The sequence below is a fragment of the Microplitis demolitor genome, chromosome 6, assembly GCF_026212275.2.
Source record: "Microplitis demolitor isolate Queensland-Clemson2020A chromosome 6, iyMicDemo2.1a, whole genome shotgun sequence".
Classification (NCBI taxonomy): domain Eukaryota; kingdom Metazoa; phylum Arthropoda; class Insecta; order Hymenoptera; family Braconidae; genus Microplitis; species Microplitis demolitor.
In genome coordinates this window covers 10,574,139-10,696,034 of record NC_068550.1, presented here as the reverse complement: position 1 = coordinate 10,696,034, position 121,896 = coordinate 10,574,139, and the positions used below count along the sequence as shown (strand labels likewise).

Here is a 121,896-nt window from a genome sequence, read left to right as displayed (position 1 = left end):
ATAGACAAATAATTAATTAATGAATCGCCTCGTTCTACGTGAAGCGGACGTAGACTTATATATTTACCTTGTACGGTTAATTGCGTCCTGTCGCTATCGCCGTCTGGACAACTCTGTTTGATTTCACGTTTCACAGTCCCTTATATTATGTCACTTTCGGTTCACTTCCCCGGAAACCTTATAACGTTCTCCTCTATTTTACGCGTCCCACGGCGGAGTGTGGTTGGCGCTCAATAGCCGTTATGGCTCTCCTTTGGTGAAAATAACTGAAAAAAAAATAAAACAATAGCAACCAAAAGTCCCACCTGGAGATATCCCGAATCTCCCTGGACTTACAGCTCTGCTCAGGCTGGGTTAGATATCCTAGTTGGGAGCCAGTTCGTGTGCCCCACGAACAAAATTCAAACAAAATAAACGCAACGGAGAAAAATGACAAATGAAAATAAAATAAAAATACAGGATAGCAGTTTCAGATGTTAGGAAAAGGAAGCAAGAAAGAGATAGCAGTAATTTAAATAAATAAAATCTAAATAACTACCGGGTTGATGACCATTTGTTTCAAATATATTTTAAATAATAAATCAATTAATTAATGGTATCGCTTTACCAAATAAACAATATCAAAAACACAGAATATAATAAATCACTTACAAAAATCATACGTTATGCGTATACAAATAAAGAAAATAATAATAATGAATAAACAATAAATATCTTGAACGCAAAGAAAAAAATAGTTTACTGCATGTAATTACTAATATTATTCGCACGTGATATTAGAACAATATAAATATGATTAAATAATAATAGTCGCAAATAATAATTTAATAATTGTATATTATTGTATCACTCGCCTGTGATAATTCAAGCATAAAGTAAAAATAATCTCAAACTAATCTTTAAATATTTCCAGTAAATACTTTCATAAATTTCCACTGGCGAATATCACGCAGTATTCACAACAATCTCGAAATAAATTAATAATTGTATCAACAATTATTCAGAGAATCCATAATAATTATGAAATAATACTTATACATTTTTGGTATCACTCACACGTGATAATAAAACCCATAATAATAACGCAGGAAAATAATACGTATAACAGTAATAATTTACATTAATAATAAATGATAATACGGATCAAAATAAATGATAATTAATAATTATTATCGCATATAAAAAAAATCAGGAAATAATTCACGTATAAAGGAATATTACGAACCCAGTTGCATGTGATTTGTCATACCAAACTAATATACACTACGTGACATAATACTAAATAATACTCAAATAATTTTCAAAAGCGCTATTGGATCTTAATAAACAATAATAAATATATTTGCTTAATAATTTAATATTCACTGAGTTCAATAATCATTCATTTCCTCATATCCTTGTGAAGTTTATTAATAGAGAATCGCTATCTCTGTTATGCTCACGCGATTGCAAATGGCCACCAACGCGGGAAAGCAAAATTACACGCCAATGAATCAGTCAAAGGTACTTACAGTCGTCGTCGACGTATAGAACCTTTACGGGCTCCATTGGTGCAACTTCCTCAGTAAGAAAAATAAATACGTATTACCCAATACGCTACCAATTCAAATGGCACAATAATATGTATATATTTCTACAATTAGAACCAAATGGCGTCACAAAAGAATGCTTTTAATCATTAATTATTTGCGTCAGCAACTAGCACACACACTGCTCTAACAGCTGATTATCCACGTCTGACGATTAGTCTTGGGTAGTTCGCGAACGACCTAGGTCGGAAGAGCGCTCCTTTAGGTGAACTATGCGAACAAGTTCATCGATGATCTCGCTCTTAGTTCTTTTTATATTTTTTTTAGCGTCGGTTTTACTAGACACTGGCACTATGTGACCAACCGAGTTATTTACTTTTTCTGTGCGCGCCTTGATATTTCGAGAGACTATTTATATATTAGATCATTACTCAACGAAACTAGCTGTTGACTAATGATTAATATAAATTATTTAATTTTTTCATTTTTACTTAAGTAAAAGATTTGATGTGCTATAAAAAAATGTCATCTTTAATTGTAATAATTAGCATTTTTTAAGTATTGTAATATAATTACGCATTATACTAGAAACGAGACTAGCTGTTGACTAATTATTAATATAAATTCTTTTATTTTCTCACTCTTATTTAAATAAAAAATGTTATGTTCCATAAATAAACAGAACCTGCAATAATCATAAATATATTTTTTTCTCTATTTATTTACTGCAAGTTAACATTAATCAATTGTGAATTCAGACCGTCGAGTTACGTCACCTTGCTACTTAGTTATTTTTTGAGGAGAAGAGACATAAAATATATGAGCTCATCTAGATGGTAGTATATTTAGTGACACGGAGTGACCGTCATTTTGAATTTCGGTCAGATAACGGTCCGCTGATGGTCTTGTGACTGACGATTCTAGATGATGAGCTTGTTCAAATGCGAAATGACCGTCACAAATTTTTCGGTTAGAGTCCGTCATTTCGGACTGTTAAAAAATTTTTTGTCACGAACTGGACAGCAACATCTATACGGAAAAAAAAACAATAACCATTTCAGCGTCGAACACTAATGCGGTCAGTATAGTATACAAAATAACAAAATTTCTTTCAAAACCGTAAGCATTACTCTAACGGCAGCAATGGTTGCTATCTCCGACTGCAGTCAGTAGTATTGAGCACATTACGGGGACAGCAGTAATAGTTACTCTACAAACATCAATTGTTAACCTCTTGGAAAATAACTATCACTCTTTATACTCGTCTCTTTGCGGTACAACAGAGTTATGAGTAGTTGATACTTCATTTTTGTGACTTATGCCGGGCGCAGTAACTAGTCATGTCACAAACCACAATCATAATCGCACTGCGCAGGCTGCACAATCGCACGGCGCATGCTTTACCAGAAAATAATAAGAAATTAAATTACAAAGTTATTGACAGAGTGAGCCCCTGTTGAAGAAATCTAATATCGAATGATTTGAGATTACGTAACTCTTAATTATTTTGAATCATTCCCAATTGTCTAAATTATTTTGCATCGAGTATAAATTTTGGAATGAATCATTTTAAATCATAATGAATTAAAAAATAACGAAATATTATTTTATGATTTTAAATTATTTGAAATAATTTAAACGCTCCAATCATTTCAAATTAAATTGAATCATTTATGATATTAAACAATATGAAATAATTTAGATTTTTCAAATCATTTCAAATTAGACTTCTTAATCAAGGAGGTTATGTTGCAAAAATAAGAAATATATCACTAACTTATAAGTATGTTTCTTATTTTTATAATTAAACAATTAAAATAAATAAGTGTCAAAAAACAAGTGCAACATAACCTCACACTGTCAATAACTTTTTTAACCCTTCGTCCATCGCGCAGTCCCGCCACCCTTCGCTCATCGCTCCGCGGCGTTCCGCCGCAATGTATTTCATATTGCGGTGTTGCCAAGTATCATAATCATGATTTTTCAAAATTCGAACTACACAAGCTTACACGTCTAGACAAATATAATTGTTTTTAGAATTTTTTTATTAAAATAAAAATTTTGTATTAAATAAAAATATTAGAGAAAGAGATGAATTAAATGAGTTGGAAATGAGTCACTAGTGATAACTGGCAGCACTGCACAGAAAATCCGAACAAATTCAACGCTCGAATTTACTCGCGTCAGCGGCAAATCGCCGCGTTTCTAAAGTTTTCCTGCAAAAAAAATTATTTTTTTAATATTTAAAAAATCGGAAAAATAATTGTCATTGATTCATTCGATACTAAAAAATATAATAGAAGAATTCTCAAAATTTCAAAAGACTAAGAAATTTATTTTTTTAAAAATAATCTTGTAATAAAAATTGTGGTGCTGTGCTCATAGCGCGACGAACGAAGGGTTAAATATTTGGTCACAAATTAACATTAAGTCAAAGATTTTGTCAGTCACAACTAGCTAGATGATTGGACGCAACCTTTTTTTAACTTTCCGCTAAGAAAATTGAAAATTTTCAAAAATTCGGAGTTATTGGTTTCGGTCCGATTTCCAAAAATTGAATTTCTCTCAGATCTTGACGATTTGAGGTACTAGGCAGCTATTCTGATTAATTTCAAGATGATGTCCGAATGTATGTACGTATGTAGATATCTGTAACTTTTGAACGGACGAACCGATTTTGATCGTCAAGGTGACATTCGACGCGGCTTGTCAATATCTAAAACTGTAAAATATTGGAATCGATCGGTGAGTGCGTTCGGAAATATTTCAAAATAAATTTTTTTCAAAATGTTTTTTTTTGTATAACTTGTAATGTGCTTAATGGATTGACTTCAAAATCTAATCAGCTCTAAAACTTTATAAGCCACGTCGAATGCCACCTCAACCACCAAAATCGGTTTATTCGTTCAAGAGAAACCTTTGTAGGAAGAATTAAGAATTTTTTTTTTTAGTTTTCTTGCAATATCTTAAAAACGACTGGATAAATTGATTCCGAAATTTGATCAACTTTAGGACTCAATATAACGCATCGATTGCCATTTTAACCGTCTTAATCGTTCAACTCGTTTGAGAGATATCGTTGGAGAAAAAATGGTAAAATAAGTTTTTTTTTCGAAAACAACGGCAGACAAAAGTATTTTCGAGCTTGGAGAGCTCGAAAATGTATTCACACCAATATTTTCGAGCTCACGGTGCTCGAAAATAGCGGGAAGTTTTGGGGCTGGCCCACAGAGTCAACCGATAGGGCCACGACGATTCTCTCACAGGGAACCTGAGATGCTGCGTCAACATTTTGTCAACTCTGTTGGCATTATTATATTTTTATAATGACTAAATAGTCAGTCCGAGAGAGCTCATGGAGGTCAGACCTGTGCTCTCCATTGTCACGATCGGAGAGAGTGAAGGCGACGGGCGAAGGATTATTATTAATGAATTATTCAGTAAAACTACCCACAATATTTATTCTATTACTCAACCAAGGAGCCTAATAGGACCGTCACGTAGCTAGTGTGAGAATGTTTAATATTTGGCGAGTTTTGATCACTAAATAAGTCTATTTCGTACCGAGCGGAAGTACGATAGACAATCCCGATCGTTGACCTGCGTGGCTTTAGGGTAGGTCAGGGATTTTAAAGCGAGAGGGAAGCAGGTAGGTGAATATGGGCCCTCGAGAAGTCCCTGTTCTTTTACGTCTGTCTCTTTCTGTACCCGTTGACTTAGGAATGTTAGAGTAAGAGGTATAAATAAGAGAAAGATGATTTAAAAAAAAAAAGAAAAGAATCTGTATATTCTTATAAAATTATAATGTTGTTTTACTAGTGTGTACTAAAATTAACAATTATAATTAACTTACCACTTAGCTTGAGGTGGTTTACTATCTCGCTGAACACACTCTCTCACAATTCACCACTTTGAATTTATGATCGCGGAATTGTTTTTGTTTGATTCGCTGGGACCCTGCCCGTGGCTTAGGGATTTTACTCAGCGGAATTTGATGCACTTTTCGGACTCGGAGCTACTGGGGTGCCAAGCGGATACACTCCCCTATCTGTCAAGTACGAGTATGAGTATTTAATCTTATTTAGGATTTCGATCTAGGAGTCTGGTTTCCTAGGCTATAGAACGTCACGAGACCGATGATCCTGGTGAGTCGAATCGACCGCGATTTTTGCAAGATTAAAATCTAGGTATTTGGCCAAGGAGCCCGATTGCCTAGGCGGTGGACCGTCACGTGGACAACGATTAAGATTTTATCTCTGATTCGCGGTACTAGTCGGACTTGGGCCGATAGAACTAATCGGAGATTTTAACTTATAGAACTTTGGAGCGAGTGGCTCGAGATCCGACAGAGGTTAGTTCAGATTAGCGATTGACTGCTTTCGTTAGGTTTTCGGCAGTCTATATACTCTAGTTTTGATGGGAAAGTCATCTGTTTTCTGATGCAATCGTTGGGTCCAGCTTATCGTTTTCGACAAACTAATGACTAAGTACGCAGTTCCGGGTATAGCTTTCTAAAAATTTAGAAAAGTCCATACATGGAAGTTGGATGATATCGTTTTTGTAAACAACAAAGAATGTGTAAGTGCTTTAATACAAAACGAATGATCATGTACATAGGTCCGAGTTTAGTCATATCATTAGAACATACGCGGCGATTTCGAAATATGGAAATTGGATGGTCGTAAAATTTTTATGACCGTTGAGTTAATTAGAGGTCCGGTACACACGTGCAGGTGTCCCGCTGAGTTGCAGCTATACATATTTTTCGATACTACGCCCATACACGCATACACATTCTCTTGTGAATGTATTGTAAATAGATGTACGCAGGTAATGTGGATGCAAGATGAGTATACAGCTAGATGACGTAGTTGGTTTGAGAAAGGGGTTCTGCCCTTTTTGATGGAGAGAGAGTGAGACAGGTATATTGTCTTATCTATCAATCCTTGTCTAATCTTACTCATCGTGCATGCACTTACATAGGTACCTGCAAAAGGTGAGAGGATCTTAATACGAAGATTTTTGGTGCGGCTAGTATACCTTTTCATAAAAGAAAATTAAAAAAAGGAATAATGTTATTTCAGAAGTTAAATCGCAATTCGTATGTATCAATCGTTACACCATAATCAATAAACTACTTAGTTTATTCTAAATTAATTTAACCTTATTTTGGGATGCCGATTGGCAGCCCTAATATTTTTATCCTCACCATGGCCGGTCCATAACAATATTACCACCCACAGGCGAGCGCTTATCAGCTGTTTCCTGCCGATTTTCCTGCCATTCACCTGCTATTATAAATATAAAAATATGGAGTTGAAACCGGCATCGAAAATACTTAAAATTGCGAAAAACAATTAAAATTAATAATTAATAAAATAATCGATGACCAGGGCCCACCAGGGGTCTATCGATACTCCAAAGAGGCCAAACCTGGATAAAATTTAATAGTTAAAAATTATTATTATTTTTAATTAATTTGGGAATTTCCCAAAACGTAACAACCAATTTCTTTTAATGTTGAAAAATTTATTTTTCCCTCCGTATTTTTATTTCGTGATATTTAAAAAAAATGGCGCTTAAAAATTTTAATTTATATAAAAGTTATAAAGGCGTTTGTCAGATGTCACCACAATTGTGACGGTCCGTCGTTTTATAAACGATCCGCTGACAGTTTTGTGAACATGACGTGGTGGTCGAAAATGATCTGACCGGTCAGACTCGCATCACTAAGTACAGTCGAATCTCGTTATGAGTCCGCTCGTTATGAGTCCGTGAACCAGGATTTCCACGGAAGACCTTCCCCCTCCACAACGTGAAAAAAAAATTAATTTCAGAGTCTCGATATGAAACCGTATATTCATGAAAAGAAATTAAGAGTTTATTTATCATATTAGTCCTATTATTTGTTTATAAGCAAGACACTGTATAGCTGTATTACTATAAGAAACATAACACTCAAGTCAAACGGACTCATAACGAGATACTGGAAACAATCACGTACACACTCACACGCTTAAAAAGTAGGGGAAGTTCAACTCACGACTGTCGCCTGCGCTGACAGAGTGGGGGTACACAAATTCTTAGAATTATATTCCCCTACACCCCTTTATGCGGGTTCATAACGAGACTCGACTGTATATTATTGACTTACCATCTGTTGGTTGCTTATTAACCGACGGTTTCTAACCGCTCTCAGAAATTGGTGCAGATTTACATGTTTTTTAGGATATACATTTTTTTCCAAGGAATTATTAACAGAATAATGAATATTAAGATCAAAACATTTATTGAATAAGTTCAAAATAATTATCAATTACAATAAACAGTTCATTATCTAATGAATAAATTTTTAAAAATAGTACAAAACTATGAATAAATTTATGAAGGAGGTGGATAGTATGCACGTGGAGGATTTCCGGGTGGGGGTACTGGATTACCTGGAGGAAAGTAAGTGGTGTTCGTAGGGTAACCGTAGGATTGGAATGGGGGAGCGGGTGCTGGTGGGGGTTGAGCTGAACGAATTGGCGGTGCCAGTCGCATCGATGGTACCATGTGATTCATTGGGTTCACTGAGGGTGGGGGTACGGATATATTTGCCGGTGGAAAGACAGTTGAGTAAGGGGCAGGCGCTGGTGCAAAGTTCGGTGGATACGTAGCGTAATGCGGTGGTGGTATTTCTATTGGCTTAACAACACTTTCGGTCTGCAGTACTGGCTGTTCCAACGCGGAACAACCATTTGATGGTATTGGCGTTGTCTCAATTTTTTGAATTTTTATTGGAGTTCCCGCTATTCGTAAATAAATAATGATAAATATTATTCATTTGATTTTAATATCTCAAAGTCCAATGGCTAACCATTATTCAAGTCAACGTTTAATTAAAAGCTGATCTTAATTATTAATTACCCTAGTAGCATTCTTAAGGAAGTTAATGTAATTCTGTATCTCAAATCAAAAGTAAGTCTATATGATGAGTTATGGGAAAGTTTAAGGTAAGTTACTTTCGTAGGATGTCTTTAGTAACTCTGTTGCAACACGTGGCTAAAATGCTTGCATAAGACCCATTAGGTCATACTTGCTGCAGAGTTGTTTAAAATAACTGTAGATGGCTATTTTTATTTTGTGAACCGTGTATTCGACATTAGTACAGTAAATTTGGTGGTGGAATCTTAAATAAGACTTGATGAAATCTGCAGAAAGTTTACTTATAAACTCCATTTTAATCAATCCTTGTTTTAATCCTTCGTCAGAAACTTGCTAAAGGACTTTTGTGAAGTAACTTGCTTAAGACAATGCTACTTGGTAAATTATTTATTTTTTATAAACTTACTATTAGGTGTATTAGAAGCTGATTCAATTGATGCAGTTGTTGACATTATTTCTGTTGCTGCATGATTAGATGGCGTCATTGGTGGTGAGTCTGGTGGTTTAGCATTATTAGCTTGTGAATATAAATCTAATACTTGGTGACAAATATCTTAAAATAAAATATATTATTTATTTATTAATAATGAATAGGCTAAATGTAGGTACAGCTTGAAGAAAAAAACAGTAAACCTTCTAGTAAATCCATAGTGACATCTTCAACAAACATATCCCACCACCTTAAATGTTTGGGTTGTCTACCATTCCAGTCGACGACTTCAAATTTGCTCAATTTACCTGCCAAATACATCAATGCGACTGCTATTATTTCTGGCTCCCATTGTAATGATAATGTTGTGCATAAACTAAAAAAAACATGAATTTTTAATTCATAGTATACATGGGGTAGAGGTACCGTTTTTGGCCACTTTAGAGCCAGTTTTGGACACTTGGAAAACTTTAATAAAATAATTTGCAAAGTACGCAATAACATAATTAATTATTGAAATTTCATCAGAGATACTTTAATCCCATTATTGAAATAAAAATTTCAATTAATTTCAGTTAATTAAAATAAAGTCTTAAATGTCAAAAAATGGAGCATTGGCCACTAATGGTACCTTTACCCTACTGCTGATTAAGAAGTATGATTTGGAATGATTTGAAATGACGAAATGTTTCATCATTTTGAATCACTTCAAAATGTCTGAATTATTTTTCTTTCGAGCATAAACTTTGTAACGATTCATTTTAAATCACATTGAATTATAATTAAAGGTAATATTATTTTATGATTTGAAAAAAAGTCCAGAATTCAATTCACCGAGATATGACTCAAAACCTATCAAAAAACTGAAAAGTGATCTAAATCAAAAGACTCTCTCAGATCTTTTCACTCCAATTATAAATGAGACTAATATAAATCCAATGAAATATAGTTGTAACTCTAATCAGCTTAAGAACTTTTTGGCTAATTGTACAAGTCAAAAATACATTGAAGATATCATCGAGGAATTTAAAATTAACCCAATTGTCGCCAAGTAGCTGACAACTTTATACTCACTCTTTACTTCAAGGATATGGAAATTAAATTTTCCAAACTTAGAAAGAAAATAAAAGAAGATTTTGGTATTGAGAATTTCAATTTTATTGATAAAACATGGCCATCCGATGAACTTACCACTGACTCGGAGGTTACAGACACTAAAGGGGACTCAGCTGAACAGAAAAATTAGTAAACGAAGTTAACTTTCCTTCTAATTCTTCCTTATACATATTTATTGTGACGAGACGATTTTCTCGAGTCTTTTATTTATCACCCGCGTCTAATTAATAGCTAGCTAACCGACGTCGCGACAGCCAAGAGGTCAAAACTTACGCACGATCCAGGTCGTACGTGCATACCGCTCAGTCTCCTTCACCACGGGGTGGGTAGCCTGTTCTATTCCCTGGAGGCGCAATGCTTCAACTCAGAGGCCCTAAGTCGACCCACTGGAACAGACTTTGATCCAGTGCCCTGCAGTCCACTTTGCAGGGACATACGCGGCTGGCTCATATTCAAATCATATTTTTTTTTTTTTTTTTATTGAAAATATATGAGAAGGCTTGAACTGCAGCTCACTCTGCCTGACATTGAATTACAAGTGAGTTAACTTATCTACCAAGGCTCCCTCGACGGATAACAGAACACTACTAAATTAATCTTAATATGACAGCTCCACCGGTATAAGTTATAAATAAGGCACTGACATTCAAATTATTCCTAGAGTATCAAAAACGAAATCGGTCTGTCAGTTGACCCTACGGGCCAGCCCCAAAACTTCCCGCTGTTTTCAAGCTCCTTGAGCTCGAAGTTGTTAATACATTTTCGAGCTCTTCGAGCTTGAAAATACTTTTGTATGCCTTTGTTTTCGAAAAATAACGTTTTTTACCATTTTTTCTCCAACGATATCTCTCGAATGAATTAACCGATTGAGACGGTAAACGTAGCAATCGACGCGTTTTATTGAGTTCTACAGCTGATTAGATTTTAAAACTGATTTATGTAGTCGTTTTTCAGCAATATTGAAAATACTAAAATAAAAACTTTTTTAATTCTTTCGACAACGGTTTCTCTTAAATGAATGAACCGATTTTGATGGTTGATGTGCCATTCGACGCGTCCTTATGAAGTTTAAGAGCTCAGTTGATTTTGGAATCAATCCATCGAGCACATTACAAGTTATTGAAAAACAAATATTTTTGAAAAAAGTTTATTTTGGAATATCTCTGAACGAGCCCTACTAATCAACGTTAATTTTTTCCAGCTTTTAGATAGTGACAAGTCCCGTCGAATGACACCTTGGCGATCAAAATCGGTTCATCCGTTCAAAAGTTATAGATATTTACATACATGCATACATATATACACTCGGACATAATCTTGAAATGAGTCAGAATAGCTTCCTAGAACCTCAAAACGTTAAGATCACTTAGAAATTTGATTTTCGAAAATCGAACCGAAAATTTGCTATTTTCTTAGCGGGAAGTTAAAAAGAGTAAGATTAATTAAGCTATTTAAGTTAGATATTAATATCAATAGAATTAATAAATTTGGATATAGGTATCATAGACGCAGAATTCATTTCACTAATAATGGCTTCGATATTGTAAGGAGGAAAAATCTTGACTTTTATGAGATCATTTAGCAAGGCAGCTCTAGCGTTATCAAATAATTTACACTGAAAAAAGACGTGATTAGATCCTTGACTAGATTCTTCACAAGGACACTGACTTGAATCTACAATTTTAAAACGATGAAGGCTCTCAGCTAAGGATGTCTGTCCGCTTCTTAATCTATTGATTGTCACAATCGTTTTTCGTCTAAATTTAAACTTTTGAAACCACGGTTGTGCGTCAACTGAATAGAACCTGGAATAATAATTTTTTTCCTTTTGGCTGCCAGTATTACAATACCATAGATCGAATTTGCACTTAATTTTTTCCCTCCAAATGCTTTTAAAATCTGAGTCTGAGATTTGAAGCTGGGTATCAATACCTCTCATTATACTGTCTTTGGCTATTTGATCAACTGTTTCATTATAAGCTATACCCACATGAGCAGATATCCAGAAAAATTTAACTTTTTTTGTTCAAAAGGGATAGTCTATATAATTGGTCTTAAATAGCAAGAATAATTGGTTTTCATTGCTCAGAATTACAGTGATTTTTAAGAACACATAAGACACTTCTGGAGTCACTGAAGATGTAAAATTAAGACTCTGTACTCTCGAAAAAAGTTTGAAGAGTAGTCGTAATGGTCATGGCTTCGGCAGTGAAAATAAATGCGTACTTAGTGGTGCGGAACATACCACCATCCCTAGTGGCTGCATTTAGGTTCGTGAAACCAACAAACTCTCGGTTGCTTATTTTGAAGCCTTCTGTGAACCAGCATATACCATTGTTTAGTTCATGTTTGAATATAGATAAAAATTGGGTGTTGAGATCGGCTGTTCTCGGAGAATTGAACCTTTTTCTAGGTCAATATCTAGTTTATACTACAACGACTCCTATGCATAACTTTAACATCATGGTCTATCAGATGAGACTATATAGTGTTGTATAGGTATTATATCCTCATAACCTATTAGCAGCAAGGTTTAGAATCACGTCGAGCCGTAGGATAGTTTCTTCTTGTGATCAGTTTGGCTAGAACAGGTGATAATGGGTGTTCAGAATTAGATTCAACCCTAGTTGCATAAAGAATTGAGCTAAGGACTCCTCCTTGGGCAAGTCCCTTAAATACTGTTCTTTTTTCATCAGTCTTCGTATCTAAATGCCAAGTGTTTGAGCCCGGCCAGGTTATGCACCATCCGGAGATATAACTTTGGAACACCTAGATCCTTTAATCTTTCGAATAAGATTTCTGGTAAAACGTTATCATATGCGCCTTTGATATCAATGGATAGGCCAACTTAGACTTCGTCTTCGTCAAATACGTTCAATATTTCAGTGGTAAGTAAGGTTAAATTGTCCGTGCAAGTTCTATTTCGCCTAAAACCAAATCGTTTGACTGGCAGCTTTTTATAGTACTCCAACCACCAGCATAATCTTGAACTTAGCATTCTTTCCATGATTTTTAAAATGCAGGATGCCAAGGAAGTCGGTCGAACTTTTTTTGAGTCGCTTTTAGGAATGAAAAAGACCACATATTCCCTCCATTCTTTGGGGAATGATCCTATGAAAAGTATCTCGTTTAAAAATTTAAGGGCTGGGTTAGGGTTTTCACTTTCGAAAAATCGAATTTTTTTTTGTCTTATTGTCGACAATGCCACAGGAAGTCTGCTGTATGGAGCTGGAATGGATGATTCTGTGTAAGTTGAAAAAAAAAATTTTTTCTTCACTTTTTTAGTTCATAAACTTTAGACGCGTTTTTCTCAAAACTACTTTTTCAAAGTCCGTGTTCATTGTCATTTAAAAACTACTTGACCGATTCATTTCAAACTTTGTACACATTTTTTACATATAAAATACCTTCCCCCAACATTTAGTTAAACTTTTTTTTTTACATTAAGGGTGTTTTCCACCCACAAAATGGCGAAATTTTTCGTAGAAAATAACAGTTCACACTATAAATGGCCGCCAAAAATTTTTCAAGGAAAAAAAAAATCATCAGAGAACGTTGGGGGGAAGATTTGATTATAATTTGACTAAATTTTCATGGTTTTTCATTTTCTGATAGTTTCCGGCTGAGTTAAAGCGAACACCGCAAATTGTTTTTTTCCCAAGACTTCTGGGGGAAGCTCTGTTACCGGCTTATATTTCAATATTTCTGCATGATAAAATTACACAAAATTGTCAAAAGTATGCTCACTAATGTACAAAAGGTTCGAATAAAATTGCTCAATCCATATTTGAGAAAGAAAATCGTAAAAGAAGTGTTTTTTTTGTTACTCTGAAATCCTAACCCCTCTCTTAAGTAGTAGCTCTCACAATCTCATTGGAAACTTTTTCAGGATTTGGTAGTCAATTCCATCCATCCCTGGACTGCTTTTGGGGTTACACTTGTCTAGTGCAATGTCTAACTCGGCCATTAAGAAGGGTTGCTCTGGAGCTTTATCTCCCTCTTCGTTGAAGAAATCTGGTTCTTGCTGGGGCACCCAGGATAGACATAACTGTTCAATAGCTTGTTTGACATTTTCAATTCTTTCCTCAGAGTATTCGTTGGCTGTATTTGAAGAGTTCTATCTTTTCTTAAAGCTTTTTAATTTTTGCTTAATATAAGATGGATTAGTGTATTTAGTAAGTGTCACAGAAATTTTTAAAATTTTCTTTTTTTATTTTATTTAAAGCAGTCTTCGCATTATATTCCGTTTTGAGTAGTTTTACAGTTTTTTCTACTGAAGTTATGTTTAAAATAAAGCAAGGCTGCTTTTCGTACTCTTATTAATTTTTTACACTCACTTTTCCACCAGGGAGCAGCGTTAGGAGTTTTGGTATTGATCCTTTTTTTCTTTTTTATTTTTGTTGTTTGTGTTGTTTGTGATTGGGTTTACATAATGAATACAATCAGTAATTATGGCTAAAAACGTTGTGTATTTAGTCCGGATGTCAATATTTGTATTGCTGATAATTTCACTGCATTGGTCAATCCAGTTTTCGAGGTTTTTTCCAATTAATTCGCAATCGGTTTTACTGTTAGTTAGTCTGATTGATCTAAATGAAGTTTTTAGTTCTGATCTTGCGTTGAGGGTAATATAAATGGGGAAGTGATCAGTACCCCAAGAGTCTGGCTCTACTGACCAATTATATAAGACTAAAGACGGAATGTCAACAAAAGCTATATCTATAGCAGATTCGAAGCCATATTGCCGTGAATAATATGTACGCTGAACTTGATTTAAAATCCCTACCTCCGTTTTTTCCAATACATTGAATAGTTTTTTCCCTTATCACAGCTTATACGATCATCCCAAAATAGATGAGGAGTATTGAAATCACCAACTACAAGAAACCTTTCAGCAAATTGCGACAGAAATCGCACCCACAAGGATTTATCTATATTTTGATCGGGAGGCCTATAACAAGATATCAATATAAGTTCAGAATCAGCTTCATAGATTTGTATTGCACATAATTCTATTTTACTTCTAGAATTATATAAATTATTAAGTGTTTTATATTTAATATTATTGCTCACCAGAATGGCTACCCCGCCACCCACACTATTAGTACGACCCTTCTTTACCACACCAAAGCTCTTGATAGAGAAATTAATGTCCTTATTTAGCCATGTTTTTGACCGTAACATCACGTCAAAATTCCAAGCTCTGCGTCGAAGTTTTGAAAGTTTACGGCGATTGCTACGACAGTTCCAAGAAAGCGAATCTGATTAGAGTCTTTCTCCATAATTGAAAAGAGTAAAGACTAACTCGAAGCTGTTGTGCGGCTTTGCCACTGTGTAATTCCATATTTTTCCAAATTCTTGCCCAAACTTTTCTAGATTCGGTATTAAGTTGATTAGTTCAGTAAATTGCTAGATGACATTTGTGGTGGCCTCATCGCTAGTATTCGACTTAGAGAGTTTAAGACTTTTTAGAGTGCTCTTGATGGATTCAGGATTAGGATAAATGCTTGAATAAAGGACAAATTGTCGTATGCCATTACAAGTCTAATTTCCTTGTCTTTAATGATACCAGGACATGATTTATCTGTCGAACGATGAGCTTGTTTACAGTTAATACAGTTCGGAGTTGATGTGCATCAATTCTTTCATGATGTCTTGGTTGTGAACATGTCAAACATCTTTCAATTTCCTTACAGAGTTTGCTAATGTGTCCCACCTTACCGCATTTATAGCATTGTCTTACGGCTGGGATGTAAGGTATTACTATAAAGTTTGTTCTAAAAATAACAATAGATTTTGGCAGAACTGTACCTCTAATTGTGAAACATATGGATTCTGTATCAACTCATGTTGGCCCGTTATCAGTGATTATTCTTTTCTGAAATTTATAGCAATCGGTAACAAGGAGATCAGGATTGTGAGTAGAGTTAGCAGAGTTAATAAATTCTTCTTTCGTTACATCTGTTGGAATGCCTCTCACTACGCATTTTCTGAATAATTTTTCTCTTGGTATAAATGCTGCATAACCGTGACGGCTGATAAATGCATTGTTTACAATTTTGTTGGCCTCGTCACTTTTGTCAAATGTTAGTATTCAAATACCTTTAGAGAGCGTTTCGATGAGCTTGAAGTTAACCTTACATTTTAGCAACTCCCTGCTTACTGTAACATTATTCTTGGGCCCCTTTTCTAGATTCAATTGTTTTAAATAAATAAGAAAAGGACCTATGTCCGTTCTTAAGTATTTAATAGGTGCTTGAAAGTTCTGATTCTACATGGAACTATTATCTGTGACGTGTGAGTTGGGATGTAAGTTGGTACCGTTGGTCCTTTTATTTAATGGGTGCACTCCTGAGGTTCGTAAGTTGTATCTATTTTTGGAAACTTGGTCCCCGATTTAAAGTCCGTATTTTTGATTATTCATGTTTCTCATATTGAAATCCTTTTCGTTCTTCCTTCTTCTGTTCAGAGATTGATCTCTGCTTGGGCTGCTTGTTCTACTTCTTCCGTTTTTGCCGTTGTAGGTGCGTTGAGTGTTTGCGCGTCCTTGTGATTCTTGCATTAAACTTGTAAATAGTTCCGAATTTTGTGAGTCATTGTTAGTTTTGAATCCTGTTTTCAGATTAAAATCGGCTTCGTCATCCTTGAGCATAGGCTCACTAGGTTCGTTCCCGCCTCCCGCCATGCGGCGAAATTGAGGTTAGTTTTTAATGACCCTGCGATTATTAAATATCTACTTATTTACTTGAATAGATTGATTCGGTAAGCTCCAATAAAGGAGATTTTAGTTGGCGAAAGAAACTAAATTAATTTATTTAAATTCTTTAGATTTTATTTTATTTATATAAAAATATAAGTCCACTAAATGTCTGATGTTTTTTTTTTTTTTTTTTTTTTTTTTTCATATTCAAATGAGGCCAGGTTAGCTTATATGGCGCCATCTCTGAGGGGTAAAACTAAACACGATCTTCTTATTCTATTCACCGTGCGACAGAGTGTGGGCTTGCTTTAATGTTACAGACAGAACGATGTCCACGTACCTTAGTAATTCCCTAGGCGCTGTGCAGTTGGTCCACTACAAGTTAAGTCACCAAAGGACAAATCGGAGGGAAACTCACCACTCTTGGTTATTGCGTGACGAGTAGCTGACGTGCTTTTTGAAACTTCTGCTAATAATACTACGTTATAGTACTGACAATCAGAGAAATATTTTCGTATAAATTACTACGCTGTTTTGTATTGAGTCAAAATTAATGAGCAATAAATTCATTGATAATCTGTAAATAGCAGTGACAAGTTGATACATTTTCCCACGTGGATAAAAAGCACCTCGTGAGACGGGTGTAGTTGTTTCATCATTCATTCTCTATCATTAATTACGAACTCATGTATATTTAGGAAAGGGAAAAAAGTATCGATGTATCAAAATATTGATATTTTTTTAGAAAACAATCGAAAATATATATTTCACTTATTATTGTAATATCGGATATAATTACACGCAGAGTTTCCCTTTGTAGATGGTGAACGCAACCAAACAAAAAAAATCTCTATAGATGGCTCTTTGGTGTCTGTGATAGTGTCAGAAACAGCTGTAAGTGTATGTGTAACTTGTTGTGCATAGTTTAATGGCGGGAAGTGGCATTTGGCGGTGTGGTTCGTCATATGGTTGTGCTTAATATTATTTATTTAAAAATGTCAGCAGTGTGGAATTTTTTTTCAAAAAAAGGAAATAATCTACCTGCTTCTTGCAACTTGTGCGGCAAAACGTACAAGACGTGCGGAAACACTAACAATTTGGCTGCACACTTGAAAACAAAGCATCATAATGCTTATATGCATTTTGTAAAAATGCAGAGTTCATCGAGAACAACAAAATCTGACAATGGAATTACAAATACTGCAACAAGAGACGATGATGATCCTGGTATTGAGGGATGTCTTATAGATTCCATGTTAAAATTGAAATAATCAGACGTGTGATTCAAAATAAATAGGTTACAATTTTTTGTTTCATTTGTTGATTTTTTTTTTTTATCTATTTTCTTCTTCTCAGAATACTTTGTCAAGCAATAACGATTCTCAGCAAGGACAAGAAGTTACAGAAGACAGTTCAATTTGTGCTGAGACCCAGTTGTGCAATCAAGAACCAAAAAGAAGGAAGCAATCCACCCTTATCAGTTGCTTAGAGAGAAGTTTAAGTTTTGAAGGTTAATTAGTGCCATAATTTTATCAAATATTACTTTTTGAATGTATCACTATGATTCCCTTTTCTATTCTACTATTTTCATTATCACTAACATTTAGTGATATTTCCTAATGAATTGGAGAAAATGTTGATTATTTAGATGTGTCTCTACATTTATGCCATTGCTTTACCTCCTTTTTAATAAGTAAATATCGGTTGTTTCACTTATATATTTTGGAAGTTGGACAAAAACACATTGAAATTACACAGGCACTAGTTTACATGATTTGTAAAGATAATATGCCACTATCATGTGTGGAAAAAAATGGCCTTCGAAAATTTGTTCGCATAGTTAGTCCTCTCTACAAACTCCCATCTGGAAAAAAGGTATTTCAGCACACTTTATTAAATGTTTTAATTGAAATTATACTTGGATAACTGTTATTTTCTCAATTTTAGGTGACTCGCTTGATCGAAAACAGATATAATACTACGAAAGAGATTCTGATAAAAGCTTTAGATGAGGCAAATTTTTTAAGTTTCACAAGTGACATACAATTACTATTCCAACCTATAATAGGAAAGAGTTCACCTACCATTCAGAATTTAAATTTATGTGCAGAGAAATTATCACAGGTATACTTGGTGGATTTCTTAAATTAGAAGATCGAAATAACTTATCACTTCTTTATTACTTCGACTGGTAATTATATTTAATACAGAGTATAATTATACATCTTTTTTAGTCATAAAGCCGAGTACATCAAAGAAACCTGGAGTAAAATATGTGAAGAGTTTGTCATAGACAAAAGTAAAATTGTCTCTATCACCACTGACGGTGACGCAAACATGGTCGCAACAGTGCGATTATTTGTTGAAAATGATCGTAGGGTTCCCTGTAAGACTCACTGCTTAAATCTAATCGTTGATGGGGTACTGAAAGAAACTCATGAGTTTTCAGCACTCTGTGACCATGTTGAAAGCATAGTGAAGTTTTTCAAACAATCAGTAAGTGCCTCGGACCAACTGAGAGCTGAACAACAAGCATCGGAAAAAAAAAGAAGGCGAAGTATTGAAACTAATTCAAGCAGTTAGCACTAGATGGAATTCGTGCTTAGATATGTTGGAATGATTTGTTAAACTGTCTGCTCTTGGAGTGAAAATTTCGGCCACAAAAATTCAAATTAATAAAAAAACACCCGATATGGTTGCAACTTCGCAGCTTAATGTATCACAAGACCTTATTGTCCTTCTTGGTCCGTTTAAAAAAGCAACTGAATAGATAAGTGGGACAAATTTCGTGACGTCAAGCTTGGCAATTCCTGTATCAAATTCGCTTCTCCAAGTAATGGATCGAACAAATCCATCGACCACTTTAGAAGAAACTGTTAAAGATGCTTTACTAAAAAAAATTAACGAAAAACTCATTCCCTTCCATAACAATATTTTTCTCTCAGCAGCTACAGTATTGGGCCCACGGTTCAAACGTCTCCAATTACCGTGCCACGTGCTATAACAAAATTATGCAATGATATTCGCTCTGAGCACAGGCGTAGAGGACAGCGTTCTCCAGGTTTAAGGCCAATTCAAGCAGCACCAGAACCTAGTGAATCATCAATTTGGTGTAGACATGAAAAACTCATACCCCTTAGCATAAATAGAGCAGAAGTTTCAAGTTCTGGCTGTGTTCCTAATTAACTTAAACAGCATCTGAACCAACCACTAATAGAAAGAAAATCAGACCCCATAGAATTTTGGATGAATTGTCGACATTTTACGCCGGTCCTCTCGGACGTTGCGTTGAAGTATTTAATATGTCAATCTTCCTCAGTATCGTCTGAAAGACTTTCTTCGGCTATAAACTTAGTTATACCAAATAATAGAAGCAGACTAACTGGAGGGCATTTCAAAGAAAGATTGCTTCTGATATCTATATCTGATGAGTATTGGTTTGACTAAGAAACAACTGTTTAAATTTTTAGCTTGACGGATAATTTTATGTTTATTAAAATAGTAATACTTAAATATGTATTTTATTAATAAGTAAAACTAATAAAAGTACCAAATGTCCGCTAAGTTTTTCACATATGAATATTCTGTGTTTGTCCAATTTTTTCAGTGATCGCGCTCTTGAGAGTAAAAGTATCAATATATCGAAATATTGATATTTTTTAATCTGGATATATCGATATTGTCTAAAAATATCGATAAGATATATCGATATATTTTTCCTATTTGTCCATCCCTAAGTGTATATATTTTCTCTTCGAACTATTCCTATAAAATAATTTACGTAATAATTAAGTGCGTCGTTCGTCAAGTAGACGGCTGTCATTCAACGTTGCCGAGACGTGAGGTTTGTGCTGTTAAACTTGTCTGTTCACAGCGAAATGTAAGTCCTATACATTTTGTTGCTCAGCAACTCCCTCAAGTGTCCTGGTTGAGCCAGCTTGGCCTCGTTCGGTCAGACAAATGATAAGCAAAGATAAAGCAAGTCGAAGGATTTCCACACGTAGATAAACGATAATGCTATTAAATAGCGTGTTCGGAAATCGAGAAAAATTAAACTGGTGTCTGTCTTCATGATTATCCACCACGAAGAGAAGGCACCACGTTTTATTATATACCACCTAATCTTATCATACAATAGCTATGCACATCATTCAATGGAATCTTGATGGTTCAAATTGTAGATCAGAATTTCTAAACATTCTAATGGAAAAAAACAACCCGGACATAATATGCCTGCAAGAAACTCATTTAAGAAAACAAAACTCGAGTTAATATGGAAGGATTTAATTGTTTTAATTTTTTAATCACATATCCTAGCTCAACAGGTATACAATAATTCTAATCTGGAAATTATTGTAGTTACGGTTAAAATACCCCATGAAGTTACGATATGTAGTGTCTACATTCCCAACAGTCATAATCTTACGTCTATTGACTTTAGCAACGTATCAGCTCAACTGAACCATCGATTTATCATCCTAGGAGATTTTAGTACAAATAACACCTTGTGAGGATCAAAATTTACCGACAGTATTCGAGCTAAGATCATTGAGGAATGGATTCATGATAAAAACCCTAGCAAATCCCCATATAGCTCTAAACCTTATTTGGTACGTAAATGAACATTTTTATGAAGGCGATCACTATCCGATGTAGGGATGGGCTTTATACATCAATGTTTGAACTATCGATGTTTTTTTTCGAAAACATCGATGTTCTTTTCCGATGTTTCTGGAATTAGATACATCGATGTTCGATGTAAAATTTCCAACTATCGACATCGGAACGTAAAAAAGTCATGGCGCGAAAATTTAAAAACATAAAATATACGATTAAGCTTCGCATTGAAACAATACTTGATAACGGTTATCTGTTAATTTTGTCCAAACTTTTCTCTGAAATTAAAGCCCAAAACGCAAAATAAAGACACAGGCCCGATGCTTTAATCTATAAACTAGCGAAGTGCTCTTCAAGTTTTTGATAACTTCCATTTATTGACGAGAAAAACTTGGACAATGTTCCCATTTACTGCACAAGTGCAACAACGATAGTACCGTTCATCTACTTGAGTGCGAAAAGAGAAACAAATGAAAACCCGTCTTTTAAGTCAACCAATGGAATTGAAATATTGGAAATTATCAAAAATAAGTTATCTTTATTTGTACAACGTTGCGGTGGAATATTTATGTGTTGTCGGGTCCTCTGTGCCATGCGAACGTCTTTTTCCACAGCTGGAAATATTAAAACTGAGGAAGGAAATCGACTGACAGCAAATCATCTTGATAACAAGTTATTATTTTTAGGTAGTTCAAGTGCTAATAAATAAGACATAGTTTTTGTTTTATTTTTAATATATATATATAAATTTCTAATTTAAAACGATTAATTATCTAAAAATTCCATTTGTTGATATTGTTAAAAACTTAACAAATATTTCATATGCTTTTAAAATGTCTACACTTTTCATTAGATCAATTTCATTTCGCTAGATTCATTTTTAATTTTCCCGCGTATTATTCTCCGACAATATTTGTGTTTTTGAATTTTCCCGCCTATTTTTACACCCGATGTTTTAACTTCGGTGTATCGATGTTTTTTATAGAACATCAGGTTCAATGTTAAAAGATTTAAACAATCGATGTAACGATGTCGGTGTATTTTTTCAACATCGCCCATCCCTAATCCAATCCATATAATCTACAAGGAAACTATTTTACAGAGTGAGTCGCCTAAACCCTTACGATGGATTATGCATAAAGCATACTGGATTAAATTTTCAGTAATAGCTGAACAAAAATTTAACATACTGGAATCTCTCTTACAAAAGACAATAGTACAAATCATCAATGAATTGAACAACGCGCTTATTTCGGCAGCTGATCTAAGTATCTTTAAAGCAACTTAGGATAAAAAATCATATGAATGGTGCTCGGAAGAAACTAAAAAAGCACTAACTCAAATAAAGTACGTATTTAACAAATTAAAAGAAGACAAAATAATCCACAACTTAAAATTGCGTTCAAAAGACAACGGGCAATAGCTAGAAAATGCTCAAAATCTTCTAGACGGTCCTTATGACAAAACATAGTATCTTCTATAAATAACGAAACTCCTACAGACCAAATCTGGAAGAAAATAAAAGAAATTAATGATAATTCATCAACTAGAATGTCCTCGATATTAGTAGATAACCGATACCAAACTCATACATCATCTCAAGCAAAAGCAGAATTGCTGGTTATCATCTTTGCGCATGATTCAAGCGATGGCAATTGTACGGAACCCTTTAAACTAATTAAACAGCAATTAGAACCAGGGGTACAACAAACAAGGAATCTATCTAAACAACTGATCGACGAGAATTTAATAGAGAAAACTAACTCACCTTTCTCACTTGAGAAACTAAAAGAAGTCATCAAATATAGCAAAAGTTCCAGCACTGGCCCTGATGGTATACCAGTAATATTTATAAAAAATCTCCGGATAGCTGCATAAAATATTGACTTGATATATACAACAGAGAATCAAATTTTCAATAAGAAACACACTCACATTTCTGTAACTCATCGTTATAAAGTATGGAGATCGCAAAAAAAGTAAAATTTTGATATAAAATCGTCATTATCTCCGAAAATGTCAATTTGATATGATTTTTTCGAAGGACCTTTTTTGTATAGAATCAAATTTCCTATCAAAATAAGTACTAGAATGAATTTTTTTCCGACTTTGAACTTCCACTTTATTTGGCGAGCCTAAGATATCTGCCTAAAATTTTTGCCTTTCGCACACATTTTTTTAAGCCTTATAAACGATATTTTCACTATTAATAATTTGAATTTAAAAAATGCGGATTTTCGGCCCACCCTAATAGACACTGACAGACGGAGACACAAACGCACGTTATGAATTGACTTACTTCTAGGAATTGATACAATATGTTTTTATTATAATTGCATTGAATCATAAAAAAAATTTTTTTTTAATAAAATAATTTTTTTTTAATGAAATAAGTGATTAAAAAATAAACGCAGAAGTACGGCAACAGCGCGATAGTGTTTAGTAATTTGTTTTTATACACCATATTAGGCGTACTTTCCTTGTTACCCATTTGTTTAAAGATGGTGACGTCTAGCTTGTTGAAAGGAGGACTCTATGGATGATTGGGAATAAGTTTAGGCCTTATTTATAGTGGTATCACTAAATTCTGATTTTCTAATAGAGTTATCTATAAATTTAAATAATGGAGTTGGTAGAAAAAAGTAACTTAGATCAGATTCATTAATAGTTTTTCCCTGTAGATTAGGTGCAATTCGATTCTTCTTAAGTGGTAGCTCCTGCGCTTACGCGAATATACTTAACCTTGGACTAATTCTAAATGCATCAATAGCTATTCTGAGTGCTGTGGTTTGGATACAATCGTTGAATATTAGATGCCATATTATACATTATCGATCCATCGATCCATGTATAGATTATTTTCTTATTCAATTGAATTTTGAATTATCCAAATTATTTCAAATAATTGTAAATCCTACAATAATATTTTCCTATTTTATGACTCAGTTTGATTAAAAATGATTTATTTTGAAATTCCGCTAGAAACCCGGAAAAAAGAAAACAGGAATAATTGATTTTTTATTGAGTATTTATTACATTTTTAAATAGCAACGCAGCGCTTCGCAAACGAAACTGTAAAAATTATAGTTTTGTGCTGCTCACTAAGCTTTACATTTAAAATTTAACATATTGCAGTCTCACAATGTATTCAAGTTACTATCTCATACTGTAATGTTTCGTACATTTCCTTGAAGTATTACTTAATACACATTAAAATGTACCGTTTCATGTAGTGATATTTATTTTTTTTTCTTCAAATAATCTCTCTTGAATAGCAACCAATATTATTGTGGCATGTGAATCTTACAACTCTAACCAGGGATATTTATTTTTCTAATGTATTAGACATATGTTTTTCAGAACTTTTGTTTCGTCGAAATAACAAATATTTAAAATAATTTTATCACAGGAAAATGAACATCCATTAAATAAAATTTTATAAAATCATAATTTATCAAAAAACAAATTAAGCTATACAAATTTTACATTTTAAATTGTAAAACTTCGTGATTGCCAAAGCATTAAATGGACTTAATGTACATGCATTTAAAATTACAGTGTGAAATGTAATAATTCCTTCTTATCCATTATAATCTATGATTGATAGTTCACACTTGAAATTTTACTCTTTAAGTTAGTAAATAATATAATTCGACATTTTAATTGTTACATTTTTGGCAAATGGCGAATACAGAATTTTCGAAGCAAGAAAATTTCATTTATCAAAGAACAATAATATAGTTACATCTTATTGCGTTTGATTTACATTTAAAAAATGTAAAATATACTGCTTTAATTGCAAAAAATTTTTTACTGTGTAAAATGTAAAAATTCGAGATTGCAATTTAATTTTTATAGTTTTGAGATCGAAGAGCTTGTTTTTACATTTCCTACTGTAATTATTCCTGTTTTCTTTTTTCCATGAAGCAGTATGATTTAACGATTTGCACCGATTTTAAATTATTAAGATTTGAATCATTTCAAATCATAATTTTACGATTTAAAAATATTCGAAGCTGAGAATTTCAAATCATTTTAAATAATTTCAAATTATAATTTTATGATATGATACAATATGAAAGAATTTATATTTTTCAAATCATTTCAAATTATTTTCCTTAACCAGGGATGTTATATATAAATGAATACGTTACCTATCATTGACAAATGTCCATGCCATTTGTACCATTTTTTGTAATTTACTTTTATCACCTTGAAAAAAAATTAATTTCATTATTTTAATTAATTAATTTATTTACTTAAGAGATCGATTGAAGTCGAGCAAAATGCTATTTTTTTTTGAGCTGGACATTAAAGTGGTAATAACTTTAACTTATGTGAATTAAAAAAAAAAAAATTCAAGTTTTATTTGTTGAGATTAAACCATCTATAAAAAGATACCATAGCATTTTGTGATAAGTTTGGTAATTTCGCTGAAAAAGTAAAAAAATCTCGAAATTTACTATAAATTGGACTTTAAGCTTCCATAACTTTTGAGCAGATGGATTTATCAAAAAATCATAGGAGACCTTTTTTGTAGAGCATGAAATTCCCTACAAAAAAATATCCTGGACTTATTTTGATAATACGCCATTAACGAGATATAAAATTTAAAACTTAAAATTTTGATTGACTGAGCATATTGACCACTTAATTTAGAATAGACAAAAAATGATATCATGCATACGTAACTCTTGAAAAGAGAAAAAGATAGCATATTTAGTTTTATCTTTAAAATAATTTTTCTCACTCATATGCTTAGTTAAAAAATTTTAAAAAATTTGTTTTTATCATCTTTTTAAAAGATGACAGCAATTTTCGAAAATAAAAAAATTGCACCTCTAGATAATAAAAAAAAAGGCCATTCGGCAGCCAAAATGGAAGTAGATTTCTTATTATTTAATTATTTCAACCTTTCAAATAAACATTCATAACAAAATAAATTTTTTTTTTGATACCCTTAGAAATTCTCAAAGTTATAGAGCAAAAAAAAAATTGGCACAAAATTTAAAGTTAAATGCGAAAAATTTAAGAATTGAAAATAGAAAATTAAAAAAATCATCAGAATGGTAAGTTAAGTAAGATTAACAGTTAATACGAAATTAAACAAAATAATATAAGTTAAAATTTCAATTATAATAGATCTAAAGGTCATACTTGAAATCAGTCATAAAATCTGTCAACAAAACACAATTGAATTTACACACTTGAATTGAAATATTTAGATTTTATGAGCGTTACATAGCAATAATGTAAATTCAATCAGTTTCATAAATTTACTAATAAATACAATAGTTAGGATTTTGAGGAATCTATTGAAAGTAGGAGAACCAATGCAATAGCAACATTTCATTTGATGAGTGGTAAGATAAGAAATTCTATTGGTCTAGGCACAAATATAGAAATGAAAATTAAAGCTTATTTGGAGAGCTTTTAGATGAATTCTATACAAAGTCGATAAGTTATAACATTCAAAAAATATCGAAGAAAGAATAAGTAAAAATATGAATTTTTCGACATTCTGAAAATTTTGGGATGCTATAACTTCTAAACTAATTGACCGATTGAGCTCATTTTTCAACTCGATCAAGGTAGTCACTTACAGCATACGGATACCAAGTTTCAAAGCGATTGGTTTAAGACTGGTATTAATCAAAGTGACAACCTTCATAAAATTATTTTTTATAATATCGTATGAATTTCTAAAACCATTTTTCTATCAGAAAAAGTGGTCAAATCAATGAGCTGCATAGTGAAAATCGAATGCAATCGAGCAAGCTTTCAGTTAAAACAAACAAAAATAAGCTATCTCTTTCCGTTTAAAAGTTACATCCGATTGAATCGGTAAACAATTTTTTTTTTTTTGAAAATTTTACAAAATTTCAATTAACCATATCTACTAAACTTATTGGCCGGTTTGGCTCATCTTCGAACTCATCCAAGGTAATCGTCCATAGAATAAATGAACTAAGTTTCATTAACATCGGTGTAGAATTGTCGACGCTATCGTTGGAGAACGGCGCGCTATATCGTATATATATATATAATATACATATAATATACATACAATATATATAAATACATATATAAACTTTTGAACCAAATGTATTTTCTGACTCAGCTCGTCAAGCTGAGTTTAGATGTAGCAAAAGTTTTCGAAAATTCCATTATGACGACAAACACAATAGTTAGATTTCTATGAAATCTACTAAAAACGAAGAGATATTTATTTTTTTTGTTTCAACAATTTGTTCACAAATTATGACGCGCTATGTGTGTGAATGGTCTATAACTTTTTTACTAATGAATTGATTTGAATGTTTAAGGCAGCAATCGTAAGAACTTGTTAGCCATCAACTTTCCTGTAAATTTTAGATCATTTAATCAAGTAGACTCGAAAATATTTGCGAATTACGAAAAAAAAAAAATTTTTTTTTTTTTTTGTCTTTTAGTGATTTCTCAGAAACGACTCGAACGATCGACTTCAAAATCTAATCAGCTCTAGAATTTGATGAAACGTGTCGATTGCCGCCTCAGTCATCGCAATTGGTTAATTTTTTCGAGAGATATCGCAGGAGAAAGAATTGGTGAAAAACAGTTATTTGCGAATATCTTTGAGAAAACTCGATCAAACAATTTCAAAATATAACCAGCTTTAGAACTTAGAGAAACGCGTCGATTGCCGACTCAAGCATCTCAATCGGTTAATGCGTTCGAGAGATATCGTTGGAAAAAGAAATGGTGAAAAACGTTTTTTTCCAAATATCTTGGAAATGGCTAAACCGATCAATTTCAAATTTTAATCAGCTCTAGATTTCAATGAAATGCACCGATTGCTAGCGCAAACGTCAAAATCGGTTAATTAGTTCAAAAGATATCGGCGTTGAAAAATTATAAAAATAATATTTTATGTGTTTTTTTCCGGATAAATCATAATACAATGTACTAAAATATGTCTATGTGTAAAATCATACCAACTTTTCCTCTTTATGGTTTTTTTCGATATCATATAATGTCATCTAACTTGTTTTTTAGTTTAAATCATATTATCAAGAAAAAAATTTAAAAAACGCAATTTTTAATATTTTTCTCAGATATTTCATATTTCACTGTTTCTGACATAAGTCAAAACTTATTTAAATCTTGATTTTGATCCCTGACATTGATTTCTGCCTCAATACACTGATTTTATTGAACATAATCGGAAATTTAATTTTAAAAACCGCTTCTTTATTAATGATTCTCGATTCTTAAGTTTTTAAACTTCAGCACACGGAAAGAAAATCTTTGTACAAATTACGATGTAGTTTATATTCTTTGCTATTTAACAGCGTAATTTTAACAAAGACTATAGTAAATTTTAAAATAAGATATTTAAAAATTGACGCCAATGAAAGTCTAGTCCACGATTACGATGTTAACATCGTAAATTTTAGTAGAATTTTCTTTCTCTGCATAAAACGTAACTTGTTAGAGCTTGAAAAGATCATAAAAAAACAACCGCATGTAATAGCATTTTCGAGATCGAAAATACATTCGAACTAATGTTTTCGAGCTCCGTGAGCTCAAAAACAGCGGGAGGTTTTGAGGCTGTCCGGCAGGGACCCGACGCCCAGATTTTTTTTTCAAAAGTCCATTCTATTAGCGATTTAACACGGCGTCAAAAAGGTAACTTCGACTGATTTTTGGACAAAAGGCCTACGAATTTAAAATTTTAAATCTATATTAGTTGCAACTCGAGAAACTCAAAGCTTTATATTTTTTTTTTTAACGAATTGAATTTAATGTGGGTTTTTAATAGAGTAAAAATTTGAAATTTTTGTATTTCGATCACAAAACATAGAATAATGAAATTTGAAATAAACATTAGCTATGATGAAAGAAAATGAATATTGACAATTTTTTATCTAAAATTTGCTCTCAGGATAGTTTGATAGGGTATTTAGAATTGAAATTCCTTCGTTAAGAACTGAGAGACATATATATACACGAAATTTAAAACAAACATTTACTCCGAGAAGAAAAAATCAATGGCGTAACTTTTTTTCAGATGGTCGACTTTTATAGAAGTTCGTGGGGGCGTAAAAAAAGTAAATTTTCACATCTTCGATCTTAAAGACCTACAGGTTTAAAACTAAATAACTATTTTCGATGCATAGGATTAGAACGAGGGTTTGCGGTATACTCGTATTGGCGACACAAGTTTTGGGTTATGACGTATTCTCAACGAGATCGAGTACATATATCTTTCTTGCACGAGCGCAGCGGGAAACATTTTAATATTAGATTTTAATTGCGATGTATTCTTCATTGTAACATGAGTGGTTAAGGTAAGCACTTTTCAATTCAAAAAATCATAAAATTAAAATGAAAAAAAAAAAAAAGTTTGTAGAATGACATGATATTTAATAAAAATATATACATAATTTCACGAATTCCTATGTAATTTTGAAAAACCATATTCATTTTATTAAATCTACTCTCACAAAAAATCATGAATTTTCTTTTGTTTATAAATTATTCGATTCTTATCTCAAAAAAAAAATTAATTTTTGAATTAAAAATGCTTGATTTCAATTCATTACAAATTTATAATAAAATAATTTTCAGCACACGAATGTCTATTTTTCAAATTAATAACTTTTTTTTATGAGTGTGAATGTAGCAGACATGCGACAATCAAAATCTTCAACAATCAATATCTATGGGAAAAAACGATTTAAGAAATTTTTAGAACCGGGAATATATTCGTATTTTCATTATCTTTACACACATTTTATTATTTTTTTCTTACTTTTTTTTGGAGCTACACTGTAAAAAAAGATTCTTAACGTCAAACCAAGGTCACTAGAATCGGGAGGTTGGGTCAACCATTATCCCAATGCTAAATTTTGTCGCTGGTCCCTTTCTAGGGATAAATGCTGGTCTACCAATTAGCTTTCCCGAAGCATTTGGATGAATTTTCAATACTCTATAGAGATTGGATCTGTACTCTATATGTAATTGAAAGTAAAAACCAAGCGTGATAGATAAGAAGCAGCAAATGGTAATATTTTTATATATTAAATTTGAAAGCTAAATGCCGCTGATTTATATAAAGAATGCAGGGAAAATATTTCGATAGAAAATAATTATTTTTAAATTTAATTTTTCCGAACTTTGCAATTTACTAAACTAAATTTGTAAAGGAATATGAAGCTAGTATATGATCGTTAAAAATTTTTCAGCAAAATAAGTTTTTTTTAATGTGGTTTTTTTAACTCAAAATAAGTTACTAACTGAAAATTTTCACCAAAAAAAATTGTATGAAACTTCTTAGACAACGATTATTTCATAACAAAATTTTTCGAGCCACAGTTTTTGCGGAATCATAAGAAATAGCTCGAGACAAAATTTTTCTAAATTTTTTGGTTTTGTTTTTTAAGTTTGTGGAGCTGAGAAAATTTTTTTCAGAAAAATCAATTCATGGCTTGTTTAGAATATTTATTCAGCTACAATATGCTTTTTTTTGTTTTTTTTGTACGACAATTTGCTTCTGAGATATCAGCCTTCAAATAAAAAAGGATCTTTTTGTCTTTGCCCGGGAAAAAATCAACATGCAAGACCGTGCTTGATCGAGCATGAATCAGGCATGATCATATATGAATATGAATCATGTATGATCATGGATGAATCAGGCATGGGCATGCATGAATCATGCAAGGTCGTGCAAAGTCCTACTCAACCATATATTTCAATCATGAATGGTGATATACCATTATGCATAAACTTGCATGATTCATGCACAGACATACTTGACAGTGCACAGCTATGTACAATAGAAATTAAAAGATCGTGCACGGGCCTGAATAATAAAGCTTGTTCTTGCATGACCATTTATTATTTTTGTTTGATCAAGCCTGATTATGCACGATTCATGTTTGGTCAAGCCTGGTCATGCATAATAATACTTAACCCAGTCAAGACCATCACGCACGACTGCGCATGGCTTTTAATGGTCGTTCTTGATCATACATGACCATCCATGTCTATTTTCGAGCGCCCAGAATGATCGAGCTCGAGCCTACCTGACCGTGTATAGCTTTGTATGAACATGTATGATCAGACGTAATCAAGCTTGATCATCCATAATTATTTTTTTCGTCCTTTGTAGGATCATATATGAGCTTGCATAATTACGTATGACTTTGTATGGTCGTACACAATTCATGCTTGGTCAAAACTGGTCATGCTCAACCATTTTTGACGTCATTGGATTGATCATGCTTGTACTTACAAGAGTGCTTATGAGTTTGTATGTTTGGGTATATTTATACGGATTTATACTCATACAAAATTATAATCATGCAAGAGCATGAATGAAAATATGAATTTAATGATAATAACGTCGTTAGATTTATTATTAAAACAGTAAAATCATTTTATTTCGTTAATGATCTCCAATTTATTAACTTACTAATTACAAAAAAATAAAATTTCTTTACGAATAAATTATTAAATACCTAAAAGTTATTTTTTAATAACTTAAAATTATCACATACAAAGTTTCCTATACGCAATACATGACATCATCTTCACTTGATTTAGGTTGAATTGAAAGTAATCATCTTCACTTAATTTAAGTTAAATTAAAAGTAAAAAAAATTAATTTTTTACTTTCAATTATAAATCTTATATGGTCTATTTTAACTTGGTGTTCTAAATTACAAAATAACTTCTTTTTTTCAATAACAAATTTCTCTAAAACGAAACACAATTTTATTCATTTCTACAATAAAATTTTATTGATCCATAATGTTCAGTATTGTCAATTAAAGCTAATTTTACTGTTAAGCTATTTATTTTTATAGTTTTATAAATCTCAGAAGTAAATAGTTTTCGTTGAATATCTGCTCTGCTATAAATTTGTTATCTTTTGAGTCTATACGGAGTGATTCATATAGATGTAACTCATTATCGTCTAATATTTAGTAGTTAGATTTATTGTTTTGTTTTTATTAATAATTAAAATAAATTTAATTTAGAATTATTGATTCAGTTAATAATTAAAATTAATTTTTTTTTTTCCAAAAAATAATTAAAATAGTCCTAATTAAATTTTTTTTTTAATTAATCGAAGAATTAGATCACTAAATTTTTGCGAAATTGATAATCAATACAATTGCATTCATTTTTTTTTCAATTAATAATTAAGATTAATTTAAGTGTTCAATCTGCTTATAATTTATAACCAGAATTCTTTTCATGTATTATTAAGAAAAATCTAACGACCAAATCTAAATTGAATTCCAATAATAATTTATTTTTTACAACCCTGAGTTTTTAAAAGGTGTTGAAAATCTTCGTAAACTGAACGAGACAGGTCATCCTAGTGGACAGCGGACGTGCTTCATCACACGACGGTCGTGGGTACGAGGCCCGTCATGGGTAAAATTTCAATATTACTTTTCAGCCAATAAACATAAACTATACGACAATACTAGCAAAATAAGTTAGCTTCAAGTTGAATTAACGTTATTTTTTATTTTTTTTTTAATAATGCTAGGGATTGTGTTTGAGCAGGCCTGATCATGCTTGATCAAACATGATTATGCTTGCTCAAGCATGATTATGCCCATATATTCGCCAGCCATGAACATGCGTGATAATGCATGAGAAAATATAATCATGCCCGACCGAGTATGGTCACGCATGCTGATAGCTGGCGAATATTCATGCATGAGATTAACACATGATCATGCATGATCAGGTCTGATGATTTTTCCCGGGTGATTATTGATATCTCAGCAATTAATGGTTTTACAGTAATTTTGAGGGCAGTTTTAGAAACTTGGATAAATCCCCCACACGCCTTATTTTCGATTTAGAAAAAAAAAAAAAATTTTCATCCTTAATATCGATTTGAAAAACCTACAAAAAAATGGACTTTTTATGGTTTTTTAATTAATCAACCGCTGCTTTAGGAATATTGATGGGCAGGGTAGTGTTGCCAAGTGATTTTACAGCTTAATGTACCCCTAAAAGCTCTGGAAATTTTCAAATCGATCCAACGAATCGTTTGTCCGGGTCGATTGCTCAAAGTTTTACAAAACAATTAAAGGAACAAGTTTTGTTCCTTAATTTGTGTAATCATTACCAGAATGAAAAAATTAATTTTGTTCGGATTTTTTTTTATTTTAGGTAGTTATTGCGTAAATGTAAGGTAAAGAGAAAAAAATAAAATTTGCGAAAAACGGAAAAAAAATCTGGACGTCGGTTGGACCTGCGGGCCAGTCCCAAAACTTCCCGCTGTTTTCGAGCTCGACAATTTTCTTATTCCTTTGATTTTTTGCATGAGTGTATTTTTAAACATGATACCTTTTATTTCCTGTATTATGAATAATTGCGTAGTTTAAAAATTTTTTTTTTAGAATATGAAAGTTTTGACTATTAAAGTAACGGCAGCTTACAGATGTAACAAAATTGGAGAACTCTTTTCTACGATCGGTATCGAAAATCACGGAACGATTAACCATCGCTCTGAAATGATACAGACACACACAAGATTATGGTAGTGTTTTTATAGAAAAAAATTGTATGCAATAAAAAAAGGGACCAGCGACACATACTTGTCTCAACGTCCCTATTCTAGTAACCTTACGTCAAACCAGATTCGCTTGGCTCCAGTACTCCGTGCTTTTGGATACAGCAAAGCGCATCAGGCAGTTGAGTAACGCCCTCTCCAATTGACGGTATATTTGGCTTTAATTGAGAGTTTCTGGAGGGAAGGCACCAAGTCGTTTAAACCTACTCTATCGTATTTGATATAACTTAACACCTTTTTTCATTAAAAAAAAAAAAATAGAAATTAGTTCGTCATTAATGTAGTTAATACAACAATGATTTTTGTTTTTTATAAAATAATTGAAAGTTTCACTCAAAGTAAATTGTAAGGTGATTGAAGGTATGAATTTTCAGTTAAATCAAAATTTTATTAAAGCAAATGAATTTTAGTGTTGAAAGTAATATTTTTATAGGTCCAAAGAAACTGTCCTTGCAATTGATTCAATAAACAAAACGAATTATTTCAAATTGCTGTATTGCATTGATCAAAAAAAAAGTAATCTGAATCAAGTGGATATTGCCTTTAATTATTGCATTAATAATTAATTAAAAAAAAATTTTTCTTATGAATTTATTTATTATTATTATTATTATTATTATTATTATTATTATTATTATTATTATTATTATTATTATTATTATTATTATTAATTTTTTTTTCAATTTTAATTTTTTATTAAGTATTGGGACAATTATATTATACTTATTACATCGATTATACTTAACAAATAATCGAATCCTCTTCTAAAAAGTTGATGACCGGATGTCGTATCGTTTTACGTCACTTCTGTGACTATTTTATTCGGTTGTCGATTGGTCGATTGAGATAATGGCGGGATTTTTGAAGGAATGAAGGCGAGCGAAGCGAGTCTCAGGCTATCAGCTCTTAATCACAAGACTCAGGTCTAAGTAATCATAATCTGAGTTACCTTTGGTATGTAAACAGATTTAATTACTAGTCTCTCTAGCATCTTGTAAATACTCTGATACTCTAAATGGGTCGCGCTATAATGACTGACCTGTAACTGTTCTCACAAGTCCTTCCTGGCATGATCCCTGGTTCTCTGCGACCGGGATACCGCTTTGTGATTCGTCAGTGGTTATAGTGGACCATATCTACTCTGGGGAATCCTTTCGGGTATTCTCTCCGTACCGATCGCATCACAATGGCTGACCTACCCCCAGTTTTTACCAAGACCTTACACAGAACGGTCCCTGGTTCTCTGCGACCAGGACATCGCCTGGTGATCCGTCAGCGGTTATGGTGGATCGGCTAGATGAGAAGTTTCGAGAGATGCTTACTGGATTCTCGTCAGACTCCAGACCTCTCTCAGTCCGTCGCAAGGTTTTCCTGAGTCTGGTCCCGGTTCACCTGCGACCGGGGCACTGCCTTATCATTCTTCAGGTACCCTAGCAGACAAAAGCGTTTCCAACTTCTGATCGATCACGCTGTGGTGACTGACCTCACAAGACCTTGCTGGTTCTCAACGACCGGGGTACCGCGTCGTGACCCGTCGGTTGTTGCAGATCATCGACCTCACATTGCTCTCGTCACTCTGGTGATCTCTCCTCTTGATCATGCTTCAAGAGATTGCATCTACTCTACTGTCTGGCTATTTCGTAGTTGACCTGCTTCCAGTTCGTCACAAGGCCTCTCTGAGATAATCCCACGCATCATACAACCAGGATACTGCCTTGTGACTCGTCAACTACCATAGAGAATCATTTTTACCTCTCACTGCAAGTAATCAAAACCCTGAAACTAACTTATCTCGACAGTTCCAATCAATCGACCGAGGTCGGCATCCGAACGAGCACTGTGAATCTTTAGCCTAACACTCAAGATCTTGAGCCATTTTCAAGACCGCCTGATCACGCCAGCAGATGCTTGACCCTGTCAAGCTGGAACCAACAAAGTACGTCAGCTACCTACCGCGTCTCGCTCGGCATAGCGAGATTCTCAACTACGAGAATATTTCACCTGGCATAGCGAAAACCACCAACCAGACGTACCAGTCGGCGGGCCGGCTATCAGGCTCGATTCCAGTTCCTCATCACCTAACACTGACCAAGTAAGACCACCAGCACTCATCAAACACAGTCCACTACTTTAATATCCATCTGAGTTCATTCTGAATGTACAATAATTAAACTACAATATAATTTGTTTTTAAAAATCAATAAATTTGTCAATTAAGCTAGTTCTTTCCCAAGATCCTAACATACTCAGTTTTTAGTGAAAAATTAAATAATCATAATATTGGTATCCGGAGGATTCGAACCCAGTATCCTACGCGTGAGAGTCAGACGCTTCCCGCTACGCTACGAAGCCAGTAAGAAGTATCAGTTTACTTGTACTTTTAGTACTTTGTTCTTATATCGAATGGATATATACCATCAATTACTCGTGCATTGATCTAAACGAGATAAATATGTAACTCTTTTTATAAATAAATTTTTCTATCGAATCGATAATATAAAGACTTTCATTCAAATATACTTCGATATTTTGTAACGAATACATTTATATTCTTGACGAATATTTTTCAGTTTTAATGTGAGTGCGTGAAATTATTCCTACAACTTAATCAGTTGACACGACACGTTCGGTATTAGAGAAAACTACTTTTGTTTCATTGAAACATGTGAAGTTGTCAAACCAAACGTTTCAAGAGTTTCAGTTGAATTTCTAAAAATTAAAAAGTTTGCTTCAACAAGTTTTATTTTTAAATCAAGTAGATCCAAACTTTAATTAAAATATATTTTACTCCTCAATCAAATGGTAGTTTAATTATATGGTCATACTTAAACACTTTAACATAAACGCTTAAGCAATTTCTCATAACCAAGTAGAGATTTTAATTCAATATAAATGATTTTCTTAAGACAAACTAGTTTTCGTTGGTTTCCTAGCGAACTCGGTTACAGCGAAAAAATATCTTAAACACATCTGGTATTTGAGTATGATTTCGGCGTGTTTTCAGTAGAATTCTAAAAGTATACTCAAATTATACTCATCCATAACAATAATTTAGGTATGTTTTTGAAAAATTTATACCGAAGTTATACTGAGATAAAAAAATAATTTCTTAGATATCGGTATATTCAATGTATTTAAGTATATTAGTTGAATAATTTATTTATATGTTTTTTTAATAAAAAAATTAAAAAAAAAATAAGCGATTATTGACTGAGGTTTCGAACTCGTGACATCACTTGAGAGTCTCGTAAAGTTTTCATGGCACTGATCGCAGATTTTGATGATACAAGCAAGTTTATTTTTATTTATGGTTTGTTTTTTTATACATTATATTTGTGTTAACTATCTATACTATTGTTGCAATAGAATCAAATCAATAATAAATTATTGATAATTGTAAGCCTATTGAATACAAACAGAAATATTTTCTTTAATACTGAAATTTTTTTTTATTTTGGTTAAAAAAAAAAAACATAGAAGAAATAAATAATTATATCAATTATTAAATTATTATAAAAACAATTTTTAAACTATTTACTACTAAAAAGCATTATAATACTAAACACTTAATTGAAATAATATTTTTATAATTTTCTATGTATTCAATAAATATTTATTTACTTCAAACTTCAAAGAAACATTTTCCCTTTTTCCAGGTAAATACTTATATAGAAAGATATTGTCCTTAACCTCTCTGATTTCGGTAATAATAATGAGTTTTATTTGCATCACCTTTAGGTTTTTTACAAAGTTTTTATAATGGTTATATGTTAATATAGATATTTCTTTATTTTTTACTCTTAGTCCTCACAATTTTCACTATTTGCTTACTTATACCCAACACTTAATAATTATTTCTATTCGCTTCTTTCTTTGGTATCATTTTCGTGTACGTCGGTGTTTTGGCTGCCCTTTTGCATTAAATCCCGTGACCCTGCCTCCTTTCTTAAGGTCTCTTCAAATTTTGTGAAAATCGCACACATTTTTCGGTCTATTTCCCCTCTTAGCACCTCTATCAGTCTACTTTCCAATCTCTCTTCGTCTTCTATTTCTTGCCACCCCTTCATGTATACTTTTTCTTCGCTGTTTACTACTTTAGCTAACCCTCTGCATTCCACTAGATGCAGCAGTGTTTCGTCGTCTTCGTCACATAATCTGCACTTCCACTCTGCATATCCCTTTTTATATGCACTCTTTATGTTCCCACATCTGATTCTCGCCCACATCTTCTTCACTTCCGTCCTTACTCCATCTCTTCCAAATCTATTTTTTCAAATAATGCATTATACGTTAATTTTTCCCTCATCTCTTCGTCATCCCTTCTCGCCTTTTCTCTTAATGTTGCTATACCGTCATTTATCTTCTTTTCTACTGCCTCTGTCTCCGCATTCTTGTATATCATCTCTGTTACTATCTCACACTCCATTTCATTCAGCGTCTTCTGCACCTCTTTCCCCCACTTCGTCGGATTTCTGTTCAGAATGCCCATCATTTCTTCTCTCATTGCTTTTTTTGGCCACCTGTCATCATCCATCATCATACATTCTTTCACATATCTTGCCGCTCTTTCCTTTGCAATGACTCTCATGTTTTCAATCCCCATTTCTCGTCTCCATATATATCCGGGCGTATTCCTGCTTACTCCAAGTGTCATCTTGCATATCCTATTGTACACTCTCTCTATCTCTTCCACCTTCCCCCATCCCCATACTTCTACCCCGTACATCGCCACTGATCTAGCCACCGTGTTCATCAAGTATAACCTGTCTTTCAGATTGTTGATCCTCGTCTTCTTTAACACTCCCCATACTGCGTTTGCTGCTTTTTGCGCTTTACTCGCTACTTCCCTCCTTTATTTAGTGGCGCTATTCCTCGTGGTGAAACAATACTCCAGGTATTTGAATTCCTTTGTTTCTACAACCTCCCTTCCTTTATGTCTGAACTTTCTTTTCTTTTTCTTTCTTCCGCCATTCCTGCATACTAATATTTTTGTTTTTCCCACATTTATTTCAATCTTGTTCTCTTTCACATACTTTTCTAATTCTCCTCAGCTCTTCATCAGTGTCCACGACCATCGCTACGTCGTCCGCGTATTTCATCACATAGATCCTTTGCTGGCCTATAGTTGTTCCTCCGATTTTTTGTTGTTCCATCCTATCCTTTAGCTCATCTATATCTATCCCGTATGCCACTCTACTCATTGCACACCCCTGTCTTACTCCTGCCTTCGCTTCGAACTTTCTTGTGATCTTATTTTTTCCTATTCTCACTACGCAGTACGTCTTCTTATATGTCCTTCTGAACATCCGATGCATTCTCCCTCTTACTCTTTTCTTCCATGCTTTTTTTTCAGCAATCCCCTTCTCACTGTGTCAAATGCAGCCCTGAAATCAATCAATCCAATATATAGTTTCCCGCCTTTCCTCTTTAATTTGTTATTTATCAGTGCATTTAATATAAATATGTGTTCTCTTGTACCTCTCCCTCTTCTGAACTCTGCCTGATTTTCTTTTATTATTTTGTCCCGTTCTATCCACCTACTTAGCCTCTCTGTCATAAGAGTTGTCAACAGTTTGTATCCCGAATCCAGGAGCGAAATGCCTCGATAATTTTCCATCTTCTCTTCATCTCCCGCTTAGTGTAATGGTATCACCATCGCCATGTCCCATCCGTCTTGTATCTCGCCATCTACCCACATTTTATTTATTATTTCCCTTACCCACATACCAACATCCTGCGATACATTTTTCAGGAATTCTGCAGCTATCACGTCCTCCCCTGCAGCCTTATTGTTCCCTAGCTTTCTCAGTGCCATCCTCACTTCCTTAATCGTGCAAATCTCGTCCAGTCTTAGGTCTATTGACTCCAGGACTTCACCCTCTCCGCACCACGACTCTGTCTCATCTTCCTCATCATCTATTGCCCCGTCATCTCTGTTCAGCAACATCTCGAAGTGTTTCACCCATTGTTTTACAGATATTTCGTTCTTCTTTTGACCTCCTTTTCTTCCTCTGAATCTGTTTATTGCCTCCCACCATTTGGACATATCTTTTGCTTCGCTTATCTCCTCACACCTCTCTTATGTCCACTTTTCTTTGCTTTCTTTTATTGTCCTTCTGTAGCTTGCTCTACTCTCTATTAGTTTTTTCTTTGCATCTTTGCACTTCCGATTCTTTATGAATTCTCTTAGTCTTTTCCAGACGTCCTTCCTCTTTTTTTGCACTCGTCGCTGAACCATCTCTTCTTCTGCGTTCCACCTCCGTCTTTTTTAACTTTCACCGTCATCCCGGTTTTCTCTGCTACTCCGTTTAATATCTCCTTTATATCGTACCATACGATCTCATTTTTTCTACGCAACATCTCCATCAGGGCTTCCTGTGTCGCTTCCATACATTCGGCTTTCTTCTCCTTCATCCAGACTAGCTTCGTAACTCTTAATTCTCTTGCATCTGCGTCCCCTCGACCAGTCTGCGTCTCCGCTATTTTTTCTCTTCCTGTTTCTGTGTCGTATCTCACCCTAAGCGGCAGGTGATCCGATTCAATTCTTTCAATTACCTTTAATTCTACTTCATCTTCCTCTCCTCTGTCCACCGTTATCACTAAATCCAACACCGATCCTTGGCATTCTTCATCCCCTCCCACGAACGTTACTTCACCCTCTTCATCTCCTTTCACCCTTCCATTCCACACACCATAGACCCAGTTCCTCACAAATCTTTAACAACTTGTTTCCCTCGCTGTTTAGCGTCTTGTCTTTTGACCTTCTGTTTCTCCGTTTGCAACCCTCCATCTCTTCTATCTTGTTTTCTTCCTCTATTCTCGCATTTAAGTCCCCTATTATCGTTACCCTTTCATATCTGTTCGTCTCTTTTTCGATTATCCTCCTTAGCGCCGTTTCCAGTTTTTTTTACTCCAACATTATTGTATACCGTTATCACGCACTCCCCACTTGCTTCCTCGTTCTCCAGGATTAACCCATACTCCCATTCTTTGACACTCCAATCTTTTTTTATTTCTTTTTTTATCCCCACCAGCTGACCTCCCTTCGCTTTGCCTCTTTGTTTTTCTTTTATTGCATCTTTTGTCCACCAGTCGAATTTTTCACTTAAGCTCCAAAATTTACCTTATTTACCTTTTCCTTTGTCGCACATGTTTTTACTAGTATTGCAATGTCATTGTCCTCCATTAACTCCTTCGCGCTCTCCAACTCATTCATTCCAGCAACGTTCCAGAATAATATTTTTCTTACTTTTCTGTTTTCTTTCTCTGCCTGTTCCACTTCCACTTCTTGACCTTCCTCCTTCTCTCTTCTTTTCTCCACTACTTCTGCCCACTCTCAGCTTCTCATTTCACCAGTCAGGTCATCCCATACCCACCACAACTTTTTTAGCTCATGGTCCAATGAGACCATGGACCAATACTTTTAAATGTTCAAGACATGTTCTAATGGGAAATTTGACGCTCTACAAAAAAGGCCTCTTATAATTTTTCGATATTTTTATTTCTTCAAAAGTTATTCAAAGTTAAAATTAGATTGATGATAAATTTTTACATTTTTTAAATTATTTGACGCAACTATCAAATTTATGGGAAAATTTTATTGGACATTTTTTGTAGAGCATTTTGTTTCCTATAATTTATCTTAAAGAAAATTTTCGATATTTCTCACAAGTCGTAAGTTATTTGCAATTAACTAAAAATTTTCTTAAATAATCAAAATTTTGTTGCTCAAAATCAATGATATTATTCGAACTATTAGTATTTAAGCCAAAAATTTATTTTTCGCCTCCGGGCGGAAAGCGTCAACTTTCGTCCCGTTGTGACGAAAAATATAGTGTGCAACTCAGAATAAAACACAATTTCAAACTAGGGTGAGGTTGGCCGCCTGAGCCGCAGGCGAGGGCTGACATCACCCGTAGTCTGAAATCGTCTTTTTTCATCCCTTGTCACACAATATACTATTTATTACAGTTGGGAAATTTTTTTCTATATTCACTTATAACTAGCAATGAAGTTGAGAATAATTCCTTACAAGTATACGCCACTCACAGTAACTAAATGCTTAACAATGCGAAAATATTACACGCCGAGAATTTTACGGTATTTTTTATATCAAAAATTTATAGAAAAATTATTATATCATAGTAACATGAGGACACTATGGAATTATTGAACAAATTACGATAACGTAGAAATTTTTTAAATACATCGAACAGAATTTACAAGGTGCATTGTAATTTTGACAAAGCAACAGATTAAGAAATTTAAATTTCTTGGATAAAATTTAATCTGTTGCTTTGTCAAAATTACAATACACCTTGTAAATCTGTTTGATGTGTTTTAAAAATTCCTACGTTATCGGTAATTTGTTCAATAATTCCATACTGTCTTCATGTTACTATGATATAGTAATATTTCTATAAATTTTTTATGTAAAAAATACTACAAAATTCTCTGCGTGTACTCAAATCGAAAAAGCTCGGCATCTAATTCTTGGATAAGCGCAGCGTTGAAGCACATAAAATCTAGATTGAGGGGGCATGCTTCATAGCATTTTAATTTGATATGGATAGTAGTGTCATATTAAGTATATAATATATACAAAATGTTTATGATCATTTTTGTGAATCGGTTGTCTTGACCTTGAAATGATTTCCAAGAATCAGATAATAAAAATCGGCACGCTTTGTTTGAAAAAAAGGAATAGTTTTTCTGTAATTAATTAAATGATTATAAAAACATAAATTTTTGACTGAAATACTAATAATTCGAATAATATCATTGATTTTAAGCAACAAAATTTTGATTATTTAAGAAAATTTTTAGTTAATTGCAAATAACTTACGACTTGTGAGAAATATCGAAAATTTTCTTTAAGATAAGTTATAGGAAATAAAATGCTCTACAAAAAATGTCCAATAAAATTTTCCCATAAATTTGATAGTTGCGTCAAATAATTTAAAAAATGTAAAAATTTATCATCAATCTAACTTTAACTTTGAATAACTTTTGAAGAAATAAAAATATCGAAAAATTAAAGAGACCTTTATTGTAGAGCGTCAAATTTCCCATTAGAACATGTCTTGAATATTTAAAAGTATTGGTCCAACCATGAGCTACAAAATTCGAAAGCTTAAGAAATACATTTTCCCATGTTATTTAAACGGGAAATGAAAAATTGCGATGCGGCAGTTGTTAATATTAATATTAAGAGCTCAAACTTTCACAGTACTTTTTTTTCGTCATTTCCAACAATATTTTCGATATAATCAAGAAAAAAAAAAATCGGTCTGTCGGTTAACCCTGCGGGCCAGCCCCAAAACTTCCCGCTGTTTTCGACCTCAAAGAGCTCGAAAACATTAGTGTAGATATATTTTCGAGCTCGAAAATGCTATCACATGCAATTGTTTTTTTATGATCTTTTTAAGCTCTAACAAGTTACCTGTTATGCTGAAGTTTGAAAATTTAAGAATCGAAAATCATCAATGAAGCGGTTTTTAAAATTTAGTTCCTGATTTTGTTCAGTAAAATAAGTGTATTGAGGCAGAAATCAATGTCGGGGATCACAATCAAGATTTAAATAAATTTTGACTCATGTAAGAAACAATAAAATATGAAATATCCGATAAAAATATTAAAAACTACGTTTTATCGATTTTTTTGTTGATAATATGATTTAAACTAAAAACCAAGTTCGATGACATTATATGATCGAAAAAAACCATAAAAAAGATGAGTTGGTATGATATCAGGCACATTTTAGTACGTTATATTCTGATTTATCCGGAAAAAATAACATAAAATGTTATTTTTTTAACTTTTCAACGCCGATATCTTTTGAACTAATCAATCGATTTTGATGTTTGAGGTGGCAATCGACGCGTTTTATTGAGTACTAGAGCTGATTAGATTTTGAAGTCGATCGTATAAGTCGTTTTTGAGAAATCAATAAAAAACTAAAAAAAAAATTTTTTTTTTTTTTGTAATTCGCCAATATTTTCGAGTCTATTCGATCAAATAATTTGAAATTTTCAGGAAAGTTGAAGGCCAACAAGCTCTTTCGATTGCCACCTCAACCATCTAAATCGATTCATTAGTTCAAAAGTTACAAAGAGTTTACATACATATACACACACACACACACACACACACACACACACACACACACACACACACACACACACACACACACACACACACACACACACACACACACACACACACACACACACACACACACACACACACACACACACACACACACACACACACACACATACACACACTCGGACATCATTCTGAAAATAGTCAGAATAGCTTCCTAGGACCTCAAAACGTCGACATCTGATGAAAACTTGATTTTCGAAAATCGGGGTGAAAACAATAACTTCCCGAAATTTTTGAAAATCGTCAATGTTCTTAGCGGGAAGTTAAAAATATTTGTTTTTTTTTGGAACAGTCTAATACATATATATTAGGGTGAGTCAAAAAAATCAACAATTTTTTTTTTACAAATGCGATCAAAAAATGGGTTGCTAGACACCTTAAAAAAATTCTCACCGAATATGAACTCTTAATTTTAATAGGAAGATCCTCCGCATCGCAGTTTTCTATTTTTTTCTCAGTCCAATAGAAAAAAATTCATACCTCATCATTAATTGATTGTACAAAAAAATGTCGAGAAGAATTTTGTAGGAAATTGAATGCTCTACAAAAAAGGTATCTTATATTTTTTCCGTAAACCTCGCCATTCCAGTGATATTGACGATTAAAGGTTAATCATTTTAAGACAAATTTCATTATTGTTTATGAATTTTATAACTCGATAATAACTGGCTGTTATAGAATGCGCAATACAAATTTTTGTAAGAAATTAACTGCTCTATTAAAATGGTGTCTTATGTTTTGACGATTAAATTAAGCGTTCAAAAGATATTCATCATCAAACGTTCATGTGTACTGATTTTAAGAGTTTTTGATAAGATAATCAAAAAAATTTCTATGTAATTCATAAGTTTTGAGAACCTTTATACGAATTTTAGTTTTTATCAGCTGAGAAACTTCAAAATAATTATCAAGTTTTCTTTTATGTCTAAGTATCTTAGTCTACATTTAAAATAATAAATTGTGCATTATTTATCGCTTAGTTAATTATTTGTTGATAAAAAAAGCAACGTTTTCGTTATAAATATATTATGATCTATTTCAAATTGGGAGAAAAGAAATGTCCAATTAATTATAAAAAAGTTTTTTATTTCAATTTTAAACTGAGTTATTAACTTTTACCAATTTTTTATTATAAGTAGTGTAATTTTTTCGATGCTCTTCAACAACTTGCAATAAGATATGAAATACAAATCAAAAATTCTCTATAGAAGAAATTTTTCCTAGGATAATATCTAGCTATAGTGAAAAAATTTTTAAAGCCGCTTTGAAGACAATATCGAAAAAAAACAACATAATCGTGATTTCTAATAATTAAAAATGAAATGTTTAGAATTATTGAAGAAAAATTTTTAAAAATTTTGAAAATAAAAGTTTAGTAATACTTATATTAATGACAATAAATGAAATTTGTATGAAATACATGAATTGAATTAAAATATTCCTGTATCTCATCAAAAACTCTTAAAATCAGTACACATGAACGTTTGATGATGAATATCTTTTGAACGCTTAATTTAATCGTCAAAACATAAGACACCATTTTAATAGAGCAGTTAATTTCCTACAAAAGTTCGTATTGCGCATTTTATAATAGTCAATTATTATCGAGTTATAAAATTCATAAACAATAATGAAATTTGTTATAAAATGATTAAACTTTAATCGTCAATATCATTGGAATGGTGAGGTTTACGGAAAAAATATAAGATGCCTTTTTTGTAGAGCATTCAATTTCCTACAAAATTTTTCTCGAACATTTTTTTGTACAATCAGTTGATGATGAGGTATGTATTTTTTTCTATTGGACCGCGAAAAAAATTGAAAACTGCGATTTCGAGGATCTTCCTATTAAAATTAAGAGCTCATATTTGGTGAGAATTTTTTTAAGGTGTCTAACAACTCATTTTTCGAACGCATTTGTAAAAAAAAAATTGTTGATTTTTTTGACTCACCCTAATATATATGTATATATATGGGGCATTCCACGCCAAACCGGACGATTTTAAGAATTTTAATTTTTAATTTCCGTCATTTTTTGATATTTTTTAGTACTCATAAAAAAAAACCATCCTCCTAAATTTTGAAATTTTTTTTACCATTGGTTCAAAAAATATGAAATTTTCAAAAAAACCGCTCTTTTCATGATTTTTTGCTTATAACTATTTAAAAAATGGTTTAAATAAAAAAACTCAAAGAATAAAAAAGTTTCGTTATTCCATGTACTTTTAGAAAAAAAACACGAATAATTATTTAGAAAAATTTTTACACGTTATTTTTGAGTTTTAATACTTTAAAGTCTTTTTCTGTGAATCATGCATATTTTGAATTTCTTGGAAATTTGTGACAACAAACAACTATCTATTCCACAACTTTTCAGGTGGTTCCAGTCATAGGACCTCTGTGGCTACTATTTTTTTTCGATTGTTGAAAATTGAAAAAATTTTTTTTCCGCTATAAATTATTGTCCTTACCGATTTTTGACACTGTACACTTGTTTTTCTTACTTATTAAAAATTGATTTCGATATTTTTTTATTCTGATTAGGGATTTAAAAACAGTAAGCAAAAGTTAATGCTATTTATGAGCAGTTATAATAAATGTTTCGATTTATTGAGAAGCTACTATTTTGAAGCAAAAGAAACATTAGATTTGCTATACAATTCAGCCAAGACCATTACAAGAGCTCTAAAATATCATATAATTATTCGATAAAGCGATGGAGCTATATTCACTAAGAAGTACTCTAGTTCATAAAACAATCATTAATGTAAAATTTTTAAAAGAACGCGGAAATAATTGAAAACGTTTGTAATACAGTTTCGTCGCTTTTTCGAATAATTATATGATATTTTTAAGCTCGAGTAATGATCTTAGCTGAATTGCATAGCAAATCTAATGTTTCTTTTGCTTCGGAACAGTAGCTTCTCAATAAATCGAAACATTTATTATAACTGCTCATAAATAGCATTAACTTTTGCTTACTGTTTTTAAATCCCTAATCAGAATAAAAAAATATCGAAATCAATTTTTAATAAGTAAGAAAAACAAGTGTACAGTGTCAAAAATCGGTAAGGACAATAATTTATAGCGGAAAAAAAATTTTTTCAATTTTCAATAATCGAAAAAAAATAGTAGCCACAGAGGTCCTACGACTGGAACCACCTGAAAAGTTGTGGAATAGATAGTTGTTTGTTGTCGCAAATTTCCAAGTGTAAAATGAGCGAATAAAACTAATGGATCTGGTTTAGGCGAGTTTTGTTAAACAATTAAAAATTACACAGATTTTATTATAAATTAAATTATAGATTTATTTACACTGATTTACACCTTAAAATTATGAGAAATATATACAATAGCGAATGCAACTAGATAAATTTATACGCGATAGCGAATGCAACTCAGATATTTTATTCACGTATAAAAATTGACACGTGGTCAGTAGCGGTTACTTCAATAATAATTAATTAACAATTAACTTATTATCACAAGAATAATTTATTTATTCTCAATAAATAGCAGCCTTGATTTACTGACTAAGAATTGAGGATAATTTAGCGTAGCGATTTGATTTAGTTTCACACAAGTTAAAAAGCGAAGCGGTTCAAGCACGAGGTTGCACGTAGCAAAGACACGTTGTAGAAACTCTGAGCGAAGCGGTTAGACAGATAGTTGTAGAATGAAAATTGGTAGCGTCGTTGAGTCGTCGAGACGCTTGGTGTCGACGTGGCAGCCTTGCTGCCTATAACGAATTTTCCCATTGGCTTAAAAGCGCGCCAACAGGAAGCGAATTTTGTGATTGGTCAGCTTGTAGCGGGTTCTCAGGGCGTCTTGACACGATCCTGAGTTAGAAATAGTATGTGCCGGGCCCAAATAGCGAGTGACCTGGCACTATTCTGACCTTCAGTTAGTAGCGAGCTCGGCTTCTCCCGAACCGAGCGGAAATGCACGAAGCTTGATTTAAATTAATCAAGCTCGTGACTGAACATTCTCCCCAGCGCTGGCGACTGTGTCGACTGGATTGTCTTCTGGAGAGTGCACTGGTAGTACACACAGCTTAGCGATTGGTCGTACAAGTTCCGTGGTAGCGGTCTTCAGCGTGACTACTCGAGTCAGGCCATCTCTGCCTGGATGTAATGCGAGTACTCGAGCAAGCGGCCATTTTGATGGTGGGAATCTTTCATCAGTCAACAAGACTAATGAACCCACTTTGATGTTGTTTTGCGGATTATGCCACTTCGAAATAGATTGATGACGTTGCAGGTACTCTGATGACCATCTACTCCAAAATCTCTGGAACATTTGTTGTAATTGTTGCCAGCGTGACAACGTAGCTGAATTATTTTCCAGTAGCGAGGGCCCAGGTACGGCGATTAGTGGTTCACCGATGAGAAAATGTCCAGGAGTTAGAGCGGTTAAATCTGCAGGATCTTCAGATAGCGGAGCGATCGGTCTTGAATTTAACACAGCCTCAATTTGTGTTAAGACTGTAGCGAGTTGGTCGTAAGTCAATAGCGATTCACCAATAGTTCGTATGAGATGGAACTTGATTGACTTTACGGCTGCTTCCCACTTGCCACCAAAGTGGGGAGCACTTGGTGGGTTGAACTTCCAGTCTGTGCCATCTGTAGCGAGTAAATACTGAAGTTCTTTTAGCTGTCTCGATCCTGCTGCGAATTCTTTCTTTAGCGTGGCGTCTGCTCCTACAAAATTTGTACCACAGTCCGAGTATAGGATACTGCAGGCGCCTCTTCGACTAGTGAATCTTCTAAATGCTGCGACGAAAGCGTCAGTAGAGTAATCGGTGACAATTTCAATATGTATAGCGGACGTAGCGAGACATACAAACACAGCGATCCATCCTTTATAGGTTTTGGCACCTCGACCTTGGAAAGTCTTCAGTGTTACTGGCCCAGCGTAGTCTATTCCAGTGTGTAAGAATGCTTTAGATGGTCTTACACGAGCGGATGGCAATTGTCCCATTAATTGTTGTGCGCGAACACCTCTATGTCTCGTGCACACGACGCAGCGAAGAATGTGTGATCTGACTGGAACTCGACCACCTTCTATCCAGACAGATCTCCGTAGATCAGCGAGAGTCAATTGAGTTCCCCCATGGTATGTTCTTCGATGCGAATGATCTATCAATAGCGTACTTAAGCGTGATGACCTTGGTAAAATAGCTGGATTTTTCTGTTCATCATCCAGCAGCGAATTCTTCAAGCGACCGCCAACTCTGAGTACTCCGTTGTAGTCGACGTAGGGAATCAATTTAGCGAGATGATGACTTCGGTGTAGAGAATCACCATCCTTCAATAGTTTCAGCTCTTGCGAATAGTACTGACTTTGAGTATACTTGATCAGCAAAGTCTTAGCGAGTTCCAGGTCAACTGTAGAGAGTGGTGTGTCCAGTGTGGACTGTGGCACTTTTTTAAATTTAGCGATGGCACGAAGACAGATTCCAAGCGTGCGAAGTAAAGGTGACAACTTAGAGAATTTTTCTAGTAGCGTGTATAGCGGGTGTGAATCTGCCTTGAAGATGGTAAAAACCAGACCTGGACGTTCTTCAAGATGTGATACCGTCTGCGTAGGGATATCAAAAGATGGCCAGTTATCTTTTGATTGACTGAGCCACTTTGGTCCCGTCCACCATAGCGAATGCTGTTCTAGTTTGGCTGCTGTTAAACCTCTTGAAGCGCAGTCAGCTGGGTTAAGTTTTCCAGGAACAAAATCCCAGTTGACACTTGGTAGCGATTCTTGAATCTTGGTAACTCTGTTGCGAATGTAGACTTTCCATCTAGCTGGGTTGTTTCGTATCCACGTTAAGGATACAGCGGAGTCTGTCCACATGAAAACTGGAACGTTTTCAAGTTTCAAAACCTTCTTGACGTAGAGTATCAGTTGAGCGAGTAAGACAGCGGCATTGAGCTCCATTCTTGGTATAGTTATAGGCTTCAGTGGTGCAACTTGTGTTTTGGCACACACTAGCGAGATATTGGAGCTTCCAGTAGCGTCAGTAACTTTTAGATAAACTACAGCAGCCATAGCGAGTTGTGAAGCGTCAGAGAATCCATGTAATTCAATTGATACACCATTTTTAACATGATTCCAGCGAGGTATCTGAATCTTCGAGATCTGATGTAGTTCATCTCGAAACAAATTCCATTCTTGAAGAAGCGACGGTGATAGCGTAGCATCCCAGTCAAAGTTCTGCAGCCAGAGCTTCTGCATGAACATCTTGGCTCTCACGATAATCGGTGCCAAGAAACCCAGTGGGTCAAACAAGCGAGCAATTTCAGATAAAATTGTGCGTTTAGTTGTTGGTGATGCTTCTGGAAGCGAATATCCGAACTGGAATTTATCCTGTGTTGAATTCCAGGTTAGCCCGAGCACTTTTACTGTAGTATCCCCAAGCTCTCTTGGTGTATCTTCTTGGGTTTCACTTGGAGCGACTTGAGAAAGTAATTCAGTTGAATTACTTGCCCACTTGGCAAGCGGAAAACATCCTGTGGCGCACATATTTTTTGTGTCGAGAGCAACTTGGATTGCCTCAGCGAGTTCATCTGCACCTCCATAGATGTCGTCAACGTAGCGTGTATTAGTTAGCGGTTCGACAGCCTTCGGAAATTTTTTCCCTTCGTCTTCAGCGAGTTGTAAGAGTGCTCTTCCAGCGAGATATGGAGCCGATGTTGTTCCATAAGTAACAGTAGCGAGTGCAAATACTATTGGGATGTCATCTTCGTCAAACCAGAGTATGCACTGTAGATGATGATCTTCCTTGTCAACTGCAATCTGACGAAACATTTTTGTAACGTCAGTAGCGAATAAATAGCGATGGCACCGAATGCGAATAAGTACATCACTGATGTCAACTTGGATCTTTGGGCCCACATGAAGTATCTCGTTGACAGATACGCCAGATGTAGTTTTCCAGGACCCATTGAATACCACTCTGAGCTTGGTGGTAGTGCTCTGCTCTTTCAGAACCCCATGATGAGGCAACAGGTAGCTGTTCGGTGGTAATTCCTTTAATTTCAGACGTTTCATGTGCCCCAAGTCTTCATACTCCTTCAGGAAGTCGAAGTACAACTTCTTGTAGACTGGATCAGCTTCCAGTCGTTTGCGAAGACGTAGTAAAGCGTATTGTGCAGCTCTGAGCGAATCACCCAGTTGACTTGGCGAAGATTTAAGCGGCAAGCGAACGACATATCGACCATCAGACTGTCTGTAGTGTGTATTGACAAAGTGTTGTTCACACTCTTCTTCTTCTTCAGTATAGCGTGTAGCGAATTCTGTCTGTGGCTCTTCTTGGTACCAAAACTTGGTTAACAAGTCTTGTAGTTGATCATCAACAGCGACATGATGACCATGAGCGGTCAATTTTGATGTAGCGGTGTCCACAGATCCATATATGATCCAACCAAGTGATGTTGACTGAGCGATTGGGTCATTTTCACTTCCTTTTCGTATTTTAGCGTTGATTATATGTGCAGCTGGTGCTGCACCCAGAATGATGTCAATAGGTCTTGATGTCAAGAAGTCTGGATCAGCGAGTTGTAGCCCAGTTATATGCGGCCATTTCTTCTTCTTAGTTAGCGTAAATGACGGTAAGTTTACCGTCAATAGAGCAAGCACATGAGCTTGGATGGTAATAGAAGCGTTGTTGTGTAGCGAATGCAGCGTCATCTTGCATGACCCAAGCGAATGCCCAGCTGACACATTACCAATTCCACGTAATGGTACAGCTGCTTTACTGAGTTGAATATCCAGCTTCTTGATTAGCGAATGCGTCACAAAGGATAACTCCGATCCTTGATCAATAAGTACACGGGCTGTACATGTACTTCCTGTTAGCGAATTCAACTTAACAATAGCGGTAGCGAGTAAAACATTGAGCGAATGAGCTGAAAGCAGACTAAGTTAGCGAATTCAAAACAAAAGTTACCAAAATTGGAACTATTTGTTACCTGGGTCAGCTACAGGAGCGTCCTGTGCTGGTTTAGCGGCAGCACCATCGTCAAGATGAGTCGACGTGTGATGTGGCTGATCACAATGGCGGCACTTCTGCTTAGTCCTGCAGTCAGCGTAGCGATGGCGTCCCAAACAGTTAAAGCATAAGCGGTAATGCTGAACAATCGTCCTTCGGTTCAGTGGCGACGCCTTCTGGTAGCTGGGGCAAAATAGAACGAAGTGCTTCTCCCTGCAGATTGGGCACATGCCCGGTTCACTCGTACGCTCCTTGGGAGTGAAAGCGACGTAGCTAGCGGAACCGGTGGATGTAGATGGCGTTGATCTAGCAGGAGTAGCGGATTTACTGCTCCCAAACTTAACTTGTTTGGTTGTAGCGGCTGACTTAGCGTAAGACTTTGGTGATAGTGGTCTCTCACTGGTACTCTTAACTTGCGTTGAGGTTATTTTAGCGCCAATCTCTGAGTTTTCCCACGCACGAACCTTGGCCTTGAGCATATCGTGCAGCTGTTGGTAAGTGGGAAACTCATTGGATAACCCAAGCGAAGCCATCCATTCCACCCTCAGATCTGAAGGCAAGCAGCGAACAGTCAAACGAATTAAAAAGGGGTCCAACTCACCAATTGGAATTCCCAATGCAGCGATAGCGTCCAGCGATTTTTTGTTAGCGAGTAACAGTGCGTCCAAATCAGCAGCAGAGTGTGAAGTTAGCGGTTGGCGATCCAGCAAATCATCGATATGCATATCGAGCAATCGACGTGGATTTGTGTAGCGAGTATTCAGCAACTCCCAAGCGGGTTGGAAAGCGTCATCTGTGATCTGGAGATTAGCGAGTAATGCAGCGGCCTCACCTTTTACCTGCGTCTTCAGGTAATGCATCTTCTGAGACCCAGTTAGCGAATCTTCATTAATGACGAGAGACGTGAACAAGTCCTTGAACGAGTCCCACTCGTCATACGACCCTTGGAAAGTTGGCAGCTTGATTTGTGGCAGGTTAGATTTATGCACTCCACCAAAGTAAGCGGTCTGATCGTGATTAGCGGGCTGAACTTCATGAGCAGGTTCTGGAGCGGGTCTAGCAGCGCTGAGTCTCACTCTGAGCTCTGTGTATATGAGATTAGCTGTACCGTATGCATTACCTGTGTGGTATTCATTTTCAACGATCTCAGGTACATCGTCGAATAATCTCTCATGAGTTGTGTTGAAGCGATTCCACAAATCATTGAGGATAGCGAGTTCAGCATCAATAGCGGCGGCACCTTGGTTAGCTAGTACAGCGTCAGTTAAGCGAGCAGACATATTGCGCATCGTGTCGATGCGGTTCATTTGAAGAGCGACTTGAGCTTCGGCGGCCATCTTGATTTGACGTGGCACACAAAATGGACGCGATGACGTGAACCCGACGCTAAGTTTTCGATCTTTTTTTTGATTAAGTGTCCTTTTTACACCGGTGTGTAAAATAGATCACCCCGGGCAGCACTCTAGCAGTGCTCAGCAATGCCCACGGCACTTAGCGATTTTCACGATGCAAACTGGCACTGCACTTTTTCTCACAATTTTTTTTTTTTTTAAATAATTTTTGATTGTTTAATTTTCGCCAGATCCGGCTCGAAGGACCAAAATGTAAAATGAGCGAATAAAACTAATGGATCTGGTTTAGGCGAGTTTTGTTAAACAATTAAAAATTACACAGATTTTATTATAAATTAAATTATAGATTTATTTACACTGATTTACACCTTAAAATTATGAGAAATATATACAATAGCGAATGCAACTAGATAAATTTATACGCGATAGCGAATGCAACTCAGATATTTTATTCACGTATAAAAATTGACACGTGGTCAGTAGCGGTTACTTCAATAATAATTAATTAACAATTAACTTATTATCACAAGAATAATTTATTTATTCTCAATAAATAGCAGCCTTGATTTACTGACTAAGAATTGAGGATAATTTAGCGTAGCGATTTGATTTAGTTTCACACAAGTTAATAAGCGAAGCGGTTCAAGCACGAGGTTGCACGTAGCAAAGACAGGTTGTAGAAACTCTGAGCGAAGCGGTTAGACAGATAGTTGTAGAATGAAAATTGGTAGCGTCGTTGAGTCGTCGAGACGCTTGGTGTCGACGTGGCAGCCTTGCTGCCTATAACGAATTTTCCCATTGGCTTAAAAGCGCGCCAACAGGAAGCGAATTTTGTGATTGGTCAGCTTGTAGCGGGTTCTCAGGGCGTCTTGACACGATCCTGAGTTAGAAATAGTATGTGCCGGGCCCAAATAGCGAGTGACCTGGCACTATTCTGACCTTCAGTTAGTAGCGAGCTCGGCTTCTCCCGAACCGAGCGGAAATGCACGAAGCTTGATTTAAATTAATCAAGCTCGTGACTGAACACCAAGAAATTCAAAATATGCATGATTCACAGAAAAGGACTTTAAAGTATTAAAACTCAAAAATAACGTGTAAAAATTTTTCTAAATAATTATTCGTGTTTTTTTTTCTAAAAGTACATGGAATAACGAAACTTTTTTATTCTTTGAGTTTTTTTATTTAAACCATTTTCCAAATAGTTATAAGCAAAAAATCATGAAAAGAGCGGTTTTTTTGAAAATTTCATATTTTTTGAACCAATGATCAAAAAAATTTCAAAATTTAGGAGGATGGTTTTTTTTATGAGTACTAAAAAATATCAAAAAATGACGGAAATTAAAAATTAAAATTCTTAAAATCGTCCGGTTTGGCGTGGAATGCCCCATATATATACACAAATTTTTTTCTAGTCAAGATACGTATTTTAAGAGGAAATTTCATGTCCTACAAAAAAGGTCTCTTAACATCTTGTGCTAAATTCACTCCTTCAAAAGTTATTCAAGGTTCAAGTTAAGTCAAGACGACTTAAGTAACCTGAATAACTTTCGAAGGAGTGAATTTAGCGAAAAATGTTAAGAGACCTTTTTTGTAGAGCATTAAATTTCCTGTCAAAATACGTATCTTGACTAGAAAAAACTTTAATATTCCTAATAGTTACGAAAATCCAAAATCGAAACAAAGAATTTAAATAACTAATCAATATTTAAGGCACGGTTACAAGGAAACGGCTCGTTTTACGTCAATTTACTAAGAGAGATTTTTTGTAGGGAATTCAATTTCCTTTAAGAATCTACATTGCTCAAATTTTTCAGATAGATCATTTACGAGTTTTGGGTACAATATGAAATTTCTGTCAAAAAACGAAAAGTCGTCACGATACACGTCTCAATATCAATATTAAGGGCTCAAAGTTGCACAATAATTTTTTTTTGGTCATCAGGAATAATATTTTTACAGTATCGAAAGAAAAAAAAAATAGTCGATTTTTTTGGCCCAGTCTAACATATATATATATATATATATATATATATATATATATATATATATATAAATTTTAAAAACTATATTTTTTATTAATGAAATTCTTCAAAAGCCATTTAGTAATGACAAATAGCAAGTTTAATTGTGTGTTAGAAAACAACATTATTTTTTTTTATAGGCATCACCAGAAAATTGATAGGATATATCAAAACAAAAATTCTGTCAGAAGTTCGGCTCTTAAATTCGAGTTTTAGCGGTAGCTCATCGCATCTTTCAATTTCTCATTTAAATAACAGGAAAAATTTTTTTTTAAAGTTTGGAATTTTATTTCTTACTAGGGAATCAGTGTAATGGAAAAATCAATTTAAATTTTGGTTGAAAACTGAACACGTAAAAAAATGCTGAAGTTGACTTTACCACACCAAACTAGTAAAAATTGAACTACACTTTGTAGTCGCCGCATTGACAATTGTAGTAACTATAGGAGTTCTGCTTACTACTGTAATATGGTAAAACTTTGTAGGCTCCACAACTACTAAATGTAGTATAAAATACTTATTTCATGGTTTTTGGAACCACACAATTTTATATAAATTGGTATCTGTAACTATTTTTGGAGTATATAATATCCGATTACTTGTACAATCTACTCTAATGTATGGTAAAATGATCGAAAGAAGAAAATAAGAGCTCCACCTACATCTTTTTTACTCCATTCCGTGGGTAAACCTCGAGTCGTGTCAGTACATTTAATATTATAAATAATATTATAAATAATAACATATAAAATTAAAAATCGAGGCGTGCAATAATAATTGAAAATAATGATATGTATAATTGAGAATGAGTAATAAATAAACGCTATTTTTAAAATCATTGCTTATTGAGTATTTGCTATTTATGGGAATTATAACTTTTAAAACGATGTTTTTTATATTTTCTATTAATAAAAATTAATAATTAACTATTCTAAGTTTATGCTTAAACGAGAATTCATATATTATAAATATATTTTTAAAATTATCCTTATCAGGTATTGATAAAAAGTTGGCTTTTAAAATTTAAGTCCTTGTTATTTCAAGTTATTCAGTAATAAATTCATTTTTATATCATTTTAATTTGATAAACTGTAAGTCCGAAGAATGTAAGATACATTTTTATATTTTTATAACTTTTTCTACATCATAAAAACTAATGATCGTTAACTAACAGATATTTGATAAATACATTAGGAATAAAATATATTCAACTATGTTGTAGAGTTAAAATAACCACAGTGGTTATTTACTGCAAGTTCTTATTACTACTCACTGTAGTAAATGGTACTACAGGTCGTGTACCACAGTATACAAGTAACTGTTACTAAACTTGTAGTTATCCTCTATATTCCCGATGAAAAAAAATTGTATATAACTGTATATAGTTATATATGAATTGTATACAATTGGATAGAGGTGATGCATAATTATATACAAATTTTACATAATTATATACGATCGTATATAATTCTATATAAAATGCAAAAAAAATAATAAAATTATATACAAATGTATATATTTGTATACAATTATATAGAATTGTATATAATTATATATAATCAATACGAATAATGTATGTACCCGATAAAAAACGTTCGGATCCAACCAGACATGTCTGAATCTGTTTATATCCAAATACATCCAAATATTTGATCTTGTTAGATACAAGCATATACAATTATATCTGCTCAGATCGAATCATATATAAGCAGATATAGAGATGAATTGAGATTGATATCCAAGTAGATATACGTATATCCAAACATAGATAAGTGTATCTGCTGAGATCCAACTATATATAAGCAGATATAAAACGATGTCCATGCAGATATGCTTATATCCAAGCATATACAAGTATATGGGGCGTTCCACGCCAAATCGGACACCATTTAGCTTTTGCATCTTGGATTTTTTTGAAACTTTTTTATCTTTTAGTATAGGTTGAAAGAGGCCCTCATGATTTTTTTCAAATTTTTTCCTCCAACCGTTTTCGAGATATCGAATTTTGAAAAGTATAGAGATTTTTTTTTCAAATGCCTACAACTTCGCGAAAAGTGGTTTAAAAAAAATTTTCATAGAGACAAAATATATTTGTTTTTAGACATCTTTTCAGTAAAAAATAAAAAAAAATTTTTTTGAATTACTCTACTATTGAAATTTTAAATTTTAAGTATAAATTGTCGATTTACAAAAAACACGTACTGATCGATTTTCCTCATAATTTTTCACAGCAAACTGTCACCTTTTCTACAACTTTTTCAGCGATGCTCATAATGGGATAACGATGGGATCTATTTTTTTTTTCGATTTTTTGAATTTCACATTCCAGTTTTTTTTAAAGAAAAATGTGTAAAAAAAAGTATCATGCTCATGATTTACTATTAATAATTATCTGACACACAATTGTCATCAAAATTTTCAAATTTTATTTCCACAGAAAAATTATTATTAATTCACATCTATTTACTTACACGTTTGATAATTTTTCTGTGGAAATAAAATTGGAAAACTTTGATGACAATTGTGTGTCAGATAATTATTAATAGTAAATCATGAGCATGATACTTTTTTTTACACATTTTTCTTTAAAAAAAACTGGAATGTGAAATTCAAAAAATCGAAAAAAAAAATAGATCCCATCGTTATCCCATTATGAGCATCGCTGAAAAAGTTGTAGAAAAGGTGACAGTTTGCTGTGAAAAATTATGAGGAAAATCGATCAGTACGTGTTTTTTGTAAATCGACAATTTATACTTAAAATTTAAAATTTCAATAGTAGAGTAATTCAAAAAAATTTTTTTTTATTTTTTACTGAAAAGATGTCTAAAAACAAATATATTTTGTCTCTATGAAAATTTTTTTTAAACCACTTTTCGCGAAGTTGTAGGCATTTGAAAAAAAAATCTCTATACTTTTCAAAATTCGATATCTCGAAAACGGTTGGAGGAAAAAATTTGAAAAAAATCATGAGGGCCTCTTTCAACCTATACTAAAAGATAAAAAAGTTTCAAAAAAATCCAAGATGCAAAAGCTGAATGGTGTCCGATTTGGAGTGGAACGCCCCATATATAGTTATATCTGCTCAGATCTAACTATATATAAGCAAACGTAAAGATTTATATACAAGCTGATATAAGTACATAGAGTTATATCTGCTTAGACCCAACTGTATGTATGTGGATATATAGATGCAAAAATAATTCATATCCAAGCAGATATACATATATCCAAGAATTTATGACTATATCCAAAATTGTGTGTCTATATGTAGTTATATTTGGTCAGATCCAATAATATTTAAATACAGGTAAGGCTCCTTAAAATACAGAGTTTTTTTTTTGTCTAATTATACACGAATATCTGAATTATATACGAAAATTCAAAATTTTTATTTTCCTTACTGATTTCGATATATATGTTATTTAAATCATATACTTGATATTGTAATGAATAAACAAAATAAATCAGTTTGATCAATGTTTCTGAAGTATTCATCTATTTTTTTTGACTTAAATATCAATTGACTTTTGATATATGTTATAGATAGGTTCATCAAAAGCATTAAGAAGTAATAGCAATAAGATCCAAGATGTGAGTAGATATTGTTTTTAGAATGATCTAAAGTATAATATATTTATACAAGCATTCATTAGAATGTAGTGAAACTTCTTTAGATATATGTGCTTAAATTTATGTAGATTTCTTTAAAGATCGACATTTACGAAGATCTGCTTGGATACACTTATATATTCGTGGATATAGTGAGATCTGTTTGAATCTCTTTGGATATTTTAAGATCTGTTTGGATATTGTCAGATCCGTTTGGACCCGCTTGGATCGCGTCAAAATTTGGATCCAAGCATATCTGACTATTTGGATCTAATCATATATACTCGGATCTAAACATTTTTTATCGAGCAGTTATATACAAATGTATATATTTGTATACAATTATATAGAATTGTTTATAATTGTATACAAATATATACAAATGTATATATATACAAATGTATATATTTGTATAAAATTATATAGAATTATATACAAATTATATACGAATTATATATAAATTATATACAAATTATATACAGTTATATACGATTGAATATGATTGTATACAACTAGATATAATTATGTACGATTGTATACAATTGGATCGGGCCATTTTTTCTATCCAATTTTATACAATTGTATAAAATCTTTTTTCATCGGGTTACTAGTCTGTGTAGTAGATGGATCTCCATTTGTAGTAAATTGAACTACACATTTTTTTACGTTAACGCTCTACAAAAAAGGTCTCTTATTATTTTTTGGTAAATTCAATTTTTCAATAGTTATTCGAGGTCGAAGTTGAATAGTTATAGTAAATTTTAGTGTTATTTGACTTTTTCGCCGAAACTATCAGACTTATCGTAAAATGTTGTAAGACCTTTTTTGTAAATCATTTCATTTCTTACAAATTATCTTTATACAAGTTTCCGAAATTTTTGAAAGCTCTTTAGTTATTTGTATTTAAATGTTAATTTGTTCTGAGAAATCGTATTCTAGTCGATTTTATTTGCTTACTGTTAAACGAAAATAACTATAGGATTGCAAAAATTGCGGAAACTTGATAAGAGATAATTTGTTAAAAAAATTAAAGTTACTTAAAAATGATAAGAAATCTTTTTTATACTGCGTTCAATTTTCAAAAAAAATTTACATTGATTTTCCCGATACACTGATTCCTTGGTAAGTAATAAAATTCCAAACTTTAAAAAAAAAATTTTCCAATGTTATTTAAATGAGAAATTGAAACTGCAATGAGCTACCTGTAAAATTTGAATTTGAGAGCCGATCTTCTGACAGCAGTTTTGTTTTGTCATATCCTATCAATTTTCTGGTAATGCCGAAAAAAATAATAATAATAATAATAATAATCTTGTTTTTTAACACACCTCAGTATATATGTATATAATTTTTACTTTCTTTCATGAATAAGAATATTATATTATATTCTCATAAAAAAACTTTTTAATATGGTCCAAAAAATTGTTTTTGACTTAAAATAAAATTATAAATAATTTAACTTGTTATTTATCATTACTAAATGGCTTTTAAAGAATTTCATTAATAAAAAATAGTGTTTATTTAATTTATAAAAATATACGTATATATAGAATATGAAAATTCATGTGTAGTTTTTTTAAAATTAAATATAATTCCTTTATTTTTTATCGATGAAACAACATTTTCGCGATTATATGTCACTATAAAAATTTTTCGGATGAGAACAAAATCATTAACTCATGAAATAAAAATTTAAAAAACAATTTTAAAATATCCATACGTAGATTTTGATGAAATGAAGAGATGAATTTTTTATTATTTTTTTTTTTTTTATTCTAGTCATTCTTTTAATAGTTATAGCTCAATATAAATTGGGGAAATTTTATTGAAAAAAAAAAAAAAAAAAAAAAAAAAAAAAAAAAATCATCTGTAGTTCTTTTAAAAAGAATATAAATGGGTTAATTTGATATATTTTTATTCATATATATTTCTGAAAATGTTCATTAAAGTTTTATTTTGAAAATTATAACTCCAAAAAAAATGTAAGAAAGAAAGCATAAAATGCAAGTAAAAATGATCAAAATATGAATATATTCCCGGTTTTAAAAATTTCTTAAATCGTTTTTTCGCAGAGTTATTGATTGTTGAAGTTTTCGATTGTCGTATGTCTGCTACATTCACACTAATTTTTTTGTTTTCAGTGTACATACATAATCTTTCAAGCAAATTATATTTTTTGAACCTACTTGACTAATTGTAATATATTATGATAAGATCATACGGAAAATCCAGTATAAGGTCAAACAAAGTAGCCAGATTAATTTCTAAAATTTATCTCAAAGTCTTGGTTTCTTATATTTCTGACGACTATCGAATATTTGTTATCAAAAACTATAATAACTAAAATTAAAAATGATTTACCTTTTAAGCACTTTGCGTATTTTAATAAATAACTGTAAGGATGCTCAACTTGTAAATCAAATTTTATTGTTTGTAATAAAATTCTTTCAAGTGTCATAACTTCTTCCTAAAATAACAATAAAATTATAAATACATATATATTAGGGTGGGCCAAAAAAAAGAGTTAATTTTTTTTTCTTTAGTTACCGTGAAAATATTGTTAAAGATGATGAAAAAAAAATTCTGGCAAAGTTTGAGCTCTTAATATTAATAGTAAGAGGTGACGATTCGTGATTTTTGATTTCCCATTTAAAGAACATGGAAAAAAAAATTTTTCAAGTTTGAAATTTTATATCTCGACAATGGCTCATTATACAGATAAGTTCGAGATATATGTTTGTAGGAAATTAAATGCGATACAAAAAAAGTCTCTTATCATTTTTTGATAAATCCATCTGTCCAAAAGTTATTGGAACTTAAAGTCAAATTTATAGTGAATTTCTAGATTTTTTTTACTTTTCCGGCAAAACTATCAGACTTATCACAAAATGTCACAAATCTTTTTTGTAGACAATTTTATTCCTTACAAATTATCTATCATAAAGTTTTTTGAAATTCCGCGTGGTTTCTAGTTATTTCCATTTTAATGTCAACCTTCTGAAATCGATCAGAACACTCCTTTTTTTAAGAGCTTGGTATTAAAATAGTAATAACTAGAAAACAATACGGAATTTCAAAAAACTTTATGACAGGTAATTTGTAAGGAATAAAATTGTCTACGAAAAAGATTCGTGACATATTGTGATAAGTCTAATAGTTTCGCCGGAAAAATAAAAAGAACTCAAAATTTACTATAAATTTGACTTCAAGCTCCAATAACTTTTGAACAGATGGATTTATCAAAAAATGATAAGGAACTTCTTTTGTAGAGCATTTCATTCCCTACAAACATATGTCTCGACTTATCTGTACAATAAGCTATCACCTAGATATATAATTCCGAACTTAGGAAGTTTTTCTTTTCCATGTTATTTAAATGAGAAATCAAAAATCACGGAGCGCCGCCTCTCAAAATTAATATTAGGAGCTCGAACTTAACCAGAATTTTTTTTTCATCATCTTTAACAATATTTTCATGGTAACTAAAGATAGAAAAATTAGTTCTTTTTTTTTGCCCCCCCCCCCAACATATATATATATATATATATATATATATATATATATATATATATATATATATATATATATTAGGGTAATTCGTTTTGATCGAACATTTTTTTTTTCGCTCCCACAGCAAAATATCATTGTACACATAAAAAAAAAAATTCCCTGAAAGTTTCAGCCCTTAATCTTACGTCTAAGTACTTTTATTTTGATTTTGAAGTTTTCCCATTTAAAATACATAGGAATATTAGGTTTTTTTTTTAATTCCCTATAACTTGGCGGCATTTCATGGCACTATAATGCCCATAGGGGTGATTTGTAAATAATTAGCTGCACTTTAAATGTGCTCACGACAATTTTATTATAACTCGTATATTTCAGTTTTTATGCGAGATAGAAGTCATATTTTTAAAAAAATACTATATTTTTTGCACGTAAAGGCTAAACGGTTAGAGTTACGAAAAAAAAGTAAATGAAAATTTTGTAGGAAATTAAATTCTCTACAAAAAAAGTCCCATTCATGAAATCCATAAAATCCATAGGTTAAAAGATATAAAACATCTAAGAATTTTTTATATTAAATGTTGAGAGAATAATAAATATTATGTGGTTTAAACTAAAAAATTATACATTTTTTTATTATTTTCTCATTTGTTTACCGTATATTTCTGACTGTAGAATAAAATATGCTTATACATAAATTAGTTAAGAGCTCTGTGACATATAATTTTTTTTTTTTACATGATGGATATTTTTTGCGGTGGTCTTGGACTACTTGTAAAATTAGTTGCCTTTGTTTTTCGTCTTGTGTGAGACATTGATTGTATTTTTCGATCAATGCCACCCCTCGTTCCGCTGTATCATTCACAACTTTTAGCTGCTTAAATGTTTCTAGGCATTTTTTATAATCGTCATTAGATTCCCATAAGTCAGGATCGATTTCAAGAAAACCAGTGGACAACTCAAACTGTTTAAAAATGAAAAGAGATTTCTGACTAACAAAATCACTTATCTCTTTCGTAGCCAATGAATCAAATTTATTTTTGTTTAGAATGAGACGTTTTTCCTTAATAGCATGTGTTTCTTTATTTTTAATCGAATTTACCATTTTTACTTTTTGTTCATGTGATACGGCTGGATCAAATAGTGCTAAACAAGCAAGTTGTTCGTTCAGGTACCAAAGATGACGGGATAATTTTGCTAGAGCAGCTTCAGCAATTTTCGAATGCGTGTTCTTGTAAATCACTAAATTCTGAAATAATTTCAAATAACCATTCGGAGCTTTTGTCGCATCCATAGCAGTAAACCAGCTTTCGAGGTAAAATTAAACCAAAAAAACACATATTTCTCGGAGAGCGTCAACATCTGATTTTGTTATTGAAAATTGTTTTCTAAACAAATAAATGTTCAAACAATACAATGCTTTGAATAACCACCTCGCGAGGTGCATGGCGCCAGGAGCTCTAAATTTTACGCTATTTTTGGGAACATCTCCCAAAAAAATATAAATAAGCACCAAAAACTCACGATAATCATCTCTTGGTAAATGATCCTAATGAAAAAAATTGTAAATAATATGAAATACCAATTGATATTAATTCTTTTATAGTATTCATCATTTAATTACCATAAACTGTTGAAATTAATTATTAATAACTGTAAACTGACTATTATTAAAATATTTAAAATGGTAACAGGCCACAATACCCGAGACAAGAAAATACTAGATAATAAAATCTTAGCACATTCATCCATACAAAAATATCCTAAATAAAAAACCCTGATCAACCAGGATAAATCCTGAAAATATCTATATTTGTCTCAGATTTTTTCGTTCGGGATATTTTTGTCCTGGATTTTTATGTTGAGGATAATAATCATAGGACATGATGATCGGAAATCATTTAAAATAAATCAAATAATTTTTATTTAAACTAGTATTCTATATGTTGCATTATCTAACTAATATTTTAATTTTTATAACTAATACCTTAAGTTGAGTTTCTATAAAACGAAGTTTATCTTCTTTTGTTTCACTAAGAATGTCTTTTATTGCTAAGTCATCAATTCCAATATCATATTGAGATGGATCAATATTTTCCCAAAAATCTTGGAATCTCTTAAAAATAGGCACATTTGGGCCTGTTGTAATTGGCCAAGCAACTTCTACTACATTGCGTAAAATTATTTCAAAAATGTGGTGACGACATGCGAGATACAATAAATCTCTTTGTAATTTTTGGGCTAATAAAGTGCATGTTCCGTTCTGAAGACCTACATTAAGATTAATATAAAAATTAAAAAAAATGTTTTGAAGTGGCATCATATTTTTACGAAACAACATTAATTTACAAACAAGTAATTCTATACCGAAAAAAAAAAGAATATAAACAATTTATAGAAAAAAGCAAAAAATGATATTTTTCGTCAATAATTAATAAATCTCGAAGATTAATACGAAATAGTTAGAAGCGAAATTTATCATCACTAATTAGTATTTTCATATATTCTATGCCAATTAGTTTATTCATTTTTGTGAATTTGAAATTACTACTATGAATCATCTTAAAAAGTAAATAAAAATCTTTGATTTTAGATATCAATTAATAATTAAAGTGTGAAATCTAATTAATTTATGACATACATCAATCAAATAAGTAATATTTATTAAATTAACTGTAGCAAATCATGAAGTTTGTTTTCTTATATGTTTCAAATTTTGATAAAAAGAAAATTCTATCTTTTATTAAATTATGGCCTTGTTTCAAAATTATTAGTATATAAATATGAATTCAAAGTAAAAAATATGTTGCCAACTGATAAATTTTCGAGCCTTCTTTTTTCCTGTTCATATAATTAAATAATTTACCAGTGTTAACGCAGGGAATGTCGAAACACATTGCTTTTACTCTATCAACAATATTCCACTCGTTCAACACCTCAAAAATAACTTCAGATTGATTAAATCCTGTTGCATTGTCAAGTTTTGGAACGCCAAGTAGTTGTTCAGTACCAACTCCGGAGACTACAATCGGAAGTCGTTCCACTTTTTTTTTTTGCTTAAAACAGTGGGAAGTGATTTTCCATCCTAATGGACGACAAAACACTTAGCGATATTATGATCATTTTTTAATGCCTCCACAATATCTATTCTGAATTTATTACGAGCATTAAAAATGGTTGAATAGCTTAGATTAAAATCATCGATATCTAATCCAAGACTGCCGAGTACCGAAGCGATTATGTACATTGCTTGCCTATTGCTGGTTTGTGTACGATCTAATCTGGAAACAAGGTCCGGTGTCATGATGTTTATTTTTTTAGTCTTAGCTGGAGGACTCTCGTCCTCATAATCAGCATGAGCACGCTTAAAATCACTACATTTTGACGATTGACTCCTGGCAATATCTAATATTGAAGTCTGTGATAATTTTTGACTCAACTCTATGGATGAATCTTCCGGTAACTTATTTTCAATTGGTGCAGATTTATTACTCCTATTGTTTTCACGACATTCTGTTAGATATTTACGCAAATGATCTGGCAACATTTCAGTTTCATTGCGTTTAGCAATATCAAATAATTGATCCAATTTTTCATTGAAACTTTTGATTATTTTTTGTTGAGTCGGTGATTTTTTTTTTGTTGCGATTAACTTTTATATCTTTATATAAGTTATAAAATTTTTTTATGTGATGTTGAATACGACCGATCGGAATACAAAATTTGTTCCATATACCATGCACATCATTAATTACTTCAGTTGAGCTTTGACAAATTGTAAAATTCAAATAACGATGCTTGTACATAAAAACATTTATAATATCACGAAGGAGTTGACTTGCCAATCTCTGCACTAGCTATTATATAGTACAGATTTTTCATTGCCAAAAATAAAGGAGGAAAGTGCACAGCAAAACAATCACGCAAATTATTATCTTGCTGTATATAAACATGAGAAAATAATAAAAAATGCATAATTTTTTAGTTTAAACCACATAAAATTTATTATTCTCTCAACATTTAATAAAAAAAATTCTTAAATGTTTTATATCTTTTAACCTATGGATTTTATGGATTTCATGAATGGGACCTTTTTTGTAGAGAATTCAATTTCCAACAAAATTTTCATTTACTTTTTTTTCGTAACTCTAACCGTTTAGCCTTTACGTGCAAAAAATATAGTATTTTTTTAAAAATATGACTTCTATCTCGCATAAAAACTGAAATATACGAATTATAATAAAATTGTCGTGAGCACATTTAAAGTGCAGCTCATTATCTTCAAATCACCCCTATGGGCATTATAGTGCCATGAAATGCCGCCAAGTTATAGGGAATTAAAAAAAAAACCTAATATTCCTATGTATTTTAAATGGGAAAACTTTAAAATCAAAATAAAAGTACTTAGACGTAAGATTAAGGGCTGAAACTTTCAGGGAATTTTTTTTTTATGTGTACAATAATATTTTGCTGTGGGAGCGAAAAAAAAAATGTTCGTTCAAAACGAATCACCCTAAGATATATATATATATATATATATATATATATATATTTGGGCGGCCCAAAAAAACAGACTATTTTTCTTTTTCGAGTCTCTTATGAAAATTTGTTGGTTTACGATGCTTTAAGAAGCCTCTCCAAAAATCAGTTCGATAAAAAATTTTTAAGAGGTCGCTCATGAATTTTGAAAATATCAAACATGATCGAAATTTGAATTTTCTATTTCAAATTTTTTTCTTTGTCGTGGCAGCAATAGTTAATATTTATGAAATATTGATTCTGCTGAAAATTTAAGCCCAAAATTTAAATATTTAAACCTCGCTCAAGAATTTTGAATGTTTTTGAGTGCTCTTTTGAAAGTTTTTGAGCGACCCTTGAATATTAATAATTAAGCTCCTCGATTTTTTCACCATCAATTTGCATCACAATGAATGAAAATATAACCCGAGAAATAGAAATAATAAGTTATTTTGATACTTTTTTATTTTTTAATTTAATTTTTAGGTTTTCGCACTTATTCAAAACTTACCAAATTTTATTGTTTAAGACTGTCCTGTATATTTTTGGTTATGCAAGTTATATTTTAGTGAAATGACAATAATAGAGTCATAAAAAAAATACAAAAATTAATTCAAAGTATTAGTTACATATTATCAGTTAATATTCAAAATTCTTGAGCTCCATTTAAATATTTAAATTTTAGGCTGAAATTTTCAGCATAGACATGATTTTATAAATATAAACTATCGCTGCAGTGACAAAGAAAAAATTCAGAAGTGAAAAATCGGAATTTCAATTATTTTTGATATTTTCAAAATTCGTGAGCGACCTCTTAAAAATTTTTTATCAAGCTGATTTTTGGAGAGGCTTCTTAAAACATCGTAAGCCAACAAATTTCCATAAGAGACTCGAAAAAAAAATAGTCGGTTTCTGTGGGCCATATATATATTAGGGTGTTTCAAAGAAAACAACAAATTTTTTTTTTCTGGTATCCAAAAATTAAAAGTATTACTAAAAATAAAAATTTTAGTACCAACCCGAGTCGAAAAGTTTCAGCATTAATTCAAACTGACTACGCTGAACTGGACCTTAAATGAAGCTGAATGCGCTGAATTGAACTTTAATTGTAACTGACTGCTCTTAATTGAGCCTTAAATTAAACTGTTCAGCCTGGCATTAAATTGAAGCTGGATTCAACCTGAACAAGCTTAATCTTCAAACTGACGTAAAATTTTCAGGCTGTTTTAAAACTGAACAGCCTACCAGAGTATTAAAAAGACACTGAATTCAAGATTAATAATCTGTAGGTTATTCAGTTCAAAACTAGCTTAAACTTTGAACTTATTTTCAAGCTAAATAAACTGCTTCTTAACAAAAATTTGACTTGAATTGAAACTGCATAGCCTGTTAAAGTATAAGAAAAACATTGAATTCAAGCTGAACAAGCTGTTAGGCTGTTAGGCAAACTAGCTTGCACTTTGAACTTATTCTTAACCTGAACAACCTGCTACTTAATAATTTTTCAAGCATGAATTCAAGCTGAACAGCTTGATATGACTGTAAAAGTGAATGTATTCTTTCGATCTTATGTAGGGTACAATTAATATCAGTAGTCACTTTCAGCAGCGTAGCCTAGTCGTTAAAGCGTTGGTCTTTCGTACGTAGGGTCCCGGGTTCGAATCCCACTAATGCCTGTGTGGGGTCGTTGATAAATGTAGCGTTTTTTCTCTGAATTAAAAATTTATAATGCGATTAGAAATTCAATTATTTGCATATCTAATAATCTCTGCATCACTAAAATGATTGAAGACAAAATTAAAAAAAGAATAAAACAATCTGTTATGTTTAATATAATTAAATATGATCATATTCAGTCATACGCGGCCATATATTGCCGATTTCCATATGTGACTGTATATAATTCATTTTTCCCTGGCAATTAAAAAAATATTAAATAATTACAATAATTTTTATTTTATATAATCAAATATAATAATAATAATAATAATAATAATAATAATAATAATAATAATAATAATAATAGTATAAATCCTCGTCTTTAACTTAATGTCGGCCAAATTTCGGCAGGGAAACAAATTTATTATTTTTTTACCCGGGGAACCTAACATCAACCTGAAAAGCCTTAATTTCAAACTATTTTCAAGCTGAAGAGCCTGACTAAATGATTTTATTTTCAAGCTTAATTTCAGTCTGATGGTCCTGAAAAGCGAAATATGACGACCATCCAGTCTGGGTTCAAGCTCATTTTATAATGTATTTTAAATAGCCACTTTTTATTTTTTTCAACTGTTGTCTAGCAGTTTATTCAGTTTAAAGTAAAGCTGAAATTTTTCGACTCGGGGATTCGGGCTTTTAATAGGGATATTAAGGTTGGCCTCAATCCATTTTTCTCTTTTCCATTAAAATAACACGGGAAAAAAAATTTTTTTTTTTTTTTAGAATTTTCTAGCTTACAAACCAATCGACGGATTTTTATGTCCAGTACATGTTATTGTAGAAATTGAACGCTCTACAAAAAAAGTCTCTTATCATTTTTTGATAAATTTCACGGTTCCAAATCATTTAAGCTTCAAGTCAAATTTATAGTAAATTTTGAGATTTTTTTACTTTTCCGGCGAATGTATTAGTCTTATCAAAAAATGTCATGGGGACATTTTTGTAGATAATTCTATTCTTTACAAATTGTCACGAACAAAGTTTTTCGAAATTCCGCATTGTTAACAAGTTATTTGTATTTCAATGTCAAGCTCTTAAAATTAACTAGAAATCTATTTTTTTAAGAGATTGACATTGAAATACAAATTTTATTCCCTACGAATTATTTTGAATAAATTTTTTTTTAAATTCCGCATAACTTTCTAGTTATTTCTATTTTAATGTCAAGCTTTTAAAATCGATTAGAACACTATTTTTTCTAAAAGCTTGATTAACTAGAACGTTATGCGGAATTTGAAAAAAGTTTATTCGAAATAATGTGTAGGGAATTAAATTCTCTACAAAACAGATCTTATGATATTTTGCGATAAGTCTGATAGTTTCGCCGAAAAAGTAAAAAGATCTAGATATTTATTATAAATTCGACTTTAAGCTCCAATAACTTCTCAACAAACGGATTTATCAAAAAATGATAAGAGACTTTTTTTGTAGAGCTCATCTTGAGCTCATCTGTACAATGAGCCATTGCCGAGGAATACAATTCCAAGCTTAATTTTTTTGTTCTTATGTTATTTAAATGGAAAATTAAAAATTATGATTCGCGACCTCTAAATATCAATATTAAGAGCTCATATTTTCACAGGAACTTTATTTTGACGTGCTCTGACAGAATTCCACGGCCATTCGAAAAAAAAACATTTGTCAATTCTTTTGACACACCCTAATATATATATATATATACATATATATATATATATATATATATATATATATATATATATATGTATATATATATATTGGAATTAAAAAAAATTGTTATAAAATAGTACCTTTGGATCTTCACCAAATGTAGCGAACTTTTGATCAGTTAGTAAAGTTTTTGCTGTTTTAATAATATCTTTACATTTTTTTGGTGTTTCCTCAACTTTACCCGCTAGAAATAAACAGCAACATGCTGTTACCTGTTAAAAACAATAATAAACACTAGATAATGATAATGATTAATCATAGGTCATCTGAAATTGGTAGTTATGAATAAATGATGAATTAAAATTATCAAGTTTTATGTGTAGGCCAATTAATGAAAGGGTTGGTTAGTTAATTAACGCACTTACATAGCGAGGAAATTGTTTGAATGAATGAAACATGTAAAAGCGATGAAAATAAACAACACCAGTTGCCATTGTATTATAACCTAAATCCATTTTTGACCCAGTGTCAATAATAAATCTGGCACCTTCTTTTCTGTATCTACATTCTGTTTCATAGTCTATCGAATCTTGGATTGATGGTGTGTGTCTTAATTCCTTTTTGTCGTAATACCAACACGGCATTATAGTTTTATTGAACTAAATAAATAATATAAGTCTTAATTTAACAATAATTTTAAACTACAAAAATTTTTTGACACTTATCAAGTCTCGAATTCTTGATTTTAACCTCGTTCCTGTCTCGAAACATACACACACACACTCACACACACACACGCGCGCGCGCGCACACACATGATTTAGAAGTTAGCTGACATCTTATAATTTTTGGATCTTTGAAAAACGATAAATTAATAAAAGAAAAAATATTCCAAAAATTGCACCTGCAGTTTTTATAATTTTCTATATGTGCATATTTTTAGTTTTTTTCTTAAATTAAGTTGTTGAAAAAAAAAACCAAAAAATTGTAAGCTGTCTGCTAACTTCAGGGTCATATATATATATATATATATATATATATATATATATATATATACAATCACGTGCATTAATTCGGGCAGGTTTTCATATTCAGAGTTTTTTTGCCACTTGTAAATTTGGCCGTTTCTAAACTGTAAATTTAAAAAATTGTAAATTGTAATGCTTGTAAAATTATCTAAATTTAAAAAATGCCGACCTTAAATTAGACGAAACTGAAATACTGTAAAACGTAAATTCAGCTAATAGTAAAATATGACAAAGAAAAAAAAATTCAACGATAAAAAGCGAAATACTAAAATAAAGTCATCTGGAAAATGAGCAATTTGAAAAGTTGACATCAACAAAATAACACTAATCGTAAAATAGCTTAATTAAAAAAAGAGAATTCTGAAAATGTATTCAAATGAAAATATAAACAGTTGAAAAAAGTAGGATTAGAATAAATGAATTTTAAAGCTTGGAAAATCATAAATGTAGCCAATCTTAAACCTAGCCACGTGAATTCAGCTAATTCTAAACTTGTAAATTTATAAAATTAGCCGTTTGTAAACCTTGTAAATTATAAACATTGCCGCCTGTAAACTTGAAAATTTATTAAATTTCCCCGTTTCTAAACCCAGCGATTCAAAAAATTCGTCGATAATTTTTTTTTTACAGTAAAAATACAATACATTACAATTTTGAAAGCAATTTAAAATTTAATAAATAATAATTTTGATTGTTTTAATTTGAAAATTACTTTTTTTTTATAAACAAGTAATTATAACCTGTAGTTTATTATTTTACATTAATTTTGAAAATTTTAATAATATTGCATGAAAAATATTAAAAATATGTTTCATTTTTCATCAGGTGGGTCACTCCACCTACTTTGTCCTTTGGCATCATCGTGAATTTTGGATCTAAGTATTGTTGAGAGACTGAAAATAAAAACTTAAGTAATAGTAAAAAAAAAAAAAAAAAAAATTAATGAAACATATTTTTCATATTATTCATGCAATATGATTAAAATTTTATTATATTAATGTAAAATAATAAACTACTGGTCATAATTGCTTGTTTATAAAAAAAAAAGTGATTTTCAAATTAAAACAATCAAAATTATTATTTATTAAGTTTTAAATTGCTTTCAAAAGTATACTGTATTGTATTTTTACCGTAAAAAAAAATTATCGACGAATTTCTTGAATCGCTGGGTTTAAAAACGGGGAAATTTAATAAATTTTCAGGTTTACAGGCGGCAATTTTTATAATTCACAAGGCTTACAAACGGTTAATTTTATAAATTTCCAAGTTTAGAATGAACTGATTTCACGTGGCTAGGTTTCAAATTGGCTATATTTATGATTTTCCAAGCTTTAAAATTCATTTATTCTAATCCTACTTTTTTCAACTGTTTATATTTTCATTTGAATACATTTTCAGAATTCTCTTTTTTTAACTAAGCTATTTTACGATTAGTGTTATTTTGTTGATGTCAACTTTTGAAATTGCTCATTTTCCAGATGACTTTATTTTAGAATTTCTCTTTTTATCGTTGAATTTTTTTTACTTTGTCATATTTTACTATTAGCTGAATTCACGTATTACATTATTTCAATTTCATCTAATTTAGGGGCGGCATTTTTTAAATTTAGAAAATTTTACAAGCATTACAATTTACAATTTTTTAAATCTAGAGTTTAGAAACAGCCAAATTTACAAGTGGCAGAAAAACTCTGAACATGGAAACCTGCCTGAATTAATGCACGCGATTGTATATGTACATCTACATATATATATATATATATATATATATCTTCTTAACTTATATAACTTCACTTCTCCCGAGAACTATTGACGAGCACAACCGTTATTACTGATCAAATCTTATCTACAATTTATAATAAAACTTAGTCTTCAGATAAAAGTTATTTTATGAATTGCATCTATCTTTATCTATAATTTCATTATTTCATTAAATAGTAATCATAACAATCATCATCATAGTCAACAATAAATTTATCCATTGTTTTCAAATTCAAAATTTGTCCCGCGTGACAACTAACTGCTCAGTGTCCAGGAGGTGGCGTCAGCTCCGAACCTAGTAACCTTCCAAGTGACCAGGCTCGCTTTTTGTTAGCTTTAAGGGCACATTTACATCTCTACCGTAAAAGTCTCTACCTCAAATGTAACTCTAACAAGAACAAGTCCACCTTAACTTTTTTACCATTTGCTGATCATACTGCATTAAAATCCTACCAATATATTATTACTATATCAAATAGTAATTATGCCAAATTTTTTTCTTTATCATGAAATATCCCTGCAATTTAATAACTTTCCCATTTGAAAACACTGCCACAACCAGTTCTGCCATGAAAATCTGGTACATTTTCATCTCTACCATAAAAATCTCTACTCCAACTATAATTCTATCAAGATCAGTTCTACCCTAACTTTTCTACCATTAGACAATTATACCATATGAAAATCCTACCAAAATATTACTGTATCAATTATTTTTTATACAACATTTTTTCATTACCACGAAACATCCCTTCAATTTTGTAACTTTACCATTTGAAAACTCCACCACAACCATTTCAGCCATGAAAATCTGATCCAAATCTATGTATACCTGAAATATCTATGCCATTTAACAGTTGAACCAAATAAAGTCTACCATAAATATTTCTACCCCTTATTAAATTTACCACAACACAAATTTACAAAAAAAATGCTTAACCAATTAACAAATTTGCCTAATAATATTTCTATCTCATGATAACTCTAACACTTTTTTAACTCAACCAGTTTAAAACATTACCCCTGATAGCCAAGTTGGCGAGAAACTGACGAGAAACTTGCAGCCGCAACTGGAACCAAGTTGATCGCCAACAGTTGGTACCTCCAATAGTTGATGGACATTTTCTGAGAAAGTTGGTGGCAAAAGTTGTAAATCTAAAAAGTTGACTATCACTTTCTGAGAAAGTTGGTGGCAAAAGTTGCTTGCAAAAGTTGGTGATCATAAGTTGACGGTAAGTTTACTTTCAATTTCCTCAGAAACTTGCATTCCAGTTGCGGCTCCATACTGCCGCCAACTTTCTGAGAAAGTTGGCGGTAACTTGTAGCCAAAAGTTGCAAAAGCTGAAGTTGTCGATAACTTGTCGTCAAGTTGGTCGGAAACTAATGAATGACCAACTTTTTCACGATCAACTCGTGTTATCAGGGACCATAATAATCCCTACCATGAAAATTAAACTTCTTTACCTCATAAATGTGTTATCATATGATAAAAAGTACAGAAAATATCAATTAACTTTCGTCGGTAGGATAGACATTGTGGTTACATAGCTATTATCTAGATTAAAATTTAAATATTATCTTTTGATAAAGCTATGTAAGAGCATTATACTTTTGGAATTGGTTGTAATAAATTTGATACAATTATTAATTTGGTGCAAAATATTAATAGTCTTTATAATTGCAAAATATTAAATTTTTTTTTTTAATTTATTACTGCACAGTTAAAAATTCCATAATTATAGATTAATATATTTTTTATTGATATATTTATGGATAATTAAAGTTACTTTTATTATTTACAATGGATGAAATATTCGTTTTATCAATTAATCATTAAGAAAAAAATGACTCGTTGAAATAATCTTAAGTTATAAATTTTTATTTAATTTTCAATGACATTAAGAGTACATTAAAATAAAAAGGAATTTGTTACACGAACGGCGCTTTGAAGTCTAAGCTTATTGAGGGGGCACATGCACCCAATCATTTTTATATGATTGGGATACTCTGTCCAATAATTTAAACTTTTCAAAAGCATAGAAATGTCCTCTAGGAAGTCCGACAAATCCTCCACACAAGTGTATACACTCTGATAATTCTACTCTATAAATTATTGATTATAAAGACCAATTGTACATAAACCTAAAATTATAAATATTTTATGATTAATAAATAATGTAGATAAACATTTTTAGAAATAAATTTGTATTGTATTAGTAATGTCGTACATTTACGGTGTAAAATTATTATGTAATAAAGTAATTATTATAATTATGTCAGTGTCGAAGCTGAGACAATATATTTCCCTTTATGGCCAAGAAACTTGACACGCGTGTCGTGACCAACAGTTGACAAAAGTTCCGACACTTGTTCTGTGCCTCAAATTTTCAGTGTACCATTTTCCAGTCCAATAACGATAACATTGTCGCTGATAAATTCAACACAAACGATTTTAGAGTCCAGTGTAATTTCAGCACAAAGACCAGCATTTTCCACCGTGTAAGCGTCCAGCTGATTGTTTGCCACCATCAAATATTTCAAACCGTCTGGACTCCACCGTAAGACGGTTATATTTTTAGCATTAAGTTCCAACATCGGTACTAAATTCGTCGCGTAAGCTTGTTGTCCTTTTACCAGGATCCATGTCTGAATTACTCCGTCAGTATTAACTGATAATGCTCATTTACCAGTGAGATGAACTGCTAATGTATTTAATTTTGAATTTTCGTGAGCTAACGTCCAATGTTTTTTCAACTGCCAATTTCCACATCTTACTAATCCTATGCTGCCATCGCTGCTACAACTAGTCTTGGGTAGTTCGCGAACGACCTAGGTCGGAAGAGCACTTCTTTAGGTGAACTATGCGAACTAGTTCGTCGATGATCTCGCTCTTAGTTCTTTTTATATTTTTTTTAGCGTCGGTTTTACTAGACACTGGCGCTATGTGACCAACCGAGTTATTTACTTTTTCTGTGCGCGCCTTGATATTTCGAGAGACTATTTATATATTAGATCATTACTCAACGAGACTAGCTGTTGACTAATGATTAATATAAATTATTGAATTTTTTCATTTTTACTTAAGTAAAAGATTTGATGTGCTATAAAAAATGTCAACTTTAATCGTAATAATTAGCATTTTTTAAGCATTGTAATATAATTACGCATTATACTAGAAACGAGACTAGCTGTTGACTAATTATTAATATAAATTCTGTTATTTTTTCATTCTTATTTAAATAAAAAATTTTATGTTCCATAAATAAACGGAACCAACATTAATCATAAATATATTTTGTTCTCTATTTATTGTTTTTATTAAATTATTTAAAAAAAAGAACTAATGAACTAAAAGAGCGAACTAGTTCGCCATTGGATTATGAACTAAATTGAGCGCTCTCAGTGGTGACCGATTAGGCCCAAGACTAGCTACAACTAAGGAGATGAGTTGCGTCTGGTATAAATGTTACAGAATTTACTGTACCTACAAATGGAGTTTAAATAAATATTAATTGGTCAATATATGATTAATAAGTTATGAGCAACCTACAGTCACTACGTACTGCAAAATTTTGTAATATGATTTGAATTTAACTATTTATTAAAAACTCTACTCTAAAATTTATTCAGAATCTCTTGCTTATTTTTATTTCCATTGAAATTTAATAAGAAAAATCTGATCATTAATTCGCAAACTTATTAATTTCGGCGATTGTAATATCAGGAGATTCTATAAGTGGGGGGGGGGGGAGCACTGAGAATGTCCTGAATTTCAGAAAAAAAAAAAAAACTAAAAAAATGCATATGTAGAAAACTTAAAAAACTAATGGTGCAATTTTTTCAAATAGATATTTTTTAATTTATCATTTTTCAAAAATCAAAGAATTATTAGATGTCAGCTAATTTCATTATGTCTGAATTTGAATGCAGCAGACATGAGACAATTTATAAATTTTAAATAATTAAATTCAAAATAATGCGCGTACTGATTTTTCATTAATTTAAATATTCATTTTTTAATTTTTATTCTACTAACATTTTATTTATTTATTCAAAAATTTAAAAAATTGCCACTTGTCAGACATTCGCACTCATAGTAATATAGATAATCAAATATATAGATAAATAAATATGAATGTGAATATAGCAGACATCAGAATTTATAATTATTAATAAATAGAGTAAATAATTAATAAAATAAAATTTTTATAAAATACGCATTTCAAAAATTTTGAAATTAATAAGGGCATGTTTTATGAATATTATTTTTTAAATTATTTACTCTATTTATTTTTTATGTATAATTTTAAATTCTGATGTCTGCTACATTTAAACTCAATAAATTGATTAATTACGATTGTGATGGATCAATTTTCAAGATTCCGTACGACGTTTTATATCATAAAGATTTATACAATCATCAGCAGCTCCTGATATGCCAAATAATTTTTCCTAGATAATACTGTTCTGATACTGGCAGATGATCTTTTGTAGCTAAACTTTGTTCTAGATTATATTTCTGCCAATAAAAACAATTTTTTAAATTTTATTCACTTAATATCACTGACATAAATAATTAATAAACTTAACCTATTAAGTACTATATAATTACTATTATAAAATAAAACATACCTTTTCCTTCTTGTGACTCAAATACAATAATTCTTTTTTTTTTAATGATAATCAAAGTAAATAAAAAAAATTTTGAGTTGCCGTTGAAAAAAAAAAAAAAATTCTTAATTTTAAATGAGTTTAATAGAATTAAATTTTTTAAGAAGAAATTTAAATATAGTATCCCTCAATTTTCCACAACATCTAATAATCATAAACCGTCATAATCGTATTAAAATTTTCTTAATTTATTTATTTTTCTTGTAACCTATTTCTTTATTATCTTAAAAGTTAATTAATTAAAATTAATTAATTCAAAATCTAAAAGTAGGTCCGAAAGAAAAATTAATAAATAAAAAAAATTTCTATTACGTTTATGACAATTGAAAATCATTAGACTTGTTTAAAAAGTGGAGATACATAGCTTTATAAATCCCTTAGTTATTTAAAGTACTGAAGTACATATTATTTCTCACAATTTTTTAAAAGTATTACGCATATGCTATAAATAAAAAAAGAAAAATTGTTTACAAATAATTAAACATACGGATTATTAATAAGTCAATTTATTTAAATTTTCATGCTATTTGCAGACTACAAGTATTAAATAAAATAAACTTTTTTTTTATTCTTAATACTAATTAGTTATTTTAAAATTCAAAAATTATAAATATATTAGAATATCAAGAATTGGCTTTAAACAATAACATTAATTGAGTTTTTGTTTTTTTTTTTTTTTTCGTTTACACTCCTCTCTGATCATTTTTTAAACTGTCTACAGTTTATTTTGAAACATTTATTCAGGTCATTCTCAAACAATACTCCTCACTTTTTAAAAATTTGCAATGATTTTCAACTGTCAAAGCGTATCTAAATTTAATTAATGAATTTAAAAGAATAAATTGAAACTTTAAGTGAAAAAAGGACAACGTAATCGTAATTTCGCCGAGATATAAATTTTAAAACAAATTGCTTACAGTTGATATCAATTGAGAGTTGAACGAAATTTGTAAAATACATTTTAGCTTACAAAATTTGGAAATTCGATTTAAAAAAAATTGATATGAAGATCTTACTGAAATTTATTTAACAAATTTCGTTCAATTCCCAATTAATATCAACTGTAAATAATTTTTTTCAAATCCTATATCTCGGCAAAATTATTCGTACGTTGTCCTTTTTCCGTATAGAGTTGTAATTTTTTTTTTTTAATGAATTAATTAAATTTTATTACGGTTGTGAGAATTGAAAGTCATTGTATATTTGTAAAAAGTGGGGGGTACTGTCAGAGAAAACCCTTAAAAACTAATGCTGCTATAAAACGATGTTAAAAACCAAATGTATTTTGATTTCGGTTTCCAGTCTGAACACCCTCTGCCAATGACGAGGGACAGAAGAGAGAGGATTGTTTTTAGTGGGTAAAAATCCCACACTACCAACTCCATCAAATCTTCAAATTCTCCTATCGTTGGTGTCTTTTGAAGATTTTTTAACCTCTCTCAGAAAAAAAAAAAAAAAAAAAAAAAAAATATATAAAACCTGCGTAAATGAAAAACTTTATTACCCTCCTGATGGATATCATTGACGATGGGAATAATATGCTCTGGGACTGATGCATTTTGAATGCGTGGACAATGTTATCGTTATTGGACTGGAAAATGGTACACTGAAAATTTGAGACACAGAACAAGTGTCGGAACTTTTGTCAACTGTTGGTCACGACACGCGTGTCAAGTTTCTTGGCCATAAAGGGAAATATATTGTCTCAGCTTCGACACTGACATAATTATAATAATTACTTTATTACATAATAATTTTACACCGTAAATGTACGACATTACTAATACAATACAAATTTATTTCTAAAAATGTTTATCTACATTATTTATTAATCATAAAATATTTATAATTTTAGGTTTATGTACAATTGGTCTTTATAATCAATAATTTATAGAGTAGAATTATCAGAGTGTATACACTTGTGTGGAGGATTTGTCGGACTTCCTAGAGGACATTTCTATGCTTTTGAAAAGTTTAAATTATTGGACAGAGTATCCCAATCATATAAAAATGATTGGGTGCATGTGCCCCCTCAATAAGCTTAGACTTCAAAGCGCCGTTCGTGTAACAAATTCCTTTTTATTTTAATGTACTCTTAATGTCATTGAAAATTAAATAAAAATTTATAACTTAAGATTATTTCAACGAGTCATTTTTTTCTTAATGATTAATTGATAAAACGAATATTTCATCCATTGTAAATAATAAAAGTAACTTTAATTATCCATAAATATATCAATAAAAAATATATTAATCTATAATTATGGAATTTTTAACTGTGCAGTAATAAATTAAAAAAAAAAAATTTAATATTTTGCAATTATAAAGACTATTAATATTTTGCACCAAATTAATAATTGTATCAAATTTATTACAACCAATTCCAAAAGTATAATGCTCTTACATAGCTTTATCAAAAGATAATATTTAAATTTTAATCTAGATAATAGCTATGTAACCACAATGTCTATCTTACCGACGAAAGTTAATTGATATTTTCTGTACTTTTTATCATATGATAACACATTTATGAGGTAAAGAAGTTTAATTTTCATGGTAGGGATTATTATGGTAATGTTTTAAACTGGTTGAGTTAAAAAAGTGTTAGAGTTATCATGAGATAGAAATATTATTAGGCAAATTTGTTAATTGGTTAAGCATTTTTTTTGTAAATTTGTGTTGTGGTAAATTTAATAAGGGGTAGAAATATTTATGGTAGACTTTATTTGGTTCAACTGTTAAATGGCATAGATATTTCAGGTATACATAGATTTGGATCAGATTTTCATGGCTGAAATGGTTGTGGTGGAGTTTTCAAATGGTAAAGTTACAAAATTGAAGGGATGTTTCGTGGTAATGAAAAAATGTTGTATAAAAAATAATTGATACAGTAATATTTTGGTAGGATTTTCATATGGTATAATTGTCTAATGGTAGAAAAGTTAGGGTAGAACTGATCTTGATAGAATTATAGTTGGAGTAGAGATTTTTATGGTAGAGATGAAAATGTACCAGATTTTCATGGCAGAACTGGTTGTGGCAGTGTTTTCAAATGGGAAAGTTATTAAATTGCAGGGATATTTCATGATAAAGAAAAAAATTTGGCATAATTACTATTTGATATAGTAATAATATATTGGTAGGATTTTAATGCAGTATGATCAGCAAATGGTAAAAAAGTTAAGGTGGACTTGTTCTTGGTAGAGTTACATTTGAGGTAGAGACTTTTACGGTAGAGATGTAAATGTGCCATTACGAGTGAGAAGTAATGTGACCCGGCATTAATGCTCCAAGCTGTACATATGTGCGTTTGTGAGGAGGTTATCCATTGTTTATCGATAAATTAATTAAAACTGAAGAGTTATTTTTATTAAACAGGTAAGTATTAATTTTTATTTATGATAATGAATAATTCGCGAAAACGTAAACCATTCCATAAACTTGGAAAACGACAACAAAAACGACGCGTTGATGAAAATATACAATTAAAATTTTCACAATCAGCTTCTACTAATGATAATAATATATTAATTAACGACCCGGAGGCTTCGGAGCTTGATAATAATAGTATTAAAAGTATGAAAATTCACAATAATGACAATTTACTACCATTAAATGACGCATTAATTCTTGGTGACCATCTACGAATCGCTCCGCTAGAACAATATTCTACGAACAATTTAAACATAAATAAACAGACTAATAATGTTGACAATGACTCGGAACTTTTTGATTTTATAAAAAATTTGCATATCAAGTATAGAATTACTTGTGAAGCGACTGACGAACTTTTATATCAACTTCAATTGTCTGGTCATAAAAAAATTCCTGCTACAGTGAGAACTATTATACAAGCACCTCGACAAAAATTTAAGACGAAGACAATCCCTCGCGGTTTTGATTCACCCTGGAAACACCCCGGAAACACGATGGAATCACGGTGGATCCACGGCGGTTACACGGTGGGTTTTTTTGTCATTTTATCACCGTGATTCCACGGTGATTACACGGTGTACCCACTGTGATTCCATGGTGGTTACACGGTGTACCCACCGTGATTCCACGTACGCCGCGTAATCACCGTGGATACACTGTGGAATCTCGGTGAATACACCGTGGAATCAGGGTGGGTACACCGTGTTACCATCGTGGAAACACCATGTAACCACCGTGTATACACGGTGATAAAATGGCACAAACCCACCCTGTAACCACCCTGGATCCACCGTGATTCCACCGTGTTTCCACTCCCAGGGTGTTTCCAGGCTGATTTAAAACCGTCGGGGATTGGGACTGGTACATTTATATACTACGGCATTCAACGGGCATTAATTGATCAATTTTCTCATCTAGATTCAATAACACTAGCTTCATTGCCATTAAATTTATGTTTGTATGTTAATGTCGATAGTTTACCGATTTCGAAGAGCTCAAAAAGTGAATTTTGGCCAATCTTAGGCAAAATGTGTAATACTTGATTTACTAATCCATTTCTCATTGCTCTTTTCCATGGAAGCGGAAAACCGTCTTGTCTATCCAGTTATCTCTCACAGTTTATAAGCGAATTTTCTATCTGACACACCAATCGTTTTTCCTTTAAAAATTTTCATTTCCATATTAATATTGAAAGGTTTTTAGCAGACACTCCTGCAAGAAATTTTTTACGTTGTTTTCCAGCTCACAATAGTCTATGTGCAGATTGTATCCAAACAGTTCAACACAGTCGTATTTTTTTAGAAACAAATTCTGAACTTCGAAACAATATCAATTTTAGAGTTAACGTCTCAAACAAGTTTAAAAATTCAAAATCTCTATTAGATGGTGTTGTGGGAATTAGTATTTCACAAGACTTTCCATTAGATTACATGCACTTGATGTGCTTAAGAGTTATGAAAAAAACTCTTCTTTTTTGGGTACAATTTTTCAAAAGAACTCGTAATCCTCTAAACGACTTTACAGCATTTAATGATTTTTTTTGTTAATATGTCAGCATCAATCCCATCTGACTTTGTACGCAAGACGCGGTCATTATTTGAAGTAGCAAGATGGAAAGCTACAAAATTCCGTTTATTTTTGTTATATTTAGGTCCTGTCGTGCTTCGTTCAATATTGCCTCAACCCTTAATTATTCACTTCAATGCATTAAATTGTGCCGTGAGAATTTTATGTGATCCTAATGATTGTCAGAAAAATAACGAATTTGCTAATGAGTTACTTCTTTATTTCGTGGAAAATATGCGTATTTTATACGGCGAATTAACTTTAACTTACAATGCTCATAATCTTATACATATATCGAGATATGTTCTCACACATGGTCCTCTTGATAATTTTAGCGTGTTTTGTTTTGAGAACTTTCTCCAAGCAATAAACAAAATGTTGAAAACTGGAAAATCACTATTAGAGCAAGTTATGAGAAGAATAATTGAAAAATCTCGAAATATTGTCTTAGACAATGAATCAGAATCATCTTCTCAGTTCAAACTATTACATAAGAAAAAATTATCTGATGTATACAAGCATCTGGGAGATTTTGAGAATGCCTATCATTCAATCCAATTCAGTTCTTTTAGCTTAATAGATAAGTGTCCTAATAATTGCTGTTACTTGAAAGATAATAGCGTCATATTTATTACTGATATCTGTGAGTCCCAGCAAAATACTGTTATTATTGGTCGAAGCGTAATTGATCCTGCAGGCCTTGATGATTATCCTTGTGATTCCCGCCTGTTAGGAATCTATAAAGTCGAATTACTCTCCGAAATTCAAGTCTGGTCTGTGAACGATATTTTCCGTAAAGGTTTTACAATTCAAAATTATGATTCTTCCTATGTATTTCCTATTATTCACAATGATGTGTAATATTCTCATACGAAAAAAGATATATATCCAGATATATCCAGGGCATCCAGGTGAAACTGCATGTATGCGACATATATACGAAAATATGGCTCATATGTACAAATTAGCACGGATATATCCGGATCTATATTTTTTTTTGTGTGGATGGCTGATGTTTTTATTGTCAAAAGTTATTATCTTGCAACAAAATTATCATTTATTGTTTTAAAAATACTTTCTCATTATAAATCATTAATAAATTTTAGTCTTTTGTTACTTGTAATTTAAATAAAGATTTTTTTTAAGTTCATTACTATTTTTATGACCAAAGGAATTTTATTCATGAAAGCTAAATCCGTATTGATATTGTATTCATAATCAACTATTTATTTTTACATACTCTATAACGAGATAGAATTCAAATTTCTTATAAATTAAATATATAATTACTTTAAAATAGATAATAGTCGGAAACGGAAATTTATATTTCACTGATTAATATTGTTTAGATTCTTTCAATCGAGTACATTTTTATTGCTTAAAAAAATTTACCCCAATATTTTGCTAAAATATTTCGTAATCAACGAACTAATTATAATGATTAGTAACTTGAATATTTTTCTCCTCATTTCACCTAAATTGCTACTTATTTTTCGTTTTATTATAAATTTGCGTATACTGGTCTAATTTGTCTATGATTGTAGATATCTGAGACCGCATAAATGAGTACTAGAGATAAGCGTGCGAACAACATGAATCGTCAAAGTAAGTGTTAGTTGCAATAAATATAAAAAAAAATTGTCATTATAATTGAGTGATATCTTTTCTTATGGAAATTTTGATTCATTTCCAGATCCATCTGCAACGACGTATATGAAGCTTCCACCTAACAATTACCAACTCATAAAACTAGGCCAACGTTAGATATTTTTTATTTTTTTTTTTTTGTGGAAATTTCATAGTACCTGATAATAATATCTGAACTGTTTATTTTTTTTTTACAGAAATAAAACAGGAATTAGTACGCATTCCCGTTTTAAATACAAATCTACTTCAAAAACTACACGATGCAAGCCACATCTCTGAAGGTAAGAAATTTCCTAAACAATTTTATAATTAATTTTTTTATTCTCAGTTATTCTCAGTGAGTCTCACTTATTAATGTATTTCTTAATTAATTGTAGAGCAATATCGAGATGGTCAAAGTTCAGTTGATACTGAAGATTTCGTTTCATCATTGAAAGGGATGGAAGGGATGGAACATCATTTATCACCTGAGTTATTGAAGGATAGCAAATCAACTGGGGTTACTTCTGATCCTTCATTTGGAACCAAAGAGTACGTAAATTACGAAGTTCTCTCACAGATGAGTCAGTTGGGTCAGTTACAATCTGGAATTCAGCCTCTATCATCAATAAATCACGACGGTCAGGGCGATCAGGACAATACCATGATTGATGATACGAATGATCATCCTCATGACAATTTATATTGCCGTAAGAATCAATTTACATATATATATATATATATATATATATATATATATATATATATATATATATATATATATGTCGGATGGGCAGCAGGTAGTTGAGAGGTACTCTTAGTACCATCATTAGTAACACCTTTGTTCGTAGACATTTTTATTTAGTCAACAAGATATCAGATAAATAACAAAGTAACTATCGTCACACACAAAATTACTCTCGAGGAGATTTCACAATTGATTAAAGTATTACAAATAATTCAAGTATTACAGTATGATTTAAACTAAGATCGAAGTTACACAATAGTAAATATTTACTATAGGCTAAATATTACAATAACTACACTCAAATAATTATATGGATTATAATACACGCGGTACAGCAGTATTCACTAATTTAATATACAACTCAATCGTAGAGTAAACAAAATATACGTGACAGTAAAATTAGACTTGAGAACGAATACACGGTCAGCAGGATACGAGACGCTCTCGACTCAAGCTCAAACAGCAGTGTAACTCTAATTGCCCTCTGAACTCCAAAAACTACTGTCTTTACCTGAAAGACCCAAAACGAACTCCTCCGTTCTATATTGTACTATTTTACTATCCTCTGACCGTGGCTACGTTTGGTGAACAGATGCCACTCCAAGTCTAAGCCTACCGCCATAAAAATATTTTACAACAAGCTTAAAAAATTTCCCAATCCGATTAAGTTGTAAAATATTATTGCTAAATATTGTTGCTTAAATAAAATATAAACTAAAATGTAGTTGGGACTTTCCAAAGTCTCTGGAAAAACCCAGCTATACTTTTATCTCCGACATATATATATATATATATATATATATATATATATATATATATATATATATATATATATATATATATATATATATATGCAATTGATGTTTGTTATTTTAAATTACAGAATGTTGTCGTTCCAAAACAGAGAAAATGTACCAGTTACAAATTTTTTTAGCCAAGCAGTCCACAGAAATATTGCAATTTCAACGCTCGAACAATAATAATAGTGTTGCTGCTAGTACAAACTACCGATTTCTTTCGAAATTTGTATTAGGAACTACAGAATAACTGAAAGAATTTGATAGAGATCTTAAAGCTAATCTGACGATGCAGGAAGAATTCGTAAGAATTGTTTATACTGTAACGGGGTAAAATTAAACTTATTCAAATAATTTAAATTTAAATTGTTCTAAGATTCCCCGCGGTTGGTTAGTTATCGAAAATCGATTAACCCCGTAATCTAGTTTATCGACTGGTCCCCGGAAAACGCCAATTTTGGAGACTCAGCCTCCCTCCTTACTTAGGAACTAATAAGAGTGGGAAATTTTACGAAAATAGCCGAAGGGTCTCGGACTTAGATTATTAGTGAGTGCACGAGGTGAATTTGGACAGAGTCGGACGGACCGGCAAGAAGACCAAGTGAAACTGCGCGTGAAAGAAAAAGGTAATTATACATGCTCTGGAGAGGTTATAGTGGAACCTTCCTGAAGCAATAATTATAATAAATTAAGGGAATTTCTTGTATCCGGCAGGAGGCCGATACAATTTAAAGTAAAGAACTAATTTGTACTGAATTTTTCACAGATCTAACTGCACATAATAAAAATAATTTAAAAAGGAGAGTTGGGAGATATTGGAAGGAACAAGGAAATCGGCAGTGAAGGACAGAAGGAAAGAAAGACCGTCACGAGGAAAAGTAAAGGTAAATAAATTGTCGGCAGTAGCCACAATTTATTAACAATTAATTTTCATAATTGTGAAGAATTTATTACTCGTAGGCAGTCGCCATTTCTAAGTCGTTCCGGATAGAATAAAATTCTCGGCACAAGCCAGAATTTCTTTTGTAATTAATTGCACGGTCCGTCGGATAAAATTCTCGGCAGAGAGGCCAGAATTTTGAATCACAAATTTCTAAGATTGAAAAATTTCTCGGCGTGGAGCCAGAAGTTAGAAAATTTTTTAGTCAAAAGTTTATTTTAAATTAATCGATAATAATTAATAAGCAAAATTTATATATATATCTATAAGAATTAATAAGATTAAGATAACCAAGTGCTGTGAAAAGTGATAAAGAATTGTTGGGAAATTAATTAATTAAAAATTAAATAGAATAAATTGATATCAGTAAAAATTAGTAAAATTGGTTAAGGAAAAATATAAAGTTAACGCGAAGAAAAGACACGAAATAGAGAGAGACAGACTGAGTTGCATTTTCAAGTTCATGTGACGAAAGAAAAAAATTTTTTTCTCTCGAAAAAAAAATGGCTAATCATTCAAGAGAATTTATTAAAGTTTTTGAAACCCACCATTAACTTTCTGTGCGATCATTGGTTGCTGAAATATCGATAATCAAAGACAAAAGGATCCTTTTCCATATGAAGACTGATATCTCGGCGACAAGTGGACCTATCAAGGTCTATAAAAAATGAAATTAAAGCTGAATAACGAAGGTATCCGACCCTTAGAGTGGTTAAGCGAAAAAAAATTTTCCTACGCCCGTAGACCAAATAAAAAAAGTAAAAAAAATTTGAAAATTTTTTTGTCGCTAATTTTTCCAAGATTACTCAAAAACCGCTTACGCTAAAAATCTTTACAGTTCTAATCCAAAAAGTAGACACGTGGAGCTACAATTTTCTTTTTTTTTCTTCCTTGTACGACCATTTCTCTCGAAGTTACGGCCTGTTGAAAATCACCCAAAAATTTGGAATTTTTTTTTGACCCTTTAATTTTTTCCAGTAGTGTATGTGGTTTTTTTATTTATTGAATGATAATTAACAGAAATATTAATGATTAATTTCAGTGAACCTGAACGAAATTTGAAATTTACGATTATGAAATGGTTCCAGCGAGGAAGCGACCGAGCAAAAATAAAAATGATCCGAATCCCACACCGTCGAAAAAACTAAAAACTAACAAGAAATGTTATATCACTCAAGTTATTGAGCTTAACGCATGTCGAAAAATTCGATTTTGATTATATATCGAAAAATTTTAACTATTTTTTTTTTTTTATAAGAAAGCAAAAATTTGATGAAAAATGTTATAACTTCCTCAAAAGGAACGATTTCAAACTTTTTTTTACATGGGTTAAGCATGAGAAGAGGGACCACTGTCTACGAGTGACGGGTCAATTTTAGAAAAATAATACAGATTTTTCAGAAAGATTAATGTCACATTCTAAAGTAGCCTTTAAGATTATAAGATCTGATGAGAAAGTAATTTATTTATTTGTTTTTTTATGTTTAAACATCTTAATATATAGATAATAACTTTAATACGTCGATATTTATGATAATTGAAATTATAACCTAGTCTAACGATATTTTTTCGGGACTGTTTATTATTTATAAGTATTTAGACAACTGGAATTATTATTTAAAACATTCATGATCTCAAAGCTTATAGACGTTGAAGCTAGACGTCAAAATATGATATGTTAAATAGTGTCATTAATAAGATGTTTTATAATTTTTAATTCTAAATATGAATTATATTTGAATGATTTATAATAACTTATAATAATAAATTTTAATATTCCAAGAATATGATGTATGTATTTGTATAAAATTTATAGGGGAAAATTGACAGTAACTAAATAAATAAAACATAGCCATTTCATATTTTAATGTATTGTAGTGGTATGGTTTGTAGTGGTATGGTTTTGCTCATTTGATTTATTAAATAAATTAAACGAAAACAGAAAATTTTATCTCAACAATAAAATATGATGAGGACTATGCTTTTATTTATGTACATTTCAATTTACCTCTATTTATTCCACCCTCAACCTTTCAGAAATTCTTTACAATTTGTTAACATTAAATCATCGTAACACTATTACATTTGTTAACATAAGGATAAAGTTTTGAATTCGATTTGTCGACATAATAATGCTGCCGATTTGTTGCCTTTTTGGTATGGAAAAATTAAATACTTTTTGTTAACAAAACACTATAAGATGTAATGAAAAAGTTGTCAAAATGTTATCAGAATGTTGACAAATTGTTATCGTAAAGTTATCTTTTAGAAACCTATAAATGTTAACTTTTGGTTGGACATTAGGCATACTTTTTGCTTTAAAAAATCTAACTTTTTGGAATGCAAAATGAAATGTTAACATTGTAATTGTTACCATTTTGTCAGGTTTAAGTTAACATTTGGCCACTTAGGAGAATCTGTTTTTGGTAGGATATTACTATGTTTACTATGTACAATCACAGCCTTATTCGATCTACACCATCTACACTAAAGCGACTGTAACCAAACCCAGACCTACGCCTACGCCTACAGGGCCTACATTTACACCTACACTTACTATACATCACAAAGGACACATTTACAAAAAATAGAATTCCACATTACACCAGTACACTTTCCATTTCCATGTCCACATATTTTTTTATAATCATTGAAATTCAAATAATTTAGTGTTTATGTTGATAAATAATTACAAACAAATGTCGTGATCATGAATTGTTCATGTGTAATTTGCTGGGTAAGATTGCAATCAGATCATAATATAATTGCAACTGATTGTGGTCATATTTTTCACAATAAGTGCCTTAACGAGTGGATAGAGAGGTTAGAAATTTTTTTTTTTATTAAGTTTATTGTAATGTTTATCATTTCAAACACTAATTTCTAGTTAATTAATTAATTGGTAATATATTTAACTATTTTGCAAATAAATTTATTTGCTATTTTTTAAAAGCATTAATTAATTTTATATTTATAAATACATATTTTTTATCAGGTCACAAACATGCCCGGAATGTCGGAAAGATATAAATTCAACAAAAATACAACGTCTTTATTTAAATTTTACAAACGATGATACGATCCAAGATGATCCAGCAGTACTACAAGAACAGATTGATAAATTGCAATATTTAACACGTTTGCATGAACCTCAGGTACTATTTATTGATATTATGTATTTTTATTTCTATAAATTCATAGATTTTTTTTTTCTTTTGAAAAGAAAGAAAAAATTACACGAGATAATTTTTTATCTGAGTTTCGTTAATTTTATTATAAATTTAATAGGAATTCCAAGTAAACTGAAGAAAATAAATGTAATTACTCATAAAAAATTGTTTCATAAGAAATTTCATTAATTCTTATAATTAACACAAAAAAATTAATGAAGAAAATAAAATTGATATTTATTGTTATAACAGACCGTTTATCATTTAATTAATTAATTTTCGTTCAATATATTGATGTCGATATGCAATGATGTTTCAACCAACATAGACGCAATTTCGAGAAATTGCGTTTAAAGATTTAAAACGATTTTTAGTCAAATTTATCTCGAAATTATTCGAGCATAAATTGCTTCTATGTGATTTAAGTAATCAATACCAAAAAAAAATAAATATAATTGTTCGAGGATTTAACGCAAGCGAATTCATTAAAAATAAACTTAAATTTCGTAATATAAAATATAAAATAGTTAATCTAACGTTCAAAAACGTTTTATAAAATTTGACTCGGTTTTTCAAAATTACAAATAATACTTCACGATTAAATTCAATTAATCTAAACTAGCTTGACACTGTATTGCTAAAAGTATGACAGAGAAATATTGGAACGTGAAAAGTAAATCAAAAAAATTTTTAACTTGAAATGAGATAAGTTGATGAAGTGTTTTTGCAATAAAGTACAAATTTACTTTAGTTATTATTCTAATTAATGAAAGGCCCTTTGCATTCGAGTATTGGAACTCAAGTTATTAGATTTTGCAAAAATTTTTCACACATAAAATTAGTTTTTGGCCATAACTTTTTTGATTTAATAATTAAAAAAAATTTTTGTTTTAACAATCAGCTATTAGAAAAATATTTTTTTGTTACTAAGGTCTCATTTGATGCAAAAATTTCAAAATTTGATTTTTTGTCGGTTGACACATTATTGCTTGTCTTTGTCCATGTATATTTTTTAATGTAATGGAACCGAAGTTCACCTCCGTTTTAGGAGAGGCCATTTTCTCTTCCTTTTGGGCATACATGCGCTTCGTAACACCCCTATCCTCGACCATAATATAATAATAGCGAAATATTGATCGTAAGCTCATATAAGTTTACCCTAGGATCGATGATCAAATCATAGATCCTTTTGCGTGTTAGTGTTTCACCAGCAGCCACCACGAGACCATAACTCTCTTGGGTCAAACACTACTACCATCTCACGAAATAAAGAGAGTCTCTGATCGAAGTGGGCTTGGAAAGGCCCCCCGTGGTATTAATTTCCTTTATTGGTCAACATATTGCATAGATAAATGATAAGACGCAACTTCTTCTCAATGCTCTAAAAAGGGTTTCCTCCATTTATAATCACTAAGATTTCAGACATGCCTATGTTACAAACTTTCCCCTCATTTATCACTAAGTGATCTCTAATCTTCGAGTTTTCTTGGGCGCCATGATTTTTTCAGACAAATCACGGCAGGGTATGGTCCACCTAGGACGTTATATTAGGGTGTTTCATATTTAGGCGATATTTTTTTTTCTGTCCTACCTAAAAAACTAACAATTTATAGAACAAAAAACATTTTCGAACACATTAGAATATTTTACCTCGACAATGGCTCAATGTACGAATAAGCCCCGCATACATTTTTGTAGAGAATTTAACCCTACCAAAAAAGTCTCTTATGATTTTTTGATAAATCCATCTGTTCAATAGTTATTGGACTTCGAAATCAAGTTAGAGTAAATTTCGAGATCTTTTTACTTTTCCGCGAAACTATAGGACTTATCAGAAAATGTCATAGAATCTTGTTTGTAGACAACTTTATTTCCTACAAATTATCTATTATAAATTATTTTTAAATTCTGCATTGTTTTCTAGTTATTTCCATTTTAATGCCAAGCTCTTAAAAAAATAGTGTTCTGATCGATTTTAAGAGCTTGTTATTAAAATGGAAATAACTAGAAAACAATGCGGAATTCGAAAAAATTTTCATGGAATAAATTCTAGGGAATAAAATTGATTACAAAAAAGGTTCCACGATATTTTGTAATAGGTCTGATAGTTTCGCCGGAAACGTAATAAGATCTCAAAATATAGTATGAATTCAACTTCAACCTCGAATAACTTATGAACAAATGGATTTATTAAAAAATGATAAGAGACTTTTTTTGTAGAGCATTCAATTCCCTACAAAAAAATGTCTGTTGATTTTTTCTACTGTGCATCGTTAGCTAGTTATAAAAATCAAAAGATGCAAAAAAAAATTTTTCCATGTTATCCTTACTGAAAGTAGAAAAGTGCAATGCGGAACTTCTTAATGTTAATATTAAGAGCTCTAATTTTCACAGGCGTCTTTTTTAGCTAAGTGAAACTTTTGAACCTGTTTGCGAGAAAAAAAAAATTTACTTTTTGAATCACCCTAATATATTTATATATATATTAGGGTGGTCCTTAGCAGGCATGTTTTCGAATTTCTTTGCTCCCAGGGGCTCGAATACTTCCAAATGGATAAAAAAAAATTTGGAAAATCCAAAGGTGCACGACTCGTAATGCTCATTTATTATGAAATAATAAAATAATAATAAAAAAATGGCGAGAAGTACGAATAAATGTAAAAAATTTACAATTTTCTATCATTAAAATTTGTTGTTTTTTTTTTTAATTATATTAGTAATTTTTTAAAATTATAAAAGAATTTTTTCAAAATTAATAACAAAAAAATATATATATGTAAATAAAAACAAATAAAAAAAAAATTGAATTGAAAAAATTCAGGCTTACTAATTAACAATAACACACAAAAAAAACAGCTGTATTAGGACGGTATATAATGTATAGATGTATTACCATCCATATTAATTTTACATATATACATATATGTATAGTTACCCTGCTTAAAAAATCTCATAAGATCCGATAGCTTCTTATAAATTCTCATAGGAATTTTATGAGATTGTATAGGAGGTATTTAAAAAAATTATTTTCTCATAGATTCTGATAAGGGATTCTTTATAAGAATCTATCGGAAAATACAAATGTTTATAAAAAATGAGTTTTTATAAGGTTGGATGGGATAAAATATTCACGGGATTTATAGGGATCTATAAGAAAATAATAAAATTTACAAAATTTCTATTCAGTTGAGAATGTATGAGGAAATGATTTAGTCACTAACAAATGGAATCTATGAGAAAATAATAAAACTAGCAAAGTTTTTGTTTCAATGAGAACGTATGAGGAAATTATTCCGTCAGTAATGATGGGATTCTATGAGAAAATAATAAAATTGACAAAATTTCTATTTGGATGAGAATGTATAAGGAAATGATATTGTCACTTACAACTGAAATCTATGAGAAATTAATAAAATTAGCAAAATTTTTATTCTAATAGGAATGTATGAGGAAATGATCCTGTCACTAATAATTAGATCCTATGAGAATATAATAAAATTTATAAACTTCCCGTTTGGATGAGAACGTATCCGAAAATATTTTTATCAGTCACAATTGGATTCTAAAAGAAAATAATAAAATTTACAAAATTTCTGTTTTAATAAGAACGCATGAGAAAATGATCCTGTCATTAATAATTGAATTTTATGAGAATATAATAAAATTCATCATATTCCCGTTTGTATGTTCAATGACTTGTTGTCTCATGTAAGTTACGGTATTTAGGCATATAAACATATTATTCTAGTCAACAAGTGCCTTTTTGACGAAAATCTGTCCAAGACCACCGAAAATTATGATTGAGGTCTGATTTGATTCGAAATAGCATCTATAAAAAAAAATTAAAGTGGAAATTTGGGCCTGGCAAAAATTGTAAGTCATTAACAATTTAGTAAAAAAAAAAAAAAAAAAAGTGGTTTGGTTTTTTACAAATAGTTCAACAACTATTTACTATATCCAAAATCTGTAAAAAGATCCTCAAAGAGCAGGAAATTTCCAAAAAAAGTCCTGACTCCCCGAACTGTACCAACAATATTTATAATTTTAATTTAACGGTGAAAATGGGACTAAAAACGGGTCGCAGCGCATGCACGCGCGTTAATAGAATCAATAGCATAATCGAAAAAAATTATTTTAACCGATTAAATATAAATATTAAGAAATAAAAAAAATTTGGTTATTCCTAAACACATGGATTAATAATAATCCACCGAAAAAAAAATTTTACCTCAATTTTTCAATTAACTATGCTTTTGTTATTTAGTTCATTTTTACTCGTTCAAAGTTTATATAAAAACCCTGATTATTTCTAAACTAAGAATCCAGGATTTTGTTCACTTCGTAGAGCTGTTCTTGAAAGGGTTTAGACAAAATCGCCGTTGGAAAAATTAAAAAATTTCGATTTTTCACTTTTTTATTTACGATCTAAGGAATTGAAAAATTAAAAATGTAAATAAAGCAATCAAGGAATTTTATTTTTTTGATTATTTTGTTTTTTTATTGCTAAAAGCTACTTAACAAAAATTTTAAAAAAATTTTTACTGACATCGTTCAAATAATTATTATAAACAAATACATTGTTAATAAGATTTAAAAAAATTTTTTTTGGGAATAAGATGCTTGATGAAAATAATGATTTTTAAGAAAAAAATCGTCCCTTAAAAAAATTTTTTTATTCCTAAAAAGCACATTTGCTAATTAACAATTTTTTTTTGTGGCTTAGTATTAATATTAATGAACTATTTTTTTTTAAATCATAATTTATCATGTTCTCTTGTTTTATAAAAAAATAATTTTTTAATAATTTTTCATTTGTTTATTAAACAAACAATTTGTTGTAAGCAAATGAATTTTTACGCTATATTTTTTTTAAATACTAAAAACAACCATGTGTTTTTTTTTTATCGGAAAACATTTTAGGAATATTCGAGTCGAATTTTATCTGTTTTTTCTTGTAATTTAATCAATTTAATAAAGTTTAAAACTGACATTTTTCAAGATTATGAAAAAAGAAAAGAAACAATTGAGTAACTTTCTTAGAAAAATGCATCAAATGAATTTAAAACTATTAAAAAAAATAAAGAGAACATCATATTATCGAAATTTCAATAATAAATAAAAATAATTTTTTTTAAGCTTAGTCTTGGCCATATTTAGTACTGGATAGCTTTAAGAAAAAAAATAAATTTTGATTTCCAAATGCATGTGGTGGCCGAGCGGGCTAAAGCACTTGACTTTGAACTGTCTTCAGAGCTTCAATCGAAGGGTCGTCAGTTCGAGTCCCATCACATGTTGGAAAATAATTAAAGATTTCTTCTTTACCGAAATTGAAAAATAATATACAGTAGAGTCTGGTTATAAAGTTATATTTCTGTCTATACTCTTGCTTACAGGAAAAAATGAAATTGACGTGAGAGTGAGTAGAGCGTCCGATGTAACTTATAACCAGAGTCTACACTGTATAACTCTCAGTGGGTTAAAATGAGTTGTCAACTAGTAATTAAATTATTTTTTTAAACAAAGAAATAAATGATTTTGTTTTCTTATTCAATTCAACTGAAAATATTTTAAAAATTTAAATTACTCCAAATAATTTTTAATTATCTTAGGAAACAGAAATATACGATATTTCTCTCATTTTTTTATTATTATCTCATAGAACCCCATAAGTATGTCACCTAGGAATTAACGTAAAAATAATAAATCTTTTTTCTCATTCATTCTTATACAGAGGTATAAACTTGTACCCATAGAATCTTATAAGAAATTGACGCATTGCAAATTATTATCTCATAGATTCCCATCAGAATGTCGCTTACGAATTCACGTGAAAAAATGAAACTATTTTCCCATTCATTCTTTTATAACAAGAAGAAACAAGACGTCTATATTTCCAATTGATTCTTTTACGAAATGTATAAGTACGACGCATTCCTAATCATTCCGATAAAAATGTGAACATGTACAACAAATTTTAAATAAGAATGAATGAGACATAAGTTGAAGGATTTGGTAAGTTTCTATCGGATTATGCTCGGGTTTGAATATTCTCATAGGTTCTCATATGAACTATCATTTTTCGATGGGACACTGTACCGATTCATTCTCATAAAAATTTTTTTATGAGAATCTATCGGATTTTTTAAGCAGGGTATACAGTCTTTTTATTATTTTATTAATTGTAATTAAACGACACTGAGTTACCTAGCCATTTTCAATAGGGGATCTACAAATCTTTCAAAGAATTTTTTTTAAAAAAATTTGATTCAATTACTGGATTTTCTCGCAAGTTATTGTGTATACGGGATTCATACTTGACGGACAGGAATTTTTTTTAAACTATTTTGATGTTTTTTTGGTTTTTATCGAACTAAATAAATTTTTGAAAAGTATGGCATTAATCTCCATTAAATTATCTTCAAAATGGTGTACAACATATCTTAATTCCGTGAATAAACAAAGGTATAATAATTGAAATAGTTGCCGAAGTGAGGCGAAAAAAATTTTTCGATCGTAAAGCACTCTCTGATGCTTCGCAAAATTCCCTTAAAATTTGAGCTCTTAATATTAACTCTGAGATAGTCCGCATTTCAACCAAAGTTTCTTATGGAAATAACATGGGAAACATTTCTTTCGTTCTTCAAAATTTTATAACTTGGGGACAGCTAAGGTAAATGTCCCAATACCGGAACGACGAAGGGTATATGACTGATTTTTATCGTTTTAAAAATATTCAAATAAATTATAAACCAAAATAATTTATTACATCATATAGAATAGACATTTACCAATTCAAAAATAATTAAATTAGTTCATTTTTCTTAAATTTAATATAAAAAAAAATTTTTTTTCTATGACACCCAAAAGACCCAATACCGGAACGCTGAAATAGCCTTGTCCCAATACGGGAATTCGGTTGTCCTAATACCGGAACAGTAAATAAAATAAGTTATTTTTGCATTTATTCATGGTAAAAATATTAATGATTATTAAATAATATTAATGTAAAACGAGTATGAAAGTAGCAGACATCAGAGAACTTTAAAGTTATAAATAAATAAGATAAATAATTAAAAAAATAATATTTACACAAAAGCACTATTAATTTCAAAATTTTTTGAATTTGCATTTTTTTAAATTTTATATTATTAATTATTTACTCGATTTATTAATAATTTTAAATTTGACTGATGTCTGCTACATCACACCCATAATGTAAAATGTATTTAAAATTTTAAAATGATTGAATATTCAATGAAAATAAATATTTTGAACTAAAGAATAGGACAAAATAAATCATTTGATGTTATACTAGAAAAATAATTAAAAAAAAAAAAAACTAAAAACAAAAATTTATTTTTTATGATTTAAATTAGAGTTTATCTATACTTAATCTATTTTTTATAACAATCATACATACTGCATTAAATATTAGGGCTCCAGTAATAATTAATATTGTACTTGATTTAGCCAGTCAATAAAACTCACCGTTAATGTCTATCGATAACATTAATATGATTGGCTGTTCCGGTACTGGGCACGGGTTCATTTTGGTGTACCAATAGACGAACAGTCAAATTAATATAATAATACTATTTTTTTCATATTTTTAATATGTTTTCTTGAATTTTATGTCATTCAAGATGCATATACAAAAAAAAGATGATTGAAAAGTAATTCTATGCATTTTCTATAAGCTTAAGACCATTGACTGATTTCTTAGCAAAACCATTAAGAGACATGAAAAAGTCATGAATCCGAGACTAATGCTCTAATTAACATTGTTTTTTTTCATATTTTAAATATTTTCTAAAATCTATTTTATATATTATTTTTTAACTTAAAGGTTAAGGTTTCAAATAAAGAAAGTTTTATTTAGTTTCATCGCGTACGAGTTGAAATATAATATAATGATTATCAAATCGTTCCGGTATTGGGTCTTGTTCCGGTATTGGGAAATTTACCTTAATTCTAGAATAATGAAACATACATATTTTTACAGAGAATTTACCGCTCTACAAAAAGGCCGTTTTGAGGCCCTAGAAAGCTATTCTGACTATTTTCAGAATGATGTCCGCGTGTGTCTGTGGGTATGTGTGCACGTGTGTGTTTGAGTATGTAAACTCTTAGTAATTTTTTAACTAATGATTCGATGTTATTTAAATGAGAAATCAAAAATCACGAAGCGCCGTTTCTTAATATTAATATTAAGAGCTCAAACTTTCCAGAATTTTTCTTTCATCGTCTTTAACGATATTTTCACGGTAACTAAAAAAACAAAAATTAGTTTTTTTTTGGCCCACCCTAATACACATATATATATATATATATATTAGGGTGGTTCAAAAAGTAACAAATTTTTTTTTCTTCTCGCAAACAGGTTCGAAAGTTTCATTTAGATATAAGAAGACGCCTGTGAAAATTAGAGCTCTTAATATTAACAGTAAGAGGTTCCGCATTGCACTTTTCTACTTTCCATAAGGATAAAATGGAAAATTTTTTTTTTGCATCTTCTGATTTCTATAACTAGCTAACGATGCACAGTAGAAAAAATCAACAGACATATTTTTGTAGGGAATTGAATGCTCTACAAAAAATGTCTCTTATTATTTTTCGTTAAATCTATTTGTTCATAAGTTATTCGAGGTTGAAGCTGTATTTATAATAAATTTTGAGATCTTGTTACTTTTCCGGCGAAATTATCAAACTTATCACAAAATATATTCGGATCTTTTTTGTAGACATTTTTATTTTCTTTAATGACACCTCGACTATCAAAATCAGTTCATCCGTTCAAAAGTTACAGAATATTTACATACATACATACACATATACACACATACACAATACACACACAATACACACACACATACATACATACATACATTTTTTTTTTTTTTTTTTGAGAGGTGGAAAAATCTTCTAAAAGACACTGGACATTTCAGAAGAACTGGAGATGTTGTACCAGTAGTGTGAAATTCTTACTCACTAAAAAACCTCCTCTCATTCTACCTCCATCTAGAGGTGATCGGGCTGGGATCGCTTTCGCATTGCTTCGGCCCGATCCTGGTTTATGCCTCTCTTATTCATGCTCACCCTGGGTTGAGCCAAATTAGCTCATCCTCCTTTTTTTTGGCTTTGAGTACATGTTCTACGAATCTGGCTACTGCGTCCCATTGCCGTTCGGTTTGCAGCATATATTCCACGATGTTGTCCGGAGTAGGAGTTGCTGGCAACAATTGCCATGCTGATTCACGTTCCGTCTCCCACCTTTTGCACTCGAAGAACGTGTGATTGGCGTTGTCTTCTATGCTAGGGCAATAGTTGCACTCGGCTTGTTCACGAATATTCATCCTGTTTAAGTAGCCGTTGAACAGACCATGGTTAGACAGGAATTGCGTTAGATATAAATTTATCTCGCCATGTTTTCTGTCTTTTCATTTAGCTACCGATGGGATCAGCCTCGCTGTCCATCTTCCCGTTTTGGCGTTCTGCCATCGTTGTTCCCATGTCTTCAAGGTTTGTTGCTTCTCCGTGGTTCTAGTGTTCGCTGTGACAGGACCTACTTTCTACCGTTCGTGCAATCGTTTTCGTTCTTCGGCTAGGAGGTCGATTGGCGGTACTCCTACGATAACTAGTATTGCAGCCTCTGATACTGTTCGGTAAGCACATCCTACGCGCAGGGCGCCTCGTCTCTGCACTGCTGCCATTTTACGGCGGTTCTTGTCTACTGCCAGTTTGTCTTCCCAAATTTCAGCACCATAGAGTAGTACTGAGTGCACTGTGCTGAGGAGCACTCTCCTCTTTGAGCTTCTGGGACCAGATGTATTCAGCATGATTCTAGAGAGGTTTCCAACGACGTTGTTAGCTTTTTTGACTGCTTTTGATATATGGTCTCCAAATGTCAGTTTTTCATTGACTGTAACTCCGAGATACCGCACTGACTTAGCAGCGGCAATAGGGACGCCATTAATTACTGTACTGAAAGGCTTTTCAAACCATCTCTGTCTCGTGAGTACAACTATTTCCGTTTTCTGAGCAGCTAGCTCTAGACCGTGCTTTTTTAGCTAATCACATTCTTTTCACTTCATCACGCGCTATAATGAGGGCTGCGATGTCGTCGGCAAACCCCACCAGGTATGTTTCATCTGGCAAGGTCATTTTTAGTAGCTCGTCATAGCATACGTTCCAAAAATCTGGGTCAAGGACTGATCCTTGGGGAACACCAGCAGTTATTTTTACAGTTCGAGTGCCCGTCGTTGTGTTGTACTCAAGATACCGCTCTCCGAAATAGTCACTCACGACATTCTATATATACTTATCCACATTGAAGTCTTTGTCTAGAGCGTTTAGGACATCGTTTCAGCCAACCGAGTTAAAGGCATTTTTGACATCCAAAGTGATCAAAATGCAGGCTACTCTCGATCTGACGTCCTTGCTCCATTCATTTTTAACAATCCTGAGGGCTTCCTCAATGGCTCCGATAGTCGAGTGCCCTTTCCTGAAGCCATGCTGGTTCTGTGCGAGGCCGCCTGAATTTTCGATAGATGTTGACAATCTCATCTTAATTAGCTTCTCAAAAAGTTTACCTGCAACGTCGAGCATGCAGAGTGGTCTGAAAGACGATGAGGTTATGGGAGGTCCCTTTCCCTTGTCCAGTAGTACCAATCTCTGTTTTTTCCAACAAGTGCAGAAAGTCCCGTTTTTAATGCACGCGTTATAAACATTTAGCAGCATGTAAGGGAGTTCTTGAGTTATTACTTTGATGACTGCAGTAGGCACACCATCCGGTCCTGGTGCTTTGCCATTCTTTAAGGATTTAGCGGCGCTCTGTAGTTCTTCTACGGTGAAAGTTGGTATTGTGTCGCTTGGTGTGTGGACTCTTGTTCGTTTTCTTTCCGGATACTGCGGGAACAAATCGTTGATAATATTTCCCATCAAACAGGCGTCCTTCGGAGCTTCTGGCGTTAATTGACCAAAATGTTTGGCTACAATCTTATAGGCCTGGCCCCAGGGGTCCTCGTCAAGTTCCGCTCATAGTGCCTTCCAATGCTCGACTGTGCTGTTTTTAATCGCATAATTCAAGGCTTTCTTCGCAGCTTTGTACCGAGAGGTTTCATTTTCATCCATACGGAGGCGCTGGCACTTATGGGCTCTGACTGCCTTCCGACGTAGAGTCAGACAGGATCTTCGGAGCTCAGCTATTTCTTGTGTCCACCAGTAAACAGGCCTTTTGTTCTGTGTTCGAGCACGTCTAGGCATAGATTCCTCGCATGCTTCCGAGATGGCCTTCATTGTCTTTTCAGCCAAGGCTTCGACTTTAGCTTTAGAATCTAGCGCTAAGTTCTTTGCGAGTGACGGCCATTTTACTGCTAGTGCCTTCCGAAGTTTGTCCTTGTTTAACTTGGTTGAGTTCCATCTTGGTGGCAGTAGTGAGGGGGTTGCCTTATTATGGTTTTTATCCAGGACTTCAAAGAGGATATATTGGTGGTCACTAGCACTATAGTCTTCTAGGACTCTCCATCCGTAGATGCTGGTTGCAACTTTGGGTGTTGCTAGCGTGATATCAATAATCGATTCACGGTATCCAGGTCTTCTGAAGGTCGTAGTCTTCCCGATGTTCACTATAGTAAGATCAAGTCTAGCTGCCATGTCGTTGACTTCGTTACCGCTGGTATCGCTCCAGTCCATACCCCACGCTGATGACTTGGCGTTAAAATCCCCGGCAATAACTATTTCTCCATCTATTCCCCTAACAAACCTTTCGAGGGAGTCTAATTTCCGGCGAAAGATAGTTATTCCTTCGTTTGGTGAAAGGTAGCAACTGATGTAATAAGTTAGCGGTGTTTGTATCCATACAAAATCTTCTCCCTGGCCGTTGTCCGTGACGTCGATTACACCCGGGTTTGAGATCCATATAGCAGCGGTGTTTGAAGAGTCTGAGAACCAGTTTCTATTCCGCGCACCGTGATATTGCTCACTGATGATACAGATATCTACCTTACGTTCTGATGAGAGTTGATACAGCAAATTGTGCGCTGCCCAGCTCCTGTGCAAGTTTCCTTGCAGTATGACAATCATTTTAGCTGTTTGCTAGCATTCTCCAGCGCTGTGTGAAACACTGCACACGTACCAGAGCCAGCTATGTGTTCAGAATCTGCCTCACCTTCATTTTCTATGCACAAGTAACAGTGTGGTTTCGACGAGCACGAAGCAATTTTATGATCGTTGGCGCCACATCTAAAGCATGCTTTGCTACGATCTAGACCATTACATCGAGCTGACTGATGGCCAAAGCTTAAGCACTTGAAACAGCGAAGTACTTTTGCCCTCTGTCGCACTCTACAGTTGACCCAACCGACTTTAATGCGGGAAGTCATTAGCAGTTTCCGGGCGAGACTTTCTTCAAGTTCAACGATAGCCATACGTTGGCCTTTAAACACTTTTTTCGTTAGATATGACTTGCTAGCTTGAGCAGCGTCTCCCAGGTCACGAACTAGTGCAGCTATCACTTCTGTATCTGTGATTGTGCATTCTAGATCACGAATTTCTACTGTTAGTTTAGGGACTTGGTCTCTAACTACACCAGAGCTTCCCAGAGCTTCCTTTATCGCTTTGCTGAACTGTGCACAATTCTTAGTCTTACGGCCCAGTTGTAGTAGGACGTCCCCCTGAGCCGTTTGCCGGACAGATTTGATTTCTGCTCCTAGCTCTTCTGGCTTAACTTTAGCCATAACTTCCTTGAAAAGTTCAGCAAAGGTTTTACCCTCTGCTGGCTTGATTAAAACAGCGTGCTTACGAACTGCCTTAGGTTTCTTCCTCTTGGTTTTTCGGTGATCCTCTTCTACAGTGCTTTTCCCTATAGGTGCCTTATTGTGCTCTCCCGGGCCTACTGACTTTGGTGCTTGAGCTTCGTGTTTCTTGGTCCTTGCTTCGACTGCTATCCAGCTGCCTTCTGTGGCCAGTTTCTTAGAGGTCCGCCGATCTGAAACGGAATCTGGACTTGGTGTAGCAAGGGCTCTCTTTTTGCTTTTGCCAGTGTTTGTTGACGCAATTGTTTTAGGAGTAAAGAACTGCTCTGAAATCGTAAGCGTTTCAATATCGTGCGTCGTCATCCAAGGAGACGTTTGCGTAGCTGAGGCAGTGTTACTACGAGTCTTTTTCGGCGTCGTGTTGTTATCGTTACGTACTAGATTGTAAGCTGTGCCGATAGAATTAGCAAGCCGCTTAATTTCACCATGGACGTTTGTTCTGCCCTTAATGTAGTTCATCAATTCTTCAATTTTGCTTCCAAGTCTCTCGAAAGCCCTTTCACTGTCTATTGCAGGTGAAGCAGAGTTGATTCTGGAACTCCTCGGCAGTTGAACAGGAGCTAGTTTCACCGTAGTGTTTGCTACTTCTTCAGTTTCCATAGCAACAGCTTGGAATTTTTCTTCACTATCTGTTCCAGTAGCATGGGCGGCCTGGTTCCCTACCGCTTTAGGAAGTGATAGAATGTTCCCCCCACAATCCGTGGAGCTTGCAACGGCCACCGGGGCTCTCACCCGATCGGAACCGTCCGCGGAGTTAGTCAATAAGGACGTGTCCGCGTGGGGTATTGTCTCTTTCTTATCACTCATTTCATCGTTAGTGTTTGTGGTTGTTTTATAGAGGTGTCCTTCCTCCTAGCACCACTTTTGGTCCGCGGGGGCTATTTTATTTCACCCCTACCCGCCGGCGATCCGGTGAGGACATTCCCCTATCCGCCACCTGGGGACGCGCTCTCTAGGAGTTAGGTTTTTCCCGAGAGATACACACACACACGCACACACACACGCACGCACACACACACATACACACACATATACACACACATATACACACACGCATACTTATTATTATAATTAGTACAAATGTTACTTTTTAGAAAATAAATAATAATATTTGTTTCTTTATTTTGATTAAATACTGAAATTTATTGTTTATTAAATATTTAAGATATTGAAATTGACGGCACAAAAAAAAAGTTATGAGCAGAGAATAAGTGGATTGGATCAAGATTTCTTAAAGCAGACCAATGAAGTAAGAAAGTTGGATGCTGTTATTTTTGCTCTTGAAGAACAATTGAACGGCCATAAAGCTGCTTGTGAAGAAAGTAGATATCACAAAGAACAAACTACTAAAGTTAAAGTTGAATTAGAAAGTTTAAAAGGGTAAATGATTTTTTGAATATCTATGCGTCAAAAAAAATATAATTAATTTTTTTTTTCTTAGTTACTTGATTCACGAAAAGACAGCACACAAACATTACAAATCATTAGTTCAAAAATTAGAACTACATGTTAGTCAGTACACCGCTAAAGTTGAAAAACTTGAGCATCGATTAGCAGAAGCAGAGAATAAATATTTGCATAAAGCTCACGAAGTTGATACTTTAAGGGGTATTTTAACAGAAGTTAAATTACGTCCTTTAGAAACACCAACGACTAGTACAATAAATAATGATTCAATATTAATGTCAACGATGCCTGATACCTATGATAATATGAGAGAAGAGAGACCTGTGAATCGAGGCAAAGATTCGTCTTGCATGTCCTATAATTTGGTTATTAAGTCTATTGAGAATAAAGAAAATGAACCCCATGTTCAAAATGGCAGTATGTTTTCTTATTTTAAAAGAAAACTTAGTCCTTCGAATTTGAGACATCCTGAGTATGGATATTCTGCCAAAAGACTTATGGTACAGTATTTTTATATTTTTAACTTCCCGCTAAGAAAATCGTCGATTTTCAAAAAATTCGGGAAGTTATTGGTGTCACCCTGATTTTTAAAAATCGAGTTTTCATCATATGTTAACTTTTGAAGGTGCTAGGATGCTATTCTGGCATTTTCAGAGAGATGTGTGTGTGTGTGTGTGTGTGTGTGTGTGTGTGTGCGTGTGAGTCGGAGGTATTTAAAAAATATGAAAAAAATTGTTACGTGCTGGATGACGAACACCAGTTATTCAGTCCCTTAATTTTGAGTCAAAGCATTTAAGCCATTTACTCGGGTAGCGGGGACCTCGCTTTTTAGTGTCGAGTATGTCAATATACGAAAATAGGATGTACGAGGTGAATAGATGTGTTTTATTACTAGATAAATGAACAATTAATTAAACTTACAGTTGGTTTATTCAATATAATAAATTGTCAGGATACAAGATTTAGCTGAGCTGGAGACCAGATTGTTGTTGGTTGAGATCCGATGCGAAATAAATAGTTGTTGGTTGAAATTCGTTTCAAAATAAATTGTTGTCAGGTGGCTTGATAGTTGGGTATGGTTCTTGAATGTTGAGATTGTTGATGTAAATGAGTAAAGGGGTTTACTTATACTGGGTAGTTGACAATCTGTCTGAACATATACTTTTAAAATGACGAAAATTATTTAAAAGTGAATAATAAAGTTTAAAACAGAAATAATATTCAATAGAAATAATTTAATTATTAAAATTATTTGTAATATTGAATAAAGAATTAAAAATCGAAATTATTTTTTATTTAGAATAATTCAATTTAAATTGTATAAATTCTAAATTTAATTATTAACGACTCGAACAATGAAATTAAATTTTGATATTTTAAAATAATAAGATTATACGTAATCAAAAGCTTGATAATAAATGGGCATAGAGGACCGATTTGCGACGGTTTTTATAGGCGCCAATCATAGGCGAGGGGTAGCACGCGTGACCTAGATTTAATTCTGTTACCGAAAACTAATGTTATTGAGCTGAGTTAAATATTTGCGGGGTGTGGTGTAAGAAAAGGCGTACGTGACGATCTTAGATCGAACTTTCTAGAACAATGACAAAGACTCAAAAAAAGACGATGGTACGAACTACAGATGGAAGAAAGAGATTCAATCCCATGTTATTAGATAGGAGTTTTTTTAGTCTGTTAATTACGGGTTACTAATTAGATTTATGGTACAGGCGTTTATTGATTATTGATCCTTTTGTCATTATCTTTCGATTGGTTATAGTCATTTCTTCCTATCGTCAGTGGTTTACATGTACCACCTATTTTTAATTACAATATTCAGTAAATTACAATTATCATTTGGTTCATGAATAAATGTGCGCTAGAGAATTATGGTGATAATATCAGTTTTTCATTATTTTAATTATTTATCGAGTTAATTAAAGAAGAATTTAGCGATATAGTCGTATGTGTTAGAGAGAGAAGATGATTGTGGTGAGTCATGCGGCACGCCTTAAAAAGAAGCTTCTAGATCCAGCTCAATGTTATTAGATGAGCGTTATTTTAAGTTGTTAATTACCGATTATTAATTAGGATTAGGGTATAGGTGGTTGTTGATTATTAATTCTTTCGTTATTAGCTTTCGATTGATTATAGTCATTCCCTTCTACTGTTATTGGTTAAAATGTTATTACCTATTTGTAATTATTGTGGGATAATTATTAAATAATCTGGAATTATTATCGATTCAATTAGGTAAGTTATTTTATCGGATTATTGTGATATGTTTAGTTTATCACTATTTTAATTATTTATCGCGTTAATTAAAGTAGAAATTATTGATATACTCGTATGGGTTAGAGAGAGAAATGACGAGATACGTCACGCGGCGCGTCACAAGAAGAACCTTTGAAATGCGAGAAGGCAGGCCGTATTAATTCTATTAATGGAAGTAAGAGATGCAATCCCATGCTATTAGATGGGCTTATTTTAAATGGTTAATTACAAATTATCCGTTAAGATTAAGGTTTGAGTGTTTAATAATTAATAATCTATTTTTCCTTACCTATCGGTGGGTTATGATTATTTGTCCCTATCGTTAGTGGTTTAGAAGTTACGCACGTTTTTGGTTTTAAATAAATAATAATTTGGAATTATTATTAATCTCATCAGTAAAGGGACACTAATGAACTGTCATGGGAAACTTGGCTAATCATTATTTTATTTATTAGTTGAGTTACTAAAGATAGAAGTTACGCGCTTACGTATGTATTAGTGAAACAAGGGTGAATCAAAAGAGTTAGATTCTTTGATTGACCTCCGTTGGTTAGTTAGTTACTATAAAAGATTTGTCTAAATTCGAATTTTATTTTTCTTTATCTACCGATGGGTTATAATTTACTCTTATTGTTATAGATAGGTGGCTATGAATTTAATTATTTTCTGTAGAATATTAAGAAATTATTATCATGGTTATTTACTCTATCATGGTATGTTATGGTTGTCCGATGTTATGCAGTTAGTAAATTGTTATTTTGTTTATTTCTTCATTTGTATGTCGGGATATTGCGTCTCAAGTTGTTAATATTTATTTACTAATAAGGTTCTTGGGTTGTGGTGCAATAGCTACTGTTGCGTATTAAGCGTTATTTATGATTTTATTTACTGTCAATGGTATCAATTATAGATTTTATTACTTGTTTTTGTTAATAATTATCAGTTTGTTTTATAGTTTAATTAAAATTTTAAATAACTTTCGATATCATTTGGGCTAGTAGATACTAGAGAGAAATGCGGAGGGACCAAATGACTTAAATGTAAAGGCAACGATGCATAGATGTAAAGGTTATCGTGGTGGTGGCACTTAAATTTATAAAGAAAAACGAAGGAGCATCGCACGGCATAATTTAAAAGTAGTACTGTTTGGGTTGCAAGCACTAGGGAGCTTATCACGGTTTAATTGATTGCTCAATTTATTAGTTAGTTTATTAGTTCTTCATAAGTAATAAGAAGGAAATTTGTGGTATTCTTTGTTTACATCAACAAGTTCTGACCACTTATCTGACATTTGATATGTTTAATTTGTAACGGGGTAAAATTTAATTTATCATCAAGGAAAATCGTGGTTTCCCACGGCTGGTCAGTTACCCGAGCCGAAACCCCAAATAAGTATCCGTTAGAGTTTTTCGACTTGTCGCCGGGTGCGCTAATTGAAGAAGCTCGGACTTCTGTCCCAAAATTAATTAAGTGGGGAGACCATTTTCCGGAAGTTTCCGAAAATGGCCGAGCTGAAAATATATAACAACAGGACAGCAGCAAAATCGGGGAGAGTCGGTCGAGCCGACAAGCCTAACGGACGTCCATCTGCCGTGAGCCTTATCCAGAAGACCGGAAACCAAGGAAAGCCCAAGGGAAGCTAGAGAGACGCCAACAGAATCATCTGGTGAATAAGTGTAAAGTTTAATGTTAATATCGAAGTGCTGTGTATAAATTAATTCTCGGCAGGTAAGCCAGAATTATTAAATTAACTTACATCGAGAATAAAGTTATCAGAAGTATTAACAACTTTGCGTCTTGAATTGAGCTAATTCTCGGCGGGGGAAGCCAGAATTTATTGTAAAGAAATAAAATAATAATTAACCACGTGTTTGGTCAAATAATTCTCGGCAGCGAGGCCAGAATTTATTAATCATTAATTGTAAATTAAGGAGTAGAATTTCTCGGCAGGAGGCCAGAAATTATAATAGCTATTTAGTCTTTGTTATATAATAAATTAATCGGTAAATTAATAAGATAAAATTTACAAGACTGAAAATCAAGTGTTGTGAAAATCGCGATAAAAGATTGAGATTTTAATTAATTAAAATTGAGAATAATAAGTTGATGTCCGAAAATTGTTAAAAGAAAATCTAAAGTTTAACGCGAAGAGAGAAAGACACAAAATCGAGAGAGATGGACTGAGACACGAAATCGAGAGAGATAGCGTCAGTTATTCGAGAAAGAAATCTAATACTTGATGGAAATTTTTACTCGAAAGATTTGGCGAATTTCGCGAAAGTAGATTAATCAACGTGTGTGTGTGTGTGTGTGTGTGTGTGTGTGTGTGTATGAGAGGAAATAATTCCAGGGGAATTTTTTATTAATAATTTTGAATTAATTAGATCCAGGGGATCTGGCAAGTTGCCTATTTTGTTTAATATAGAGTCCAGGGGACTAAATTTTATTTAAGATCCAGGGGATCAGGCCGGTGGCCAAGTTTATTATAAAAAGTCCAGGGGACTCAATTTTAATTAGATCCAGGGGATCAGGCCAGGGGCCAATCAAATATTTTAATTTATAAAGTCCAGGGGACTAAGTATTTAATGTAATAAAGTCCGGTGGACTCCGATGTAATAAAATAATTATAAGTAAAGTGAAACCCGATGGGGTAAAATTGGTTGTGATAAATAAAATTGTTAATTATATTAATAAAAGTATTGTGTAATAAATTTAATTCCTCATCCTGTCTCACTCTTATAAAATTCAACGACCCTGAAATTTTCTAAACTTAACATCTGCGGTTCAGGAAGGCCGAGTCTTATCTTCCAGTGGCGCCCTTATTAAAATCAATTAATAAAGGGGCCAAATTTGACAAGGTTGAAAATTACCCTGTTACAAATTTTTATTTTTTAAAAATTTCGTTTTATTTATTTGATTATACGTCATTTTCGTTTTTTCGCATGTTACGCCGTAACAAAAAGAAATTTTTTTTTTCGTTTTGTTTGGATATTTCGAAAACTGACGGATCGATCAATTCCAAAATCAAATCAGCTCTAGATAGAAGCATTCGATTGCTGCAAAAACGTCTCAATCAGATACTCCGTTCGAGAGATATCGTTGACGCAAGAATGATGCTGTTGGTGTCAATGTATGCAACCAGTCGAGCAAATGGATGACCATTTGGCCATGGTGCGTGCTTGGAGTACATGCTGATCTCGTTTGCAAAATGAATACGTTTAGTTTCTTTGATATAGCAGTTGAGTGCATGAGATACTACGTTAGAAGTAATTGGAGTCTTGAGTGATGAGTTCAGTAACATATTGATCATGTCACGGAGTCTAAAGCAGATAGCAGTAGCTCGTAACATACGCAGCAGAGGTATTGGCCGTTCCATAATAGGTCACTGATCTCATTGATGAATTCGATGAGAATAAGGCCAGTCTGGGCCGTTCTTCTGCTTGAGCTCCTGCATTATCGATTGATGGACATTTAGGCCAGAACGTTGAACTCTTGAGCAACCATGGTGGGTCAGCCAACCACAATTGATAATCACGGAGTTGAGTAGGTGTCAACACTCGTGTTGCGCAGTCTGCTGGGTTTTGTGTGCCCAGGATACAATTCCAGTGGCCATCTGGAACTAGATCTTCAATTTGTGACACCCCATTCCGGACAAACTCCTTCCAGCGGACGGCAGAGATTTGATCCACGTGAATGTGATTGTTGAGTCCGGCCACAAGTATGTTGGTGATTGAGTAAGATTTAAAGTGATCTGGCAGTGTTTTATGAGTTGCCAACATGTGAGCTGCGGCAAGTTTCAACCTTAGTATCGTTAATTGTTTTAACAGAGCTACTTTGGTTCTTGAGCAGAGCAGCGTAACTCTGACTTAATGAGCAAATTAATTAATGTAACGGGACGGTTAGGTCCACCTCCGTTTAACGGGAGGCCGATTCCGCGCCCTATCGGGCATACTCGCGCTGCGTAATCGCCTATCTTCCACCATAATATTATAAAAGCGAAATGTGAGCATAAGCTCATATTAGCTTACCCATTAGGCATGCAGTGCATGTGGGTACCTCACCAACAACCACCACGAGACCGTCCTCACTTGGACCCAAACACTTCTCCCATCTCAGGAAATAGAGAGACTCTGGTCGAAGTGGGGCTTGGATTGGGTCCCCCATGGTACCAATTCCATGTATTGGTCGACATGCTGGAGAATAAGTGTTGAGCTACAGCTTGCACTCAGTTACCCCAAAAAGGGTTTCTTCCACGTTATGCTCACTCGGGTTTAAGACAGCAGTCAAATAAACTTGCCCTCGATTATTATTACCGAGTGATTATCACTATATGCTAGTGATAGTATTGTGTGCGGGCTATTACCCTTAGAATTTTAAGACGTTCAAAAGGGGTCGGTTTCGCCCACGCAGATGTACCTATTGGCTTCCTGCAACCACGGAGTTGCCGCATGTTACGGGTGCAAGACATGCGGGCACTGCTAACGGTTGGAGTACTGGTCCCAGAACCCACGAAGAGGGTGGTACTTGTTAGTTTGGCGCCCCCTAGAGGGCGCCAAAACCACTTCTGGGTGACTTAATGAGCAGGTGTGTGGACTTTGATGAACATGGCAGCTGCTATTTTCAGTTGCGAGGCATCCGGGAATTTCTTCTTGAGTCCAGAAGCGTGATCGTAGTTCTTCAAGTTGTTGAGTTGACTGCTCGACAGCAGCATGATAAGTAATTTATATGGTATAAGGAATAGATGGTCGATGAGTGTGTTGAGTGACTAGACCGAGTAATATCCACCTGAAGATGGTATCTTAAGCGATTGGCAGGCCTTTAGACCTTTTGATGACTGCATCTTTTATAATAAGACCATAATGATCAGCACCAATGATGATATCGATTGGTCCTGGTCTCATAAACGCTGGATCTGCCAATTGTAGCTGTTTATATTGGTCCCATTTGAGTTGGTTGAGTGCAACAGATAGTAATTGAGTAGTGAGACCGGCTAGTATGTGAGCACTAATAATGAATAAGTCGTTTGAAAGCTTAGATGAGAGTTTGAGTGCGACTTGACCTTTTTTTTGCCAGCATTGGCTACACCAATACCAATTATTTGGATAGGTAAGTGCGTGCGTTTGAGTTTAAGTGAGTGCACCAAGGAATCTAAAACAAAAGATAATTCAGAACCTGGGTCCAGCAAGATACGTACTGGATGAGTACTTAACTTGGTGATCAAGTCAACTAGGCAAGTTGTGAGTAAGATTGCTGAGCGATGAGTACTAGTATGATGAATGCCAGACGTGTTGAGTACAAATGAGTGCAGTTAAGCATCGCTCGAGTCGTCATGTGGAAGCAGACGGGTTTATTAAATGCTTGCTGAGGCAGCAACAAAACCTGGTTTTTTTTGAGCACTGTTAAGTCCTTAGTATATCATCGTGTGGTGTTTCTGATAACACACCTGTATATCTAAATTGTGTCTTGTAGATATCCGGTTGGTAATGTCCAAGGCAATTTGAAATGTATTTTAAGAGTGCGAGTTGCCCACTGATAAATGCTACCGACACAACCAACCAACCAGCTGGCTCGAAGGACCATAAAATGTTATAATAATAATAAATTTGTAAATACATGCCAGGACTGGTTGGTGGTTAGGATAGTAGAAAAATACGCATATTTTAAAATATAACAATCTTTTTATTTGTCACAGCACATAATATCACTGGGTTGCATAATTAAATCGTTGATTTAATTGAACAATACTGATAAATGTTAAAGCTCATGAATACGTGATAGATTGAGTACAATTTATTTAATTGAGCTCGAATAATTAATTGAAATAATTATATTGAGTCTATGTGAACACAGAGTTGATTGTAAGAATGTCATGAGAATAAGTAACTTAAAATCAAAGGTTACTGAGTGAAGTTAATTATTGAACACTTAGTGATGATTTTGATGAGCACTAAACGCGTAAATATTTGAGTACATTGTCCTCGAGGAAATTGATCATTTATTTTCATTGATTGCCATGAGTTCAGAATAAATTACACTGATTTGAATTTCTTTGTGAACATGTGGTAGTATGGTAACAGAGCCTACCGAGCGAGAATAAATTTGGAAATAAATAATTAAGTATACTAATAATCAGAATAATTATTAAATTCAGTCTTTTAATTATGTGATCATTTGAAATAATTAATTAATTAATTAATAATTAAGCACCTGTAATGGTTTCCGTCGAAGTAACCTCTTCAAAAACGTGGTCGTTGATTACTTGAATTTCTTGAGTTCTTAATGAATTAATTTCTTGAGCTTGGTTATTTGAATTATATAAATAATTATATAATTTTAGGTTAACTCTTGAGATTTACGTTGCGAATGATAATGGCGTCGGTCTTCTCTACACGAGGCAGGAAAAAGGCACTGCGCATGATCAAGTTTAAATATGGAAGCCACTAGACCCCTTGAATTCAAATGTAGTTGTAATTACGCAACAAATTATCTTAATTAATCAATGTTTTATTAGTAGTTAATTCTTATGAAAATATTTTTTACATTGAAACCAATTTTTTTTTTCAGAGTCCAAACTCTTTAACACTTGAGCCTTATGCACCAGATGTAAAAGTACATAACAATATATCAGATTCAGTCCCAACAACTTCCGGTCAGCAGAAAAAAAATTTTGTTAGTATAACAGAAACTCATTTGTCTCCGGTTAATAACTTGTCCGTTTCATCAACACTTTCGCTTTCTTCTTCTTCTCTCTCATCTCAGTCTTCGAGCTCATCTACATGTTCGTCTTTCTTATTCTCATTGTCTGCGTCTAGTAAAAAGAAAAAAGAAAAAATAAATAATAATAATATTAAAAATAATAATAATAATAACAATAATAATAATAATAATAATAGTAACAACAACAACCACAACAACAACAACAACAACAACAACAACAACAACAACAACAATAATAATAATAATTACTCGCAACCGACTGAATTAGTTGATTTAACTGGCGATGATTCGATAATTATTGATCTTACGTAAAAATTACTTCATTTATTTTTAAAATTAAACAATTTGTTAAGTCGAGTACAATTAAAAAATAGTAAAAATAAATTATGAGTCTATAATATAAAAAAAAATTTTTATTAGTGAACAAACTTGAAAATATTTCCATTTCAATACTACTTTTTCTTTTAATTTTTCAAATTGATTGATTTTTTTGTTTTTAACATGAATGACTTTTTTTTCTTCAGTTTTATTGGGTGGGATATATATTTTTTATTTTTGTTAAAAAATACTTACACATTTTTCGAGTTTTTATTTTCGGATTCTCAGATTCGAAAAGGAGTAAGTTCAATTTTTAATTTTGACTGGAAAGACCAACTTGCATAATAGTAAAAACGTAATCGAATTATTAATTACTTAAAAAAAAAAGTAACCGATTGATTTTTTTTTTTAAATAAAATTTTGATAAGACCTGGATGTGAAAAATAAATTAATGTATGGTAATAATATTTTTCCTTTTTGTTATTGATAATTGAGTATTAATTATTTGTATCTCATTAATTATTAATTAATTATAATAATCAATTTAAATGTTTAAATTTCAATTAAATTAAAAATTATTTTTTATTATTAATTGTAATAAGTTTGTTATTCTTTTTTTGAACATCAATCATTTTGTGTTACCCATTATTGACTTTAATTAATTAATAAATTATAAAAAGCTGGTTTATTAATTGGTCAGTAAACTTTACATCTAGTAATTGGAGAAAAAGAAGTCATTGTTGAATATATTTTTCCGAATTTTTTACAAATTCAATAAGGATAATATTTATCTAATTTAAAGTGTAAACAGTAATGAATTAATTCACGCAATTGTAAGGAATTATAAATAGTGTAATATTGTAATTAATTTGTAACAAAAAAAAAAAAAGCAAAATAAGAGTGTAAATTAAAATTTGAGCTCACTAATTTTGCCTTGATAAATATTGAAAACGAATTTATAATTTTGAAGTTATTTCGACATTACGGCTGCCCAATTTCAAAATACAGTAACTGACAAAAATAATTTTTTTTTTAATATGTATTGAATCATGTCCAAAAGACTCCACTGAAACTAAAAATACTAAAAAATCGATTTTTAAAAATTTGTCCCTTACTGTGTTTTGAATTCGGGCAGTCGATTACTAAAGGAAATAACTGAATAAAAACAATAACAAATTCTTATTTGAATGTATAGTACTATTCTATAAAATGAACTAATTTTTGAATTTGATTTTTTTATTTGGAGGAGCTAAAATTGATTTAGTGTTTTTACTAGAGAGTTTTTTGAAAAGTGCAGTGGTTTTTGAAAATTAAAAAAAGATTAGCACTATAGTAAGCTTACAATTTTTTTTACTCTAAAATGTTGGAATGCATGTATCTCATGAACAGTGCACTTTAACAATATAAGTGTAATGAGCAATTTTGTAGAGGATAAAATTTCCTAAAAGATTGGTCCTATGCATATTTTTCGTAAGATGAGCCGTTTTTTCACTATTATCAAAAATAAATGAAAAAAGTAAAAAATTGACTTTCGGATCTGATACAATCAACATGGATCGACTTAGACCAAAACCGTTTTGTACACTTTCAAAAAGCAACAATTACTTTACAAATAAGAACTAGTTTCAAAACGATAGCTCAAAATCGGGCTCAGTTATAGTAATTTAAAAGAAAAGATATTCGATTTACATGCTTTTTAAATGGGAAAACTTTGATGCTCGAGAGCAAGTACTTGAAATTATAATTAAGAGCTGAAATTTTCACGGAATTTTTCTCTCAACATCAGTAACAAAATTATCCTGTGACCGCTAAAAAAAAATTTCGTTTTAAATGGAGTATCCTAATATATATATATATATATATATATATATATATATTAGAAAAAAAATTTCGTTTTAAATGGAGTATCCTAATATATATATATATATATATATATATTAGTGTCCGTTATTTACCAAATTAGATTTTTGTTTACTTGGCTATGATATGAAGCATTTATTTGCGATTTAAAAATAATAAAAAAAAATAAAAAAGATTGTTCTATTGCCGTTTAACCCTTCCTAAGTAACGATTCATTCTCGTTTTAGTACAATGAGCATAATTTTATAACTCACGTAAAAATAAGTGTTTAGCAATAACTAATACAATTTTTGTAGGAAAGTTACCTCTCTTCAAAAAAGGTCTCTATGTTTTTTTCGTGCATCCAATCATTTGAGAGATATTGAAGGACAAAGTTTGATTTGTTTAAAAAAATTGGCGTTTTTGTTTGAAATTTTATTACTCTTTATCATAAAGACATAAAATTAAGCACTATGAACTTTTTTGTAGGAAATTTATCGCTCTACATAAACGGATTCTTAAACTTTTTTTATAAATCCAACCATTTAAGTGATATCGAAGCTCAAAAGTCGATAGATTTAAAAAATGTTTTTCGATAAAAATTCTACAACTCTTCAGGAAACAGATGTATACTTAGGTTTTTGTGAGCTTTGTAACGGAAATTTACCGCTCTTCAAAAAAGGTTTCGTAGATTTTTTCGATAAACTCAACCGTTTAATAGATATTTAAGCTCGAAGTAAAAGGATTTTTTTTTTTATCAGAGCGAAATTTTAAGTTGGCTTGTGAAAGTTGTCTTTCAACTTCGAGCTTAAATATCTCTTAAACGGTTGAGTTGATCAAAAAAATCTAAGAGACTTTTTTTGAAGAGCTGTATATTTTCAACAAGCAACTGTAAAAATCCTAAGTATACATCTGTTTGTTGGAGAGTTATAGAATTTTAATCGAAACACATTATTTTTTAAATTTATTAACTTTGAGCTTCGGTATCACTTAAATGATTGGATTTACGAAAGAAGTGTAAGTTACTTTTTTTGAAGAGCGATAAATTTTCTACAAGAAAGTTCATAGCGATTTACGAAAAAAACATAAAACTCCTTTTTTGAAGAGCGGTAAATTTCCTACGAAAATATGTATTAGTCTTTGCTGTACAGTTAATTTTAAGCGAGTAATAAAATTATGCTCATTGTACTAAAATGGGAAGGTATCATTACTTAGGCAGGGTAAAATGGCATTAGAATACTCCTGATTAAAAATACTTATTGAAAAAGATAAGAATTGAATACTTTTGAATACTTTCTATACCACAAGGTTTTTATCTGGACATAAAATTAATACTTTTCAATTATATTGAATCCCAAAATAATATAAGAATTTCTAAACTTCCGAGGAATTGAAAAAGATTCAAATGAATTGATATTTTTAATCTTTCTGAATACTTTTCAATACCAAAGAACTTTCGAATTTTAAGGTCACGTATAGGATTAAAAGAAATTCAAATGAATTGACAGTTTTCAATTTTTTTCAATACCAAAATAGTTCTCTATTTTGGGTTAAAATTTGGATTGAAAAGAATTCAAATGAATTGACATTTTTGAATCTTTTTTAATCTTTCTCAATACTAAAATAGTTCGATATTTCGGATCGAGTGTAGGATTGAAAAAAATTGATATAAAATGAAAATTTTCAATTTTTCTAAATTTCTTTCAACAAAATATTATTAAATTCAGGATCCGGCGAAGAATTATAAAATATTTAAATAAGTTTTGCTTTCAATGTTTTACAGTTTTTTCGTTATAAAAAAAAAAAAAAATTATAATTATCTTGCACGAATTAAAATCTGAGTACCCTGTGTTACATTTTGGAAAATTATGACAGAGAGACTAATCTTGCCAAGTCTGGTCGCACCTAGTATTATGGTCGAATATTAGGGCGCCACTGGAAGATGGACTCGGCCTTCCAGAACCGGATGTTGGAGGATTTTATTTTTATTAATTTAAATTAATTTGTTACTCAGGGTCGTTCGTAATATTTTGTGAGTGAGAAGAGGAATCGTAGAGTAGGCTGAAATAATGTTAATTCAAATTTTATTTAGTTTAAGCACCTTGCTTTATTCATTACCTTTTGACAATAATTATTTCCTTATACTTATGACAAACTAATATTTTTCTATGACAAACTAATTTCCTTATGACAAACTAAATTCCTTATGACAAACTAAAATTCTTATGACAAACTAATTTCCTCGTCCCCTGGACGGATTCTTATGACAAACTAAATTTCCTCGTCCCCTGGACGGATTCTTATGACAAACTAAATTTTCCTCGTCCCCTGGACGGATTTCCACACCCACACACCCACTGAATTTATCTCGTCCCCTGGACGGTAAGCCTTAACTTTAATTTAAAAACATCCCCTGGATGTGTAATTGTTTAAAATAACCTTATCATGTCCACCGGACCTAAATCACAGACACAGTTTTCTTTACTTAAAATTATTGACTCTACTTTGAACTCTATTTAATTTATGACTTCATTTCCTCTTACTCAATTAATAAATTTGATTTTCAATACAAAATTTCACCAATAAAATCTCCAATATAAAAATTTCACAACTATTAATTCTTACTTATTTACCTTGATTTATTTAATTCATTTATTAATTTTCACTGTCTTATTTAATTCAATTATATTTATTAATTAATTAATTTAGGTTTTAATTTAATTATTAATTAATTAATTTCCCACTGAAAATTTTCCCATTAATATTTGTTTTCAAAATCGGTATCATTAATTTACTCACTATTTCTGATAATTATTTTTACTCAATTTAATTTACTGACAAAATAATCCTTCTTAACTTTTACACGACACAAATTTACCGTAATTGTCTAGCGTTTTACTTTTGATTTTATAATTTTAATTAGAATTATTTCAACATTATTTTATAAATTTTTCATAACTAATTTAACGACTAGAATTACGTCTTAAATTTACTAGAATATTCGGCCGGTCAATTGGTGTCGCAAGGCCTTAATTTATGATCTTACATGCGGACAAATTTTGTCTAGAGCGGCCGACAGGCCTGAATACTTTTATTAAAATATTGAATTTATTTTAATTTATTTATTGGATAATTTACGCGGAAAATTTATTTTATTCCAGCCGAGAGGCCTCGAATGAAATAAATTTAGAGTTACAACAGAAAGACAAGTACACGGCAAAGAATCTACGGAAATTTCGAGAACGCGAGACGCGTGACTAAACTAGCCGACGGCCTTGAGTTACCAATCTAATTCACGCAACCAGTAGAAAGATGCTAAGTAATTAATTTATAATTAATTCGGCCCTCAAAATTAGAGGCCTTAATCAATTATAAATTTTACCTTATGAAATTTAGACGCGCTGCGTATTTTCCAAAAGCTGCTGCCTTTGTTCTGCTGGCTATTCTGGGCCTCTCAAATTTAGCGCCTCTCTCTCTCTCTCCACTCAAAAATTTACTTTATAACCTGTCAATGAACAGTACGTATTAGTGATGTATTAAATAATTAGTTATGATAATTATCGGCCTAAAGGCCTAATAATTTAAAGTAGGAAAAATTATGAATTAAAAAATCGCCTCGTTCCACGTGAAGCGTGGACGGACTTCACTATTTACCTGATGTTTTCTATCGATGTACTTGTCGTCCCGACAACTCTCTTTTTTTTTTCTTCTCGTTCCGCAGTCCATTATATTATTTCACTCCCGTTCACCATTCCGGAAACTTATTCCCACTACCTTAGACTAAGGAAATGACGAACGGACGGGCCTTAGTGATCTATGCGACACCCGGTGACTAGTCGCAATACTACTCGTAACTTACGAGGTCATCGGCCGGTCATTGGCGGGAACGAAATTCAAATTCAAATTTATTTACTATTTTGTTTATTAAAATTACCCTGTCACAAAATTTCCAATATTGATTAAAATATTTTTTTTAACTTCCCGCTAAGAAAATCGATGATTTTCAAAAATTTCGGGAAGTTATTGTTTTCACCCCGATTTTTGAAAATTGAGTTTTCATCAGATGTCGACGTTTTGAGGTCCTAGGAAGCTATTCTGACTATTTTCAGAATGATGTCCGAGTGTGTGTATGTGTGTGTGTGTGTGTGTGTGTGTGTGTGTGTGTGTGTGTGTGTGTGTGTGTGTGTGTGTGTGTGTGTGTGTGTGTGTGTGCGTGTGTGTGTGTGTGTGTGTGTGTGTGTGTATGTAAACTCTTTGTAACTTTTTAACTAATGAATCGATTTGGATGGTTGAGGTGGCAATCGAAAGAGCTTGTTGGCCGTCAACTTTCCTGAAAATTTCAGATCATTTGATCGAATAGACTCAAAAATATTTGCGAATTACGAAAAAAAAAAAAATTTTTTTTTAGTTTTTTATTGATTTCTCAGAAACGACATATACGATCGACTTCAAAATCTAATCAGCTCTAGTACTCAATAAAACGCGTCGATTGCCACCTCAAACATCTCAATCGGTTAATTTGTTCGAGAGATATCGCGGGAGAAAGAAATGGTGGATAATGGTTTTTTCCAAATATTTTCGAAATGACTGACCCGATTAATTCCAAATTTTTTTTTTTAGTATTTTGAAAGTATCTCAAAAACGACTTGATGAATCAATTCAAAAATCTGATCAGTTATAGAACTCAATAAAACATGTCGATTGTCGCCTTGAACGTCTTAATCGGTTTATTCGTTCGAGAGATATCGTTTGAGAAAAAATCGTAAAAAACGTTTTCTTTCGAAAACAAAGGCATACAAAAGTATTTTCGAGCTCGAAGAGAAAATGTATCTACAACAATTTTCTGAGCTCAAGGAGCTCGAAATAGGCGGGAAGTTTTGGGGCTGGCCCGCAGGGTCAACCGACAGACCGATTTTTAATATTAAATTGTCTCTTAATGTCCAGGTTTGGCCTCGTTAGAGTGTCTATAGACCCCGGGTGGGCCTGGTCGTCGATTATTCGATTATTTATCAATGTTGTTTAATTTTCGCGATTTAAAGTATTTTTGCAACCCGGTCTCCATGTTATTTGTGAGGATGCGGGATTTGGATAATCCTGGACAGCCGGTGGCAGCGCCCAGGACTGGATTAATTACTAGGTCACCAATGTCAGCGTTCCTAATAGCAGGAGAGGAGGTGAGGACTGCCGGTATCAGCGTTCCCCAATGTACGGGTGAAACCTTGGGGTGCCAATGGTAAAACGAGTTAATCGATTTAAAATGAATTGTGTAGTTTATTAATTATGGAGAGCACAGGTGCGAGCTCTATGAGCTCTCTCCAAAGACTGACTATTAATCGTTATAAAAATATAATAAAGCCAACAGAGTTGAAAAAATGTTGACGCTGCATCTCAGGTTCCCTGTAAGAGAGTCGTCGTGGTCCGGGTTTTATGCATCGTCATCTGTTTTGACTACCCGCGAGCCACGGCGACTCTTGTATCATAACCGATTTCCGTTACATTGCATAAAATTAATTTATTAAAAATAGTTAATTTAATTCAATCAATCAAATATTACGGGAACGTAACACCTCCCGACATAAGCAAGTTGCAGCATTTTAAATGAATAACGCTACGACTGAAAATGAAATTCATGACTCGATATAATCCAAATAGAATGTGTAATTGACTCTATTTAACTAAAATTGAATGTATGAATGAATCTACATAAACTAAAGTTGAATGATTAAATGACTCTACATAAATCAAAGTTAGATCATTATTATTTTAATGAGGTTATTCGCTTCCCTGGCAGATCCGATATTACGGTAGGATTACGGTACGTTACCGTAGATTACGGTAAGTTACCGTATATTACGGTATTAGGGTAATATATCGTAATTTACCGTAGTCATACCGTAACCCTACCGTAGTCCTTCCGTAGTCTTACCGTAGATCTACCGCAACCTAGCATAATCTTACTTCATTTTACCGTAATTTACGGTCGTTCTACCTGCCATTTCATGACTGCGAGATACGGTAAATTAACGATAGAACTATGATAAAAAAAGTTGGAAAATCCAAACGTGCACAACTCATTTCCTCAATTAATAGTAATAAACATTTTCCTAAACAAAAATAAAAATCTGGAAAACTTTTGACCCTGCAGGTTAGCCCCTAAACGTTTCGCTTTTTTTGAGCTCGGAATGTTACTGTGAATACACTTTGGAGCTCTTTGAGTTCAAAAATATTCATTACTGCATCGGGTTTTTCTAGCTCGAAGAGCCCGAAAAAAGTTGCCTTGTTTTACACTACGAAAATTCAAATTATCAAAAATGATTCGGAAAAAGTAATTACTCTTAAATTTTTTTTTTTACGATCATTGTTTATAAAATGCAAGGTT

General features: G+C 32.1%; 2 protein-coding genes across 9 annotated transcripts; one reads left to right on the top strand and one right to left on the bottom strand.

The window, feature by feature from the left end:
* Positions 1-7,795: 7,795 nt before the first annotated feature.
* On the bottom strand, positions 7,796-74,226 carry LOC103574203 (cyclin-K). 3 transcript variants are annotated; one of them, XM_053740139.1, is made up of 8 exons: positions 73,969-74,226; positions 70,834-71,067; positions 70,549-70,680; positions 61,397-61,502; positions 25,474-25,531; positions 9,090-9,262; positions 8,863-9,009; positions 7,796-8,320 (listed from the first exon to the last, which is right to left on the bottom strand). In XM_053740139.1, exons 1-8 carry the CDS (start codon positions 73,969-73,971, stop codon positions 7,911-7,913), a joined length of 1,263 nt encoding a protein of 420 aa, XP_053596114.1. In that variant the 5' UTR covers positions 73,972-74,226; the 3' UTR covers positions 7,796-7,910. The 3 variants fall into 3 exon arrangements, with proteins under 3 accessions (XP_053596114.1, XP_053596115.1, XP_014295640.2); XM_053740140.1 differs by lacking the exon at positions 73,969-74,226 and adding an exon at positions 71,313-71,411; XM_014440154.2 differs by lacking the exon at positions 73,969-74,226 and having other exon boundaries at positions 70,834-71,306.
* Positions 74,227-80,446: 6,220 nt separating this feature from the next.
* Positions 80,447-114,125, top strand: LOC103570263 (J domain-containing protein DDB_G0295729). 6 transcript variants are annotated; one of them, XM_053740316.1, is made up of 13 exons: positions 80,447-80,689; positions 80,774-81,246; positions 84,414-84,474; positions 84,563-84,628; positions 84,714-84,797; positions 84,894-85,205; positions 86,127-86,344; positions 86,417-86,924; positions 88,023-89,803; positions 89,976-90,135; positions 104,128-104,342; positions 104,404-104,869; positions 113,208-114,125. In XM_053740316.1, the coding sequence occupies exons 9-13, from the start codon at positions 89,691-89,693 to the stop codon at positions 113,670-113,672; spliced, it is 1,419 nt and encodes a 472-aa protein (XP_053596291.1). In that variant the 5' UTR covers positions 80,447-80,689; positions 80,774-81,246; positions 84,414-84,474; positions 84,563-84,628; positions 84,714-84,797; positions 84,894-85,205; positions 86,127-86,344; positions 86,417-86,924; positions 88,023-89,690; the 3' UTR covers positions 113,673-114,125. The 6 variants fall into 6 exon arrangements, with proteins under 6 accessions (XP_053596291.1, XP_053596293.1, XP_053596292.1 ...); XM_053740318.1 differs by having other exon boundaries at positions 80,447-81,246; positions 86,417-86,666; positions 86,807-86,924; XM_053740317.1 differs by adding an exon at positions 87,001-87,672 and having other exon boundaries at positions 80,447-81,246.
* The last annotated feature ends 7,771 nt before the right edge of the window (positions 114,126-121,896 follow it).

What these genes read in the sequence shown, in the direction of transcription:
- LOC103574203 (XM_053740139.1), bottom strand. An exon ending in TCAAACAATTTCCTCGCTAT is followed by an intron (nt 70,681 to 70,833) that starts GTAAGTGCGTTA and finishes TGTTTTTAACAG; the next exon opens with GTAACAGCATGTTGCTGTTT. An exon ending in TGGACATTTGTCAATGATAG is followed by an intron (nt 9,263 to 25,473) that starts GTAACGTATTCA and finishes TGTTTTTTTTAG; the next exon opens with TTTATGCACAACATTATCAT.
- LOC103570263 (XM_053740316.1), top strand. Translation starts at nt 89,691, where the DNA reads ATGAATTGTTCATGTGTAATTTGCTGGGTAAGATTGCAATCAGATCAT. An exon ending in GAATTAGAAAGTTTAAAAGG is followed by an intron (nt 104,343 to 104,403) that starts GTAAATGATTTT and finishes TTTTTTTCTTAG; the next exon opens with TTACTTGATTCACGAAAAGA. An exon ending in ATTCTGCCAAAAGACTTATG is followed by an intron (nt 104,870 to 113,207) that starts GTACAGTATTTT and finishes TTTTTTTTTCAG; the next exon opens with AGTCCAAACTCTTTAACACT.